This window comes from Heterodontus francisci, chromosome 2 (assembly GCF_036365525.1).
Source record: "Heterodontus francisci isolate sHetFra1 chromosome 2, sHetFra1.hap1, whole genome shotgun sequence".
NCBI lineage: Eukaryota > Metazoa > Chordata > Chondrichthyes > Heterodontiformes > Heterodontidae > Heterodontus > Heterodontus francisci.
In genome coordinates, this window is record NC_090372.1 from 163,897,240 (window position 1) to 164,041,418 (window position 144,179).

The 144,179-nt window shown below is 44.7% G+C and overlaps 1 protein-coding gene across 1 annotated transcript; it reads right to left on the bottom strand.

Moving 5' to 3' along the window:
• Positions 1–57,048: 57,048 nt before the first annotated feature.
• On the bottom strand, positions 57,049–119,378 carry LOC137380871 (alpha-2,8-sialyltransferase 8F-like). Its single transcript, XM_068053282.1, has 6 exons — positions 119,320–119,378; positions 114,955–115,041; positions 97,896–98,040; positions 91,518–91,630; positions 77,514–77,603; positions 57,049–57,508 (listed from the first exon to the last, which is right to left on the bottom strand). Exons 1-6 carry the CDS (start codon positions 119,376–119,378, stop codon positions 57,049–57,051), a joined length of 954 nt encoding a protein of 317 aa, XP_067909383.1.
• Positions 119,379–144,179: the final 24,801 nt, after the last annotated feature.

Consider the following 144,179-nt stretch of genomic DNA (forward strand, 5'->3'; position numbering starts at 1 on the left):
ATTCATCACCCGAAATGATCGCAACACAACCCACACATGCATTCACTCTCACAAGCACACTCAAGAAAAGATAGCTCGAAGGGAAAGAATAAGAAATGTTAAGAGTTCAAGGTGTAAAAGTCTGTTGTTTCAGGAAAACCTCTGGGATTCTCTCAGATAGTGAGATTTAAAGTTGCAGGCCTGTTTGCTTGTTCTCTTGTATTTGCTAGGTTGCTGAAGACTTCTAGTGGTTCACTTCAGTTTAGAGATAGTGCTGATATTCTTAGTTCAGTTTTTGCAAGTGGAGGAATTTTTTCAAAGGCAGTCTCTTTTCTTTGCTGCAATTGACTTTCAACTTGCCTCCACAGGGTTCAAATGTTAGCTGAAACTGGTCTCTCACTCTCTCTCAGCTTTGTGCTGGAATTAAAGATGGCTTTCAATGTTAACTGTGTGGTTGGAGACACCAGACTGATTTTGACTTGATGACTGAACTGGAGAGACTTCTTTATTCTTCAAAATTATTACCTCTAAAGCTAAACGCATTGTGTTAGTTTTGCCCATGTGACTTTATGTTTCCGTTCCTGATGGGTTGGACAATAGGTTTTTGTGGCCCCATTCTGATAATATGAGGGCTGGTCACACTGTTGTGGTGAAGGGTAGCTGGAGATGTAAAATCTGGGAGTGCCTTTGTTTTGGCTTGTTTTATAAATAGCTCACATCCATGTGTGATAAGCTGTCTCATTTCCATGTAGACAGGGTTAATTGTTTTTTTGTTCTAGTAGAGATGGATGTGTATTTTTGTGCAGCAGGTGGTATGAGTCATGTGACATGTTGTTCATTTTGTTGACAGCAAATGCACCAGTAGTTCAAAAGTGTTCTAATTTTTCAGAACTCTTCAGTTTTTTTCTGTATTTTCACTGCTGAACTTCTCATGAACATGACACTGTCCTCGACATCAAGGCAGCAGTTGACTCAGTATGGCATCCAGTTAAATTGATGTCAATGGGATTCAGGAGGAAAACTCTCCACTGACTGGAGTCATACCCAGTATAAAGGCATTCTGATGACAGGCCACAGACCTGAAACGTTAATTCTGTTTCTCTCTCCATAGATGGTGCCAGTCCTCCTGTTTATTTCCAGCAGTTTATTTATGATATCTCGTATCCACAGTATTTTGCTTTTGTATAAAGGAAAATGGTTCAGGTTGTTGGAGGTGTTGAAGTGTATTCCCAGGGCAGAGGCACCGGCAATAACTATTATGTAAATAACTAATAACATATAATTCTAGCTAGCAATGAAATGTTTGCAAGGCACCATGGGACTCAGCTAACTTGACCACATTCAATACAAGGGATGATTCACATAGATTCAGCAGAGTCTAATCAAGTGGCCTCTAGCCGATGCCTTTATGGAATGCCGACAAAGATGGAATGCTGACAAAGATACCAGCCTGTAACAAGGTTAAGATAAGATGTTATGTATACATAAGGCCCAAGGACGGTGAATCAGGGGATCTGGAAGACATCATGAACACATGAGTCACCCCTAGCTGTCCATGAGCATGAGCTGACCGCGCAGTCCCCCAATGCCTAGTAACCCATTTCATTGGTTCTACTAATCAATGTATATAATCTATAATCACCATGATTGGACCGTGTCCAGCCAGGATGGGCTGAGTAACTGTTTGAAACTGTATAAGTACTGATGATTTTCTTTTGTTCGGTGGAGAAGAACCTGGATTGCCCAGTGACCTGCTCCCCACCGGCGTAATCCAATAAACTGTTTGACGTTTGGAGCAGATGCGAGTGTCGAGTGATTCTTTCAGATTCATTCCCGCTAACAGTCGTCAATTATCTCAGGCTCAGGACATCGCTGCAGGTGTTCCTCAGGGTAGTGTCCTAGGCCAAACCATCTTCAGCTGATTCATCAATGACCTTCCGTCCATCATAATGTCAGAAGTGGGGATGTTTGCTGATGATTGCATGGTGTTCAATACCATTCTCGACTCCTCAGATAATGAAACAGTTGATGCCCATATGTAGCACAACCTGGACAACACTCAGGCTTGGGCTGATAAGTGGCAAGTAAAATTTGTGTCATACATGTGCCAGGCAATGACCATCGCTAACAAAGAAGAGTCTAAACTCCTCCCTTGGCATTCAATGGCACTACCATTGCTGAATCCCCAACCATCAATATTCTGGAGGTTACCATTGATCAGGAACTTAACTGGGCCAGCCAGATAAACATTGTGGCAACAAAAGCAGGTCAGAGGCTGGGAATTCTGGGAATTCACCTCCTAACTTTCCAAAGCCTGTCCACCATCTACAAGGCACAAGTCAGGAGTGTGAGATGGAATACTCTCTACTTGTTTGGATGAGCTCCAACAACACTCAAGAACCTCAATCCATCTAGGACAAAGCACCCTGCTTGATTGGCACACCATCTTGCACTAAACTATTCACTCCCTCCACTACCAGCCATGTGGTTGCAGTGTGTGCCTCCTACAAATTGCACTGCAGCAACTCATCAAGTCTTTTTCAACAAGCATCTTCCAAACCAGCAATCTAAACCACCTAGAAAGAAAAAGGCAGCAGGCACATGGTAACACCACCACCTCCAGGTTGCCTCCACGTCACAGACCATCCTGACCTGGGCATCTATTACCAGTCCTTCATCATCTCTGGGTAGGAATCCTGGAACGCCCTAATGAACAGTATTGTGACAATAACTTCACCACACAGACTGTAACGGCTCGATAAGGCAGCTTTCACCATCTTCTCAAAGGGCATTGAGTGATGAGAAACAAATGCTGGCCTTTTTCTTTGATCTCTACATTGACTTTCTATAGGCTTTTGCACTGCAAGTTCCTGTAAGCTAACTATCCAAACAATGCAGGACCTACTACTGGGCATCTGGAACCTATTCAAACAGGACAAGCAACTGTGTATCTCCTTAACTAATCAAATTGAAGAATTATTAATGAGCAGTCCTGAGTCTGAACCAGGAAGTCCCTGTCAGAATATTCAAAGTAATGTCAAATCAGGTACAGAAAATAGAATAGAGGCAACGAATGATTGGATTAAGAGAGAGAGATAAGAGACAGAAAGAAAAACTTTAAAAAATCATTATTTACATCCATTAATTTTCTTAAATCACCAACAATAATTACAATCTGAAGCAATGCAACTATGCACTTATAAAAGTTAATTTTCAGTTGCAACTTGGTTGTTTGGCAATCATTGACCCTTACCATGTTCTTAAAAAGGTACTTGCACAAGAGTGGTGTGATGAAACTCCATATTGTTAATATGCTAGTCAATGCAAAAGTGACTGCACACACAGAAGATTCAGTTTCAATTGATAGAACAGAGATTAGAAGATATGTCCTGGTTGTAACTAGAAGTCCTTCTACCTGATGCCTTGTATTGGATAGGTAAAAATGATTACACCTGGAACATCTGGTACTTTAATGTAGCAATAAAGGTTACAATATTTTAAAAAAGGTAAAGGTCTCTCTCACAGTTTGGTTGCTATCCTGATAGTATTTGGAGGTTAAGGTGGAGATTTTCCTCTTTGTCAGTTATATTTGAAAGAAACCCATTGTCAACAGAATTTTAGTGAAACTGTCATTTTGTTTTGGGATACCTGCCTTTTGTGTGGATATCGAAATTCGTTTGCAGCTGCTAAGAGTGTTGGATTGGGAAACCTGGTTAGGTGGGATCCAAGCGCCATTTTGGAGATTTGTTTGGAGAATAGTGGTGGCAGCATTTGACATTTTGGGCCTTTGGAATTTTGATAAGTTGGAGTTTTATCTTCTCGCCTGTTCTTTGGATATATTCAACTTAGTCAACATGTGAGCTCACAGTCAACATAACTGCAATGAAATGTTCACTATGGACCACTAGCAGGTGGCCTTGGAATAAAACAAGTTCTAAATTTATTGTTTCCACTGTATAATGTATAATTCCTATTGATTTTGATACGAACATTAAATTCAAATACAAAACTAAGGTGAAATCTTGTTTAAAGTTTTTTTTGTTGTGGTCGTTTGGTGAACACTATCCTTTTATTTGGTTGATCCCAACAGGAATTGGACTAAAACTGGGGGCTCGTCCGACATCCGAATTAAGCTTTGACACAAGTTCACTTAAACTTTTCAGAATTCAAACAAACAAGATTTTGCATCTGTTCTCACTGTATTCATTGTGTAAATCAACATGAGTATCATTAATAAAATAAAATCAAAATACTGCAGATGCTGGAATTCTGAAACAAAAATAAAAAGTGCTGGAAATACTCAGCAGGTCTGGCAGCATCTGTGGAGAGAGAAGCAGTGTTAACATTTCAGGTCTGTGACCTTTCATCAGAACTGGCAAAGGGTAGAAAAGAATTGGGTTTTAAGCAAGTGAAGGGGAGGGGGATGGGGAAGAGAACAAAGGGAAAAGTGTTTGATAGGGCAGGAGAGATTAACTAACAAAGCTGTCCTAGGAAAAAGGCAAAAAGTGTGTGCACATGCTAGTGGTGAAAGACAAAGCAATAGTCCAGAGAGAGAGTGCGAATAGCAGAATAATAAGCAGCTCTGACTGCATGAAAATCAGGCACATGGTGAAAAAATAAAATATTAAAAAAGGGCCAGTCATGCTCTGAAGTTATTGAACTCAATGTTCAGTCCGCAAGGCTGTAGAGTGCCTAATCTCAAAGCTGTTCTACTCCGCAGTTTCACTTCAGCCTTTGTCTTATCCAACGCATTGACAAAAAACTTTTTTTCTTCCATTCAGGTGTGAAGGAACGCAAGCTCCAGCAGCTGATGGGGGCTAATGCCCCTCCAGATCCTTCTTTCCCTTCACTTCTTTCTGACCCCATCCCTTCTGACCTGACCCCTTGCTATGTATTCACTATACCCTCTGACCTTCCCATCTCTGATGCTGAATGATCTGTACTCATCAAAGGACTCCGTTTTATCCCCTTATGCCCAAACCTGAATGACGGCTGACGTTGAGCTCCTCTTCCATCATCTTTGCCTCCATACGCACTTCTTTGACTGGGAGCCCTCCCCCTGACCAGCAGACCCATTCACCCACCTCCAACATTCTCCCTCCACCTGGACCCCTCCCTCTGGCCTCTTACCCACTCTTGATTTTTTCATTGAGAACTGTCGGCGAGACATCGGCTGTCTCAATTTCTTTGTTTCCCCTCACTCATTCTAACCTGTCTCCCTCTGAACTTGCTGCACTCCATTCTCTCAGGTCTAACCCCGACATTGTCATCAAACCTGCAGACAAGAGTGGTGCTGTTGTTATCTGATGTACCGACCACTACCTTGCAGAGGCTGAGCGCCAACTCTCAAACACTTCTTCCTACCTTCCCCTAGACCATGACCCTGCCACCGAACATCAAGCCACTGTCCATAGGACTATCACTGACCTCATCTCCTCGCAAAATCTTCCCTCTAAAGCTTCCAACCTCATAGTCCCGCAACCCCGGACAGCCCGCATCCACCTCCTTACTAAAATCCACAAATAGGACTGTCCTAGCAGATCCATCATTTCAGCTTATTCCTGCCCCACTGAACTTATTTCTTCCTATCTTGACACTATCTTTTCTCTGCTGGTCCCGTCTCTTGCCATCTACATCCGTGACTCCACTGATGCCCCATGTCGTTTTGAGAATTTCCAGGTTCCTGACCCTAACTGCCTCCTCTTCCCAATGGATGTCCAATCTCTCTACACCTCCATCCCCCACCAGGACAGTCTGAGGGCTCTCTGCTTCTCCCTTGAACAGAGGTCCAAGCAGTCTCCATTGCCCACCACCCTCCTCAGCCTGGTTGAACTTTTTCTCACATTGAACTACTTCTCCTTCAACTCCTGTCATTTCCTCCAAGTAAAATGTGTTGCTATGGGTACCCGCATGGGTCCTAGTTATATAATAAAAGCAAAATACTGTGGATGCTGAAAATCTGAAATAAAAACAAGAAACGCTGGAAATACTCAGCAGGTTGGCAGCATCTGTGGAGAGAGAAGCAGAGTTAACGTTTCAGGTCAGTGACCCTTCTTCAGAACTGGAGTTGCTGCCAGACCTGCTGAGTATTTCAAGCGTTTCTTGTTTTTATTTGGGTCCTAGTTATGCCTGTCTTTTTGTGGGATATGTCGAACATTCCTTGTTCCAGTCTTACTCAGGCCCCCTCCCCCAACTCTTTTTCAGGTACGTTGATGACACTATCGGTGCCAGTTCCTGCTCCCGCCCTGAACTAGAAAATTTTATCAACTTTGCTTCCAATTTTCACCCTTCTCTCACCTTTACTTGGTCCGTCTCCGACACTTCCCTGCCCTTCCACGACTTCTCTGACTCCATCTTCGGGTATAGGCTGTTCACTAATACATTACAAGCCCACCGACTCCCACAGCTACCCCCTGCTACCTGTAATGACTCTATTCCATTCTCCCAGTTTCTCCGTCTCTGACGCATCTAATCTGATGATGCAACCTTCCACAACTGCGCTTCTGATATGTCTTCCTTTTTCCTCAACCGAGGATTCCCCCCACTGTAGTTGACAGGGCCTTCAACCATATCCTGCCTATTTCCTGCATTTCTGCCCTCACCCCCTTTCCCTCCCTCCCAGAACTGCAATAGGGTTCCCCTTGTCCTCACTTTCTGCCCCACCAGCCTCCACATCCAAAGGATCATCCTCCACTATTTCCGCCACCTGCAGCGTGATGCCACAACCAAATGCATCTACCCTTCCCCTCCCCAGTCAGCATTCCGAATGAATCGTTCATTCCATAACAACCTGGTCCACTCCTCCATTATCCCCGAAAACATGTCCCCTTCCCATGGCACTTTCCCATGCAATTGCAGGAGGTGTAATATCTGCCCTTTTACCTCCACTTTCCTGACTATCCAAGGCCCTAAACACTCCTTTCAGGTGAAGCAGTGATTTACTTCTACTTCTTTCAATTTAGTATACTGTATTCACTGCTCACAATGTGGTCTCGTCTGCACTGGGGAGACTAAATGCAGATTGGGTGACTGCTTAACAGAACACCTCCGCTCAGTCCGAAAGCAAGACCCCAAGCTTCCGGTTGCTTGCAATTTTAACACTCCCCTCTGCTCTCATGCTGACATTTCCGTCTTTGGCCTGCTCCAGTGTTCCAGGTAACATCAACGCAAGCTCGAGGAGCAGCACCTGCTCTTTCGGTTGGGCACTCTACAGCCTTGCGGACTGAACATTGAGTTCAATAACTTCAGAGCATGACTGACATTTTTTGAATATTTTATTTTTTAACCATGTGCCTGCTTTTCATGTGGTCAGAGCTGCTCATTATTCTGATATTAACACTCTCTCTGGACTAATGCTTTGTCTTTCACCACAAGCATTAACACATTCTTTGCCTTTGTCCCAGGACAGCTTTGTTATTTAATCTCTCCTTTCCTCTGCCCTATCAAACACTTTCCCTTTGTTCTCTCCCCCACCCCCTCCCTTTCACTTTCTTAAAACCGAATCCTTTTCTAACCTTTGCCAGTTCTGATCAAAGGTCACAGACCTGAAATGTTAGCTTTGCTTCTCTCTCCACAAATGCTGCCAGACCTGCTGAGTATTTCCAGCACCTCTTGTTTTTATTTGAATATTATTGATGTTCAAGCATTTGTTCAGAGATTTGTCTCTCAGTACGTTGCAACAGTTGAGGAAGTAAGAAACAGAGATCATCCATGAATATGCTAGTCACATGAAGCTCAAGAAAGAAATGAATGTTTCTACTAGCATTCAAGTAGAACTAGCCAGAACTGGTGCAACAGTTTAAATTATGCAAACTTAAATTGAAGATGAAAAGTGATGCTAACACAGAGAAAACTCCTCTTTGTTTTGATTTGGCATAGAGTATTTGTTTGGTATGTAGATTTAGTGAGGAGGGAATAGAAACATACTTTGTGTCATTTGAGAAAATTGCCAAGAGTTTGACTTGGCCTGAAAAATATTGGACTGTGCTCCTACAGTGTGTTTTAGTGGAGAAAGCTTTGGATGTGTACTCATTTCTCTCAGAATAGCATCGCGTGACTATGCCACAGTAAAGGCTGCTGTTCTCAATGCCCATGAGTTAATACCAGAGACCAACGGATGGAAATTCAGAACATTGACAAGGAAACAGGGCCAAACTTATGTGGAATTGGCTAAAGGGAAAGAAGTGATGCTCGATAGGTAATATAGATCAATGAAGGTTGAACAAAACTTTGACAGCCTTAGGGAAGTGATTTTGATGGAAAAATTCAAAAATAATATCCTTTTGGGAATAAATCCCACCTGGAAGGACATAGAGTTTGTGAGATAAAAAAAGCTGCAGCAGTGGCAGATGATTCTGAATTGACTCACAAGTTATTAATAATAGGCCTCAATTTGGAAACTTCTAGAGAGATAGGACATTTGCTCATGAAAAGACATCTGACTCTGCTGAGAAAGATGGCAAAGGCATTCCTCAGGTTAGCAAACGTGAAAATTCAGAGGACAAGTTTAGTTTGTGGGGGCCAACATGTTAGTATTGTTATAAGGAAGGACATGTGAAGGCTGAGTGTTGGAAGTTGAAAAACAAGCCTGTTGCATTTGTATGATCAAATGATCTTCCCTCCGGAAAATACTGTCCTTGCAGGTAAAGTTCATGGCAACCAGATAGTTTCTCCCACATTCACTGATAGAGGTTGCAGAAAGCTATAGAAGTTTCTGTTTGATGGTGAAGTGACCTCACATTCATCTGATGAGGCAGGCAAATCAATTCTTTTCCTTAGGGATACAGAGGCGACATGGTCACCGATATTGGCAGGTGATATGAATTTCCCTCCAGATAGTTTGATGAATGCGAAAGCAATAGTTCAGGGTATTGAAGAAAGTTATTTACCCGTTCATTTGTATAGGGTTGATTTGAAATGTGATTTAATCACTGGCCCTGTTACTTTTGGTCTTGTTCCAAGTTTGCCTATTGAAGGTGTAAATGTTTTGCTAGGAATGACTTGGCTGGGGATAAGATATTGGCATCTCCAGTAGTTTCAGAAAAGTCAGCTGAGGCTGCTGAAACTGAGGTTATGCAGGAAAATATTTCCCGGAATGTTTCCAGATTGTGTTGTGACAAGGTCCCAGACTCATAGGCCTAACAAGATGAGACGGATTCAGTTGTTGTGGAAGATAATTCGGTTGTGTGGTTGACTGAAACCATTTTCAAGGATTTGGCTGGAGATGTTCCTGTCAAAGGCTCCAAGACTAAGAATGGTGAATTGTTTAACAGATCTTCTTTGGTTGAGGAGCAACAGGCGTATGCTGATTTGAGGAGCTTGTCTCAGGTGGCATGTTCTAAGGCAGAAGGTGAAAAGGTCCCTGAGTGTTATGATATCAAAAATGGCATCTTGTTGAAGATGTGGAGACCTCCCCAGAGGCCTGTTGATGAGGATCAGGCTACAGTCCATCATATTGTTGTCCCTCCTTGTTACTGCAATGAGATTTTGAGATTTGCCCATGAGATTCCAGTTGCAGATCATTTGGATATTCAGAAGACTCAGGCGAAGATAATGGCATATTTTTATTGATTGAAGTTGCACAAAGATAGTTGGGAAGCCACAGCCTTCGATCATGCCATTAATACTGATACCTGCATTTGATGAACCATTTAGTAGGATTCTTGTGGATTGTGTTGGAACCTGTCCAGGACTAAATTGGATCAGAAGTATCTCCTGACAATCATGGATTTTTCCACTCAATTTCCAGAGGCAATACCATTGAACAAGATCATGGTAAAAGTTGTGACTGAGGATTTGGTCCAGTTTTTCACTCGGTTTGGGTTGCCAAAAGAAATTCATTTTGACCATGGGCCAAATTTCATGTCAGGTGTGTTTCTGGAAGTTATGTTTGAGTTTGGAGTGAAGCAGTTCAAATGATCTGCTTATTACCCACAGTCCCAAGGTGCTTTGGAGAGATATCACCAGACCCTAAAGTGTATGATAAGGATGTATTGTCAGGCATATCCCAAGGATTGGGATAAAGGGAGATCTTTTTTGTAGTTTGCAACTAGGGACATGTCAAATGAGTCGACTGGTTTCAGTCCATTTGAATTGGTCTATCGCCCATTAAGGGAAGATTTTTGGCACAAGATAATGAAACTAACCTCCTGGATAATATGTCAAAATTTCAGGAAAATCTCTCAAAATCTTGTGCGGTGGCTAGAGAACATCTCAAGGCTTTTCATCAAGTGATGAAAGCACAATAAGATAAAACAGCTAAGACACGTAATTTTAAACTGGGGATAAGGTACTAACTAGTCTTGCTGTCTTTTCCTGGTAAGCCAGTGAAAGCTAGGTTTCGTGGACTCTACTGCATCAAAAAGAGACTCAGTGATGTAAACTATGTGGTTAGTACTCCAGATAGAAGAAAGAGTCAAAGAGTATGTCATGTTAACATGCTAAAAAGATACTATGAATGTGAACATAGTCAGCCAGTAGGCATAGCATAGGTAGTTGAGAATGTCAATGGTAATAAGAGGAGTATGATGAAACAGATGATGTGTCTAAGACTGAAAGTTCTTAGACTGAGCCTTGTGCTGTGAGCTGTCGAACACAGACGTGGTAGAAAATCTGAATGAAGTGCTACACCATCTACCAGAGCATCAGAAAAAATAGGCAATTGGCCTGTTGAAAGAGTATAAGCATACATGTGCAGATAAGCCAGGTCATACATCTTTGACTATTCATGATATTGATGTAGGGGTAGCTAAACCAATTAAACAAAGCCGCTAGCGACTCAATCCAAGCAAATTAGCAAAGGTCATCGAGGAAGTTCAGTTCATGTTGGAGAATGACATAATTGAACCCAATCAGAGTAGTTGGAGACCCCCTATCCTAATGGTATCAAAACCAAATGGTTGCCAAAGGCTCTGTATTGATAACCTTTCGGTGAATGCAGTAATTAAGATAGACTGATGTCCGTTCCAATACTCGAGGATTGCATTGATAGCGTGGGGAACCCGGCCTTTGTTAGTAAGATCAATTTGCTCAAAGGATATTGGCAAGTACCCTTGACTGACCAAGCCAAAGAAGTGCTTTTGTAATACCAGATGGTCTATTTCAGTGTAAGGTCGCGCCATTCGGTATGAAAAATGCACCGGCAACATTTCAGGGACTGGCAAATCAAGCGATTGCTGGGCAAAATAATTGTGTGGTGTACCTCGATGATATTTCGGTGTACAGTGATACTTGGCATGACCATTTCAAGCATCTGAAAGCTTTGTTTGAGAGGCTGTCCAAAGCTAACCCTGTCATAAACCTGCCAAACAGCGAGCTTGCCAAGGCCAAGGTCACTTATCTAGGATGTAATCAGTCAAGGTCAAGTATTGCCACAAGAAGCCAAAGTTCAAGCGATAATCGGCTTTCCTGTATCTAAGACAAAGAAGGGAGTGCTATGATTTCTTGATGTGTGTGGGTTCTACAGGAAATTTGTGCCCAATTGCAGCTCAGTGGCAACCCCATTGACGAACCTGCTCAAGACAAACATGAAATTTGTGTAGTCAGCGTCATAGCAAATAGCCTTTGAGATGTTGAAGGCCTTTTTGATAAATGAGCCAGTACTTGCACCCCCAGATTTTAGTAAGCTATTCAAGGCGGCTAACGATGCTAGTGATGTAAGGGTAGGGGTGATGCTACTCCAAGATGATGATGCTGGTATGGAATGGCCAGTTAGCTACTTCTCTAACAGGCTTAATAAGCATCAAAACAGTACTTGACTGTTGAGAAAGAGGCTTCAAATCTTGTACTGGCTCTGCGACAATTTGAGGTGTATGTTACAAACAGCAAAGGGGACATATTATCTTTGCAAATGACAACCCACTTGTGTTCTTGGAAAAGTTCAAAACAAAGAACCAAAAACTGTTTTATTGGAATTTGATGCTGCAACCATTTTCACTAAAAACCATTCACGTTGCAGGCAAAAACAATGTGATTGATGATGCTCTGTGATGAATCACAGAATCACAGAATTGTTATAGTGCAGAAGGAAGCCATTCGGCCCATCCTGTTGGCACTGGCTCTTTGAAAGAGCAATTCCCTCAGTTTCATTCCCCTGCCTTCTCCCCAGAACACTGCACATTCTTTCTTTTCATATAACTGCCTAATTCCCTTTTGAATGCTTCAATTTAACCTGTCTCCACCACATTCTCAGGCAGCGCATTCCAGACCTTAACCACTCGCTGCGTGAAAAAGTTTTCCCTCATGTCACTTTTGCTTCTCTTACCAAATACTTTAAATCTGTGCCCTCTTGTTCTCGATTCTTTCATGAGTGGGAACAGTTTCTCTCTATCTACTCTGTCCAGACCCCTCATGATTTTGAATACCTCTATCAAATCACCTCTCAGCCTTATCTTCTGCAAGGAAAACAGTCCTAACTTCTCCAATCTATCTTCATAACTGAAATTCCTCATCCCTGGAACCATTCTCATGAATCTTTTCTGTATTCTCTCCATTACCCTCATGTCTTTCCTCAAATACGAGCCCCTCCTTGCTCTTGTACTCTATGCCCCTATTAATAAAGCCCAGGATACTGTATGCTCTCTCATGTTTAACTAACTTGCTCTCTCAACCTGTCCTGCTATCTTCAATGACTTATGCACATATACACCCAGGTCCCTCTGCTTCTGCACCCCCTTTAGAATTGTTCCTTTTAATTCTATATTGTCTCTCCATGTTGTTCCTCCCAAAATTATTCACTTCACATTTCTCTGCATTGAAATTCATCTGCCACCTGTCTGTCCATTCCACCAACTTATCTATGTCCTTTTGAAGTTCTACACTATCCTCTTCAAAGCTCACAATACTTCCAAGTTCAGTATCATCTGCAAACTTTGAAATTGTGCCCTGTATATCAAGGTCTAGGTCATTTATATATCAGGAAAAGCAAGTTTCCTTACACTGATCCCTGGGGACCTCCACTACAAACCTTCCTCAGCCCGCAAAACATCCATTAACCACTACTCTTTGATTCTTGTCACTCAGCCAATTCCGTATCCATGTTGCTACTTTCCCTTTTATTCCATGAGCTACAAATTTGCTCAGAAGTCTGTTTTTTGGCACTGTATCAAATGCCTTTTGAAAGTCCATGTCGACCACATCAACAATATTGCTTTCATCAACCTTCTCTGTTACCTCCTCAAAGTCTCCAGCAAGTTAGTTAAACATGATTTTCCCTTAAGAAATCCATGCTGGCTTTCCTTAATTAACTCGCATTTGTCCATGTGAATATTGATTTTGTTCCGAATTATTTTTTCGAGGTTTTCCCACCACCGAAGTTAAACCGACTGGCCTGTAGTTGCTGGGCTTATCTTTACACCCTTTGGAGTTTGAATAATGAATGTAGAAGAAAAGGAAAGCTTTGATATGTGATGATTTTACAATGTTTTAATCAGGCTGATCTTGAATGTCACATTTGTTCAGTATTTGCCAATGATTAAGCCCTTATGATCTCGTAAAAAACCAGAGTTTGATAGATTTCATGAAGATGTGCATGGTTGCTGAATAAGATTTTTTTTCCCCCAAGGCAGGTAGGAAGTGTGATGACAGTCTGTATTGCTCATATGCTACAAAGCTATGTCGTCAATTGTCATGCAGGCCCCCACCTGCCAAAAATGAGGCACACATTATTTCGCCACATGAACATTAAAACTTAAAATTGCTGCTGGGAAGAAAAGAGAGCCTATCACAAGGAATTGCCAGGCCCCTCGCCAGAAAGACCTTTTTTGCATACTAGCAGGCAGTATTGGAACAAAAGACCCAGTCCCTGCTTCCCCAATTAACTGAAGACCTGGTCCGACCAGTTTAGTCACATGACTAACTGGCAATTGGACTTTTTTGAATTTGAACTTGCCACAGAGTTTTAAAACTCAGAAAGCTGTTTGCTCCTGGACTGAAAAGATCCCTCTCCTGTCTGCGCCCATCTCTTTCTCATGGAACTGAAGACCCATTGAAGACACATGAACCCCAAGAGAAAAAAGTCTTCTACAGTGAACAAGGTTAAAGAAGAATACTGGGCCCCAATGAAAAGCAAAACTACCTAAAAAAGGGCTACAGCAAGCTCAAATCACCAGTCACAAGAAACTCTTCAGATATTGCCTCAAACCTCTCTATTTTTTCTTCTGCTCTTTTCTGTCTCTATTTGCGTATCGCGTATGCATGTTAGCGTGGGGTGTGGCGTGTATTCATAGACGTTAACCGAATTAGACTTTAAGTTTAAGGTTTAATAAGTTTCACTTTTCTTCTTTGAACTTAAGAAAGCCTGTTTATGCTCATTTCTTCGCCTTATAATTGGAAAGTGGTGAACAAGGGGGAGCTCAAAACACAGTGTGTTTAAAATTAAACCCTGTTACAATAAGACCAGGTGAAGACAGTAAAAGACCCCTAGATACAGTGTTTTCCAATTATAAGGCAAAGATATGAGCATAAACAGGCTTTCTTAGGTTTAAAGAAGAAGTGAAATTTATTAAACGTTCAGGTGTCTAGGGGTCTTTTACTGTCTTCACCTGGTCGTAACACAATGCATAAGTGACCGCACACACAAGGCTGGATCTTGTTCTCCCGCTGCCGGGAGTGGCGGCGGGTGTAGAAAATGGTGGCCGCCATGCATGGGCCCCGCCCTGCCGTGATTTTGCGTTTGGCAGGCACTTTACATGTACATGGCAGCCGCTCCCCCCAATCACATGATGGGACGGCCTCAGCGATGCCATTCATGTTGTCACCTGTTGGAGAAGCAGGTGCTTGTGCCAATTTTAAAAGGCTGACAGTCCTGTAAACAGCACAACATAACGCAGAGTTGACCCCTTCCCTCTCCCATACAGTACATGGTGCAGAGTTCGTCCCTTCCCCACCACTACCACTCCCCACCAAATACAGTTTATAAATATTCAGCCTGGTTCTCAATAGTATATTCGACCGAGCATCTGTCTTATGCACACCTTTTCTTCTTTATTTTAATCTCTACCTCTTTTGTCTTCCAGGGAGCTCTGAATATGTTTACCCTGCCTTTCCATTTCGAGGGAACATACCTTGACCGTGTCCAAACTGTCTCTTCTTTGAAGGTAGCCCATTGTTCAGCTACCATTTTTCCTGCCAACCTTTCACTCTAATTTATCCATTCCAGATCAGTTCTTACCCCATTGAAATAAAAACAAGAAATGCTGAAAATACTCAGCAGGTCTGGTAGCATCTGTGGAGAGAGAAGCAGAGTTAACATTTCAGGTCAGTGACCCTTCTTCAGAACTCAGGTGCCTTACCCCATTGAAGTTGGCTTTCCCCCAGTTAATTATTCTTACTCTGGATTCTTCTTTGTTCTTTTCCATAGTTAGCCTAAACCATTGGCCTTTATAGCTACTCCAGGCGCTGCTTCACAAACCACTGACCACCTCCAGGCGCATATCCATTGTCTCTCGAGATAAGGAGGCCCAAAGACGAATGATACAATGATCATTGTCTCCTAAATGATCTCCTGCTGATATTTGGTCTACTTGGCCCACCTCATTCCCAAGAACCAGGTCTAGCAGTACCTCATTTTTCATTGGACTAGAAACATGCTGCTGTAGAAAATTTTCCTGAACACACTCTCGGAACTCTTGCTCCTCGATGCCCTTTACACTATTACTATCCCAATCTACGTTTGGATAATTAAAGTCCCCATTATAACTACCCTATAATGGATCCATGTCCAGTACAGATAAAGTATCCTGGAGTTCCCACATGCAGCAGGATGTTCACTTCATGACACTTGAGGATGACTGCCATGCCATTATTTATTGGACTGCTAAATAAATTCATCAGAAATAACTCAGTGAATTCTTCTTCAAATGCCATATCCTACCAACTATACCATCGCATCAGACCCTGCTTAATTCGCCACACAACACTCAATCGCCTCCCAACAACCTCTATCAATCAGGATTCATCCCTCATATTAATATGTTTCACCTCATCCTCATACACTTAGCACTGCTACAAGGCTCCCATCCACATCTCACAGTTTGCACACACTGCCAGCTATTTCAGCATGACAGCCACCTCACCTTAACAGATTGTAGCACACTCACTGACACACTTATTGCTCTTTTACAGGACTAGGCAGCACATAACCAGAGGCAGAAGCACCTAACCAACAGGGGACAGGTACGGCTACATGTCCTTGTCCCCATGTAAGATATTGTGTCTGACATGATTGGAGTGGCCATCACTGAGGCTGCTGCCAGCGGCAGGGCTGAAACTATCGAAGATGACAATATCTTCATACCCAATTCTCCTTCTCACATTCCACTTCCACCTCATCCCACAATCTCTTCTGCTTTACAAAGCTGTAAGCAGGCGCCTCTTGATTTTCCCCCACATCATCTCACCACAACCCTACGCTTGTGCCTTTATCCTCTCAGAAACCAAAGATCTCCAACCCTGCTGAGGCAGCGGTGGAGGAGCAAGAAATGAAACAGCAAGAAGACACAGTCACTCACACTCATGCTTGCAGATACCAGCTCAGAAACTGACACTGGATATAATTTAGAGGATAGTTTCGAGGCAGGATCAGCACATGGTGGGCAATATTTAAGGCGGCCATTTGAGACAAGTATGGTGGCGCAGGGGTACGCAGATTCACATCGGAGCCATCCACCCAGAAATCCGATGCCCTGATATCAGTTGCGGATTTTGTCAGCGGTGGGAAGGGATCATGGTGGCATTGACACCCTGACGCAACATGGAGTTATTTTGAGTTGCTGACAACTCTCTTAAATGCATTTAAATATAAATAATTACAATTTAATGATAGGCTGTCGATTTCATTAATGGCAGATGGCACTCACATGCCTTCAGGTTCATGACTGTTAAAACCTGGCGGCACTGAAGCAAGAGGCCATATTGCAGCGATGGGGAGAAAGGGCCACCAAAAAGTTGATAAAAAGGGAAAAAATAGAATACGAGAGTAAACTATCCAGCAATATAAAAACAGATTGGAAGAGCATTTATAAGTACATAAAAAGTAGACATTGGTCTCTTGGAGGTAGAGACAGGAGAAATTATCATGGGAATGAGGAAATAACAGAAGGTTGAACAAATATTTTGTATCTGTCTTCACAGTAGAAGCCACAAGTTCCATACCAGAAATATGCAGTAACCTGAGGGCTAAAAAGAGTGAGGAAATTAAGGAAATTGATATCAGCTAAGAAAAGGTATTGGAAAAACTTGAGGGACTAAAATTTGACAAGTCCCTGGGACTAGCTGGCCTACATCCTAGGATTCTGAAAGAGATAGCTGCTGAGATAGTGGATGAGCTAGCTATGATTTTCCAGAATTCCTTAGATTCAGGAATGGTCCCGTCAAATTGGAGGCTGACAAAGTTGCACTAATTTTTATGAAAAGAAGTAGAGAGAAAACAGGGAATTGCAGGCCAGTTAGCCTAACATCAGTTGTTGGGAAGATGCTGGAAACTATTATTAAAGAAGTCTTAGCAATGCACTTGGAAAAGTATAGTATGATTGGAACAAGTCAGCATGGTTTTACTAAAGGGAAATCCTGTTTGACAAATTTATTATACTTTTTTGAGGCTGTAATGAGTAGGGTAGATAAAGGGGAACCAGTAGATGCATATACCTGGATTTTCAAAAGGCATTCGATAAGGTGCCACATAAAAGATTAATAGGCAAGATAAGGGTTCATGGTATAAAAGCAAAATACTGCGGATGCTGGAAATCTGAAATAAAAACAAGAAATGCTGGACCAGGAGGGAAATAGAAAGCAATGAAGCATTTCTTGTTTTTATTTAAGGGTTCATGGTGTTGGGGGTATTATATTAGCATGGATAGAAGACTGGTTTACAGACAGGAAGCAGAGAGTGGGTATAAATGGGGCATTTTCAAGTGGTGTGCTGCAAGGATCAGTGCTGGGGTTTCAGTTATTTACACTCTATATTAATGACCTGGATGAAGAGACAGACAGAAATGTATCAAAGTTTACTGATGATACAAAGCTCAGTGGAAAGGGAAGCTACAGGGAGGACATAGAGCAGCTGCAAGGAGATGGAGACAGGTTAAGTGAGTGGGCAACAATATGGTAAATGAAGTATCATGTGGAGAAGTGTGAAGTTGTTCATTTTGGTCATAAAAATAGAAAAGCAGAATATTTTTTAAAAGGTATGAAACTATTAAGTGTTGATGTTCAGAAAGACTTGGCTGTACTCATACAAGGAACGCACAAAGCTAACATGCAGGTGCAGCAGGCTTTTAGGAAGGCAAATGGCATGTTGGCGCTTATTGCAAGGGGATTGGCGTACGGGAATAAAGAAGTCTTATGAAAATTGTACAGGGCTTTGGTGAGACCACATCTAGAATACTATGTGCAGTTTTGATCTCCACATTTAGGAAAGGATGTACTTGCACTGGAGGCAGTACATCGAAGGTTCACTAAATTGATCCCTGGGATGAGGGGATTGTCCTATGATGAGAGGCTGAGTAAATTTGGCCTTATATTTAGAAGAATGAGATGCGATCTAATTGAGGCATACGAGATTCTGAAGGGGCTTGATATGGTAGAAGTTGAGAGATTGTTTCCGCTGGTCTGAGAATCTATAATGCGGGAGCACAGTCTCAGGATAAGGGGCCGATCATTCAGGACTGAAATGAGGAGAAATTACTACCCTCAATATTGGAATTCTCTACCCCAGAGGGTTGTGGATGCTCCATCATTGACGACATTTAAGGCTGGGAGAGATAGATTTTTGGTCTCGCAGGGAATCAAGAGATATGGAGAGCAGGCAGGAAAGTGGAATTGAAGCCAAAGTTAAGCCATGATCATATTGAATGGCAGAGCAGGTTCGATGGGCCATATGGGCTACTTCTGCTCCTACTTCTTGTGTTCTTCTGTTCAGTCCTGAGCATTGCTGCGTAGGGGAAGACGGAGTTTCGGAGGCCGTTGTCGTATTATGTTGCTGTGGGCTCTGCAAACGGGTTTGGAGTCTCGGTGGCTCTGCAACGTGGTTCGAGGTTGCTGCAAGGGGGTTTGAGGACCCGTCGGCTTTGCGTGGGTGTGCGGTGGCTCTGCAAGGTTTCAATCATGGAGTGGGGGTCCTGTATAGGGTTACCAAACAGCCGTGTGATGTGGTTAGAACATAGAACATATAGAACATAGAACATTACAGCGCAGTACAGGCCCTTCAGCCCTCGATGTTGCGCCGACCTGTGAAACCATCTGACTTACACTATTCCATTTTCATCCATATGTCTATCCAATGACCACTTAAATGCCCTTAAAGTTGGCGAGTCTACTACTGTTGCAGGCAGGGCGTTCCACGCCCCTACTACTCTCTGTGTAAAGAAACTACCTCTGACATCTGTCCTCTATCTATCACCCCTCAACTTAAAGCTATGTCCCCTCGTGTTTGCCATCGTGTTGGTTATTCAGTCACACTGCTGAAACAGACGGTGGGCCATCAGTAAGGTTGGGCTCTGAAGTCAATCAGTGGCTCTACCGAGAGAATAGTCAAAAACTCAGCTGCCAAGGTAGGGTTGTCACTGCATCAATCGTGATCTGCCGTCCCAGAGGTCACCTTACATGGGTCTCATACACCTGTATGCTTGGACCCCTGTGGAGTGATGCAGCACCTCCGATGGAAGGAGGACGAAGTTGCAGCTGCGTCGGTCCGTGAAGCTACATGATGAGAGCAACAATAGCCTGCCAGGCCAAGAAGGGCCCACCCATGCCAGAGAGTGTACTGGACACAAATCAGCTACCTCCAAATATCCAAATGTCATTGTCTGCTGCAGAGGATTCAGAAGAGGGCGTCGACAGGGCAGCCGACAGAGGAAAGCTGATAGGTATACACAATAAAATGCTTGATGCTTTGGCAGGCTGCCAGAAAGCCTGTGTGCAATGTTAGGGAGCATAGAGTCCATCACTAACATAGCACAGGGCTTTGTGCCGAGCTTGGAGTCCATCCTTCTCGGTGTGGAAATGATAGCCATCCCTAATATCACACTAGTGGATCCAACAGTGATGGAGTATGTAATAGCCATTGAAGCAGAAGCAGAAGCCACTCAATGGCTGGGTGTTGTACTGGAAGGTCAGACTGAAAGTTCAGCTCGCTGCCACACAAGCTCAGACTGCTGCCATCATGATAGCAGATTCCGGTGTTCAAAGAGCCTGCAGGGTGTCATGGCGTTCCAACAATCTGTCCTCCAGAGATTATTAGAATTTCTGAGACTCCATCCTAGAGCATTGGCATGAACCTGGTGTCCTCTCAGGATGACAGCATTTGTGCTCCCACCACTGTCACTCCAACACACCCCTTGCTGTTGCCTGTCAGGCAATCAGCCCAGACTGCTACTACCCATGCTGAGGTGGTACAATCTGCTGCAAGGCCATTTGCAGTCTCCCCGTGTGAAAGTCAACAGCCTTCCTCCAGCCATGTTGCAGTCACTGGGGTAGCATAAGAGCACTAGGACAGGCAAAGGCAAACAGACGGCAGACAATAACGGAATGCACAAAGGTGATTAGTTGGTGTTTGTATGCAATATGGCATTGTTTGATTTATAAATTTGGTTTGCAATGTTTATTTTGTGGTGGCTTTTGTTTTTGTATTGTGGCCAAGCGGACACTGTGAAGGAATGGCGATATAGTTCCAAGTCAGGATGGTGTGTGACTTGGAGGGGAACTTTCAGGTGGTGATGTTCCCATGCATCTGCTGCTCTTGTCCTTCAAGGTGGTAGAGGTTGCGGGTTTGGAAGGTTCTGTTGAAGGAGCCTTGTTGCGTTGCTGCGGTGCATCTTGTAGATGGTACACACTACTGCCACTGTCCGTCGGTTGTGAAGGGAGTGAATGTTTGTGGATGGCGTGCCAATCAAGCGGGCTGCTTTGTTCTGGATGGTGTCGAGCTTCTTGACTGTTGTTGGAGCTGCACCCATCCAGGCAAGTGGAGAGTATTCCATCACACTCCTGACTTGTGCCTTGTAAATGGTGGACTGGCTTTGGGGAGTCAGGAGGTGAGTTACTCGCCTCAGGATTCCTAACCTTTGACCTGTTCTTGTAGCCACAGTATTTATATGACTACTCCAGTTCAGTTTCTGGTCAATGGTAGCTCCTAGGATGTTGATAGTGGGGGATTCAGCGATGGTAATGCCATTGAATGTCAAGGGGAGATGGTTAGATTCTCTCGGATGGTCATTGCCTGGCCATTGTGTGGCGCGAATGTTACTTGCCACTTATCAGCCTAATCCTGGATATTGTCCAGGTCTTGCTGCATTTCTACACGGACTGCTTCAGTATTTGAGGAGTAGCGAATGGTGCGGAACATCGTGCAATCATCAGCGAGCATCCCCACTTCTGACCTTATGATTGAAGGAAGGCCATTGATGAAGCAGCTGAAGATGGTTTGGCCTAGGACACTACCCTGAGGAACTCCTGCAGTGATGTCCTGGAGCTCAGATGATTGACCTCCAACAACCACAACCATCTTCCTCTGCGTTAGGTATGACTCCGACCAGCAGAGAGTTTTCCCTCTGATTCCCATTGACTCCAGTTTTGCTAGGGCTCCTTGATGCCACACTCAGTCAAATGCTGCCTTGATGTCAAGGGCAGTCACTCTCACATCACCGCTTGAGTTCAGCTCTTTTGTCCATGTTTGAACCAAGGCTGTAATGAGGTCAGGAGCTGAGTGGCCCTGGCAGAACCCAAACTGAGCATTACTGAACAGGTTATTGCTAAGCAAGTGCTGCTTGAGGGCACTGTTGATGACACCTTCCATCGCTTTACTGATGATTGAGAGTAGACTGATGGGGCGGTAATTGCCTGGGTTGGACTTGTCCTGCTTTTTGTGTACAGGACATACCTGGGCAATTTTCCACATTGCCGGGTGGATGCCAGTGTTGTAGCTGTACTGGAACAGCTTGGCTAGGGGTGCGGCAAGTTCTGGAGCACAGATATTCAGTACTATTGCCGGAATATTGTCAGGACCTATAGCCTTTGCAGTATCCAGTGCCTTCAGTCGTTTCTTGATATCACGCAGGCTGAAGTCTGGCATCTGTAATACAGGGGACTTCAGGAGGGGGCCATGCTGTAGTGCAAGTGGAATGCCTCCTACTGCAACTGCGTCTGGGAACAAATGTTCTGTGTAGAATCTTTGATGTCCGAAATTCCTTAACCACACTATTCCCTATGGATTTTAATGACTTTAAGTAACTCCACAAACCACCAAACACCTCTGCAATCACAGCAAAAGTCAGTAGAAATCAATCATCAACCAACCTACAAGTAGTTGACCATTCCTCTAAAAAGTGCTGGTGTGGATATTGGGGATAATGGTTATATTGTATTCAGTATAAGGAAGGCATATGCTGTTGTCTGAGCTGTAATATCATGCACAACAGTTCCATTACCCATTACACCCTTGTTGGAAGCATGGGCCAGAATTTAATGTTGGACAGGAGACCTTGCCAACCGGCCGAAAAGTCAGTGGCGAGCCTGGCTCCACGAGGCCTGGGAACTGCACCAGGATATTTCACTCTCCAGGCCCTTAATTGGCTTTGGGCGGGACATCCACCTCCTTGAGGCAGCGAGTCCCACCTAATGGAGCTCTTAGTCCCAACAGCGCCACCAGGATTGCTGCCCACTGCTGGGACTACACCCAGTCAACAGCAGCAACAGGATGGACGGCCTTGGAACAAAGGTAAGTTTTTTGGGCCTTGCAAGTGACATTTGGCTGGGACCCGGCGAGGCAAGGGGGGGTCGGTTGGGATGTTGAAGGGTAGTGAAGTGAGTTGGGGGTGGTTGGGCCAAGAGGGTGGCCCTCCGTGGGGCACAGTGTGCCTGATCAGGAGGGAGCCCCCAGCTTGCAAGGAGGCCTCCAGAGTTTACTTGGCAGTGTTCTTTGCTGTCTGGCCGCTGTGGGTATTTTACCTGCAGCGGCCGGCAAGGTCCTTAAGTGCCAGTTAATTTGTCACTTAAGGGCCTTGATTGTCCTGGGGTTGGCGGGCCGTTTCTCCCTGCTGCCGCGCCGTGTAAAATGGCAGCAGAGGTGGGAGGCTTCAGGAACAGCACACTCTGCCTCCCACTCAATTTTATGACCCCCACCCTGCCACCAGCCCGCTCGTTGGGGGGCCATAAAACTCTGGACATGATCTCCGTGTGACTACCCCTGATGGCCATCTCCCAGGTTCCATCATCTTTTGGTGTGACACGCATGGTCCCTCCACTAGCCTGTCCTTCTGCAAGGGTTTGTCTGCTGTTACAACTGAGGTGGGAGGAGTGCACTGTCTTTTCTAGTTCCACTTCTCCACTGGTCACAACGTATACTTAAATGTTTACGATGTTTATGATACGGTCAATCTTATACTCTGCTCCTTATCCCAGAATAAAATACACCAAATAATAAACAAAAAAAATCAGTTTATTATAAAACAGGACTTATCCACTAATGAAGCAAAGCATTAACACACAGATTGAAATATGAAAGTCCCCAATACCCAACACACACACACACACAAACTGGATAAGGAAAAAGAAGAAATTTTCTCTGCAGAGGTCTTTCACAAAAAAAAAGCAAAAAAAGAATACTTTGGCCAAATACTTGTTAATTATTGACAAAAAAGGATGAGATGTTGTGTCCTAAAAATGACATACAGTCTTACATCCAAGAACACATAGATGGGTCACTGGGATCTTTTCTGGAGCAGTTCTTTTCAGGCGGCGTTGAAAAGTAATCTGGCAGGCTTTCCGTGAACGTCTTAGGAGAAATGCAGCATCAAGGGTTTTAGCTCTCAGACACTAGATTTGCAGGGTTTTTCAGAGGTAGATAAAGATGAACTGGGTGTTATTCAGCAGGCTACAAACCCAACTGCTTTCAACACAGCTCACACCCCAAATGAACCGAAACATTATCCCAAAAGCAAAACCTCCTGACCATCATAAATCTTGACATGTCACTTCTCTGTAAACATCTTCTGCATGTCACCAAGGTTTCTGTTGTTTATTGAGCTTGAGACATGTGACATCCAGTAAAGGTTTGTTTTCAAATAAGACCTCTCAGTGACCCTTGTGAAAAAAAACACATCCATGGAATCTTTTCAGTTTTCCCAAATGAACCAATGTCCATATAATTCTAACATAAAAGTACTCAAGAAATATAAATATTTAAAAAAAATAGAAGCACTTTCATGACACTGCGGGATGGTCCCAAGTCCCTGGGCAAATAGTCATCCCTGGAGTCGGTGCTGTATGCATAACATGGGGACGGCAGTACTGGTACTAAATCCGTGCTACACGCTGATTGATGTTCGGATACTTCCAGCACACGGTCCACGAAACCGCAGTCACGTCTTCACTAAGATGCCGTCCAGCCTGGCTAGGAACAGACGTGTGCATTCCTGCTGCAGGCACCATTTTGGAGGCAAATCAGCAATTGTAGCATCAAAACAATGGTCATTATGGAGTCCAATTTCCCAGCCAAGAAGTTGAAGAGGAGACTTAATAGAAATGTTCCAAATTTATGAGAGTTTTGATCAAGTAGATCAGTAGATCTGGTCGGTAGCCAGAGGACAATGAGAGAAGATCATTAGTAAAAAAGCCAGGATAGAGATGAGGAGATTTTTTTTTACAAGTTATGATCTGGACGCACTGCCTGAAGGGTTGGTGGGAGCAGATTCAATAGTAATTTACAAAGGGAAGTGGAGATACTGGGAAAATGATCGCACACATTTACCTATATTAAATCCAAGTGAACAGACTGAATTAAAGGATTTTACATTGTAATGATGCTGAATATTCAACAACAAGTTATATTTATAGAGCATCTTTCTTCTTCTTCTTCTTTGGCCTCCTTGTCTCGAGAGAGAATGGGTAAGCACCTAGAGGTGGTTAGTGGTTTGTGGAGAAACGCATGGAGTGGCTATAAAGGCCAATTCTAGAGTGACAGACTTTTCCACAGGCGCTGCAGATAAAATTGGTTGTTGGGGCTGTTACACAGTTGGCTCTCTCCTTGCACTTCTGTCTTTTTTCCTGCCAACTGCTAAGTCTCATATATCTTTAATTTAATTTAATATTATTAAATGTCCCAAGCTGCTTCACAGAGGCATTATAAAACAAAATACGACACAAAGCCATACAAGGCGATATTAGAACAGATATCTAGGTCAAAGAGGTAGGATTTAAGGAGCTTCTTAAAGGGGAAAAGTGAGGTGGAGAGGCGGAGAGGTTTAGGGAGGGAATTCCAGAGCTTCGGGCCCTGGCTGCTGAAGGCATGGCCACAAATGGTAGAGCAATTAAATTCAGGAAAGATCAAGAGGCCAGAATTAGAGGAACGCTAGATTTCTCAGGGAATTCACCATCACTTCCACTCTGGAAAGGATGGGCTCCAAGCTCTGTGCAAAACCCTGTGTCAAGTTGGAACCAGACTGCTCTATGTTCCTTGACAGTGACATCAGACTTTCTGGAAGGCCTGCCAATATATTAAGCATTTCTGTGTGCATGCCCCTCAGCCTTTTTTAATATGCTGCCCCATCAAGTTTCAGAACTGATTCATCTGCAGCAGAACTCATGTGCAACCTTGCCCTTTGGAGATCTAGCACCTGCAGCTAGCACCTGCTCCATTCTTTGCCCCTGCCCTGGCTGCAGGCCTTTCAGCTATTTCTCCTTCATCAGTGTCCGGCTCCTCTTGCACTTAATGCTCTCACATCAGTGCTTGATCAGGTCCCAGTTCTTGGGCATTTGGAAGGTGAAAGGCACAGGGGTCGGGTTGGCTGAGGAAAGTGGGGGAAAGTAAGAAGTCCATGCTTACCCCATCTTCAGCTTGAAACTTTGAAACCTTTTATATTTTCTTCTTACTTTTCCTTTCTGTCTCTTTTTTTTCTCCTAACCCAATCCTTCTTTCCATATCTTTCTTTCTCTTTCTGTACCTGATATGATATTGAATTCGCTCAACAAATTCACCATTCTCCTCAGTCCTTTCGCTGTTCATTTCTCAATCCTTAAATCTCAGTGGTGAAGGAAATACACTGCTTGTCCCATTATTCACTGAGGTCCCTGTGACGCTTGCTGTGGTATAATCAGCTTGCATTTCCAGCAGCTCTGATTGGAGAATAAATATTGACCGGGACACCCGGGAGAACTCTCCTGCTCGAAAGCATCCTGGGAATGAACAATTTAACCAGTTCATTATTTCTAGTTACAATACAAATGCACAAGCTATTTCTAAGTAAAAATAAAAACAAAACCTTACCATATATGATTAACCCAAATGTTGATGTTACACATATATGTATGTAATAGGTTATCTTAAAGTTCCCCAGTTTGAGGATACAAAATGTTTTTATTTTTGCTGGTGCATGGCAAAATGTTCATCACTAAACCATACAAATGGTGTGTAAAGCAATGTTACCCTCAGTCTGAACATTAATTCTCTTTAAGTTCCATCAATCAACCTGGGTGGTACAGTTTGGGAATTCTTCACCCAGAGTGAAACCACATACTTATGATGAACTGTGCAGCAAATCACAGTCTCCAAGGCAGTAACTACTTATCCTGGAAAAGTAATAGGAATCTGGGACTTTCCAAACCCCCTCATTACCTCAAATTAATATCTTCAGATAGTTTCTAATTCACAAATTCCTTGTGTATATTATCCTCTCACAAGTTAACTGATTCCACTCCTAAATCTCTATCTGCTTATTAACAGCAGGTACAGTGGTATTGCCACTAGCACAGGAACAGATGCAGAACAATTTCACTTTGCTTGCAAGACTTCCAGGTCCTTTCCTCGCTGGTCTGTGTCTGCTCTTTGTAAGCCATGTGGTGAATGTGTCTCTCAAAATGGTGCCTCCTCCTTATAAATGTCTGATCCTGTCATCAGTTGCATCAGTGGCCTGATCACTTAAAGGTACAGTGTCTTAAAGGTGAAGTCATACCACACTACATTATACCTGGAAAAACACACCAATCCAAATCTTCTCACCTTACACCATCTGATTTCCAGATTTCCATTTATTTATCCAATATAATATATGGAATTCAATTGTTTATAAAACCATTTAACACCTCGTTGAATCTAATTTAAGTAATAATACCTTTGTACATACTACCTTTGAGATCAATTATTCCTGATAGTTTTTGTTATTCTGATATAACATGTCTGACTATTTATTTCTTTAAACAATCCTTTTAATTACCTGTGCATTGTTTTATCATTTGCCCACATTCTTTTAAGTCAATTCACTTGATTTTCTTCCCAAATTGCTTTAAATCATGTACCATGAACCATTTCTCTTAGCAGTGCATGATGAAATGTTACATACAATTATATAAATCAGAATAGGAAAATGGAACAGAATAGGAAAATTCCCAAGTTACAAGTTACTTTCAGCCCATTATTTGATCCTTCTCATCTCAGATATTTCATTGATTCATCCTGGTTCACTTTGGTTTTGTTATCTTTGAGATTTTGACTTTTTTCTTTAACATGAGTCCACAGTTCAAACAATTACAACAATTGATGAGTGTTAATTTATTCACCTTCATGTCATTGCCAGAAATATGAAAGATGTAAACTTGTGGATCCATCATTCTGCCAGACAAATATCAACCCACCTTGAACTGTGATGGTTATCAGTAAGTGAAGTATTCATGTACTCTGTTATTTCTTTCCTCAGAGCAGCAAGGAACATCCACGGCATTGATTCAATCTCAAAGCAAATAACTCTCCAGACAGGTTAGATTTTAATCAGATATCAACCAAATTTGTGGACTGAGAAGAGAAGGCCTTTCAGCAGCCAGTACCCCTGAAAAACGTCAGGAACAGTTTTGAACATATTTAACATATCAGTCACTATGTCAACATAGAGCTGTCTTGGAGAGCTGCGATGGCTCTAAAATTCAAAAGAGCTTAATTTTTCAACACAGTTCCTCTGATCAACTTTGAAATTACAGAGACGCGAAATTCAGATCAGCAGCATCTGTTTTTTTGGGTGCAACCAGTGCCCTTGGATTTCTAAATGGCATCTGTGGTGCACGGGCTGTGCGTGCACATTTCTGGTACAAATAGCGCTGGACACCACATTGGTGAGGGTGACAGCCCACAGGGTGAACTTCTGATGGAAGTATGCAGAGTAGGCAGATCATGACGTCAGTCAGCCTGTAATGCTGATTTGATACCTGCACTGTCATTTTGGAGTTCAAAGCTCCAAGTAATACCTTCTCTTAATTATGCATGTCTAAACACAGATTCAGCAGCAAGAATGACCTGCCATCAGCACTATTTAAAGGGTTTGTTGCTGATTGATTTCTACTGGCTGTTGCTACTGTTGTACATGTTTTTGGTTCATTCTAGGGCTCTTTAAACTTGCTGGAGTCTACAGGGAGAGATGCAGCAAATGCTGAAGGACTTGGTCCTGACTTCAAGGCTTCTGCACAAAATAGTTGCTTCCAGGTTTGGGTAGTAGACATTCCCCTTGGAATACAGCATGATTGGGAGAATGAGCAGAGGTGACACAGAGTAGCACAGGCTGCTAGAAGATGGGGAAGGAGGAAGGGGAGAAAGACTCTCAGGAGAAGCCATATTCTCCCAGGGTGTTCAGGGAGCAATTCTCCCACCTTAACCTCAGCAAGGAACAATGTGTAAGATAGCTGCACTTCAGTAAGGATGTCCTCAATGAAATCTGTCACCTGCTGCAGCCACAATCTGCAACCTCAGAGCAGGGCAGAGACCACGTTTCCAGTCGCGGTGAAGGTGACTGTGGGCATGAACCTTTTATGGATCAGAGGAACATAGGAACAGGAGCAGACCATTTAACCCCTAGAGCCTGTTCCACCATTCAATGAGATCATGGCTGATCTGTGAGTGAACTCCATATACTTGCCTTTGCCCCAGATCCCTTAATATCTTTGGATAACAAAAATCTACTGATCTCAGTTTTAAAATTAACAATTGATTTGGCATCAATTGCCATTTGTGGAAGAGAGTTCCAAACTTCCACCAGCTATTCTTAATGGGCGGATGAAAGTTCCATCTCTTGCAAGGCTGCTTGAAAACTCTCAAAAACGATGAAAACCCAACATAACCAGTCTCCTTCATTTCCCTTGGGGTTCCACTGACCTCCTGCCAGAGTTACACCAGAGGTCTGATAGAATCGATGAATATCAGAGCCAAATTGCAAACTGTATTCATTTTACAGCTTACCTGGCTGATACTCAACATGGAACTCGTATTCTTGTCGTTTGAGTATCCAACATTCTATTCAAGTGGCTGTTTGGCTATGTGGATTGTTGATCAAGCTCACACATGGTCTAGGATTGGTTATTACCTTAAACTCGCTTCCATACAAGTAGAGATAAAAGTGTAAGATACGCGATGTGAGTGAGAGTGCTTCTCTCTGTTTGCGAATAACGTTGCTCTACAGGTGTTAATGATCTGCTTTTCATCGCAACAATTGATGGGTTACCTGTCTTGTCTTTCTGTACAAGAGCTGCACCTAAGCCAACCGGGCTTGTATCCAGTTGAGTGGTTTACTCAGGGTCAAATCAGCATTTATGCAGCCTGCTGGCCAACATTGTTTGATCTGGTGTACCACCTGTTGGTGTCACTTAGTTCATTTCCTTTCTCTATGATATCATCGATTGTTAATGTCAAGTGTCTTTCTCATTGTATGGTTTGGTTTGGTGATTGCACATCAACACAGATTCTAATCTGCTTCTCACTCTTGGGTTTCTTGATGACTTGTATGTGTGAGACCCAAGGGGTAGGCTCATCCCCGACTTTCTCAATAATGTCAAGGTCAAGTAGGCGTTGAAGTTCCTTCTCTGTCTGCTTCCTGACATGGAATTTGTATTTGATGCTGTTGATACACCTTGCATGTAACACCTTTCGGTTTTCTGGTATCGGTGAAGCAATCTGTATACAGTTTGAGAATGTTTTTGTTATACATAGGAATCACGTATGTGACTGCAATCACTTGGAAATCTGTTGCTGTGTGGAAACTTATAAGAGTGTCACATTCTCCAGATATGATATAGAATAGAGCATTTGTTCTAGTTTCTTTGAATGAGACTGGCGTTTCAAATGTTCTGAGGATTTTCAGCAGTTTGTCACTGTTGTAAGGGAAAATTTTCATATTTCCTGGTTTGCAGAGAATGGGACAGTCCTGAAGTTTGTTGAATGTTTTGTCTCCTATGACATTGACAGATGCTCCTAAATCTATGAGAGCATTTGCTTCCAAGCAGCCAATGGTCACCGTCACATGTGGTTGTTTGCTATGTTTTGTTGACCTTCAAACTAGGATTTTAAATGAGGTGGCGGAAAAAAGACACCTACACGAGATACTTCGTATAAACATGTTTATTGATACTTAATCACTTATTAAGCTACTCGTTATTTCACTTGTTAAACTACTTGGTACTTGTTACAATAAATCACAAGACTCACGGCTTGGACTTAAATACTACCTGCTGCAAGGCGAGGTGATCAGTGGACTCAGGGTTCCCTTTCACGATGCTTGTTCCTGCAGGCCTTCGCTTCAGAGGCTCCTAGCCTCCCTTTTTTATCCAGTTGCTCCCAGCATCGAATGTTCTTAGTCATGCACACCCATGACTTGGAGTCATCTATTTGCTTCGTGCTAGTTGCAAAGCAAAACAAAATACATCTGTTGGCCTTGTTCTTCTTATCTATCCTTGTCCAGCAATCCTTCGCAACTGCAGCAGTCTCACAGTCTCATTCGGAGCACATCTTATCACACACTGCCTATACAGCAGGCTGGGCTCAGTAAACTGCAACTGCAGCTGTTTCACAGTCCTTGTCCTTGTGCAAGGCTGGCTATTTTTCCCTTCATGCTCTGAAGATGCTTAGGTGTTAGCCATCCAGCTACAGTCTGAGAGAGAAGAAAAAGGTATGTTCAGGGTCATCCACCTCTACACTGGCTACATTTTCTCACCCTTTTGCTGTGGTATGCACAACAGCACCCTTCTCCTGGTATTGGTCTTAGTGGTTGATTTTGCTGATGAGTGATAAACATGAGCAAAGTGGTTGGGTTTTCCACAAGCTTTACACTTTCTATCAGTAGCAGGGCACTCTGTTTGGTGTGGGTAAGCACCACCACAGTGGAAACATTCTTTGGATAAGTTGCAGCTCTGAGAGACTGCTGTTGTTGCTTTTCAGGTGGTTTCCTGGCATGGAGCAATGAACTGTGTCATAGGAGTTGAAATGGGAGTGTTGTAGTTACTGTGAGCAGCCTCAACTTCAGTGGCGCTGGACTTAATGATCTTGCTAACTCCAACAGCTCTCAGAGTTTCTATCTTTCTTGAGTGCTTTTAAGTGTAGCTGACTAAAGAGACAGCCTTTGATTATTTGTGTTTTGATTTCCTGTTTGACATGTTCAACATCACAGAAGTTACATTGGGTTGCTAGTTGCCTCATTCGCATACAATATTGGTCAATTGTCTCATTTGCTTCTTGCTTAATGCATCAGAAGACAATCGTTTCAAATATGATATTTTTCTTGGGTGTAAAGTAGGTTTTTAGTACCTTCTATCCCTGCGTCCAAGTCATTTATATAGATTGTAAATAGTTGGGGCCCGAGGACCGAACCCTGTGGCACCCCACTAGTTACATCTTGCCAACCAGAAAAAGACCCATAAGTGGCTCAAAGATGTCTTCTAATGCTTAATCTCCATAATGGAGATGTAAGGCCATTTTTCTTTGGTCATCAGTGATTACAAATCCTGCCATTGTGCCTTTGAAACATTGCAGCTACTTTTGCCAACATGGGAATACAGATGATGGCCTCAAATGCACATCAAAAGGTGGTAGATTGGAAATAGACAATGCCATATTGATCAGCAATGCAGTGATAGTGCGTGAGCAAGGATCTAGAATCATGTTCCTTCCAGAGGAAACTTCTCCGCAATGATCCAAGATAATTTTTTTTGATTAGATGGTTATTTTGGAGAGATTAGTGCATGTGTGTATCCACTGTACAAGCTTCCTGTGTGTGCCTAACACAGTCTCCAACTTAAAATACAGTCTTCAGGAAGCAGACAAAAACCTTTCAGAAGTTTCATACCTGAAAGCAATGCTACCAGTTTTACACCATCCATTTTCTATTTCCCTCATCACCATTGTGGTGTTCTTGGGACAGAGGTAAGATTTAGCCGTGTTTAGTAAAAGATTTGAGACTGCATGCTGTTGAAAACAATGATTTGCTCCATGATCTTCTGGTCAGCTATTCTGTGACCTTGTCCTATCTACACCTTCTCCTTTGTTATCTCTTGCCCCACCCCCGCTTAACTTGCTTATAACCTTTTACAGTTCTAATATTTGCCAGTTCTGAAGAAGGGCCACTGACCTGAAACGTTAACTCTGCTTCTCCCTCCACAGATGCTGCCAGACCTGCTGAGTATTTCCAGCATTTCTTGTTTTTATTTCAGATTTCCAGCATCTGCAGTATTTTGCTTTTATGATTTTTCTTTTATTCTTTAATTTTCACTTTTCCAGTTGCCTCTGCTGGCATCTGTGATGTTCAACCCAAACTTAATTCTAAAGAGCTTTATGCCCATTACTATGCACAATTCCTTATGAAACTCTGAAATTAATGGTCAAATAAACATCCACAATTAATGTTGTTTTCAGGCTACGGCTAATGTTCATCAGTCACTTGGATTTTTAGAGTGTTGTGTAAATTATTATTTTCAGTGCTAATCCAAGATAAAGGAATTTCTGCAAGCAGTAATTTATTAATACGTAACTTGAAAATACATTACCAGCATCAGTTCCACCGCATGCAGAGACACTAACAATTGTGCGCAAGTAGTGATCTGTTTGAAAAAATAGTTGTAAGAATTTTTACTATGAATGGGGAATATCTTGCAGCTTTACTCATCAACCAGTCAAACAAACTGCAGCCTGTGCATTAAGCATAGCCTGGGCACAGCACAGTGAGGTTTTGGATTCTTTCCAATTGTTCAAAGCTGATACCATATTGGTAACAGTGGTGCATTTTATTTGCTATGAGTAAGACTTAATTTATAACACAGTATTTGAACAAAAGTTTACAAGGTACAATTGAGAATTATATTACCCAGATGTTCCTTGGGCAGAAGGTGTGATATCCTGTTTCTCGGTCCTTCTGCAGTTTGTCCTCGTTCACCCGACAAGTGCTCATTGTTGAATCTTCTACACTGAGAGTGGTTCCAATTAAGGCCCTGGTTATACTCCACAAACTGGAACTTGCAGCTGAATTCATTCAATCACTTTTTCTCCCGTACTCCCCCTAATCTACCTAATCATATTGACAATACATACAGGCACAGAGGGTCCTTGGGCCCCTCTTATCTTTATTTTGAGTCGAATCACAGGCTTCTATTGTCTCTGGATTAACAGCCCATCATGCAGACCTTGAAACTAGCAGCCTTACTGACTGTAATCAAGTCTCAAAACATTGTACCTTTTTTTATTTTCATTAGAGAAATTAATATAAGGTGGCCTAACAAAACTAAGAGATAGGGCCAATAAACTGACAGAGGAATAAACAATATACTCATTAGACTGGAAAAACCTGTTGTGATGGAAAACACACATGCCAAATGCAAAAATATTAATTTTGTCGTATGAAACTCTGCCTGAGACCATTTTACTGGACATTATAACAAATAACTTTCAAAAAGCAGAACAGAACAGCTAAAGCTGGCTATGTACAAGTTGCATATGAGAAGCCAAAGACTGGCTGAGAGACAGAGGTAATTACCCAGTCTAGCTAGAGCAATAGGGGTGCACTCTTTTCAATTACCGAGAATGGTTTTTGTCAGTTGTGGTCGTCAAAAGCCTCGACACCCATTGACTTTGAAAGAGCCAACCCTGCCCCCCACCCCCTACCAAGTCTGTTTGTACAGCTTGAGAGAAGAACTTTGGATTTCAAACAATCTTCCAGAAACTTCTGTTTGCAAACAAAGAGCACATGCCTTTGAGTTTGTGATTTGTGCCTCAGAAGGTAGAAAGACAGTAACTGAACTCCAGGGAAGTAAACAGCACCTCTCTCTTTCTCTGCCTCTCCAGCAAAGTCCCAGGAAGGTCTCGGCTGCAGCTAAACCTCAAATCTACAGACCCTCACAGGCAACAACCAAGATGATGGATAAAGCCTCTCTTTGGCCTTCCAGAACCAGAGAAGCAAGCCTGAAATGTGCATGACCCAGCGAGGACTTCAAGACTTTAACTTCAACTAAGGACATTGAAACTCAGTATTTGAATTCCATTTATTACGGATTGTACTTCAACCTCCTAACTCCTTTTTTCTCTTCTGCATCTATTTGTGAGTGTGCGTGCCTCTCGTATGAATGTGAGCGTGGATGTGTTGCATATTTCAGTAATTTTAACCAGTTTAGAGTGATAAGGTTAATAAACTTACATCTTTCATGTTTAAACTCAAGAAAACCTGACTGATTGGTTTATTTGTAATTATAGTCAAGGAAGAGTGAGCAAGTGCTCACTGAGGTGGTAAGCTAAATCACTGTGTTAAAAGAATAAGCCTTGTTGAGGTCAAACCAGAGATCCCTTCCTCACCTGGTCATAACACTGTTATCAACTATAACAGCTTAATGTGATATGTAAGCTGCATCTTTAAATTCATGTAAAGTTTCTCTAAATGCCTTTGAAACCCAAATTTCCTTGCCATTCCAGGATTGAGTAGGAGGAGAATCTCTGCCCCTAACATGGTTTCATCTCCTGCACCCTTGTAAAAGGCTCGCTAATTCCAGGTTTCTAGCATGTCCATTAAGTCTGACAAGCATATTTATATGCAACACATCATGATTATTAAAATGCATATTTTTATGGTTGGGCCCATCACAAAAAATAAACATTTTTAATAAGAGTTTCTAGTCCAGCACATGACAGTAAGCTGATTTTATATACCTGAAAATGACTTTTAAAAAAATTACTGCAACAAGTTTTTTAGTGTACACTAGTCAGTTTCTTGGTAAACTAAATCTTTTTAATATTTAAAAACATTTGAAATATGCTTATTAGTGCCTTTTTACCAAAAAAACAAGCTGAATGTAAGAGCCTCCTAAACCTTTGCAAATGGGCACAATCGGGGGAAACGTGCCAAGCTCATTAATTCCATCTGGGGGCAGGGCCAGTTTGTGGGGAGGGCAACTTCCAGCTGAGTGTTTGTTAAACCAGCACAAACTAATGGAAGTTCTTGTTCCCTTTCTTCAATCCAGTATTATTCCTCTTTAAGTAGATCTATTTTAAACTCACATCTTTTAAACAGTGAACAGGCACAAATGAGAAGTTGATGTACATTAACAATGATACACAACAAGATTGAGTTCCTAAACCTTATGATCACATCTGCATATTTTCACTTTTTGTACAGTTCCAGTTCTTTTTACTGCATTGTACTAAATGAGCGATATAATTGAATACTCCACAGTGGATTGAATTTATTGGAATGCATACTGTAATTATTTTGGCCATTGCACTGAATATGATTATTACAGTACCTACAAGAGGCAAATCCAAATAATAAATAGACTGATTGTTTACCAAGTATTACATAGGATATAGAGCACAGAAACAGGCCTCTCAGCCCAACTGATCCACCCTGGTGTTAATTCTCCACACAAACGCCATTCACCCTGCTTCATCAAAGTCATAGCATTTTAAATGTCTTTAAAATATGAACAGTCCTTCAAGGAGGCTTAATATGGATAAGCTGGAGATTTTTTTAAAAAAAGTACTAGCCAGTCAATTCAGAAATTCATGCAAAAGATAATATTCGCATCAAATAGGAAGTTAAGAGACTTGATCCATTTGCCTTGCTCTGCTGTTGCTGTCGTTTCCCAAGCAAGAAGTAGCAGAGAAAGAAAAATGCATGAGACAGGTACACTCACTCACTCACAGGGAATGTTACAATCCTCCTTGAAATGGACCTTTTTGACTGTACCACGCAGTTCTCCTAATCACCTATTGCTTGTTTAATTTGCAATGTAAAATGCAATGGCCTGGAGTTTCCCCTCATGGTTCAATCAGGAAAATGTATTCCAAAAGTGCTGCAATTTGTAGCGCTTTTGCAGATGTGAAGTTAGGTTCAGGTTTCCGCTCAAACTCACGAGCATAAGCTGGAGCATAAACTCTCACATGAATTCATGGATCAAGTAGCATTATCGATCATAACTAAATATTTATTAGAACATGGACAATGGGGCCTGAAGGTTAGTGAATCAAACTCATCTGAGCAGAAAATTTTTTCAGATAGTTAGAGTCATGTGCCATGATTTTTCCCTTACTGGATGGGAGCCATCCACTGACTGAAAAGTCGGTGGCAAACCCACTTCCGCCTGGCCTGGGGATCCAACCCACATTTTGCAGTTCCCCGACCTTTTATTGTTCTGAGGCGGGACTTCCACCCGCTTCAGACAGGAAGTCCCGCCTAATGGAGCTGTGGCCAATCAGTGGGCTGGCAGCTCTTAGTCACAGCAGCGCCACCAGGAGTGGTGGTCACTACTGGGACTGCACCCCAGCCTCAAGAAGAAGATGACATGGAGCCCCGGAACCAAGGTAAGTTTATGTTGCCTCGCCGGGGGTGATTGGTTGGGCCCAGGCGAGGCAAGGCTGGTCGATTGGGGGAACGGGGGGGGGGGGGGGCATGTTGGGGGTGGCTGGGGCAGCGGGGGTGGCCCTCCACCAGGCACAGTGTGCCCCATCATGAGGGCCATCAGAGCTCCACCTGCTTTTGTCAGGCGGTTTTTCTCAGGCCTGGGTCGCCCACCTGCCAATGGTAAAATCCCCGCGATGGTGGGTGGAGGCCGTTAAGAGGCTGATAAGTGGTCACTTAAGGGCTACGATTGGTCTGGGGCGGACGGGCCGTTTTCGCTGCCGCTGCCCTGCGTAAAGTGGCGGCGGAGGTAGGATCAGGTTGGGAAGGGTCCCCCGAGCCTCCCCCCTCCACTTTCCCGCTCTTTGGGGGGCATAAAATTCCAACCATAGAGTCATTTACAGCATAGAAGGAGGACATTCAGCCCATGGAGTCCATGCTGGCTCTCCTTGGAGCAATCGAGTCAGTTCCAGTCCCCCACCCTATCCCTTTAACCCTGCAAGTTTACTTCCTTCAAATGCCCATCCAATTTCCTTTTGAAATCACTGATTGTCTCTGCTTCCACTACCCTTGTAGGCAGCGAGTACTCTATCATTACCACTTACTGCATAAAAATGTTCTTCCATACATACCCATTGAATCTGTTCAATCTGTGTCCCCTAGTCCTTGTACCATCAGTTAATGGGAACAGTTTTTCCTTCTCTAACTTATCTAAGCCTGTCATAATCTTGTACATCTCTATCAAATATCCCCTCAATCTCCTTTGCTCCAGGGAAAACAACCCCAGCTTTTCCCACCTAACCTTGGAACTAAAATCCCTCATCCCTGAAACCATTCTGGTAAATCTCCTCTGCACCCTCTCATGGATCCTCACATCCTTCCTAAAATGTGGTGACCAGAATTACTGCAGCTGAAGAAATTGACCAGTCACTGGTTTTGATTGACTGCTGGTCGCAGATCTTTCTACCAAGGACAGATAAACTGATTGAACTTGAACTCATTTAAACTGAATTTAAAGTAAGAAACAGAGCTGAGTCAATTGACTGCTGGTTACTGGATCAGCAGGTCATTAACAATGGATTAATGTGACCATGATTCCCATGCGTCTCAAATTTTGGTCACAATGTGACAAGGGCATAATTGGGATAAACTCACTATTCTGACCTGGTGTGGCCAGTTTTAAGGGTGGGGTCTGCTTCGAGAAGTGTACAGGTTTACAGGAATTTATGTGTAAATGGTTATGTATGTATCTCTCCTACATTTTAACTTTGCACAGTATTTTGCATAATTCAAGTTGATTCTACTCAAATTGCATTGATATCTGGGTGGAAGTGAAACGGATTTTTGCTTCTTTCTTTTTGCTTTAATGAATTATTGAAATGCGAGTTGTGTTCTGGATGTAAATATGAATGATGCACAATGTGATTTTACTGTGTAACCCAATTGACCACCACAGGATCAGGTATCCAGCGATAGACAGCAGAACAGAAACAATTGTTAGTGGACTAGATAGCCAGAACTGCATATGGCTTGCAGGCTACCACACATTGGATCTGTACAAGGCGAAAATAAGCAAAGAATCAAAAACCATCCAAGATTCTGGTCAGAGTCTCTGCTATTTCCTCTCTGATTTCCCTCAAAATTACATGGACATTTTGACCCAAGAGGCAGCCATATCCCTTAGGTTATGTAGTAGTTTAGATTTGGTTAATGGTCAGAGACAGGAGGATGTGACTGCAACTCAGGTAGGCAAAGGGACTACAGATAAAATGGTGAAGAATCTTCAGCCTTTGCCATTATCCAACAGGATGAGGTACTTGCTACCACTGTGGATGAGAACAAAGACTGCACAGAGGATGCGTAGAATGACCAAGACACCATGGGCTGAATTTTGTGCCCACGGTTAATCTCCATCTGCCGGGCCGAAAAAGCAAGGGGAAATCACACCTTGGCCAGCTGGAGACATCGCTGGAGTGATTCAACAGCACCGGGCTAATAAACAGCCTGGCACTGGGGTCCCTAGCCCTTTAAAGACTGGGATCCTGCCTCCAAGAGCTTCCACCCAATCAGAGGGCCAGCAGCTCAGTAGTAGGACAGACCCACCAGGGGTGGCGGCACAGTAGTGTACAGTCAGAGGGAGTTGACCTGGCAGTCCTCAACATTGACTCCGGACCCCATGAAGTCTCATGGCATCAGGTCAAACATGGGCAAGAAAACCTCCTGCTGATTACCACCTTCCACACTCCCCTTCCCCACCTCCCACCCTGCCAGCTGATGAATCCGTGTTTCTCCATGTTGAACACCTGTAGGAAGAAGCACTGAGGGAAGCAAGCACAAAGAATATACTTTAGGTGGGGACTTCGATATCCATCACCAAGAGTGGCTGAGTAGCATCATTACGGACCGAGCTGGCCGAATCCTAAAATGCATAGCTGCTAGACTGTGTCTGCAGCAGGTGGTGAGGAAAAACCTACTTGACCTCATCCTCACCAATCTGCCTGCCACAGATGCATCTGTCCATGACGTATTGGTAGGAGTGACCACCGCACAGTCCTTCGATTTCAAACAGATCTAGCCATTCAAAACAGGGCATCCATGAGGCGCTGTGGGCCATCAGCAGAAGCAGAATTGTATTCAACCACAATTTGTAATCTCATGGCCCAGCATATCCCCCACTCTACCATTACCATCAAGCCGGGAGACCAACCTTGGTTCAATAAAGAGTGCAGGAGGGCATGCCAGGGGCAGCACCAGGCATACCAAAAAATGAGGTGTCAGCCTGGTGAAGCTACAACATAGGACTACTTGCATACCAAACAGTGAAAACCGCATGCGATAGATAGGGCTAAGCGATCCCACAACCAATGGCTCAGATCTAAGCTCTGCAGTCCTGCCACATCCAGTCGTGAATGGTGGTGGACAATTAAACAACTAGCAGGATGAGGAGGAGGAGGCTGCCCAAATATCCCCATGCTTAACAATGGTGGAGCCTAGCACATCAGTGCAAAAGACAAGGCTAAAGCATTTGCATCCATCTTCAGCTAGAAGTGCCGAGTGGATGATCCATCTCGGCCTCCCCCTGAGGTCCCCAGCATCACAGATGCCAGTATTCGGCCACTCTAATTCACCCCATCTGATATCAAGAAACAGCTGAAGGCACTGGATACAGCAAAGGCTATGGGCCCTACAACATCCCGGCTGTAGTACTGAAGACTTGTACTCTAGAACTAGCCACACCCTAACCAAGCTGTTCCAGTGCAGCTGGCATCGGCCTGACATTGTAGAAAATTGTCCAGGTATGTCCTGTCCACAAAAAGCAGAACATATCCAACCATCGCCCCATTAGTCTACTCACGATCATCAGCAAAGTGATGGAACGTGTCATCACAGTGTTATGGAACATCCTTAAGGATCACCTTAAGAGAGGACCACCTTAAGGGCTATAAGGAAAGATCACTGGAGGAAGTGATGTCCTGTTACACATAACCAGTTAGTTGTGGGTGGAGCCCAGCAGAACAAGAAGTACTTGGATTTAGCTTGTGCAGTAACTGTTTATATGTTCCAGATAAAATATAATAATACCCATGTTTACTTTGGATATTACTTGCAGTCCTGTGAGTCTTACAATAGATCACACACCAAAGGAACAATTAACATTGTATGGTGGCAACGTTTGGGATATATTTTTTTATAAAGACCACCAAAAATTACATCATTTCAATGTTTGATTTTTTTTCTTAAGGACACATCAAGAGCAAAGAAAGAACAGCAGGTTGCCTACCTGGAGCGGCTGAAGAGACTGGACAACAGTCAGCAGGAAACCCCACAAAACTGCAGAGAGCTAGACTACAGACCGGACCCTGGGATGTGTTGAAACTCTGAGTACAGCAGGCAATTTGCCAGGAGATCAGAGCTTTCATCTATCTGGCAGTGAGTTGAAAATTTGAACAGCAGTAGCTGAAGCCATTACTGTTTTAGCTTTCTTGGGGTTTTTTTTGCTTCATGAACGGACCTAAACCAAAAATAGAAGGAAGAACCCAACAGCACCACTGGAGGTCCAGCACAAAGTAAAAGGTTGATTGTGGCAGCTGCTGGTACTACAAGTTCCAGCTGTCTAAAAAACAAGGGCCTGTAATGAATCAATATGTTTGGATTGTCACCTAAGGATCAGAAAGAGGCTAGCAAGATATGAACAATCCTGGAGGAACAACTCAAAGTGAAGGTAAATTTACGACTACATCGTCTTGAGTTTATAACTTATTGTTAAAGACAAGGTGAGTCCATTGACCAGTTTGTTGCAAGGTGCTGAGACAAAGCTCAATATTGCAACTTCGCACATATTGAACTGTCAGAACAGGGTTCCAGAGCTAGGAATTGCATCCACCCCACAAGAGGCCTTTCAAAAACACCTTCTAGAAAAGAAGGAAGGGCACACCATAGATGCACTACTCAATGATGGAAGGAAATTTGAAGCCATCGTGGCTGAATGCCAACAATTACAAGCATTGGGGACAGCTACAACAATTGGTATGGTAACCAAGGCTCGGATGTTTGCTGAGACATGTGGTAAATGTAGCCTGACTCATCCAAATTGCAGTTGTTCAGTGTACCAGGACCTGTACAAAGATTGTAGCATGTGAGGACATTGGGCAAGGTACATTGCAGTCGGCTGAGCTCAGATACTGGAATGGTGACAGATCACGTGCAGAAAGAACGTCTGCAAGACAGGATGGCAAATGCAACAAAAGGTATGCAAATACACAACAAAAGCCCAAGCAGGTCAGCAGAGAGACAGATTGCCAGAAGGACACTGATGAAGAGTGCACTCATGCGAACAGCAAGCAAGCATTTCACATAGTTAATTTGGATCAACATGTCAATGCTATTATGCAATCTGAGGCATTCATCATGATCGGAATTATATGTCTACAGAAGAGTGGCAGGCATAAGCTCAGAGTTAAAATTGACACTGGAGCAAGTACAACTATTCTGCTCATCAGTATACTGAGGGACATTGTTATGATCCTGTAGTTTTTTTTTCCGGGAAGAATGTGATGTGTCTTTAAGGCTTGATAAAGAGCCATACTGGTTTGAGGCAGAAAGCTCAAAAGACTGAGTCAAAGAATGCATTCTTATTGTCTTGGACAGAAACATAGAAAATAGGAGCAGGAGTAGGCCATTTGGCCCTTCGAGCCTGCACCGCCATTCAATACGATCATTGCTGATCATCCTAACTCAGTACCTTGTTCCCACTTGCTGCCCATATTCCTTGATCCCTTTAGCCCTAAGAACTATATCTACCTCTTTCTTGAATATATTTAATTATTTGGCCTCAACTGCTTTCTGTGGTAGAGAATTCCACAGGTCCACCACTCACTGGGTGAAGAAATCCCTCCTCATCTCAGCCCTAAAACGCTTACCCCTTATCCTTAGACTGTGACCCCTGGTCCTGGACTCCCCCACCATCGGGAACATCCTTCCTGACCTAGTCTGTCCAGTCCTGTTGGAATTTTGTCGGTTTCTATGATATCCCCTCTCATTCTTCTAAATTCTAGCGAATACAAGCCTAATCAACCCAATCTTTCTTCATACATCAGTCCTGTCATTCCAAGAATCAGTCTGGTGAACCTTTGCTGCACTCCTTCCATAGCAAGAATATCCTTCCTCAGATAAGGAGACCAAAACTGCACACAATACTCCAGATGTGGTCTCACCAAGGCCTTGTATAATTGCAGCCAGACATCCTTGCTCCTGTACTTGAATCCTTTCACTATGAAGGCCAATATACCATTTGCCTTCTTAATTGCCTGCTGCCATTCAGAGACTGCAATTCAAAGGGTACATTCTCATTACCTTGGATACAGCCACTCGGACTGAGCATTGAGAGATACATTTATTACAATTTAATTTTGAATTGGCTTCTCGTGCAAGCAGCCTGTTCTAACAGAGGACACAGGCAGACAGTTGTGTGTTAGCACCTGAAAGAAGAACTTTCAGCCCATTTAAACTAAAGGAAGAGAATTTAGTCTGTTTATTTATTATTCTCCAACAAAATTCTAAAAAGTCAAGCCAAAACAGAGATCTCTGATCATTTAAACTGAAGGAAGGGAAGTTAGACTGTGGCAGTCTTTTATCCCTCAAAAATTCTAAAGCCAGATTGATTCTATTGGAAGTAGGAGCGAGTTGTTGATCTACTGTAGTCATCGCTGGAAGGAGGAGTTTGAAACTTCGCGTGTTGGACTGTTTTCCTTTCCTCATCGGGACCCTGGAAGATTGCGTGTGGACTTTAATCAGAGGATTTAATCAGAAGGACTCTAGTTTTTTCTATTTTAAATGTTGTTTATATCATCATAGTGTTTAAGAATTTAGTTTTTCTAATTACATTTTTACTATTTTAAATGTTGTTTATATCATTATAGTGTTTAAGAGTTTAGTTTTTCTAATTAAACAGTTAATTAGTTGATGTAAATACACCTGGTTTGGTTAGCCTCATTCGGGAGTTAATAGATGGTACAATTTGGCTGGGTCTTTCTTTAATTTGTAAAGTTTAAAATTATATGTTAGGCGATCTGTGGAGGGATGGGATTGAATTAACAGTACTTTTCTCCCACCCCAATCAGTATATTTTGATTGGGGGCTTTGACTGGAATGGTTGGTCATGATATATTAATTGGGGGCTCGCTCGAAAGATGAATCACATATTAATCGGGTTTATCAACTGGGGTGTCGCTCGCAGTTGAATCATGTTTAATTCGGTTTCCCGCATCTGGGATCAGAATCAGACTAATTTGGAGGGCTTGCATTTGGAGTCATAGTAATTACTCATTTCTGGGACAACATATTCAAATTGGGGTCCTGTGTTTGGCATCAGATTAATTGCTCTCGAGTCTGGGATCATATTAATTGGAAACTCGATTGTTGGGATCTAAATCTGACACCAATTACAAAGAAATTAAAAGAACCAGGTCTCTTGTATAATAAGGTACAGTCTATACCATTGTAATGGCATTTGTGATTGCAGCAGAGTTTTTGGGAAAGCAGAATGTTTCCCTAAGTGACTTGATAACTTTAACTAAGAACAAATTAAAAGAATTGGCAGCAAAATTGGGGTTAGAATTGAAATTAGGTGCCAAAAAAGCAGGGATAATTGACATAATAGCTGAACATCTGGAATTAGTAGAAGAAGATGATGATGATACAGATGAAGGGCAATACGAGGAACAAGAAAGGGAGTACAAGAGACATGAAGGTAGTAGGTCCGAGAGTGATGCAATGGTATTGGCTAGGATTCAGTTAGAAATTAAAAAACTTGAGGCAGAAAAAGAATTAAGAAAACTTGAATTGGAGAAAGAGGAAAAAGAAAAGAAAAAAGAAATAGCAATACCATTAAGAAAATTGAATTGGAAAAAGATGGAAGGAAGAAAGTGAGAGCATTTCAGAGAGAAAGTGAAAGAGGAGAGAGGGAATTTAAGTTAAAAGAGATGGAACTGAGACAATAGGGTAGTCTTGAATCCAGGGAAAATTCAGGTCAGGAAGAATCTGAATTTAGATCAGGACCCAGCAAGAAGTTGTTTAAGTCTATGCAGGCTCTTACTAAGTTTGAGGAAAGAGATGTAGAGGCATTTTTCATATCTTTTGAAAAAAATAACAAAACAGATGAAATGGCCGAAAGAGAGCTGGACATTGCTCATGCAGGGCAGGCTAGTAGGCAAAGCTCATGAAACTTATGCCATGCTTTCTGAAGAGGCTTCTGCAGATTATGCGTTGGCAAAAAAGGCTATTCCCGTTGCATATGAGTTAGTCCCTGAAGCTCACTGTCATAAGTTTGGGAATTACGGAGATTGGCTGGGCAGACATTGAGAGGGTGAAGCAAATGAATTTTGACCATTGAATACGGGCATTAAAGTTAGAAACCACACATGAGAATCTTTGAGAATTGATTCTCTTAGAAGAGTTTAAAACCTCCATTCCTTCAGTAGTGAGAACTCATATAGATAACCTGAAAATTTTGAAAGCTAGGCAAGCAGCAGAGGTTGCTGATGATTTTGAGCTTGTGAATAAGCCAACCTATTTTGTCCATTCCCCCCATAAACCTGAGATGGATAGAAAGTGGGAGAGTGAAAGGAAGGCAAGTAGCCAAGGACAAGAAGAAAGAGCTGGGAATGCCCCAGGATCACCTCCTCAGGTCAGAAATGAAGGTGCGGAGGTTAGAAGTGAGGTTTGCAAGCTAAAGTGTTATCATTGCAACAAAATGGGTCATCTTTGTTCAGACTTCTGGAAATTGCGAGGTAAACCCATGAGGCTTGTTGGGGTACGCAAAGTTAGTGCAGAGGAAAAGACTCTGACTGAGAGTAAAGCAGAACAGACCATAGCTTTAACTGTAGCTGTGAATGTGAACCCAGATACTAAAACTAAAAGGAGTGTAGATGCTAAGAATAAAATACCTGAGAGTTAGAATGAATTTTTGTCAAAGGGATGAGTAACTCCATATCCTGTAAGTGAGGCAGGAAAACCTCTCATTATACTCAGGGACACAGGAGCAACCCAAACACTCTTGCTGGGGAAAGATACAATGTTTCCACCAGAGAGTACCTTGAATGCTAAAGTTTTAGTTATTTGGAATTGGTGGGGAGTGTATACCCATACCTTTGTATAAAATATGCCAATAGAGGGACTTAATATCTGGAATAGTTACTGCAGGTGTTGTCCACAGTTTACCAGTAAAGGGAATTGATCTACTCCTAAGAAATGATTTGGCTGGATCAAAAGTATCAGTTTCTCCAATAGTTACAGAGGAACCAAGTGATATTAAAGAAACGGTGCAATTACAGGAACCAGTTCCGGGAATATTTCCTGCATGTGTAGTTACTTGAGCAATGGCTAAACAGATCCATTGTCAGAGGTAAAACGGGCACCACAAATAGATAGCCAAGTATCTGAAAACTTATTTGACGATTTAGATAATCCAAATGAGTTGTTTAACAGATCATCTATCATTGCAGCACAGCAAGCTGATCCAGAGATATACTGAGCAGCACAGACGGCTCTGTCAGAAGCTGAGGTGAAAGGAGCTCTGGAAGGCTATTATATGGCAAATGAGGTTTTGAGGAGGAAATGGATACTGCCTCACAGACCTGCCGACGAAGACTGGACAGTTGTTGAACAGATAGTGGTACCACCTAAATATCGACAAAGATTATTAAGGTTAGCACACAATATTCCTTTTGCAGGACATAGGGGAATTCGGGAGACCAAATCACACATAAGCAAACATTATGACTGGCCAGGTCTTACAAAGGATGTCAGACAATTTTGTAGGACATGCCATAACTGTCAAATGGTGGAAAAACCACAACCTACTATAAAGCCAGCAGATGAAGTATTAGTGTTGTTACCATTGCAGCGGGAACCATATAAAGCACAATTCAGTGGTCCATATAGAGTGATCAAAAGAGTGGGTAAGGTAGATTAGTTGAATGACACCCCTGATCATCAGAAGAAGAACTAGTTGTGGCACATAAAAATGTCAGGTAATTGGAAAATTGAAAATTGTAAAAGGATAGTGAGGATGAGGCAGAAGTAGGCCTAGGAAATTCTCAGATTGAACCTCCAATTATCCAATTAGCGAATACAGAATGGCTAGGAAAATTAAACAATAGGCTTTTACACTTAGAGACAAAACAGTGTGAAGTCCTAACCAGGGTTTTCACAACATTTCAAAAAGTTTGCAGGGATAAGCCAGGATGTACAACCATAGCCACACATGATGTGGGATAGGGGGAGCCATTCCTTTAAAACAACATCCTTGTCGCTGAAGTCCAGACAGACAGGCCCAAGTGGAATCAGAGGTATAATGCATGCTGAAGGGCAGCTTAGTTGAATCGAGTCAGGACAGCTGGAATTCTCAGGTGGTGTCTAAACCTGGTGGGTCGGCTCAAACCTGCATAGACTCTAGAAAAGTCACTGTGGTAAAGAAGGCAGACTCCTACCCAAATTTTTACGTAAAGCACTGTAAGTATAGAGTGGGCAACACAATCTGTCACAAAGAGACAGATGTGTTGGAGGAAATCTGTCAAATTCCTTCGATACCCCAGGGTAAGGAAAAAAATCAGCATCTGTTACACCAGACAGGATTTTCCAGCATCAAGTGATGCCACATAGATTAAGGGGTATTCGAGAAACTTCTCAGAGAATAGCAAACCCAGTAGTGGTCAGTGCTGCTAGCTGTGCAGTTCACCTGAGGTGATGGACAATAGGGACACTTGGAAGGAAAACACAATACAATTGGAAGACTGTGCTTAGAAATTTAAAATGGGTTAATTGGGACAACATTTTAAAAATTGAAAGCCGAAATGTTCTGGTGGAACTTGTTGCTGTAGTCTGGACATTTTTAGAAAAGTGTATGCTTGTAAATGCGGAAAAAAATTGTTAGCATATTTTCAACTTGTTTTTTTTTTGTCCATTCTAATGAAATGCATTCCAGGAATGGCATTTCATTCCACTAGGGGTAGAGGTGTTATGATCATGTAGGTTTTTTTTCGGGAAGAATGCGGTGTGGCTTTAGGGCTGGGAAAAGAGCCATATTGCTTTAAGGCAGCAAGCTCCAAAGACTGAGTCAAAGAATGCATTCTCATTGCCTTGGATACAGCAATTCGGAGACTGCGATTCAAAGGGCGCATTCTCGTTACCTTGGATACAGCCACTCGGACTGAGCATCTAGAGATATATTTGTTACAATTTAATTTTGAACTGGCTTCTCGTGCAAACAGCCTGTTCTAACAGAGGACACAGACAGACAGTTGTGTGTTAGCACCTGAAAGAAGAACTCTCAGCCCATTTAAACTGAAGGAAAGAATTTAGTCTGTGTATTTATTATTCCCCATCAAAATTCTAAAAAGTCAAGCCAAAACAGAGATCTCTGATCATTTAAACTGAAGGAAAGGATGTTAGACTGTGACAATCTTTAATCCCTCAAAAATTCTAAAGCCAGATTGATTCTATTGAAAGTAGTAGCGAGTTGTTGATCTAATGTAGTCATCGCTGGAAGGAGGAGTTTGAAACTTCGCGTGTTGGACTGTTTTCCTTTCCTCATCGGACCTTGAAAGATTGCACATGGACTTTAATCAGAGGATTGTTCATCGGGAAGTGTAAATTTGCAAGGACTCTAATTTTTTCTGTTTTAAATGTTGTTTATATTTTCATAGTCTTTAAGAATTTAGTTTTTCTAATTAAACAGTTAATTTGTTGATTTAAAGACACCCTGGTTTTTTTTTATTCATTCATGGGATGTGGGCATCACTGGCCAGGCCAGCATTTATTGCCCATCCCCAATTGCCCTTGAGAAGGTGATGGTGAGCTGCCTTCTTGAACCACTGCTGTCCATTTGGGGTAGGTATACCCACAGTGCTGTTAGGAAGGGAGTTCCAGGATTTTGACCCAGCGACAGTGAAGGAACGGTGATACAGTTCCAAGTCAGGATGGTGTGTGACTTGGAGGGGAACTTGCAGGTGGTAGTGTTCCCATGTATTTGCTGCCCTTGTCCTTCTAGTTGGTAGAGGTCGCGGGTTTAGAAGGTGCTGTCTAAGGAGCCTTGGTGCATTGCTGCAGTGCATCTTGTAGATGGTACACACTGCTGCCACTGTGTGTCGGTGGTGGAGGGAGTGAATGTTTGTAGATGGGGTGCCAATCAAGCAGGCTGTTTTGTCCTGGATGGTGTCGAGCTTCTTGAGTGTTGTTGGAGCTGCACCCATCCAGGCAAGTGGAGAGTATTCCATCACACTCCTGACTTGTGCCTTGTAGATGGTGGACAGGCTTTGGGGAGTCAGGAGGTGAGTTACTCACCTCAGGATTCCTCGCCTCTGACCTGCTCTTGTAGCCACGGTATTTATATGGCTACTCCAGTTCACTTTATGGTCAATGGTAGCCCTTAGGATGTTGATAGTGGGGGTTTCAGTGATGGGAATGTTGTTGAATGTGAAGGGGAGATGGTTAGCTTCTCTCTTGTTGGAAATGGTCATTGCCTGGCACTTGTGTGGCGCGAATTTTACTTGCCACTTATCAGCCCAAGCCTGGATATTGTCCAGGTCTTGCTGCACTTCTACATGGACTGCTTCAGTATCTGAGGAGTCACGAATGGTGCTGAACATTGTTTAATCATCAGCGAACATCCCCACTTCTGGCCTTATGATTGAATGAAGGTCATTGATGAAGCAGCTGAAGATGGTTGGGCCTAGGACACTACCCTGAGGAACTCCTGCAGTGATGTCCTGGAGCTCAGATGATTGACCTCCAACAACCACAACCATCATCCTTTGTGCTAGGTAGGACTCCAGCCAGCGGAGGGTTTTCCCTTGGTTCCCATTGACCTCAGTTTTGCTAGGGCTCCTTGATGCCATCCTCGGTCAAATGCTGCCTTGATGTCAAGGGCAGTCACTCTCACCTCATTCGGGGGCTAATAGATGGTACAATTTGGCTGGGTCTTTCTTTAATTTGTAAAGTTTAAAATTATATGTTAGGTGATCTGTGGAGGGATGGGATTGAATTACCAGTGCATTTCTCCCACCACAATCAAAATCGTATATTTCGATTGGGGCTTTGACTAGAGCGGTCGGTTGTAACAACATGCATTTAATGAAATGGGAATCTATGATGCAACTCACCACAGCTAGGCTGACTGCTTACAATGGTTCTCCAATCAAGTGCATTGGAATGTTATCAATTTATCCTTACAGTGCAGTTATGGGAGCTCTGAATGGCTATCACACATTTTTTATATTGTAGACATAACTGGACCAGCAGTTGCAGGATCTCCAGTCTGCCAAAACTTACAAATCATCATAATACATGAGGTCAGCACTGCACTGAAAGATAGGGAAGGTTGCAAGAGGGCATGGATTGTGTCAGTTAGAGACCTGAAACTACTTTACCCAGACAGATTTGCTGCACTCGGCTATTTCAAGTGTGATGCCCTATTGCACGTGAGGAAGGGTGCAGTTCCTACTATGATGTGCCAAGCAAGTGCAGTGTGCACATTCAAGAGTATCTTAAAGTGGAGCTGAATAAAATGGAGCACAATGGAGTCATTCGCCGAGTGCACCATCATTCCGATTGGTGCAGCTCCATTACCTGCCTGCTGAAGAATGATGGCAATCTCAGGATTTGCTTAGAACTGCAAAGACTGAATTTAGCCCTCAAGCGATGTCTGCAAAAAATCCCAACCCTGGAAGAGCTGAATCCTACGTTTACTGGTGCTAAGTATTTTTCAAAGCTTGAAACGAAGCGTGGCTACTGGTCTGTCCACTTAGCCAAGAAATCCCAGCTACTTACAACTTTCAGAACGCCATTCGGGATTTACTGTTTCAGACATTGCCATTGGTCTGTGTGTCAGCCAAGACATTTTTCAACATTACATGGACAGGATAACGAAAATGTCACAGGCTGTTTCTGTATTGCTGATGATCTTGCGGTGATAGATCGGATCGAGGCAGAACCTGACCGGAACTTGCATTTGCTAATGCTGGCTGCCCATCAAGAGGGCCTTGTGCTTAATAGCAAGAAGAGCCAGCTCAACGTTGGGTCAAAAATGCCAGCTCAAGTATACACCCAGACCCAAGATAAGATTGAAGATGTCAGAACCATGCCAGCTCCTCAGGACTGGGAAGACCCTACAATGGTGCCTCGGGCTGTTTAACTTCTTGTCCCCGTACATTCCCAATTTCGCTGATTGAGCAGCACAGCTTATGGAATTGCTGCATAAAGGTATCCCTACTTGTGGCAGGAAGACCACCAGCAGGTGTTTGAGTCCTTAAAGTTAGCTTTGTCAAGTCAAGACAGCGTGCTGCTGTATTAAGACCTGATCAAAGAGAGCATGCTTGAGGTCGATGTGTCTCAGAGGGGATTAGGTGCCTGCGTCATGCAGGAAGGGAAGCTAATTGAAGACTTTATCACAAAATCAATCCAATTATTCTACTTGAGACCATATGGTGCAAACTGCTCACTAGTGCTCCTCCGCGGTTGCAGAAACATTTGCTGAAGGTCCAGAGCTACGATTGTGACGTCCGATATAAACCGGGCAGCAAAATGGTCACAATGGACACCCTGAACAGTTTGCCTAACCCGAATAAAGATGCACATGACTCACTAGATTTGCATATCCACGGTTGGACACTGAGATTGAGAATGTCCTCCAGATCAATCTCATGAATTTTGGACCTCACAAATGCGAACATCTAAGAGATGAGATGGCACATGACTCTACCCTATCATTGTTGTGGAAGGTGATTCTGGAAAGATGGTCTGACACCATACAGAACGTGAATGAACGTTTACGCTGTTTCTGGCTGTATCGAGTCAAGCTCGGTATATCACACGGGGTGATTTTCAAAGGGAAACGAGTCCTAATACCCAAAGCTCTGAGTTCTGATATCTGAGCACAAATGCATGAAGGACATTTGGGAATAGAATGTACAAAAGGCCTTGCCAGAGAGATGATCTATTGGCCAGGAATCAACAGTGATGTTGAGATGTTGGTGAAATTCTGTGAGGCATGTCAAAGTTGTCAGCCAAATCAACAGAAGGAGCCCTTGATCCAACATGAAACACCTTCACATCCATGAGCATAGATTGGCATGGATTTATTACATGTTCAAAGTGACGATTTCCTCCTTGTCATAGATTACTTCACCGAGTTTCTGATCATCAGGCAGCTATGAGATACAAGTGCAGTGTTCTCTTCAGCCTATTTGGCACGTCAGAAGAAATCATCTCCAATAAGGGGCCACAATATGCAGGAAGACCATTCCAATACATGTGTGCCAAATGGGGAGTCCATCACATTATCCGAAGTCCAATGGCATGGCTGAACGCCTGGGGCGCACCATCATATCGTTAGTTTTAATGTGTAGGCAGATCGCAAGGTTGAAAATCTGCATCTCCAAGCTACTCTATCAGACATGGGCTTACCGTCGCCTGGAGAGTTGATGCTTGGAAGGCAGGTAAGAGCTACCCTGCCCAGTCATCATCTCTCTAAGTTTTCCACAGTAAAGGACATACTTCTGTTTAAAGAAGGGAAGCTGAAGGCATCATATGACAGGCAATTAGAGTCCTCAATCTTGCATCAGGAACTTGGTATCCGGCAGCGGTCATGAGGATATGCAACCATTCCAGATAGTAGCTTGCAGCTGTTAACTTTACCTCGAAAAACCCTTTTGGCCTTCGCAACGCATGCTGGTCAGATTTGGTCACAGTTCTGTATACCAGTAAACAGCATAGCTTTCTGCATTTCCTTTCAACTACCAATGCTCCTAGCACCGATCGCCTCGCAAGTCTCAACCACAAACTTCAATGAAAATATTACCATCTCTTACAATAAATAAAATGTTTAGAAAAAATTATCACATTTCTGTTTGTGAGTTCTTGCTGTGTACAAATTGGCTGCAGTGTTTCCTGCATGAGAGCAGTGACTACACTTCAAAAAGTGGCTCTGAAGCACTTTGGACATCCTGAGATTGTGAAAGATGCTATATAAATGCAAGTCTATCATCTTTCCCATTAATCACTGACCCACTGGAGTTGAGGAACATAGGAATAGGAGTGGGCCATTCAGCCCCTCACGTCTGTTCCACTAGGTCAGTTTGCAAGATTAGTTGGAGTTTGCCGCATTTGCAAGAATCAGGAAGGCACAAACACAACTTCAGGCATATGTCCAGCACCCTTCTGTTTATGCCTGCTGAAAACTCCAGCACTTACCCACCTGTAGGTGCTGGGAAACCCAGGCACCCCACCCCCCCCACCCCTAACCTGACCATGCTCCTATCAGCCCCCTGAGCAAGGGAATCAATCTGTGACATAATTTAAAGATTTTTTTTTAACCTCCTCGGGGGTCCAAGGCCTGAACTTCAGAGATGAGGCCATTTCTGACCTTAACTGCCTCCACACACATGGCATATTTCCTGCCACTACTATGCTGAGTCCTGACTGAGGTTCAGGAGCTGGAGTTCCAGCCTCTGGCTCTCCCATTAGCTTCATTTGCTTTGAAAAAGGTTCCACTTCTTAAAAGAAGCTCCTGGAAACTATGGAGATTCAGCACAGCCGAATGTCTACCATTTTCCTGGGGATTCAGCTGGGTCTCCTACCAGTATTATTGCTGGATATTGGTGGCACACCTAATGAATTTTGGGACTAATGTTACTGGCACTGTGCCAGGTAAGAATAGAATCTGAGTAGAATGGTCCCATGGAGGTGCAACACGGCAAAGTCTCCGATTTTTCTCACTCAAAAATGGTGTTGATGCACTGTGGTTAATGTGTTCATTATCCTTATGAAATTATATGAAGTCTTGTTTTTTCACACTTTTATTATTGAGAACATGAGATAATAAAAGACGCAGCTTCAAATAACCTGGAATTTGTTGTTTATGTATAAATCAGCAAGTCTCATAAATGAACAAGAAATGAGCACCTTCTTATTTGCCATTTTATATTATTAACAATTCCTTACACTTCCATACTAAACACCAAAATCACATTGTTCCGTACCCAGTTGTAACCATATGTTCACCTATAATTTTGTTTGTTTGGGCATCACAATCCAATGTCCCTCACTCTATCCAGTTGGTCCTGCTCATGCCATTAAACCATAGAAAATAGAAATATAGATGTTTACATTACAGAAGGAGGCCATTCAGCTCATTACATCTGTGCCAGCCCTTTGCTAGAACAATCCAAAACTAATCCCAATGCCTGGCTCCTCTCCATAACCCTGTACCAAAATGTCACCAGGGCAGCAAGTGTTAAATATATGAGGAGAGATTCCATAAACGAGGCTTGTATTCCTTGGATGGTGAGATGAGGGTTTGGATAGGAATTGATAGGGGTTTTTTTTTACAATTCTTTCATGGGATGTGGACGTCGCTATCAAGGCCAGCATTTGTTGCCCATTCCTTTTTTCTGCAGGTGGGAAAGTCTCGGACAACAGAGGTCATAACCTTAAATTCAGAGAAAGGCCATTCAGGAGAGAAGTTCGGAAACACTCCTGCATACAAAGGTTGGCAGAAATGTGGGACAAAAGCAGTAGATACTGTCTCACTTTAATAATTTTAAATCTAAGATTGATAAAGTTTTGCTGGGCAAGGGTTTTAAGGGCTCTGGAGCCAAGAGGGTGAATGAAGTTAAATCAGTCATTAACTCATTGAATGGTGGAACATGCTCGAACAGCTGACTGGCCTATTCCTGTTCCTCTGTGCCTATCATCCTCTACATCAAAAATTTATCCAATTTTCACTTCAAAGAAGCAATGGTTTCTGTCTCAACCTCTTCCTGCAACAAATCATTCAAGGTCCCCATAACTCTATTTCGGGAAATTTGTACTTTCTTCTCACTCTCTTAATGATAATTTTAAATTGGCTACCCTTGGTCATTGCACTCACCAATCAGAGGAATTTTCACCGGTGGAGGATGGATCCTGACATAAGCTGCCCATTTACATCACTGAGTATGCCAAAATACATAGGGTTCAAGCAATCCCATTTAATTTTCACCTCACTGGAAGGTAGCCATGCCACTGGGGTACAGAGGGCACTCGCCCATTGAAGAAGCTGCAAATTATAGCCAAAAGATAGCATGCCAGGGGAGGTATCAGAGTGCCCAACTCAGAAACAGAAAGCTCTCAGTGGGCCCATTTATACCTCTTTTGAAAATAACTTAAAGAGACTAGATATCCTTGTTGAAGTGGCACCAGTAATAAACAGTAACAAGAAAAACTTTAAAGGAAATGTAAATAAATCAAACAAAATGTCTTTCCCAGTGGTGACGATACACTCCAGTCTCTCTGGTGCCCACCAGTCGCGGAAGGCCTCAAGTGTACCAGTGGACACTGCGCGCTCCCTCTCCGCAGACACCAGGGCATGGACATAGCTGCTGAAGACAGACAATAATCTGGCTGGGTGACCCCCTCGACTGCCCACTGCCTGGACCTGTTGATGGCAATGTTGGTGAGGCCCAGGAGCATTCCCATGAGGAGATTCCTTGACTTGCCTGCTCCCCTGCACACTGGGTGGCCGACGATCAGGAGCGTGGGACTGTAATGCAACCAGAACTTGAAGAGCAGCCCCCTCAGATAGTCAAATAGGGGTTTCAACCTCGCACGTTCTACAAAAATGTGAAACAGACTCCTCCAGGCCGTGGTCCCATTTATAAGCGGCTGCATTTGATTAAAAAATTTGGGTTTCTCTTCAGGAATCCAGAATATGATCTCAGCCTTGAACCCCAGATTGGCCCCACATTCAAGATTATTGACAAGGTCTGCCTCATTAAGTGTATCTCTGGTTACCCAATGCCCAGACACTCAACATAGGGAGTCCATTCCCCCAGCCTGACCCTATTGAAACGTTTGGCTTTGTTTGGTTTCCAAAAGATATAAATCCCAGATGTAAGACTGAGACCCAACATAACTGAGCCTGGCCTAATTTGCAGCCTTTCTCACACTCTTCTCTGCATCAGTGAAAATATTCTGAGCATCGCAACACTCTCCTCACTGAAATCATCCAGAAAGATTCTCCACGATTATCACCACAATGAAAAAAAGTTAAAAGCATCCTTCAATAAATGAAAAGAAACCTTGCACCATGTTTTAAAGCTGATTCACGTTGGCTGGATTTTACCAGCCCTGTGGAGATGGGCTGGGAGGTGGGAGGTGTTGTAAAATAGCAGTGGAAGGCATCAGGAGGGAAGCCTGATGTCTCACCATCACCGTGGGATATTTCCGAGACAGGAACGGCACCGCACGGCTGCTTGGGCTAGGGATGGGCTTTCGATCCTGGCAGCAGGACGCATGGCATGCTGGTAAAATACCAGCCACAAATTAGTAAAGCTTGTCTCATGCAGTTTGACATGAGTATATTGGCCAGAATTTACCAACACTGGAGTAGCCATATAAATACTATGGCTCCAAGAGCAGGTCAGAGTCTAGGATTCCTGCGGCAAGTAACTCACCTCCTGACTCCCCAAAGCCTGTCAACCATCTACAAGGCACAAGTCAGAAGCGTGATGAAATACTCTCCACTTGCCTGGATGGGTGCAGCTCCAACAACACGCAAGAAGTTCGACACCATCCAGGACAAAGCAGCCCGCTTGATTAGCACCCCATCCACAAACATTCACTCCCTCCACCACAGTGGCAGTAGTGTGTACCATCTACAAGATGCACTGCAGCAACACACCAAGGCTCCTTCGACAGCACCTTCTAAACCCGTGACCTCTACCAACTAGAAGGACACGGGCAGCAAATGCATGGGAACACCACCACCTGCAGGTTCCCCTCCAAGTCACACACCATCCTGACTTGGAACTACATCGCCGTCCCTTCACTGTCGCTGGGTCAAAATCCTAGAACTCCCTTCCTAACAGCACTGTGGGTGTGCCTACCTCACATGGACTGCAGCAGTTCAAGAAGGCAGCTCACCACCACCTTCTCAAGGGCAATTAGGGATGGGCAATAAATGCTGGCCTAGCCAGCAATGCCTATATCCCATGAATGTATTTTTTAAAATGTCATAGGTCCCACTGCCAGGATCAAAAGAGGGTCCCAAGCCTGCATGGGCAGGCAGCGCCACCTGGGGGGGATTATTACCAGTGGCAGCCAATTACGAAGTTGCCACAAGGACCACTGCCCAATTAAGGATGGCAGCTTGCCTTTCCGAGCTGTCGGGCCAATCAAGTTCCGGCAGCTCTGTAGCTTTGGCAGTGACACTGGTAGATGTGGCCAATGTAGAGGCTGCAGGAAGGAGAGGGCACCTCCACGTTGAGAGTGAACCCCCCCCATTGGCAGCGCTGGAATCACAGGGGCCGGCCATTAACGTTGGGGAACCCCTCCATGGGACATGGAGCCTTCAGAAAGGAAGGGGTCTCCCAGGAAGCCACTGGGAGGCCCCCACGATATACCTGGCAGTCTCCCAAGAGGTGGGGTGCTATCCCAAGACTTGATTAGAGGGAAAATGAGGAAAACGTCTTTCACCCAGCAGGTGGTGGGGGTCTGGAACTCACTGTCTGAAAGGGTGGTAGAAGCCGAAAACCTCATCTCATTTAAAAGGTGCCTGGATGTGCACCTGAAATGCTATAACCTGCAAGGCTACGGACCAAATGCTGGAAAATGGGTTTAGGCTGGGTGGCTCTTTTCTCGGCGAGTGCAGACATGACGGGCCAAGTGGCCTCTTTCCGCGCTGTAAAGTTTCTATGATGCTATGATTCTAGTAATATGCCAGCAGAGGCATAGAATGGCCATTAATAGTCCAGTTAATGACCTTAATTCCCACTGACGGCTGTGCTGCTGACGTTCCCATCTCTGGGATTATCCCATGGCAGTGGGATGACATCGGGCTTCCCTCTTCATGCCTTCCACCATCATTTTATGACCCCTCCCGCCTCCTAGTTCATCTCCAAATAGATGGTAAAATCCAGCTCATTTATTCACACTCATCAGCTTGCAGTTTCACAATGCCTTTCATGTGAAGCTGCAGAAGTTTGTAAAATTCATTAGGCATTGAGTGAACTTTTTTCGGCATTACATTGTCATAGTAATGATTGGCGAACTGGTTTCCATGCACATCTTTAGAGAAGGGCCAGAATCCATACACTGACACTTCCTCACACATTTCCAATGCTGCACTTAATATTATGAAACCAGTAGAAAGACGACGCTCTTTTACACCTTCAGCTTTCCAGAACTGACTGACAGTTTTCATGTATGATGGATTTGAGAATATTGCCTGCTGTTTTGTTCCAAAATCTTGCAGAGTATAGGAGACTTTAAATGAAGGTGAAGTATTGACTGAATAAGAAAATGCAGGCAGCAGAATAAATGCATCATTATAGGCAGATACATAGTCCACAAAAGGTCTTCTCCTGAAATTCAGATTTTTGTACCTGTAAAATAAACAAGATTATTTATGTTTAATCTCTGAAATTCAGGGATTTTATCAGGCTCCTGGGGTAACTTCAGCAGGAGACCAGTGGAACCCCTACAGAAATGACTGTGACTGGTTATATTGTGTCTCTTGCCATTTTGGGGAGCTTCCAAGCAGCCTTGCAAGGAATGCACCTGACAAGCAACGGCCATGGCCAGAGTTGTCATTGTGGTTGAGGTTATGATGGGGTTGGGTTGGGGTGGAGTTGTTGTTGGATCGTGGCCAGAGTTGGGGTCATGGCTGGGGTGGGGTGGAGCCTTTGTCATGGCCGGGGTGGGGTGGAGAGTTGCCTATGGACAGGGTTTGGCCTGGGTGGGGTGAGATTGTGGCCAAGCCATGGTGGGCTGGTGTTATGGCTAGGGTAGGGTTGGGGAGGTGCTGGGTTCAAGTCTGTGCCAGAGCAGGGTGGGGTGGGGTAGGTTGTGGTGATAACCAGGGATGGGGCAGAGAAGTGTGGGGTGGAGCCTTGGTCGGGGTGGGGCAGGAATGGATTGTGATCATGGTCGAGCAGAATGAGATAGGGACATGGTCGAGTGAGACCAGGGTCGTACCAGATTTTCCCAGTTTTGGCTGTGGAAATGGATGCATTGTTCCAATGGTGACTGGTTCACCTGGGGCCAAACAGTAGGATTCAAGGTGGGAAAATAAATTATTGGATCAACCTTGTTGTTCGCTGTGAAATTGTAACAGTGCCCAGTTGGGTGAGCGGAGGTGGAGGGTGGTAGGATTGGACGTGGGCATTCTCCCACATGTGGGCTTACAAGTGTTAAATTTCCCAGGCACTGTAAAGAGTTCTTTATGATGTCTGATGTAACATAAGTGAAATGCATGGAGTCTATTATGTTGAAGATCTCTCACAGGTTTATTCACAGCTAAACTATTATATACAGTGAAGAGCAAACTATTTACAGAACCTTCACCTGGGTATTACAGTTGCAGAGTGACCATGGCTTGCAGTCACATGACTATGTCCTGGTACTTAGCTCATTAGCATACTGACATCTTAAAGGGACATCACTCTTAAGGCGATCACACAACATCCCCTTTTTTCCCAAAGATAAGTCTCATATGCTACAAGTAAAAACACATAGAATGAGATATCAAAGTTAGTTATATGGGAAATAGATTATAAAATTTACAAGTATAGAAGCTTAAGAGTCCATATATCATTTTGGTGGTTTGGCAACTCTTCCAGATCTGGTAATGGTATCACATTCTGGGGATGTAGATTTCACTGTTGGCTGTTTTTGGCTTGCAGGCATGTTGTCAATGTGTTGGTTGTTGTTCCATCACACCCTCATTGTCAAAGTGTGATCTTTTGGGGATGCTGTGCACAATTGGAGCATTACATACTTCTCTTAGTTGGCTTCAGTTCCTTCTCAACAATGGTCTGCTATATGTTGTAATCTGGTAGGGCCTAGGCTCACTGTAAACTTTCGATACTTCTGCAAGTAACCATGTTCTCACTGAGGGGTTGTGACCCTGACCTTTTTTCCTACGTGTAGAGTCATAGAGAGATACAGCACTGAAATAGGCCCTTCAGCCCACTGAGTCTGTGCCGACCAACAACCACCAATTTATACTAATCCTACATTAACCACATATTCCCTACCACATCCCCACAATTCTCCTACCTATACTAGGGGCAATTTACCTATCAACCAGCAAGTCTTTGGCTGTGGGAAGAAACCAGAACACCTGGCGGAAACCCACACAGTCACAGGGAGAACTTGCAAACTCTGCACAGGCAGTACCCAGAACTGAACCAGGGTCGCTGGAGCTGTGAGGCTGTGGTGCTAACCACTGTGCCACTGTGCCGCCCCTATGTAGCTGAGGCCGTTCCACCCCTGCGTGTCGGTTGTGCACCGTCTTCATTCCCTCCTGTTTTTCGAGCAGTGTCTCCTGAACTTCGGAGGATTTGGGCAGATGATGGCTTGGTAGAGTCGTTCACACTTGTCTACCAAACATGATCTCTGCTGGTGACGGTAAGCCCATATCCATAGGTGTAGCTCTGGGGTGGAGCATGGCAACATGAAAATCTTGTTTCATTGTCTTACACTTCAGGATAAGTGATTTGACTGTACGAACCATTCACTCAGTGAGACCGTGATATCTAGGGTATTGAGGTAAGGATGTCACATCATGTACACCCCATTTGGTGCACATATCCCTGAAAGGTTTGCCTGTATACTGTGGCCCATTGTCAGAAATGATTTCTTCAGGTGCAGCGAATAGACTGAATATAGCACTCAATGTGTCTGCAGCGACGGCGTTTGAAGTGCCTTTTACCTGTTTGACAATTGGAAATTTGGAGAAATAAATCGGTGACTAAGATAAAATTGTCTCCATTAATGGAAAATAGATCAGTGGCGATTTTGGACCAAGGGACTTCGTTCAGAGTTCTCTCAGTGATGATGCTTTGTCAGAAAAGTTTGGAATGTATGGTGACAAGAAGTTAAAAAATCTAAGACATCTCTCGAGGTCTTCCTTGTCTTGTGGGGTAGGCAAGATGCCTTACATTTTTGACTTTGCCTGGGTCAGGACAGATTCTGCAACCTGAATAGATGGAGCCAAAGAAATTGATCTGACTTACATTCACTTGGCATGCCTTGCTGTTAAAAATGAGCCCTTTGCGATGAACAATATCATCGGCAATGCATATCCAACCAGGCACATTTTCTACGATTCTGTCCAAATGCTGCTAAAGCAGATCTTAATTGACAGATAAGGAGAAGGGTAGCTCTGAAAGCAGTATCTTCCAAATGGTGTCCTGAAGGTGGTGACCTCTTGAGATTCCTTAGCTTGGTGTACTGACTAATATCCATGTTTAGCATCCAACTTGGAGAAGAATTTGGCTGCTGTGAACTTGGGATTCAATTCCTCTAGTGTTGGAATCTTATGGGGTCATCTCTTTAGGGAGAGGTTTATACACCTTGTATCTAGACATACCCTGATTGCTCCATCCTTCTTTAGTACGCACGCAATTGAGCTGCACCAGTCTGTGTGATGATGCCATTGCATTCCATGTCATCTAACTCGCGCTTAACCTATCTTGTATGTACACGCTGCACTTTCTGGGAGTGACAATTGACGGAATTGCATTTTCTCTGAGGTGTAGTATGGCATCGCCTTTGAAATTTCCTATGGCTTCGAACCTGTCCGGGTACGTTTGTTGTAGGCCGTGGACTGACTCATTGTGGGACTCTTCGTCTCTTCTGCTGTAATTGGTCCCTTGGTGAACTTGTGGATAGTCACAATGTTGAGGTCCTTACATGCTTGTAGTCCTGCCACTGCTGGTCCGCTCATGTCTACCAGGTGAAATATTTGCAGTTTCCGGACTTGCCATAGCTGCATTGCATTGTCAGTGTGCCACTACAAGGAATGGGTGACCCATTGCATGCAGATATCTTTGCAGTTGTCGGTTGCATCATTGATTTCCAACAACTCTAGTACATATCCTTCAGGATTCAGACTGGTTTGTTTGCACTAGCTCCAGTGTCAATCTTAACCCTGAGTGTATGTTTGCCAGCTTTCTTTAGGCACATGATGTTAATAGCGGCGAAAGCTTCCAGTTGTTTGACTTCATCAACACAACGTGTCAGGTTCACAACTTGAAATGCCTGCTCATCTTCTGGCTGAGAATCGCTTCTCCCGAGTCTTGCTTCAGGTCTATTTTGCTGTGGACAGTGTGTAGCAACTTGGTTTGCGCAGGTCTCTGGTGCTCGCCTCTCTCCATTGACCTGTTGCTGCACCTGTTGTCTGTTTGTTTCTGTCCTACTGTAACTTTTGGCTGCGTCTTTGGAACCAGATTTCTTGTATAGGTGGGCCCAGATTCCTTTTGTACCACACTTCCCAACCTCTTACCATAGAGAGATACAGCACTGAAACAGGCCCTTTGGCCCACCGAGTCTGTGCCATTTGTACTAATCCTACATTAATCCCATATTCCCTACCACATCCCCACCTTCCCTCAATTCTCCTACCTATACTCGGGGCAATTTACAATGGCCAATTTACCTATCAACCTGCAAGTCTTTGGCTGTGGGAGGAAACCGGCGAAAACCCACACGGTCACAGGGAGAACTTGCAAACTCCACACAGGCAGTACCCAGAATTGAACCCGGGTCGCTGGAGCTGTGAGGCTGCAGTGCTAATCACTGCACCACTGTGCCACCCAAATCTTGCACAGATCTTGAAATGCAGGACAACTTTGTGGTGTGTGGGAGAGACCGGATTTACCACACAGCAAACTTGCTTTTTTCAACCTGGTTGTCATGCCAATGCTTTTGGCTGCATCTAATGCTTGCAAATGCTGTTGCCGAGCTACAATGGTTTCGTATTTCCTGCCATCTTCTAGCAGTGCATCAATGCTCTGACCTTTCTTTTTCCCCAGGATGTCTTTTTGAAACATTTCAATGGATGTTGATACAATCACCAGCTCCATTATTCGCTCTGACAGCTCAGTTTCTGAAAAATGGCATTTGTTGCCACTACTACGACATCTACTGATGAACTGACCTATTGATTCCTGTGGCTGTTGCCTCTAGGACATCAATTCCAGGCGGTGAATTCTAAAATTCTCTCGTAATCAGATCTGATCTTCTAGCACTTTCCATATCTTAGCGGGATCTTTCTGATCCTCGTCAGATAAGCCAGAGATATTGATTCTGTGTAAACCCTCATTTTCAACTGCTTTCAGCATTTTTACAGCCTGTTTCTTTGATACTACAGTTGCTTGGTCAGTGAAGCATCAGTGCATTCTTTGTTTAAAAAGTTTGAACTTGGATAGGATATCAATTGCCTTCTAGTTCATGCTGAGAAATTTGGTATCCATCTTTCTGCTGTTCATTTGCTTTCCGCTCTATATTTAACTTTGCTCAGCTTTGAGTGCATTTTCAGCACTGTATTTATTATGACATTTCCATTTGTGATTTGAAACTGGTTTTAAAACTTGTTCTATTCACTCTGGGTTGTTTCCCCTTTAAGAAATCCTCCGTTGTTTAGACTAGCTGCTTGGCTGGAGAGTAGCAGGTGTTTGACAGTTTTCTCTGCTTATCTTGCTTGCAGCTCTTAAGCTGACCTATTCACACAGCTGTTCAATTGATCATTTTTGCTTGAGTTTGTTTACACTCGAGTGGTTTAATGATTTTTTTAGCTCTGGCTGCATGAATGGAAATTCATCTTCATGCTCGCAAGGTTTAGTGATTTTTTAAAAAACTTTTGTTGCGTGAATGGAGACTCTGCAGTATTTAGGGTTTTTCCATGCTTTTTTCTATCAGACGTCTCGTGTAATGGCTCCGACCTCGATAAGCCTGCATGCGGAATTGGGTCTTTCCCTTTTGTTTTAAACAGAGCCTTTGAAAATAATCAAATTTTTAAGCACTTCAAAGCTTTTGTTTTCAAACGGGGAGTCCTTGACCATCGGCACAATGACTCACCCACTCGCAAGAATTTATTTGCAGCCTGTCGTTCTGAGCTCTGTCTTCCACAGCTGGAGGTAAGTTCTTACTTCTTTCCACTTTTTGGGCCAGTATTTCTTTTGAACTTTCTCTGTTTTGGCTGTAGGCAGGGTTGTTTTCACAGCTATTTCACCTGTGGTCTTAACTTTAGACTTTGTTTTGTCACCACAGCTTCCACCATATAATGAATTCTTTATGTTGTCTGATGCAGCATAAATGAAATGCATGGAGTCCAATTGGTTGAAGATCTCTAATAGGTTTACTAACAGCTAAACTGTGATATGCAGTAAAGAGAAAACTATTTGCAGAACCTTCATCTGAGTGTTACAGTTGCAGAGTGACCATAGCTTGCAGTCACGTGACTACATCCTGGTACTTAGCTCATTCGCATACAAGGATCTTAAAGGGACATCGCTCTTAGGTGATCACACAACAGGCATTTGGGCCAGGTGGCTGCAAAGATACACCTGAAGTGGCCTCATTGCCCACCTGCCCCAGTCCTAAACAAATAAGGTGCCCTCTCACTGACCCCACAAACTTCAGCAGGGTCACAGCTGGAGTGCGTGTCAGGACTGAGGCCTTGTGGAATTAAGGGACCTCAATGCATTTGGTAATTTTAATCGTCAGTGTTCCAAATGGTAAACATATGATGATATAGTTTAATACACAATACTATGTAAATATTCCTCTAAAATGGTCAAGAAATGCTTCAGTCACAGAAATCAATGGTACTTTTAAGATTTGTTAAGTCTGACTTTGTGAGTAATTGTCATCTTCAATTCCTGAATGTTAATCTGACAATGCCACCCATCATAAAACCCACCTGATTTTCATCCCATTGGGGATCCCATTCATCGGGCAGCTCGGGCAGTATAAGCAGAGGGGACTGGAGAAGTTGCAGTTAGTTGACTCCATCTGATGGTTTTGGAATAAACAGAGGAAACTCACCGTATATTTTGAATTTCAAAAGTTCCTTTATCCATTGTGTTCTCAGTCACTTAGTGGTGTCTGACATGGTAAGGATATGGTTCAATAGCCTTTTCTGTATTACCTGGGCAAGGGAATAATATGGGAGGTCACATGACCCATGCCCTGACTGGGTGCAGCACAAAAATGTTTGTCAGACACAATTGCTTCAGCAAGGCGGCAGGTTAACAGATAAGGGCAGTCCCGGCCAAACGTGATGAGCTGGGTTTAGCTACAGTCTTGGGACAAAGTTGCCGGTGTGCAGTGGCTCAGCAGAATGTTCAATGCTGGTCAGGCCATACCAATGGATACTATGACTGGGCAAGATATCCGAGGCACCAGGTTTAGGAGTGGCACATCTGTCAGGAATGGTTTCCAACAGCCCGTGAAATCCTGCAGTCCAGAAGGACCGGCAGCTAAGTAACATTCTTGGTGCAGTACAGAGTCCTTGCAACTCAGTCACTAGACTCAAATTCAAGGGACCTTTTATCGGGAGGAGCAGTAATATATCACTTTTGTATTTCCCTGTTATGCATGGATTGATTTTGCTAAATTATAGTATTTTTGTAAGTGCAGCAGTTTTGATTCAACATTTAGGACAAGGGGAGAAATACTGAGCTGTACGGCAGTTATTTCGTGAAACAAAGAGTTGCACCACCAGTGATCAGGAGAGGGAAATAGATGAGAAGTCCTGGGTCCGCTCATTTGAATACCTGTTGGACTAGTCTTTGGTGTAATACACGTGTACAACACCTGTAAGTTGCTGCAGTGCATGGACATTGGGGGAAAAGCCTTTAGAAAAACAGTTCAACCAGCACACTACAACAGTAGACTGGGGAGCAACCAAGTAAGGAAGGAACATTGCTTGACTCATTCACTCCACTGCCATGCATCTCAATCTTTTCCTCATAGTTTTAAAGAATGTCTGCAGCAGGACCATCGGGAGGAAGCATCCAAACAAGACAACAGAGCACAGAAACCAGAAACAGAATGACACTAATATTTCGAACTTGAACCTCCAAAGCCTCCTTGAGACACAGACTCCTGAATCCTGTTATTAATGGGGAGGTTGGTGGTGGTGGTAATGTAAGTACAATGTGTATGAGACCCGAAAATGTTCTAGGGCCCTGGTTTAGATATTTAAACAGCACCCGAATGCCTTTCTGTGGGTGTCCTGCTCAAAAGAGAAGGTTAAAAGTCGGACCAGTCTCAAAGGCAGGGGGATCTGAGTGGGTAGGTTCTTCCCCTAATTTTAACTTTCCCCTGACCAGTTTCCACCAGGCTGGGACTGGGGAGTTAAAAATCGGGGCTCAGGTGTCTGTGCCAGCAAGCCTGCCAGCAATGTCATGTTTGCCACCTGGTGGCATCCGGTGCTGTGAGAAAATCAATGACATTACCAGTGCAGGCAAAGTACCACACCAGACACTCTTCCATTTCTGCCTGCCCACACAGGATACTAGGACGCTTTTCATCCTCTTACTGAACACTTGTACAACTAGCCCTTCACAATTTTCCCTGTCTAAGTGTCGAAGAGGCAGGGGGATTGGTGGAGGGGGTCCCTAAATCAGGAGGTTGTGCTGAGGGCTTCCCATTTCCCCTGAAGCCAATTATTTAAAAACACACCCTTAAAACCTCTTTCCCTATTTTAAAAGGCTGATACCTCCACATCTCCTACTTCAGCTTTCCCATGCCACTTGGCACAAGCACCTCAACTGGGATCTTTCTCCTCCAGGCATTCAACCTTCTTGTAGAACCACATTGTGCACAATGTCCAAGAGAGGCAGACAATTGGAGAAGACATCTCAACTTTAAACTCCTCACACAGAGAAGACCATGGAGCTTATTGGGAGATACTCTACTCTCCATGTAGGAAATCAGGAAGCTGGAGGCATATTGTCCACATCAGTTAAGTGACTGAACACCTGCACTGTCACTTTGCCATCCCTGTGAAGGACCACACAGACACAATGTTCTACTTTGTTCCCTGTCTCCATAATTCCAATGGATAATGCCTTTAGTTTCTATTCTCCTTTCCTGCAAAGGAGGCACAGCAGGGTGAGGATAACGATAACTAAGAGGAGTCAGAAATGCAACAATCTCCTTGTCAACTATAATGGTGGTGAGGAGGATGATGATGAAGAGGAAGATGATGGTAGTCTGCAGCTGACCCATGAGTTTCTCCAGAATCCAGTCTCATGTTCCTCTTGCCCAAGCAATTTTGTGTTGTCCTCTTGTGCATCAGTTTCAGTAACCATGGCCACCTTTGGATCCATGCTCAAATTTGGGCACAAAGAGCCAAGAAATTAAGATCAGGTCTGACGCTAATACAATAATAATATAATTTGCCTGCACTCACTGTCAAGGTTGAAAGGTTTTGGCAGCAGATCAAAGTCTGTCCATAAGGAGAGTTCATTAACCCAGTGCCAGAAGTATGCAGTTCCTGTGGATAGGGGTCAGCCTTTTCACACTAACTCCTGTTGCTTTTTAGCAATGATAGGTACTGAATCAGCAGCTGGGTAGATTGCAGCCCACTTAAGGTGGATCCTTTTTGCAATACATTCTTCACTTATTGTTCATTTGATATGTCGTGTATTGTTCATTTGAAGCCACCATACATGCTTGGTGTAACATGTGCAGCGTGTCCCAGAGATAGTTGATAATAAATGTTCTGTTTATGGCAGTAATCCAGAAGGTACTGCCATGTATTTCTCCCAGAGCTATACAATAGCAGATCTACAATATGAGATCTTACAATGACAACAAGGATGGGATCTACATTTACTTTATTGTCAGTTCTAATTTGCTGTGCTTTGAGTTGTGAACTTCAGGCTTTGCAGATTGTCAAATACAGACAGTGTTGGGGTTTGTGCAGAGCAGGCCTTATATCTTTGTGCAGCTAATGCAGGTCAGCCATTTTGCCTCATGCACCAATGCAAGGATGTTTGGTCTTCTTAAACCTTAGAGAAGAATTTATCACAGTATTATAGCACCCCACTAAATGTACATTTGTTTCTTCCTTCTGCCATCATTACTATTAACAACATCTGTGCGATAATGTTCCGCCAGCACAATCCTGGATCATGCGCTATTGCTGCACTGACAATCAAGATGGCGATGGCTATGCCCAAACTATCACATTTTGACATGCACTCTGAGCCCTTATCTGTGTATCCTCATTGGCAGAAATGGCTGCGACATTTTGAGAACGCAATCGTGGACTTTGGAATCGCCGATAAGAGAAAAAAACCTTTACTTCTCTATTATGGGGGCGAAGAAGTAGAAAATATTTTTGAGACACATCTGCACAAGATGATTACAATTCAGCAAAAAATTCACTAACAACTTATTTTTCACCCAAGAAGGCAATACTCAAAACAATTATTTTCCAATGAGCCAAGCAAGAAGCAAATAAAACAACTGATCAATATTGCACATGATTGAGACAACTGGCAACCAAATGTGACTTTGGTAATGTCAAACATGACTAGCAAGAAATATAAACACAAATAATTGAATGTTGTCTCTCTAGTAAAGTATGCAGAAAGCACTTGAGAAAGACAGCAAGTTGCCAGAGCTGCCAGAATTAGCGAGATTACTTTCCCTTTCAGAGTCCAGCATTGCTGAGGTTGAGGCTGCCAACAGCAACTGCAAGACTTCAAGCTCAACTCCTATGAACAGTGTTCACCACTTATGTGTCAGGCAAACACCAGCAAAGCAATGACAGCAATCTCACAAACAAATTCTGGATGTGTCCAAGCGATGCTTCCACTGTGGTGTCGAGCAGCCGATAGTCACAGTCACATGTGGCAGGTTGCTGGTCGCTGTGTTCAGAAGATAGCATAAAGATATTTTCAGGGTCATCTATTTCTACATTGGCTACATTCTCTCACCATTTTGGTGTGGTAAGCATGTGTGGCACAAGAATGCTGTTTTCCACATCATGTCTGGAGAAAGTGACATGCTCAGCCGTTTCCACACAACAACAGATTGCAGTCACACATGCAGTTCTTACGTGTACAAACAACATTCTTCAGCTGGATGCTGACTGCTTCCTGGTTATCGGCAAACTGAAGAGTTCTAGATGCAAGCTGCACATAGATCCCAAGGTGCATCTAGACATCCGACAACATGGACAAATGCTGACAGAGAAGGAATTTCAGTGCTTGCTTGACCTCGACATCAATGAGAATGTTAGGGATGAACTTACCCCTTGGGATTTACTCACATAAGTGGTCAAGAAAAGCAAGATCGTGAATAAAATTAGAATCTGTGTCGATATGCAGTCACCAAAGCAAGCAATACAACAAGAAAAACATTTGCTGACGACAATTGATGATATCATAAAGAAAGTGAATGGCGCCAAACACTTTTATGAACTTCACCTCAATGTAGGCGACCATCAAAATTGAGCTTGCAGAAGAAACAAGGTATCTTGAAGTGTTCTAACCCAGAATGGGCTCAACTTTGGAGTCAACTCAGCAGCTGAGATTGTTCTGAAAATCCCATATGCCAAATGAAAAATATTAATTTCATCCAGTGGAACTTTGCCTGAGACTTTTACTGGAAATTGTTACAAATAACTTTTTAAAAGCAACAGCCGGCAGCCAAGATGGCCACAAACATTGGCATGTGAAAACCAAAGGATTAGACTGGAGACAAACATGATTGACGTAGCCTAGCCAGAACAGTAGGGTACTCTCTGATTCAATTACCTGAGATAACATTGTCAATGTGATCGTCAAGAGCCCTCAACACCCATTGACTTTGAAAGAGCCAAGACCCCACCAATTATGTCGGGGCAGCCTGAGGGGATGGCCTGGAATTCCAACCAACCTTTAAAGCACAAAGAGGTGGTCATATGGGGAGGCAGTGGCATAGTGGTATTGTCACTAGACTAGTAACCCAGAGATCCAGGGTATTGTTCTGGGGGCATGTGTTCAAATCCCACCACAGCAGAAGGTGGAATTTGAATTCAATTAATACATTTGGAATTAAAAGCTAGTCATTAGATCATCGTCTAATGATGGCCATGAAACTATTGTCAATCGTTGCAAAAACTTGTCTGGTTCACTCATGCCCTTTAGGGAATGTGCTGTCCTTACCTGGTCTGGTCGACATGTGACTCCAGACCTGCAACAATGTGGTTGACTCTTACATGTCCCTCTGAAATAGCCTAGCAAACCACTCAGTTGTATCTAACTATGAAGTCAATAAAAAAGAATGAAACCAGACGGACCACCCGGCATTGAACTTGGCACTGGAAATGACAACAGCAAACCCAGCCCTGTCGACTCTGCTAAGTCCTCCTTACTAACATCTGGAGGCTTATGCCAAAGTTGGGAGAGCAGTCCTACAGACTAGTCAAGCAACAGCCTGACATAGCCATACTCATGGAATCATACCTTACAGACAATGTCCCAGGCACTGCTATTACCATCCCCGATTATATCCTATCCGACTGGCAGAACAGACCCAGCAGACGTGGTGGCACAGTGGTATACAGTCAGGGGGGGAGTTGCCCTGGGAGTGCTCAACATCGACTCCGACCCCATGAGGTCTCATGGCATCAGGTCAAACATGGGCAAGGAAACCTCCTGCTGATTACCACCTACCGCCCTCCCTCGGCTGATGAGTCAGTACTCCTCCATGTTAAAACCACTTGGAGGAAGCACTGAGGGTGGCAAGGTAGTCTGGGTGGGTGACTTCAATGTCCATCACCAAGAATGGCTCGGTAGCACCACTACTGACCGAGCTGGCTGAGTCCTAAAGGACATAGCTGCTAGACTGGGTATGCAGCAGGTGGTGAGGGAACCAATAAGAGGGAAAAACATACTTGACCTCATCCTTACCAATCTGCCTGCCACAGATGCATCTGTCCATGACAGTATTGGCAGAAGTGACCACCGCACAATCTGTCTGGAGACGACATGCCGCCTTTACATTGAGGATACCCTCCATCATGTTGTTTGGCACTACCACTGTGCTAAATGGGATAGATTTCAAACAGATCTAGCAATTCAAAACTGGGCATCCATAAGGCACTGTGGGCCATCAGCAGCAGAATTATACTCAACCACAATCTGTAATCTCATGGTCCGGCAGATCCCTCACTCTACCATTACCATCAAGCTAGGAGACCAACCCTGGTTCAATGAAGAGTGCAGGAGGGCATGCCAGGAGCAGCACCAGGCATACCTCCAAATGAGGTGTCGACCTGGTGAAGTTACAACACAGGACTACTTGCATGCCAAACTGCATAAGCAACATGCGATTGACAGAGTTGAGCAATCCCATAACCAACGGATCAGATCTAAGCTCTGCAGTCCTGTCACATCCAGTAATGAATGGTGGTGGACAAATAAACAACTAACAAGAGGAGGTGGCTCCAAAAATAACCCCATCCTCAATGATGGGGGAACCCAGTACACCAGTGCGAAAGATAAGGCTGAAGCATTTGCAACAATCTTCAGCCAGAAGTGCCAAGTTGATGATCCATCGCGGCCTCTTCCAGAAGTCCCCAGCATCACAGAGGCCAGACTTCAGCCAATTCGATTCACTCTGCATACAAGTCTAGGGGCCAAATGCTGGAAAATGGGATTAGAATAGTTAGGTGCTTGATGGCCAGCACAGACACGATGAGCCAAAGGGCCTGTTTCTGTGCTGTATAACTCTATGACTCGATGGCACTGGATACTGCAAAGGTTATGGGCCCTGACAATATTCCGGCAAATAGTACTGAAGACCGGTGCTCCAGATCTTGCCGCGCCCCAAGCCAAGCTGTTTCAGTACAGCTCCAACACTGGCATCTACCTGGCAATGTGGAAAATTGCCCAGGTATGATCTGTACACAAAAAGCAGGACAAGATGATGAGAGGCATAGATAGAGTGGATAGCCAGAGACTTTTTCCCAGGGCGGAAAGGGCTATCACCAGGGGGCATAATTTTAAGGTGATTGGAGGAAGGTTTAGGGGAGCTGTCAGCGGTAGGTTCTTTACACAGAGAGTGGTGGGTGCGTGGAATGCACTGCCAGCGGTGGTAGTAGAAGCAGATACATTAGGGACATTAAAGCGACTCTTGGATAGGTACATGGATGATAGTAGAATGAAGGGTATGTAGGTAGTTTGATCTTAGAGTAGGTTAAAGGGTTGGCACAATATCGTGGGCCGAAGGACCTGTACTGTGCTGTACTGTTCTATGTTTTATGTTCTAAGTCCAACCTGACCAATTACCGCCCCATCAGTCTACTCTCAATCATCAGTAAAGTGATGGAAGGTGTCATCAACAGTGCCATCAACAGGCACTTGCTTAGCAATAACCTGCTCACTGATGCTCAGTTTGGGTTCTGCCAGGGCCACTCAGCTCCTGACCTCATTACATCCTTGGTTCAAACATGGATAAAAGAGCTGAACTCAAGAGGTGAGGTGAGAGTCATTGCCCTTGACATCAAGGCAGCATTTGACCAAGGACGGCATCAAGGAGCCCTAGCAAAACTGGAGTCAATGGAAATCAGGGGGAAAACTCTCTGCTGGTTGGAGTCACGCCTAGCACAAAGGAAGATGGTTGTAGTTGTTGGAGGTCAATCATTTCAGCTCCAGGACATCACTGCAGGAGTTCCTCAGGGTAGTGTCCTCCGCCCAACCATCTTCAGCTGCTTCCTCGATCATAAGGCCTGAAGTGTGGATGGTCGCTGATGATTGCACAATGTTCAGCCCCATTCGTGACTCCTCAGATACTGAAGCAGTCAGTGTAGAAATGCAGCAAGACCTGGACAATATCCAGGCTTGGGCTGATAAGTGGCAAGTAACATTTGCGCCACACAAGTGCCAGGCAATGACCATCGCCAACAAGTGAGAATCTAACCATCTCCCCTTGATATTCAATGGCATTACCATCGCTGAATCCCCCACTATCAACATCCTAGGGGCTATCATTGACCAGAAAGTGAACTGGAGTAGCCACATAAATACCGGGGCTATAAGAGCAGGTCAGAGGCTAGGAATCCTGCAGCGAGTAACTCACCTCCTGACTCCCCAAAACCTGTCCACCATCTACAAGGCTCAAATCAGGAGTGTGACGGAATATTCTCCACTTGCCTGGATGGGTGCAGCTCCAACAACACTCAAGAAGCTCGAACCATCGAGGACAAAGCAGCCCACTTGATTGACACCCCATTTACAAATATTCATTCCCTCCACCTTCACTCACTGTGACAGCAGTGTGTACCATCTACAAGATGCACTGCATCAATGCACCAAGTCTTCTTGGACAGCATCTTCCAAACCTGGGCCTTCTACTAACTAGAAAGATAATGGCAGCAAATGCATGGGAACACCACCATCTGAAAGTTCCCCTCCAAGTCACACACCATCCTGACTTGGAACTATATCACTGTTCCTTCACTGTCCCTGGGTTAAAATCCTGGAACACCCTTCCTACTAGCACTGTGGGTGTACCTACCTCACATGGAATGCAGCAGTTCAAGAAGCAGCTCACCACCACTTCTCAAAGGCAATTAGGGATGGGCAATAAATGCTGGTCTCGCCAGCGACGCCCACATCCCATGAATGCATTAAAAAAATCATGTGACTGCTTGTGTAACTCTGGCAGTTTGTGAGTTATGACTCAAAAGGCAGGTTATAACTGGAAGCGAGCAAGGTAACAGCTCTCTCTCCCTCCTCTCTCCCTCTCTCCAGTAGAGTTCCAGAGAAGCCTCAAGCTGCAGCTGGTGAAGCCAAGTCTACAGATCCTTACAACCAACAACTAGGATACAAGCAAGTCTGCAATCTTGCACGTGGCCCAGTGAGGACTTCAGGACTATAATTTCAACAAAATACACTGTGACTACTGAACTGTATTTCAATTCCATTTATTACAGACTTTACTCCAACCCCACAGCTCAGATTTTCCCTCTGTAATCTATGTTTGTGTGTGTGTGGCTCTTGTGTGAATGTGGTGCACGGATGTTTAGCGTATTTTAATCATTTTTAACTGGTTTAGAATGATAAGGTTAATAAACTTATATCTTTCTTGTTTAAACTCAAGAAAACCTTTCTGATTGGTTCATTTGCAATTATATTAGAAGAACAGGAGCAAGTGGTCACTGAGGTGATAAGTTAAATCACTGGGTTAAAAAAGATAAACTCTGTTGTGGTCAAACCAGAGAAGGGGCGAAAGGGAAGCCTGAGACTCACCTGGTCCTAATTAGGTATTTCAGCACATAATTCAGTCTGCACTACAAGGGCTTGATGGCATGCTGAATATCAGCAATGACACTCTCATCTACGGTTGCACTGAAAGTGAACTTGAGAAACGCCAAATGCATGTCTACGATATCTTACAGAATACAAGAAAGTCAAGTGCCTGTTCAATGAAAAGAGAATCAAATTCTTCGGTCGTGTATTCAGCAGTGAAGGAGTATTACCTGATCCACGGAAAGTCAAAGCCTTGCAAATGCTGCAGATCCTACAAATGTGCAGGAAGTCTGGAGTCTGCTTGGGTTCATCACATACTGTAGTTGTTTTATTCCTGACATCACTATGCTGTCTGTCCCCCTACGCAATCTGACAAAAGAGACCACCAAGTGGCAGCAAACTAAATCTCACAAACAGGCTGTACAGCAGATCAAACAATGGTTGTCAACAAGTTGCACAAATGCCTACTTCAACCCCAAGGAAATGACACAGGAGTCATGGATGAGACCCCAGTTGGCTTAGGTGCAGTTCCTGTGCAGAAAGACAAAGCATCAATCATCATGATGACAAGCAGATCGTTAATGCCTGTAGAACAATGATATTCACAATCAGAGAGAGAGAAGCGCTGTCAATCACATGGAGCATCCTACATTTTCATCTCTACTGGTATGGAAGTGGGTTTGAAGTGATAACTGATCATAAGCCACGAGTGAGCCTGTTCAACAATCCACATAGAAAGCCATCTAATCAAATAGATAGTTGAATACTCAGACTACAAGAGTACAAGTTCCATGTTAAGTATAAGCCAGGCAAGCTTCACCCAGTGGACTACCTTTCGCGCCATCCTTTACAGCCAATCAGTCTACTAGCTAAGAAGAACAGGCTGGCGAATAACATTGTCAAGCAGGCTCCCACCTGCCAAGAATGAGGCACATTAATTTCGCCACATGGACATTAAACTTCAAATTGTTACTGGGAAGAAAAGAGGGGCCTATTACAAGGAATTGCCAGGCTCCCAGCCGGAAAGACATTTTTGTATACTAGCAGACAGTGTTGGAACAAAGGAACCAATCCCTGCTTCCAATACACAGAAGAGACCTGGTCAAACCAGTCGGTCATGTGACCACCTGCTGGCCAACTAGAGGAGTTTTAAATTGGAGAAATAGTGTTTGAAGACAGAAAGCTCCTGGCTGCTGAATTGAGAACATCTCTCTCCTGTCTGCTCTCATCTCTTTTTCCCCAGCTTTGGAATCCATTGAAGACAGATGAACCCTAAGAGAGAAAAGTGTCCTACAGTGAACAAGGTTTAAGAAGAATACTGGGCCCCACGAAAAGCAAGAATTACCTACAAGCAAGAACTACCTACAAAAGAACTCTACAGTCAACTCGAGCGCAGTAACAAGAAACTCTTCAGATATTGCCTCAAATCTCTCCCCTTTATTTTTCTTCTGCTCTTTTCTGTCCCTATCTGCATGTGTGTATCACATATGCATGCTAGCATGGAAATGTTGTATATCCATAGGCGTTAACCAAATTGGAGTTAAGTTTAAGTTTTAATAAATTTCACCTTTCTTCTTTAAACCTAAGAAAGCCTGTTTGTGCTCATTTCTTTACCTTATAATTGGAAAGCGGTGAACAAGGATTCACCAAGGGGGAGCTAAAGCACAGTGTGTTTAAAAACAAAACCCTGTTACAGTAAGACCAGGTGAAGGCGGAAAGGGAACCCTAGACACCTTTCTCACCTGGTCGTAACAATATCCTAACTATACGTAAAAATACGTAAAGCAAGTGCCAAAGTCATTAATATTAACCAACATCAAAGTGGCAACAAAACAAGATGAAGCGTTGCAGCTATGTATGACAGCTATGGAACTGCAAAACTGGAAAGATGTGATCGAGCGAGCATTTGCAAACAAAACCGCTCACATGCTACAAGATCTTTGCAATGTTCGAAATGAGCTCACAGCTGCAACCACTTCTGAACTCATGTAATGTGGCAACAGCATTGTCATTCTGCAGTCATTGAGAGAATGTGTTGTAGAAATAGTAAGAGGGTCATCAGAGAATTGTCAAAACCGAGCAACTTCTTCGGGTAAAGGTATGGTGCCGGAAATTGATCAGTGTTTGCCATGTCAAGCAACCATAATGTCAAATCTTCATGATCCTCTCAAGAAGACTTCACAGACATGCCCACTAACAAGCATTTGCTTGTTGTCACTGATGACTACAACAGATTTGCAGTTGCAGAAATAGTTACGCCAACCTCCACGAAAGCAGTCGCCCCAAAGCTTGACCAGATTTTCACTTTGTTTGCAGTCCCTCGAGCAGTGAGAAGTTACAATGGATCCCCATTCAACAGCGATGAGTTTAGTAAATTTGTGAACTACCTGGGCTTCACTTACTGAGAGATCACACCCTGTTGGCCAAGGGCTAATGGAGAATTTCAGAGATTCAAGCATACCTTCAAAAAATGTGATCTGTACAGCAACTGCTGGGAGCAGCTCATGGAAGCAGAAGCTGTATCATTTTCTTGTAATTACAGAGTGAACCCTCCTTTGACTACTAGAAAGCCTCCAGCTATGCTCATCTTCACACATCCTATGTGCAAAGGTCTTGCAAAGCTACCCTGCAAAGCGAATGATCATCAGGTACACGAGTGTGATCAAGGACAGAAAGATTGCATGAAAGAAAACGCTGAACAAAACATGAAATTCAGAACTACACTGATAAAAGCCAGGAGACAAAGTGCTTGTAAACGTGATGGGTATGTTGGAAAGCAAACAACCCCCGTTGACATCCAACCATTTGTTGTGACCAACACAAAAGGATCACTGATCATTGTTAAGCATGGTTTACAAATCATCACACGAACCATGTCATTCTTCAAAGTGTTGCAAACACCCTCTACAAACGTTGCGTCTGATCCAGACATCGACACTTCAGTTGAAGCACATGGAGTTAAATGACACAACACCTGATGTCACACATTGATATTCTACTCGTGAGTGGAAACATCCTTAAGCAATACTTAAGCAATTATATTATAAAATGAAGTAATGTCCAAAGAGAACAATGTAAGCAAACCATTGAAACTCGCACGTGCAAAGAAGGGGAGTGATATAGTGTATTAGTGATAGGCACTGAATTAGCAGCTGGGTAGACTGGAGCCCATGTAAGGTGTATCCTTTATGCAGTGCATTGTTCATTTACTGTTCATTTGATATGTAGTGTATTGTTCATTTGAAGCCACCGAACATGCTTGGTATAGCATGTGCAGTATGCCACTAAAGGGAGTTGATAATAAAGGCTCTGTTTATAGCAACAATCCAGAAGATGGTGCTGTGTGTTTCTTCCATAGATTTACAATAGCAGATCTACAATATGAGACCTTACACTTTACTCCAGGGGATTAGTTATTCAGGAAACTTTTGATGTAAAACCATGGATCCCAGATTGAAAATCAAAATCTGATGATTACTGGACCATATAAGTCTGCCAAGCATCGCAGAGCAGAAATGACAGTATCCTCAACGAACTAGAGCAAAATCATTACCTTTACAACTAGAACACAGCAAGAAGTTAATGGGTTGCATTATCTTCCATCATCCAACATGACATCCAGTGGGATTGTAGAAGTAAATGGGGGATAATTGTGCAGTGAGGCCTTACGCCATCTCCCTACCCTGAATTCTATTTCCCTTCCTCTGTGCTCCCAAGACCACTACCAGCTGTCCTTTCCCCTCCCAATGTATGAAAGTGCCACCAGGGAGGCAAAGTCCAAGTTTCCATCCCATCCTTCCCTCTTACTGCCACTCCCTGAGATTGCCTGCAAAAAGTTGATGATAGGCCTGTTTTAGCAACAGGAAGGCCTTACATTTTATAAAAGGAGAGAGAGGTCCAAGTAGAGACCTCCTCTATCTCCAGTGTGGTCCCCATACACTAACCTTTCTAAGCCTAATTCCTCTGCCCTTGAGTGTCCCTTTACACCTCTTCAAATGCTGCAGAAGCAGTTCCCCAATAGCACTGCCACCTTCTTCTCTTTAGCACTGGCAGAATTCCTCTTGGAGGTAGGAATCCTGTGACATGGCAGACAAGCTGCAAATCAAGCAAATAGATGAGGGTCAGAGGGCAGGTAGAAGACCTGCATCACTGTTACTCAACAGAGATGAAAATTCTCCCAAATACCATCAGATCAAAAGATGAAGAGAAAATTGGAAAAGGAAAATTACTGAAAGAGGAGTTATCTCAGTGGTTAGCTTATGCTCACCTCGTCTCACACAGACCTTCTTCTTCCCATTTTTGCTCTCTTCTACTGTTAATTTGTTAATAAATGCAAATAGATAATTACCTTTGTATAATGATACTTGGATTGGATGTCACGAGATCTGTTTTAGTTCCCACATCATCTTTATAATCAATGATAGGGGCAAGATTACACCTGCAAATAAATGCATAACTAATTATATCACCTTTTTAAATTAATAATGCATTCCATAAAATATCACCACCTTGACAGTACACACTCATGCAAGGCAATAAACGAACAGAACAAATTCAGAAATACTCCTTGTTCATCAGAGCAGTAAAGATAATTCATGTAAATTAGTATTAAAATGATTCTCCAATAAATTAACATCGTCTGATAATGAAATCATTATTCACATCACCGAATCAGCTTAATCCTTAGATTGCCAGCAGGTACAGGGAAATTCAAGTCTTTGATTGGTCGTTTCCAGCCTGTAGTGCCATTTCCAGGGGGCCAATGGTTTCAGAGCAGCCCTCAGTGCTGGTTGTCCTCTTATGTATTGTTCTTTCATTAACATGTATATTCTCTCTGAAGTACATATTCCCTTTGAAATTGCTCCTCTTCTAAAGACATATTCCCTTAGTATCTAGATCTATCAAATTATTCTATTGATTCACAACACCTCTAACTCACTGTTTCACACATGCTTGAGTATAACGTTGTCAGGTAAATTTTGCAAGGCCTTTTGCCACCAATGGACCTTATACATGATCAGTGCAGATCATAGGTGCTTTGCATTGTACACCTTACAGTCAATCAGATTTTAACTTTTCATATTGCAGTAAAGTTGTTAATCTGAAATTTATCCCATTTACATTCACAATTACAGAGTATCAGCAATAATACCGGTGTGTGTTATTGGAGGCATGAGGACAGGATCAGACCATGTGCCTTAATGTGATCAACAGGCCTCCTATGGAGTACCTGGCTGATCTATAGTTACCTGGTTTATTCATTTCTCCCTTTTGAACAGTGGGGTTTCATTAGCATTAACATTAGTCCTTGAACAAATTGTCAATTTCCAAATTCATGTCCACTTTTCCCAGAGCACCACCTTTGAATCCCTCAAATCAGGTTTCTGCCCTGCCACGGTACCAAAATGGCTTTAATCAGAGTTGAAAATGACATCCTCTGTGACTGTGACAAAGGTAAATTATCCCTCCTCGACCTGTCTGCGGCCTTTGACATTATTGACCATACCATCCTCTCCAAAGTTGCCTGGCTGGATGGGACTGCACTTGCCTGGGTCCATTCTTATCTATCTAATCACAGCAAGCATATCACATTCAATGATTTCTCTTCACACTCCCTCATTGTTACTTCTGTTGTTACTGAATAATCTATTCTTAGCCCCCTCCTACTTCTTATCTACATGCTGCCCCTCAGTGACATCGTCCAAAAACACAGCGTTAGTTTTCACATGAACGCTGATGATTGTGTGCAGTTCTGGTCGCCACATTACCAGAAGGACGTGGAGGCTTTGGAGAGGGTACAGAAGAGGTTTACCAGGATGTTGCCTGGTCTGGAGGGCATTAGCTATGAGGAGAGGTTGGATAAACTCGGATTGTTTTCACTGGAACGACGGAGGTGGAGGGGCGACATGATAGAGGTTTACAAAGTTATGAGCGGCATGGACAGAGTGGATAGTCAGAAGCTTTTTCCCAGGGTGGAAGAGTCAGTTACTAGGGGACATAGGTTTAAGGTGAGAGGGGCAAAGTTTAGAGGGGATGTGCGAGGCAAGTTCTTTACACAGAGGATGGTGAGTGCCTGGAACTTGCTGCCGGGGGAGGTGGTGGAAGCAGATACGATAGCGACGTTTAAGAGGCATCTTGACAAATTCATGAATAGGATGGGAATAGAGGGATACGATCCCCGGAAGTGCAGAAGGTTTTAGTTTAGGCAGGCATCAAGATCGGCGCAGGCGTGGAGGGGCGAATGGCCTGTTCCTGTGCTGTACTGTTCTTTGTTCTTTGATACCCAGTTCTACCTCACAACTGCCGCTCTCAACTCCTCCACTGTTGCTAAATTATCAGTTTGTCCGACACCCAGTACTGGATGAGCAGAAATTTCCTTCAACTAAATATTAAGAAGACTGAAGCCATTGTCTTCGGTTGCTGCTCTAAACTCTGTTCCCTAGCTACTGACTCCAACCCTCTCCCTGGCAACTGTCAGAGGCTGAACCCAACTGTTTGCAACCTCGGCGTCATATTTGATCCAGAGATGAGCTTCTGACCACATATCCACACCAACACAAAGACCACCACTGTAACAACACCCGACTTCACCACTGCCTTGGCTTATCTGCTGCTGTAACCTTCATCCACACCTTTGTTACCTCTAGACTTGACTATTCCATCGCATGCCTGACTGGTCTCCCGCATGCTACCGTCCATGAACTTGAGTTCATCCAAAACTCTGCTGCCCATGTACTTATTCTCACCAAGTCCTGTTCACCCATCACCCCTGTGCTCATTGATCGACATCCGTTCCTAGTCAAGCATCATTCTAATTTTAAAATTCTCATCCTTGTTTTCAAATCCCTCCATGGCCTTGACCCTCCCTGGGCTGAATTTTGTAGTGCTCCCATCATTGGGCTCCGTGGTGGGAGGGCCGCAAGATCGCAGTGGCAGCCGCCTGCCACAAAGTGCAACACCAGACTTACGGGGCCCAATCATCCCGGCAGCGGGGAGGCTCTATGGCGGCCCCCATGCCGCTCAGCGACGGGGCAACTTTAATATTGAAACAAAGGACATGAATAAATTAACATGCCATTCCCCACAAACTTACCGGCTGTCCGCGATCTTCCGTGCGACGGCTGGCACTCCTGTGCCTTCACTTTTCCGTCCAGGGAAATCTGGTGCCACAAAGGTGGGGAAGGGAGGAACTTAGGATTTTTAGTGAGGTTGGGGGTTAGTGGGGACGGGGTCAACTCTGCATTTCTAGCGGCGGGGGAGAAAGGGGTGACCTCTGCACTTTATGCAGTTGTAGAGTGAGAGGTCAACTATTGAATTTAAGTGCTTTTGGGGGGGTGGGAACGGGACTACCATTTATTTTATGTGTATTGGGGTGGGGACGGGTCACACATTAATGCAGAGTGTAGTGGTTGTGGGGGGTTCCAGGGATAAACTTTTTTCTCTCTGTGCAGATCTGGCAGCCCTTTAAAAATGGCACCAGCACCTGCGCTGAGCAGCTGACACCATTGCCTGTATAATTGGGGTGGGGGGCAGCTGACAGCCCTGCATATGGAAATGAGCTACCGTACACTAGATCACGACGGCATGGCAGCGAGACACTTTTTTATCACCCGTTGCCGCTCCCGGCAGCAGGAGATTAAAATTCAGCCCCCTATCTCTATAATCCCTTCCAGTCCCACAAACCTCCTCAGGTATCTGCCCTCATCTAATTCTGGCCTCTTAGGCATCCCGATTTTAATTGTTCCACCATAGGGGGCTGTCATTTAAGCTACTGAGGCCGCAAGTTCTAGACTTCCCTTCCTAAACCTTCCTGCCTCTCAACTTCTCTTTCCTCCTTTAAGACGCTCCTTAAATCTACTTCCTTTGCTAAGCTTTTGACCATCAGCTCTAATATCACCTTAAGTGGTTTGCTGTCTAAATTTGCTTTATAACGCTCCAGTGAAGCGCTTTGGGGTGTTTTATTATGTGAAATATGCTATAGAAATATAAGTTGGTTTTGCTGTTTTAACAAACCTTCAATCCTCAGGATCAAATTACATCTAAGCATATTTTGCTTATGATGTGCAGAGCCTATTTCCTCTCTGACTTCCCTTAGTATGGTAGAATGCGTACTCACTTAGTATTTCTGTCATCCCTTCATTCTCTGAAAGGAGAGTTCCTTGTTCATTTATAATTGGCACTACCTTTTCTTTAACTATCCTTTTATTTATTTTGTTTGTAAAGTCCTTTCCTATTTTCCCTTTCTATTACCTTTCTTCATACTTTCTCTTTGCTTTTCTAATCATTCTGTTTGCTTCTTCTCTATAGTTTCCATATTTGGACTGCTTTTATTTTGCATTATTGGCCCTTAATTTGTCACGTCTCTTTTTAGTGTCTCATTTTTATTTCTGTATTCATTCAGGGAACTCTCACTTTAACCTCTTGTCTGGTCAGGATCTAATCATTTACTGCAGGAACATTGTCTTATCAGCAACATTTTCTTTATAATTAATCAGGCTGGTTCTCTTTTTATCACATTTCAATTGGCATTTTCAAGTACCTTTATATTTCACTGTTCCCAACCTTTTCTCGTCATACATCAAACCTAATTACACTACTGTCATTGTTTCCTGGTTGCACGCCTACTCTTACATTACCTATTATCATTCTTCTTTTGGGCCTCCTTATCTCGAGAGACAATGGATATGCGCCTGGAGGTGGTCAGTGGTTTGTGAAGCAGCGCCTGGAGTGGCTATAAAGGCCAATTCTGGAGTGACAGGCTCTTCCACAGGTGCTGCAGAGAAATTTGTTTGTCGGGGCTGTTGCACAGTTGGCTCTCCCCTTGCGCCTCTGTCTTTTTTCCTGCCAACTACTAAGTCTCTTCGACTCGCCACAATTTAGCCCTGTCTTTATGGCTGCCCGCCAGCTCTGGCGAATGCTGGCAACTGACTCCCACGACTTGTGATCAATGTCACACGATTTCATGTCGCGTTTGCAGACGTCTTTATAGCGGAGACATGGACGGCCGGTGGGTCTGATACCAGTGGCGAGCTCGCTGTACAATGTGTCTTTGGGGATCCTGCCATCTTCCATGCGGCTCACATGGCCAAGCCATCTCAAGCGCCGCTGACTCAGTAGTCTGTAAAAGCTGGGGGTGTTGGCCGCTTCAAGGACTTCTGTGTTGGAGATATAGTCCTGCCACCTGATGCCAAGTATTCTCCGAAGGCAGCGAAGATGGAATGAATTGAGACATCGCTCTTGGCTGGCATACGTTGTCCAGGCCTCGCTGCCATAGAGCAAGGTACTGAGGACACAGGCCTGATACACTCGGACTTTTGTGTTCCGTGTCAGTGCGCCATTTTCCCACACTCTCTTGGCCAGTCTGGACATAGCAGTGGAAGCCTTACCCATGCGCTTGTTGATTTCTGCATCTAGAGACAGGTTACTGGTGATAGTTGAGCCTAGGTAGGTGAACTCTTGAACCACTTCCAGAGCGTGGTCGCCAATATTGATGGATGGAGCATTTCTGACGTCCTGCCCCATGATGTTCGTTTTCTTGAGGCTGATGGTGAGGCCAAATTCATTGCAGGCAGACGCAAACCTGTCGATGAGACTCTGCAGGCACTCTTCAGTGTGAGATGTTAAAGCAGCATCGTCAGCAAAGAGGAGTTCTCTGATGAGGACTTTCCGTACTTTGGACTTCGCTCTTAGACGGACAAGGTTGAACAACCTGCCACCTGATCTTGTGTGGAGGAAAATTCCTTCTTCAGAGGATTTGAACGCATGTGAAAGCAGCAGGGAGAAGAAAATCCCAAAAAGTGTGGGTGTGAGAACACAGCCCTGTTTCACACCACTCAGGATAGGAAAGGGCTCTGATGAGGAGCCACCATGTTGAATTGTGCCTTTCATATTGTCATGGAATGAGGTGATGATACTTAGTAGCTTTGGTGGACATCCGATCTTTTCTAGTAGTCTGAAGAGACCACGTCTGCTGACGAGGTCAAAGGCTTTGGTGAGATCAATGAAAGCAATGCAGAGGGGCATCTGTTGTTCACGGCATTTCTCCTGTGTCTGACGAAGGGAGAACAGCATGTCAATGGTCGATCTCTCTGCACGAAAGCCACACTGTGCCTCAGGGTCGACGCGCTCGGCCAGCTTCTGGAGCCTGTTCAGAGCGACTCGAGCAAAGACTTTCCCCACTATGCTGAGCAGGGAGATTCCACGGTAGTTGTTGCAGTCACCGCGGTCACCTTTGTTTTTATAGAGGGTGATGATGTTGGCATCGCGCATGTCCTGGGGTACTGCTCCCTCGTCCCAGCACAGGCATAGCAGTTCATGTAGCGCTGAGAGTATAGCAGGCTTGGCACTCTTGATTATTTCAGGGGTAATGCTGTCCCAGGGGCTTTTCCGCTGGCTAGAGAATCAATGGCATCACTGAGTTCCGATTTGGTTGGCTGTATGTCCAGCTCAACCATGACTGGTAGAGGCTGGGCTGCATTGAGGGCAGTCTCAGTGACAGCATTCTCCCTGGAGTACAGCTCTAGGTAGTGCTCAACCCAGCGGTCCATCTGTTTGCGTTGGTCAGTGATTATGTCCCCCGATTTAGATTTGAGGGGGGCGATCTTCTTGATGGTTGGCCCAAGAGCTCTCTTCATGCCATCATACATTCCTCTGATGTTTCCGGTGTCTGAGGCCAGCTGAATATGACTGCATAGGTGTTGCCAGTAGTCGTTTGCGCAACGCCTAGCTGTTCTTTGTGCAGTACTTCTGGCTGCTTTAAGTGCTGCGGATGTTAAATCGCTGGGGGCTTTCTTGTAGTTCAACAGTGCAATGCGCTTAGCGGCTATGACAGGTTCCAGCTCTTCATTATGAGATTGAAACCAGTCTGCATTTCTCTTCGCACTTTTGCCGTAGGTGGTCAAAGCTGACTCATAGATGGCGTCTCTGATGTGGGCCCATTTGGTCTCAGCATCCCCTGTGGGAGTGTTTTGAAGGGCTGTTACAAGTGAATTTAGAAATTTTTGTAACAGCTGTGGGTGAGAAATTCTGCTCGTGTTGATGCGCGGGTGGCCCTTCTGCTTGGAATGATGCAACCTCTTTGGTCTGAGTCTAACCTTGCTGCACACCAGGGAGTGGTCGGTGTCGCAGTCCGCACTGTGGAAGCTGCGTGTGATTTGAACACTGTTTAAGGCGGCTCGCCTTGTGACAATGAGGTCTTGCTGGTGCCAACGACGTGATTTTGGGTGCCTCCATGAAACCTGCTAACAGGGTTTAGTGTGAAAGAACGAGTTGGTGATGCAGAGGTTATGATAGGTACACAACTCAAGCAGTCTCTGCCCGTTCTCATTCATCCTTCCAACGCCATAGCGCCCAAGGCAGGAGGGCCATGAGTCATGGTCGGCCCCAACCCTGGCATTAAAGTCCCCCAGCAGGAATAGGTGTTCGGTGTTGGGGATGCTGCTAATGATGTTATGGAGTTGTTCATAGAACTGGTCTTTAGCTTCAGGTGGGGAGCAGAGTGTTGGAGCATAGATGCTGAGTAGGTGTACTGGACCAGAGGTGGTGAGCAGTCGGATGGACAGTATGCGTTCCGAGCCATTTGAGGGAGGCTCTATCATGCTGAGCAAGGAGTTTCTGATGGCGAAGCCCACTCCATGCTGTCTTGGTTCTTCAGGATCCCTGCCCTGCCAGAAGAAGGTGTAGTCTTGCTCTGCTAGAGAGCCACTCGCGGGGAGGCGAGTCTCCTGAAGTGCTGCAATGTCCACATTGAATCTACTGAGCTCGTTGTTAATGATGGCGGTCTTCCGAGAATCGTTGATTTGTGTAAGGTCTTCCGACAGGCCAGGACACATAGTTCTGACGTTCCAGCTTGCAAAGCGAAGGGCTGGTACCTTCTTTCCTTTTTTCATGTTGTTTGGTGCGGTGTATCAGTCCACCTTTCGGGCAATGACCCTGAGCTCCAAGCACCCATTGAAGCAGGCAGACTGTGGCGGGACAGAACCTTATTGACCGGGGGCTGCCCGGTTTGAGGCGGGCGGTAGCTGTCCAGTGAGGTGCAATGACCTCTCCCACTGACAAAGGCAACCCGTGGCGCCCAGTTTCTACGCCAATTTATCTGGACTTATAACCCGTAACTGCTGCCTTCCGTGTTGTTTTAGTCGCTGTGAGACGACTATGGAGTGACCTCTCCATGGTGCATGCCTGGGCAAATTTATGGAGGTTGAGAGTTGCCCAGTCGTCAAAACCCCCCTCTCGGCCTTTCTGGTGGGGTCCAAAGGAGTGCAGGACACGACGTTTGGCACCAGTATGGCTGCAGGAACTGCCGGAAACATGCCAAAGGTGACACATGACCGCCTACGGGGTTCCGCTCCGGATTTTCTGTTAGGGTTTACTCCCTTAGCCTTGGTCTCTCCCGAGACGCCCACAAGGCAGTGGGGTTGTTGGGGCCCCTACACAGGTGTAGGATGGTGCCGGTGGGAGGAGGGGATGCATGGGGGAGGGGTAGAGGGAGGGGGTGGGGGGGTTGCAGGGGAAGGGGGTGCGGGGTGAAGATGGTGCGAGGGGGTGCGGGCTGGGACGGGGTTGTGAGGGGGTGAGCTGAGAGGGTGGAGCAGGGAAGGGGACGGGGGTGGGGGGGGGTGGAAGGGGGGTAAAGGGTGGGGGGGGGGGGGGGGGGGAAGCTGGTGCAGGTAATAAGCCATTTCCTCAGTGCCCACCATCGACGTCCGGAAAGCTCATCCACATCCTTCGGGAGGTGAAGCATCATTTGGCAGACTTAGAGGTGATTACATTTGCTAAGGGTTTTTTTTTTTGCAGTGGTTTAAATAAAGGCATGCAGCATTGCCAACAGTGCGCTGCAGATGCTCTCCGAGCCATCTCCCGCGGGCGCTTTGAAGTTGCGGCCGGGGGGGCCGTTCGTGGATTTTTTGGGTGTTCGGGGCACCTTTTCTCAGGACTTCTCTCGGGTCCCGCAGCTCCTTCTTCACCTCAATGGACTTACCGCATGCCGTGGCTGCAGACACTCTGGACTGTGAAGACAGCAGGATCGGAGATTGAAGTATCGGCAGCTGTGCTCATCAGTTTCATCCGGATCAATTTCATTGAGAAAACAAAGAGCAGGTGTGGCTGGGGGAGGGCAGTGGGCCCAGGTAACATACACTAAACTAACTGTTAGCCTTTCGATAGGGCTAAAATGAACTGATTTAAAGAGCCAGGGGAATTTAAACAGTTTAAGAGGGCAGATTGGGGGAGAAAACGTTAGGGATGGGAGCAGATGGCCATGGATAGAGTTGAACAGCAAGGGAGCTTCCTAGGGAGCTTCCAGCCCAGGAGCCATCTTGACAACACATTGATGTGGCCAAAATCAGGCTCGTGGTCAGAGTGACGACTCTGATATAAATGAGAACCACACTCTTTCATCATTACTCTATTTATATTCCGTAGATTCATCTCTCCTGTCTCCCCGGTACTGGCTGTGATGGCGGCCGCTCACCGAATTAAAGAAAAGACCGTTTCCCATTCACCACCATTCAAACTTAATGGCACTGAGCGGATACCCGGGCAGCATCTTTATCTGGAACAAGCGCAGCGGCCTACAGTCTACTGGGAGCTTGACGGGGAGGAGCAGGTGGTCCGAGTGCCCATGAGGCGGCCGTTGAGGCTCAAAGCCTCAATCCGGCCTCGGTCACCCTTCCGCCGTCACAGCTGGGAGTCGGGAAAGAAGCACCACCGTGAGCTGGATGGCAACTACAAGCGCAGCGTCAGCCTGGAGGATGCAAACATTGAGGAGGCCATGCAGGCTGTGGGCTGACCCACTTGCTTGGGTCGCAACCCCCGCCGGACGCCGGACCCCTCCCCGCCCTGCACCGCCTTCGCACCACTTTCCCCCTCGCACCCCCACCCCTCCTCCTTGCACCCCTTCCCCCTCTCCCTACCCGCCTGCACCCCCTCCCCCTCACACGCCACCCCCCTCGCACAACCTTCCCCCCCACCCCCTCCTCCCTTGCACCCTGCACCCCCTTCCCCCTTGCACCTCCTTTCACCCACAACCTCCCACCTCGCACACCCTTCCCCCCACCCCCTCCCCCCTCGCACTCCCTTTCCTGCTCCCGTTCGCACCCCTCCGCACCCCCACACCCCCTTTCCCCCTTTCACCCCCTTCACTGCTACCCTTCGCACACCCCCGCTCCCCCTTCCCCCCTTCCCCCCTTTCCCCTTCCCCCCTTCCCCCCTTTCCCCTTCCCTCCACCCACTCCCTCCCCACCCCTTTCCCCTCCCCCGGAATCCCCCGCTCCCCCTTCCCCCTGCACCCCCTTCCCTCCACCCCCTCTACCACTGCACTCCCTCCTCCTCGCACCCCCTCCCCCCTTCCCTCTCCCTCCATGAAATCACACAGTTTAGTTGTTAATGCCCCTGCTCAGGGATAGGAGCTAACAACCCCACTGCCTTCTGGGCGTCTCGGGAGAGACCAAGGCTAAGGGAGTAAACCCGAACAGAAAATCTGGAACGGAACCCCGAAGGCGGTTATGTGTCACCTTTGACATGTTTCCGGCAGTTCCTGCAGCCATACCGGGGCCAAATGTCGTGCTCTGCACATCTTTGGACACCACTCGGAAGGCCGAGAGGGGGGTTTTGACGCTTGGGCAACTCACAACCTCCATACATCTGCCTAGGCATGCGCCATGGAGAGGTCACTCCATAGTAGCCTCACAGCGACCAAAACAACACGGAAGGCAGCAGTTACGGGTTATAAGTCCAGCTCAATTGGCGTAGAGATTGGGCGCCATGGGTTGCCTTTGTCGGTGGGAGAGATCATCGCATCTCATTGGACAGCTACCGCCCGCCTCAAAGCGGGCAGCCACCGATCAGAAAGGTTCTGTCCCGCCACAGTCCACCTGCTTAAATGGGTGCTTGGAGCTCAGGGTCATTGCCCGATAAATGGACTGTAACACCATACCAAACAGTACGACAAAAAAAGGAAAGAAGGTACCAGCCCTTCGTTTTGCAAGCTGGAACGTCAGAACTATGTGTCCTGGCCTGTCGGAAGACCTTACACAAATCAACAACCCTCGGAAGATCGCCATCATTAACAATGAGCTCAGTAGACTCAATGTGGACATTGCGGCACTTCAGGAGACACGCCTCCCTGTGAGCAGATCTCTAAGAGAGCAAGACTACACCTTCTACAGGCAGGGTAGGGATCCTGAACAACCAAGACAGCATGAAGTGTTCTTCGCCATCAGAAACTCTTTGCTCAGCATGATACAGCCACCTTCAAATGGCTCGGAACACATACTGTCCATCTGACTGCTCACCGCCTCTGGTCCAGTACACCTACTCAGCATCGAAACTCCAACACTCTGCTCCTCACCTTAAGTTAAAGACCAGTTCTATGAGGAACTCCATAATATCATTACTAGCATTCCTAATACTGAACATTTGTTCCTGCTGAGGGAATTTAATGCCAGGGTTGGGGCTGACGATGACTCATGGCCCTTGTGCCTTGGGCGCGATGGCTTTGGAAGGATGAATGAGAATGGACAGAGATTGCTGGAGTTGTGTACCTATCATAACCTCTGCATCACCAACTCATTCTTTCATACAAACCCTGTCACCAGGTTTCATGGAGACACCCAAGATCACGTCGTTGGTACCAGCTGGACCTCATCGTCATAAGGCGAGCCTCTATAAACAGTGTCCAAATCACACGCAGCTTCCACAGTGTGGACGGCGACACCAACCACTCCCTGGTGTGCAAAGTTAGACTCAAAGCAAAGAAGCTACATCGCTCCAAGCAAAAGGGCCACCCGTGCATTAACACTAACAGAATTTCTTATCCACAGCTGTTACATAAGTTTCTAAATTCACTTGCAAAAGCCCTTCAAAACACACCTGCAGGGGATGCAGAGACCAAGTGGGCCCGCATCAGAAACACCATCTATGATTCAGCAATGACCACCTTTGGCAAACGTGAGAAGCAGAATGCAGACTGGTTTCAATCTCACTTTGAAGAACTGGAACATATCATAGCCGCTAAGTGCATTGCACTGTTGAACTACAAGAAAGCCCCCAGCGAGTTAACATCTGTAGCACTTAAAGTAGCCAGAGGCGCTGCACAAAGAACAGCCAGGCGCTGTGCAAATGACTACTGTTAACACCTATGCAGTCGTATTCAGCTGGCCTCCAACACTGGAAACATCAGAGGAATGTATGATGGCATTAAGAGAGCTTTTGGGCCAACCGTGAAGATCGCCCCCCTCAAGTCTAAATCAGGGAACAGGATCACTGACCAACGCAAGCAAATGGACTGCTGGGTGAGGCACGACCTAGAACTGTACTCCAAGGAAAATGTTGTCACTGATACCACCCTCAATGCAGTCCAGTCTCTGCCAGTCATGGATGAGCTGGACGAACAGCCAACAAAATCGGAACTCAGTGATGCCATTGATTCTCTAGCCAGTGGAAAAGCCCCTGGAAAGGACAGCATTACCCCGAAATAATCAAGAGTGCCAAGCCTGCTATACTCTCAGCACTCCATGAACTGCTTTGCCTGTGCTGGGATGAGGGGGCAGTACCACAGGACGGGTGCGATGCCAATATCATCACCCTCAATAAGAACAAGGGTGACCCGGTGACTGCAACAACTACCGTGGAATCTCCCTGCTCAGCATCGTGGGGAAAGTCCTTGCTCGAGTCGTTTTAAACAGATTCCAGAAGCTGGCTGAGTGTGTCTACCCTGAGGCACAGTGTGGCTTTCGAGCAGAGAGATCCATCATTGACATGCTGTTCTCCCTTTGCCAGCTATTAGAAAAATGCCGCGAACAACAGATGCCCCTCTACGTTGCTTTCGTAGATCTCACCAAAGCCTTTGACCTCATCAGCAGACGTGGTCTCTTCAGACTACTAGCAAAGATTGGATGTCCACCAAAGTTACTAAGTATCATCACCTCATTCCATGACAATATGAAAGGCACAATTCAGCATCGCGGTGCCCCATCAGACCCCTTTCCTATCCTCAGTGGTGTGAAACAGGGCTGTGTTCTTGCACCTACACTGTTTGGGATCTTCTTCTCACTGCTGCTCTCACGTACGTTCAAGTCTTCAGAGGAAGGAATTTTCCTCCACACAAGATCAGGGGGCAGGTTGTTCAACCTTGCCCGTCATAGAGCGAAGTCCAAAGTACGGAAAGTCCTCATCAGGGAACTCCTCTTTGCTGACGATGCTGCATTAACATCCCACACAGAATAGTGTCTGCAGAGACTCATCGACAGGAATTTGGCCTAACCATCAGCCTTAAGAAAATGAACATCATGGGACAGGACATCTGAAATGCTCCATCCATCAATATCGGCGACCACGTTCTGGAAGTGGTTCAAGAATTCACCTACCTAAGCTCAACTACAACCAGTAACCTGTCACTTGATGCAGAAATCACAAAAGCATGGGAAAGGCATCTGCTGCTATGTCCAGACTGGCCAAGAGAGTGTGGGAAAATGGCGCACTGACACGGAACACAAAGTCCAAGTGTATCAAGCCTGTGTCCTCAGTTCTTTGCTCTGCGGCAGCATATGTCAGTCAATAGCGACGTGTCAACTCATTCCATCTTCGCTGCCTCTGGAGAATACTTGGCATCAGGTGGCAGGACCGTATCTCCAACGTAGAAGTCCTCGAGGTGGCCAACAGCCCCAGCATATACACCCTACTAAGCCTACTAAGTGCTTGAGATGGCTTGGCCATGTGAGCCGCATGGAAGATGGCAGGATCCCCAAGGACGCATTGTACAGCAAGCTCGTCACTATCAGACCCACTGGCCGTCCATGTCTCTGCTTTAAAGACGTCTGCAAACGCGACATGACGTCCTGTGACATTGACCACAAGTCATGGGAGTCAGTCGCCAGTGACCGCTAGAGCTGGCAGACAGCCATAAAGGCGGGGCTGAAGAGTGGCGAGTCGAAGAGACTTAGCAGTTGGTAGGAAAAAAGACAGAAGCGCAAGGAGAGAGTCAGCTGTGTAACAGCCCTGACAACCAATTTTATCTGCAGCACCTGTGGAAGAGTCCGTCACTCTAGAATTGACCTTTATAGCCACTCCAGGCACTGCTCCACAAACCACTGACCACCTCTAGGCGCTTACTCATTGTCTCTCAAGACAAGGAGGTCAAAAAAGAAGAAGATTTTGACTCTGAGTAAACCAACAGTTCACTGAAAAAATACTGGACTATATACGTACCTCTGGCCAGCAGTTAAAAGTTTTGTTGCAATGGCATCATCTCACGTAATGAAATTTTTTTTTTTACGTGCATTCTGGTATTAACCCTCACATTCATTAGCAGCAACAAACACAGACCTGATCCTGCAGCTGTTTTGACTCTTACCTGAACACAAAGTCAGCCTGATTTATTTCCGCTCCACAGCTGCTGTTAGTTAGAACTCCTGCATTTCCGACAACAGAGCAGTGTTTAAATACACAATCTTTTAAAGGGTTTGTCTAAAAAAAAATGAAATTAGCATCATTATTGCAATTCAGAAGTTCCTTTAATTATACAGAAAATAGAACAGTTTTTAATCTGCACCGAATAAATAGGATTATTTTAAAGTATATTTAGATAAAGAGATACTCAATGTGGAGAAGAACCGAAACGGCTGTTATACTGCTTGGTTCGAAGGCTTATTCCAGAGTCAGGAAAAAAAAACAGAACAAAGGATTCAATGTTACACCACACAGATTATATGAATGTTGTCTGTTCAAAATAGATTTTTTATTCACGCATGAGATTTGGGAACAGCTGGCAAGGGCAACATTTATTGCACAATATTAATTACATTTGAGAAGGTGGTGGTGAGCTGCCTTCTTGAACCGCTGCAGTCACCCACAGTACTGTTAGGGAGGGAGTTCCATGATTTTGACCTAGCGATGATGAAAGCCAACTGTAAAATTTTGAAGTTAGGATTGTGTGTGACTTGGAGGGGAACTTACTTGTTTCCTGTGTTCTACTAGGTGGAAGAGATCACAAGTTTGGAAGATACTGTTGAAGAAGTCTTGGTGAGTTGCTGCAGTATATCTTGTAGATGGTGCACACTGCTGCCACTATGCGCTGGTGGTGGAGGGTGTGAATGTATAAGGTGGTGGATGGTGTACCAATCAGGAAGGCTGATTTTTCCTGGATGCTGTTGAGCTTCTTGATTGTTGTTGAGTGTTGAGTTGCACTTAGCCAGGCAAGTAGAGATTATTCCATCAAACCCCTCATTGTGCCTTGTAGATGGGGCAAAGTCTTTTGAGAGTAAGGAGGTGAGTTAACTGCCGCTGAATGCCCAGCCTTTGATTTGCACTTGAAGCCACAATATTTAGATGTCTGGCCCAGTTAAGTTTCTGGTCAATGTTGACCTATCCCCAAACCTGACCCTCCGCCTCCATCCCCTACCACAGCCCGGAATGTTGATGGTGGGAGATTCAGCAATGTTAATGCTGTTGAATGGCAATGTAAGGGGGCTAGAATTTCTCCTATTGGAGATGGTCATTACCAGGAATAAATGTTACTTGTCACTTATTAGCCCAGCCTGAATATTGTCCAGGTCTTGCTGCATGGGATCATGGGTTACTTCATTATCTGAGGAGTTGTGAATGGAACTGAACACTTTGTAATCATCAGCAAACATCTCCACTTTTGACCTTATGATGAAGGGAAGGTCATTGTTGAAGCAGTTGAAGATGGTTGGGCTGAGGATACTACCCTGAGGAGTTCCTACAGTGATGGCTAAGATCATTGGCCCCCAGAAAACATAACCATCTTCCTTTGTGCTAGGTATGAATCCAACCAGTGGAGAAATTGCCTCTGGCACATACAGATCCTCACGTGCAGAGGATCACACAATGTAGGATGAGCCATACCTATTTTCATGTGATAAATAAAGTTGAACCCTGCATGTATTCGAAGGTTCCTAACAAAGCAAGGATTGGTGTTGATGGCTACATCAACTGCTTTCCTGGATCAACTATGTGGCGTGCCATGGCATTGTCCATCTTGGCCAGCACTAAGAGTGGCACATGACCACATCAAGATCATAGAAACATAGAAAATAGAAACAGGAGTAGGCCATTCAGCCCTTCAAGCATGCACCACCATTCATTATGACCATGGCTGATCATCCAACTCAGTAACCTGTTCCCACTTTTGCCTCATGCCCTTTGATCCCTTTAGACCCAAGAGATATATCTAACTCCTTCTTGAAAACATGCAATGTTTTGGCCTCAACTGCATTCTATGGTAGCGAATTCCACAGGTTCACCAATCTCTGGGTGAAGAAATTTCTCCTCATCTCAGTCCTGAAAGGTTTACCCCATATCCTTAGAGTACGACCCCTGGTTCGGGATTCCCCCACCATTGGGAACATCCTTCCTGCATTTACTCTGTGAGGTCCTGTTAGAATTTTATAGGTTTCTATGAGATCCCCCCACACTCTTCTAAACTCCAGCGAATATAATCCTAACCGACTCAATCTCTCCTCATAGGGATCAGTGCTGGGACCTTTGCTGTTTGTAGTATATATAAATGATTTGGAGGAAAATATAGCTGGTCTGATTAGTAAGTGGAGTTGCGGATAATGATGAGGATTGTCAGAGGATACAGCAGGATATAGATCGGTTGGAGACTTGGGCGGAGAAATGGCAGATGGAGTTTAATCCGGACAAATGTGAGGTAATGCATTTTGGAAGGTCTAATGCAGGTGGGAGGTATACAGTAAATGGCAGAACCCTTAGGAGTATTGACAGGCAGAGAGATCTTGGCGTACAGGTCCACAGGTCACTGAAAGTGGCAAAGCAGGTGGATAAGGTAGCCAAGAAGGCATACGGCATGCTTGCCTTCATCGGTTGGGGCATAGAGTATAAAGATTGGCAAGTCATGTTGCAGCTGTACAGAACCTTAGTTAGGCCACACTTAGAATATTGCATGCAATTCTGGTTGCCACACTACCAGAAGGACATGGAGGCTTTGGAGAGGTTACAGAAGAGGTTTACCAGGATGTTGCCTGGTCTGGAGGGCATTAGCTATGAGGAGAGGTTGGAAAAACTCGGATTGTTTTCACTGGAACGACGGAGGTGGAGGGGCGACATGATAGAGGTTTACAAAGTTATGAGCGGCATGGACAGAGTGGCTAGTCAGAAGCTTTTTCCCAGGGTGGAAGAGTCAGTTACTAGGGTACGTAGGTTTATGGTGCGAGGGGCAAAGTTTAGAGGGGATGTGCGAGGCAAGTTTTTTACACAGAGGGTGGAGTGCCTGGAACTTGCTGCCAGGGGAGGTGGTGGAAGCAGATACGATAGCGACGTTCAAGAGACATCTTGACAAATATATGAATAGGAAAGGAATAGAGGGATATGGGCCCCGGAAGTGCAGAAGGTGTTAGTTTAGGCAGGCATCAAGATCGGCGCAGGCTTGGAGGGCCAAATGGCCTGTTCCTGTTCTGTACTGTTCTTTGTTCTTTGTTCATACATCAGTCCCATCATCCCAGGAATCAGCCTGGTAAACCTTCGCTGCACTCCCTCCATAGCAAGAACATCCTTCCTCAGATAAGGAGACCAAAACTGTACACAATATTCCAGGTGTGGCCTCACCAAGGCCCCGTATAATTGCAGCAAGCCATCCCTGCTCCTGTACTCGAACCCTCTCGCTATGAAGACCAACATACCATTTGCCTTTTTTACTGCTTGTTGGACCTTCATGCTTACCTTCAGTGACTGGTGTACGAGAACACCCAGGTCTCGCTTCATATTCCCCTCTCTCAGTTTATCACCATTCAGATAATAATCTGCCTTCCTGTTTTTGAAACCAAAGTGGATAACCTCACATTTGTTCACATTATACTGCATCTGTCATGCATTTGCCCACTCACTCAACTTGTCCAAATCACCCTGAAGCCTCTCTGCATCCTCCTCACAACTCACCCTCCCACCCAGTTTTGTGTCATCCGCAAATTTGGAGATGTTACATTTAGTTTCCTCATTTAAACCATTAATATATATTGTGAGTAGCTGGGGTCTTAGCACCAATCCCTGCGGTACCCCAATAGTCACTGCCTGCCATTCGGAAAAAAACCATTTATCCCTACTCTTTGTTTCCTGTCTGCCAAACAATTTTCTATCCATCGCAATACACTACCCCCAATCCCATGCGCTTTAATTTTACATGCTAATCTCTTATGTGGGACTTTGTCGAAAGCCTTCTAAAAGTCCAAATAAACCACATCCACTGACTCCCCCTCATCAACTCTACTAGTTACATCCTCGAAGAATTCTAGTAGAATGTCAAACATTTTCCCTTTTGTAAATCCATGCTGACTCTGCCTGATTCTACCACTGTTCTCCAAGTGCTCTGTTTTACAATCTTTGATAATGGACTCTCGAATTTTCCCCACGACTGATGTCAGGCTGACTGGTCTATAATTCCCTGCTTTCTCTCTACCTCCCTTTTTATATAGTGGGGTTACATTAGCTACCCTCCAATCTGTCGGAACTATTCCAGAGTCTATAGAATCTTGGAAGATGACCACCAATGCATCCACTACTTCTAGGGCCACTTCCTTAAGTACTCTGGGATGCAGACCATCAGGCCCTGGGGATTTATCGGCCTTCAATCCCGTCAATTTCCCCAACACCATTTCTCTACTAATACTGATTTCTTTCAGTTCCTCTCTCTCACTAAGCCCTATGTTCCTCACCATTTCTGGTATGATATTTGTGTCCTCCTTTGTGAAGACAGAACCAAAGTATGCATTTCGTTGGTCAGCCATTTCTTTGTTCCTCATTATAAATTCCCCTGTTTCTGACTGTAAGGGACCTACATTTGTCTTCACCAATCTTTTTCTCTTCACATACCTATAGAAACTTTTACAGTTAGTTTTTATGTTCCCCACAAGCTTGCTCTCGTACTCTATTTTCCCCTTCTTAATCAATTCCTTGGTCCTCCTTTGCTGAATTCTAAACTTCTCCCAATCCTCAGGTCTGTTGTTTTTTCTGGAGAATTTATAGGCCTCTTCGTTAGATCTAATGCTATCTCGAATTTCCCTTGTAAGCCATGGTTTGGCTACCTTTCCCATTTTACTTTTGCGCCAAACAGGGATAAACAATTGTTGCAGTTCATCCATACGCTTTTTTAAATGTTTGCCATTGCCTATCCACCATCATCCCTTTAAGTAATGTTTCCCAATCCGTCATAGCCAACTCACGCCTCATACCTTTGTAGTTTCCTTCACCAGGATTCAGGACCCTATTCTCAGAATCAACTACGTCACTCTCCATCTTGATGAAGAATTCTATCATATTATGGTCGCTCATCCCCAAGGGATCTCGCACCACTAGATTGTCAATTATTCCTCTCTCATTACACAATACCCAGTGTTGGATGGCCTGTTCTCTAGTTGGTTCCTCAAAGTATTGGTCTAGAAAACCATCCCGTATACACTCCAAGAATTCCTCCTCTGCGGTATTGTGACTAATTTGATTTGCCCAATCTATATGCAGATTAAAGTCACTCATAATCACAAGATCACAAGATCCTACCAGCTGAATCGATTGCCCCCATCATCCATAACATATTAATGCTCCTGCCCTTTCTGGCACCCTCCCCAAAAACAGGGTGCCTAGTGTGCCATTGCCCCCTCACAAACACAGAGCGTACACCGTTAATGTGGAATGGTAAATGGTAACTCCCTTCATGCCAGCACAGCTTCGCCTCCAGTAATCCCAGACCCCTGCCCTTTCAGAATGCAGAGTTAGTTTAGTTTAGCGATACAGCACTGAAACAGGCCCTTCGGCCCACCGAGTCTGTGCCGACCATCAACCACCCATTGACACTAATCCTACACTAATTCCATATTCCTACCACATCCCCACCTGTCCCTATATTTCCCTACCACCTACCTATACTAGGGGCAATTTATAATGGCCAATTTACCTATCAACCTGCAAGTCTTTGGCATGTGGGAGGAAACCGGAGCACCCGGAGGAAACCCACGCAAACACAGGGAGAACTTGCAAACTCCACACAGGCAGTACCCAGAATTGAACCCGGGTCGCTGGAGCTGTGAGGCTGCGGTGCTAACCACTGCGCCACTGTGCTGCCCTGGGTTAGACCCCCGCATATCCCAACCCCTCCCTCCTTCCTCTCAGAATGCAGAGATAGACCCCTGCATATCTCTCCTTCCTTCTCCCTTTAAGAATGCAGAGTTAGACCCCTGTGTATCCCCCTCCCTCCTCCCTTCCGTAATGCAGAGTGAGGACTCACCGGCTTTTCAGATCGTAAATGTGACGGCACGAGATGGCCGCCCGTTCAACAAAAAATCCGGCAGTGTTGGTGGAGAGGTGGTGGGCTGCATAATCAGGTAAGTAATCGTTACCATATGTTGATTGTGGTGCCGCTGTCGTGGGCGAGGCGGGCCTCTCCCTGCAGCATTTTACCGGCCCACACACCGCAATCCGCGGCGTCGTGGGGCCAGTAAAATTCAGCCCGATATGTTGCTCTCTTGGGTGTTTTTGGCATAAACAGTTGAAGAGTCCTGATGATCACTACTCTCCCCACCCCACCCCTCAATTGTATTTTAATCTAAAAAAAAATTAACCAATACACCTTTACATGAGAATATTTGAATCAACATTCATATTCACTAATAATTCCTGTTAAGAACATATTTTCTTTTATTGAAATTTTACTTGCTCTTCTAATTTGTGCAAGAATTATACCTGAGCACAAACAACTTACCTTCGGAATCAGTTCAAGAACATTTTCTGTAATCTTCATAATTCTTTTAGGTTCTGCCTCATAACTTAGATTTGTTCCCAGTGGTGTATTGACTTGTGTGACAATGAAATTTCGAGTTGCATTACAACATTTCTCCAACTGTGAACTAGAAGATACAATATTTTCTGTGTTATTATGGATCATTGAATGTCAACTATGGCTCAGTCGTTAGAAGTCTCACCTCTGAGTCAGAAGATTGTGGGTCATTTCCCAATTGAGACTTGAGCACAAGAATCTAGGCTGACACTCCCAGTCCCACAGTGAGGGAGTTTTGGACTGTTGAAGGTGCTGTCTTTCAGCTGACACATTAAACTGAGGCCCCATCTGCCCTCACAAGTGGGTGTAAAAGTTCCCATGACACTATTCGAGAAAGAGCAGGGGAGTTATCCCTGGGGGCCTGGCCAATATTTATCCCTCAATGAACATCACTAAAACGGAGATAATCTGGTCATATAGTATGCAGGTACAGCACGTAATTAGGAAAGCTAAAAGAATGTTATCGTTTATCGCGAGGGGAATTGAATACAAAAGTGGGAAGGTTATGCTTCAGCTACACAGGGCGTTGGTGAGACCACATCTGGAGTAATGTGTACAGTACTGGTCTTCTTACTTAAGGAAGGACGTAAATGCATTGGAGGCAGTACAGAGAAGGTTTACTGGACTAATACCTGGAATGGGCGGCCTGTCTTATGAGGAAAGATTGGACAGGCTAGGCTTGTATCTGCTGGAATTTAGAAGAGCAAGAGGCGACTTGATTGAAACATATAAGATCCTGAGGGGTCTTGACAGAGTGGATGTGGAAAGGATGTTTCCCCTTGTGGGAGAATCTCGAACTAGGGGTCACTGTTTAAAAATAAGGGGTCGCCCATTTAAGACAGAGATGAGGAAAAAATTTTCTCTCAGAGGGTCGTGAATCTTTGGATTTCTCTTCCTCAAAAGGCCGTGGACGCAGAGTCTTTGAATATTTTTAAGGCAGAGGCTGATAGATTCTTGATAAGCAAGGGGGTAGAAGGTTATCAGGGGTAAGTGGAAATGCGGTGTCATCAGTTCAGCCATGACGGAGCAGGCTCGAGGGGTCAAGTGGCCTACTCCTGCTCCAAATTCGTATGTTCGTATGTATCACAGGTTGTCTGTGGGAACTTGCTGAGCACAAAATAGTTGCTGTGTTTCATATACTACAGCAGTGATTACACTTCAAAAAGCACTTTGTGACATTCTGAACTAAATAGGGGCTTTATTGTAACCTACCAGTCAGGATCAAATTGTTGCCAGTAGAACTGTTAATACGATGTCAGACTGAATGGTTTACAATGAGGAAAATACACTGTAGCTTACTTTCGAAAGGAATTCACTTTTCGAAAACCACAAAGTAACCCTGTCCAATGCATCACCCTTGAATTGATCTCACTGACTGACCTTTAGATTTCTGAAATGTTAATTTTAGAAATAGTGCATCTCCCATGGCATTGCTCATGGACAGTCTCGCAGACTATAGCCTGGCTTCTATTGCTCACTACAGCTCCACTCAAAGGTGCTGGTTCAGCACTTAGGTTCTGTTGCTGTAGCTCACTAAATTCCACAGCCTGTGCAGCTTCAGAGAACCACACACTAAGGAGGCATGAGGCTTGCTTAGAATTGTAGTTGTGGGTGAATGGCAATCACAGTCATGATCTGTCATGTTATAACAATGTGCAGGATACCCTATTCTTATAACTATAGTAATGAAGGATTAGGATTTAGGGGAACATCCTTCCTGCATCTAATCTGTCCAGGCCTGTTAGAATTTTATAGGTTTCAATGAGATCCCCTCTCATTCTTCTAAACTCTAGCGAATACAAGCCTAATCGACCCAATCTCTCCTCATACGTCAGTCCTGCCATCCCAGGAATCAGTCTGGTGAACCTTTGCTGCACTCCCTCCATAGCAAGAATATCCTTCCTCAGATAAGGAGACCAAACTGCACACAATACTCCAGATGTGGTCTCACCAAGGCCTTGTATAATTGCAGCAAGACATCCTTGCTCCTGTACTCAAATCCTCTCGCTATGATGGCCAACATACCATTTGCCTTCTTAACTGCCTGCTGCACCTGCATGCTTACTTTCAGCGACTGGTGCACAAGGATACCCAGGTCTCGCGGTACCTCCCGCTTTCCCAATCTATCACCATTCAGATAATAATCTGCCTTTCGGTTTTTGCCACCAAAGTGGAAAACCTCACATTTGTCCACATTATACTGCATCTGCCATGTATTTGCCCACTCACTCAACCTGTCCAAATCACACTGGAGCTTCTCTGCATCCTCCTCACAGCTCCCACTCCCACCCAGCTTTGTGTCATCTGCAAACTTGGATATACTACATTTAATTCCCTCATCTATATCATAAATATATATTGTGAATAGCTGGGGTTCGAGCACTGATCCCTGCGGTACCCCACTAGTCGCTGCCTGCCACTTGGAAAAAGACCCATTTATTCCTACTCTTTGTTGCCTGTCTGCCAACCAGTTCTCTATTCATGTCAGTACCTTACCCCCAATCCCATGCTCGTTAATTTTGCACGCTAATTTCTTATGTGGGACCTGATTGAAAGCCTTCTGAAAGTCCAAATACACCACATCCACTGGTTCTTCCTTAACTATTCCAATAGTTACATCCTCAAAAAATTCCTGTAGATTTGTCAAGCATGATTTCCCTTTCGTAAATCCATGTCGACTTTGTCCGATCCTGTCATTGTTTTCCAAGTGCTCTGCTATTACATCTTTTATAATGGACTCCAGCATTTTCCCCATGACTAATGTCAGGCTAACCGGTCTATAATTCCCTATTTTCTCTCTAGAACAAAGAACAAAGAACAAAGAACAGGACAGCACAGGAACAGGCCATTCGGCCCTCCAAGCTTGCGCTGATCTTGATGCCTGCCTAAACTAAAACCTTCTGCACTTCCGGGGTCCGTATCCCTCTATTCCCATCCTATTCATGTATTTGTCAAGATGCCTCTTAAACGTCTCTATCGTACCTGCTTCCACCACTTCCTCCGGCAACAAGTTCCAGGCACTCACCACCCTCTGTGTACAGAACTTGCCTCGCACATCCCCTCTAAACTTTGCCCCTCTCACCTTAAACCTATGTCCCCAAGTAACTGACTCTTCCACCCTGGGAAAAAGCTTCTGACTATCCACTCTGTCCATGCCGCTCATAACTTTGTAAACCTCTATCATGTCGCCCCTCCACCTCCGTCGTTCCAGTGAAAACAATCCGGGTTTATCCAACCTCTCCTCATAGCTAATGCCCTCCAGACCAGGCAACATCCTGGTAAACCTCTTCTGTACCCTCTCCAAAGCCTCCACGTCCTTCTGGTAGTGTGGCGATCAGAATTGCACGCAATATTCTAAGTGTGGCCTAACTTAAGTTCTGTACAGCTGCAGCAGGACTTGCCTATTTTTATACTCTATGCCCCGACCGATGAAGGCAAGCTTGCCGTATGCCTTCTTGACTACCTTATCCACCTGCGTTGCCACTTTCAGTGACCTGTGGACCTGTACGCCCAGATCTCTCTGCCTGTCAATACTCCTAAGGGTTACATAGAACATAGAACATAGAACATACAGCACAGAACAGGCCCTTCGGCCCACAATGTTGTGCCGATCCTTTGTCCTCTGTCAAGGACAATTTAATCTATACCCCATCATTCTCCTTTATCCATATACCTATCCAAAAGCCTTTTGAAAGTCCCTAAAGTTTCTGACTCAACAACTTCCCCGGGCAAGGCATTCCATGCCTCGACCACTCTCTGGGTAAAGAACCTTCCCCTGACATCCCCCTTATATCTCCCACCCTTCACCTTAAATTTATGACCCCTTGTAACGCTTTGCTCCACCCGGGGAAAAAGTTTCTGACTGTCTACCCTATCTATTCCCCTGATCATCTTATAAACCTCTATCATGTCACCCCTCATCCTTCTCCTTTCTAATGAGAAGAGGCCTAGAATGTTCAGCCTTTCCTCGTAAGACTTATTCTCCATTCCAGGCAACATCCTGGTAAATCTCCTCTGCACCCTCTCCAAGGCTTCCACATCCTTCCTAAAATGAGGCGACCAGAACTGCACACAGTACTCCAAATGAGGCCTTACCAAGGTCCTGTACAGCTGCATCATCACCTCACGGCTCTTAAATTCAATCCCTCTGCTAATGAACGCTAACACCCCATATGCCTTCTTCACAGCCCTATCCACTTGAGTTGCAACTTTCAATGATCTATGCACATAGACCCCAAGGTCTCTCTGCTCCTCCACATGCCCAAGAACCCTACCGTTAACCCAGTATTTTGCATTCATGTTTGTCCTTCCAAAATGGACGACCTCACACTTTTCAGGGTTAAACTCCATCTGCCACTTTTCAGCCCAGCACTGCAACCTATCCAAGTCCCTTTGCAGACGACAATAGCCCTCCTCGGTATCCACAACTCCACCAACCTTTGTATCATCTGCAAATTTACTGACCCACCCTTCGACTTCCTCATCCAAGTCGTTAATAAAAATCACAAACAGGAGAGGACCCAGAACTGATCCCTGCGGCACGCCACTGGTAACTGGGCTCCAGGCTGAGTATTTACCATCTAAGACCACTCTCTGCCTTCTATCAGTTAGCCAATTCTTAATCCAACTGGCCACATTCCCCACTATCCCATGCCTCCTGACTTTCTCCATAAGTCTACCATGGGGGACCTTATCAAATGCCTTACTAAAATCCATGTACACCACATCCACTGGTTTACCCTCATCCACTTGCTTGGTCACCTGCTCAAAGAATTCAATCAGGCTTGTGAGGCAAGACCTACCCCTCACAAAACCGTGCTGACTGTCCCGAATCAAGCAGTGTCTTTCCAGATGCTCAGAAATCCTATCCCTCAGCACCTTTTCCATCAACTTGCCTACCACCGAAGTAAGACTAACTGGCCTGTAATTCCCAGGGTTGTTCCTATTCCCTTTCTTGAACAGGGGCACAACATTTGCCACCCTCCAATCACCTGGTACCACCCCCGTCAGCAGAGAAGATGAAAAGATCATTGCCAACGGCTCTGCAATTTCATCCCTTGCTTCCCATAACATCCTTGGATATACCCCGTCAGGCCCGGGAGACTTGTCTATCTTCAAGTTATTCAAAAACCCCAACACATCTTCCCTCCTAACGAGCACTTCCTCGAGCTTACCAGTCTGTTTCACACCGTCCTCTTCAGTAATACACCCCTTCTCATTCGTAAATACCGAAGAGAAGTACTCATTCAAAACCTCACTTATCTCTTCCGGCTCAACACACAGTCTCCCGCTATTGTCCTTGACCGGACCTATGGTCCCCCTGGTCATCCTCATATTTCTGACATACGCGTAAAAGGCCTTGGGGTTTTCTTTTATCCTACCCGCCAAGCATTTTTCATGCCCTCTCTTAGCTCTCCTAATCCCTTTCTTCAGATCCTTCCTGGCCATCTTGTATCCCTCCAGAGCTATGCCTGTGCCCTTTTTCCTCAACTTTATATACGCATCCTTCTTCTTCCTAACAAGACTCTCAACCTCTCTTGTCAACCACGGTTCCCTCACATGACCATCCCTTCCCTGTCTGACAGGGACATGCTTATCAATGGCCCCTACTATCTGCTCCTTGAAAAAGTTCCACATTTCGACCGTGCCCTTCCCTGCCAGCATATGCTCCCAACTTATGCTCCTCAGTTCCTGCCTGACAGCATCATATCTACCCTTCCCCCAATTGTAAACCTTGCCCTGTTGCACATACCTATCCCTCTCCATTACCACAGTGAATGCTACAGAATTGTGATCACTATCTCCAAAGTGCTCGCCCACCAACAGCTCTATCACTTGCCCTGGTTCATTACCTAGTACCAAATCCAATATTGCCTCCCCTCTGGTCGGGCAGTCTACATACTGAGTCAGAAAAGCTTCCTGGACATACTGCACAAACACTACCCCATCCAAACTATTCGATCTAAAGAGTTGCCAATCAATATTTGGGAAGTTGAAATCCCCCATAATTACTACCCTGTGACTTCTGCTCCTTTCCAAAATCTGTTTCCCAATCTGCTCTTCCACCTCCCTGCTGCTATTGGGGGGCCTATAGAAAACTCCCATCAAGGTGACTGCTCCTTTCCTGTTCCTGACCTCAACCCACAGTGCCTCAGTCGGCAGATCCTCCTCGAAAATTCTTTCAGCAGTTGTTACACTATTTCTAACTAACAATGCCACCCCCCCACCTCTTTTACCACCATTCCTAATCTTATGAAAACATCTATAACCAGGTACCTCCAAAAACCATTCCTCCCCCTCACCTATCCACGTTTCAGTGATGGCCACAACATCGTAGTCCCAAGTGCCCATCCACGCCTTCAATTCACTCACCTTATTCCTGATGCTTCTTGCGTTGAAGTATACGCACTTTAACCCTTCTCCGTGCCCATCTGTCCTCTGTGACAGTGCTACCTTCCCCAATACCTCACTACACTCTTTGTCTTTCTGAGTGGACCCACTGGTCCCTGGATTACAAGTCCGGTTCCCATCCCCCTCCCAAACTAGTTTAAACCCTCCCGAACAGTACTAGCAAACCTCCCTCCCAGGATATTGGTGCCCCTCTGGTTCAGATGCAGCCCGTCCTGTTTGAACAGGTCCCATCTTCCCCAGAATGCAGTCCAATTATCCAAGAACTGGAAGCCCTCCCTCCTACACCATTCCTGCAGCCACGTGTTCAGCTGTGCTCTCTCCCTATTCCTAGCCTCACTATCACGTGGCGCCGGCAACAAACCAGAGATAACAACTCTGTCCGTCCGAGCTTTCAGCTTCCAGCCTAACTCCCTAAACTCACTTCTAACATCTGTGCCACCCTTCCTTCCTACGTCGTTGGTGCCAATGTGCACCACGACCTCTGGCTGCTCCCCCTCCCCTTTAAGGATCCTGAAGGCGCGATCACAAACATCACGGACCCTGGCACCAGGGAGGCAACAAACCATCCGTGCGTCTCGCCTGCGCCCACAGAACCGCCTGTCCGTACTCCTCACCATCGAGTCCCCGATGACTAGTGCTCTCCCATTTACTGCCATTTACTGTATACTTCCCACCTGCATTAGACCTTCCAAAATGCATTACCTCACATTTGTCCAAATTAAACTCCATCTGCCATTTCTCCGCCCAAGTCTCCAAATGATCTATATCCTGCTGTATCCTCTGACAATCCTCATCACTGTCCGCAACTCCACCAACCTTTGTGTCGTCCGCAAACTTACTAATCAGACCAGCTACATTTTCCTCCAAATCATTTATATATACTACAAACAGCAAAGGTCCCAGCACTGATCCCTGCGGAACACCACTAGTCACATCCCTCCATTCAGAAAAGCACTCTCCCACTGCTACCCTCTGTCTTCTATGACCGAGCCAGTTCTGTATCCATCTTGCCAGCTCCCCTCTGATCCCAAGTGACTTCACCTTTTGTATCGGTCTGCCCTGAGGGACCTTGTCAAAGGCTTTACTGAATTCCATATAGATAACATCCACTGCCCTTCCTTCATCAATCATTTTTGTCACTTCCTCAAAAAACTCAATCAAATTAGTGAGACACGACCTCCCCTTCACAAAACCATGCTGTCTCTCGCTAATAAGTCCATTTGTTTCCAAATGGGAGTAAATCTTGTCCCGAAGAATCCTCTCTAATAATTTCCCGACCACTGACGTAAGGCTCACCGGCCTATAATTTCCTGGATTATCCTTGCTACCCTTCTTAAACAAAGGAACAACATTGGCTATTCTCCAGTCCTCTGGGACCTCACCTGTAGCCATTGAGGATGCAAAGATTTCTGTCAAGGCCCCAGCAATTTCTTCCCTTGCCTCCCTCAGTATTCTGGGGTAGATCCCATCAGGCCCTGGGGATTAATCTACCTTAATGCTTTGCAAGACACACAACACCTCCTCCATTTTGATAATGAGATGACTGAGATTATCTACACTCCCTTCCCGATGCTCATCATCCACCAAGTCCTTCTCCTTGGTGAATACTGATGCAAAGTACTCATTTAGTACCTCACCCATTTCCTCTGGCTCTACACATAGATTCCCTTCTCTGTCCTTGAGTGGGCCAACCCTTTCCCTGGTTACCCTCTTGCTCTTTATATACGTATAAAGAGCCTTGGGATTTTCCTTAATCCTGTTTGCCAATGACTTCTCATGACCCCTTTTAGCCCTCCTGACTCCTTGCTTAAGTTCCTTCCTACTGTCTTTATATTCCTCAAGGGACTCGTCTGTTCCTAGCCTTCCAGCCCTTACGAATGCTTCCTTTTTCTTTTTGACGAGGCTCACAATATCCCACGTTATCCAAGGTTCTCGAAACTTGCCAAACTTATCCTTCTTCCTCACAGGAACATGCTGGTCCTGGATGCTAATCAACTGACGTTTGAAAGATTCCCTCATGTCAGATGTTGATTTACCCTCAAACAGCTGCCCCCAATCTAAATTCTTCAGTACATGCCTAATATTGTTATAATTAGCCTTCCCCCAATTTAGCACCTTCATCCGAGTACTACTCTTATCCTTGTCCACAAGTACCTTAAAACTTATGGAATTATGGTCACTGTTCCCAAAATGCTCCCCTGCTGAAACTTCGACCACCTGGCCGGGCTCATTCCCCAATACCAGATCCAGTACGGCCCCATCCCTAGTTGGCCTATCTACGTATTGTTTCAAGAAGCCCTCCTGGATGCTCCCCACAAATTCTGCCCCATCCAAGCCCCTAGCACTAAGTGAGTCCCAGTCAATATAGGGGAAGTTAAAATCACCCACCACTACAACCCTGTTACCTTTACATCTTTCCAAAATCTGTCTACGTATCTGCTCCTCTACCTCCCGCTGGCTGTTGGGAGGCCTGTAGTAAACCCCCAACATCGTGACTGCATCCTTCCTATTCCTGAGCTCCACACATATTGCCTCGTTGCATTACCCCTCCGAGGTGTCCTCCCGCAGTACAACTGTGATATTCTCCTTAACCAGTAATGCAACTCCCCCACCCCTTTTACATCCTCCTCTATCCCGCCTGAAGCTTCTAAATCCTGGAACATTTAGCTGCCAATCCTGTCCTTCCCTCAACTAAGTCTCTGTGATAGTAACAACATCATAGTTCCAAGTATTAATCCAAGCTCTAAGTTCATCTGCCTTACCTGTTATACTTCTTGCATTGAAACAAATGCACTTCAGACCACCAGTCCCGCTGTTCTCCGCAACATCTCCCTGCCTGCTCTTCCTCTTAGTCTTTCTGGCCTTATTTACTAGTTCCTCCTCATTTATTTCACTTGCTGTCCTACTGCTCTGGTTCCCACCCCCCTGCCATACTAGTTTAAACCCTCCCGAGTGACGCTAGCAAACCTCGCAGCCAGGATATTTGTGCCCCTCCAGTTTAGATGCAACCCGTCCTTCTTTTTCAGGTCCCATTTGTCCCTGAAGAGATTCCAATGGTCCAGATATCTGAAACCTTCCCTTCTACACCAGCTGTTCAGCCACGTGTTTAGCTGCACTATCTTCCTATTTCTAGCCTCACTGGCACGTGGCACAGGGAGTAAGCCCGAGATTACAACCCTGGAGGTCCTGTTTTTTAACTTTCTACCTAACTCCCTAAACTCCCCCTGCAGGACCTCATCACTCTTCCTGCCTATGTCTTTAGTACCGATGTGTACCACAACCTCTGGCTGTTCACCCTCCCCCTTCAGAATGCCCCCTGTCCGTTCAGAGACACCCTTGACCCTGGCACCAAGGAGGTAACATACCATCCTGCAGTCTCTTTCACGTCCACAGAAGCGCCTATCTGTGCCCCTGACTATAGAGTCCCCTTTAACTATTGTTCTTCTGCGCTTTGTCCCTCCCTGCTGAACAACAGTGCCAGCCGTGGTGCCACTGCTCTGGCTGCTGCTGTTTTCCCCTGATAGGCCATCCCCCCCAACAGTATCCAAAACGGTATACTTGTTAGAGAGGGGGATAGCCACAGGGGATTCCTGCACTGACTGCCTGCCCCTTCTAGCGGTCACCCATCTATCTGTCTGCACCTTGGGTGTAACCACGTCTCTAAAACTCCTGTCTATGACACTTTCTGCCACCTGCATGCTCCTGAGTGCATCCTGTTGCCACTCCAACTGATCCATGCGGTCTGTGAGGAGCTCCAACTGGGTACACTTCCTGCAGATGTAGTCCTCCGGAACGCTGGAAGCGTCACGGACTTCCCACATCTCACAGGTGAAGCACTTCACCCCTCTTAGTGTCATTTCTAGCACTAATTAGTTAATTAATATAAAATAAATAAATACTTATTAAATCCTTATTAAATTGTTATAATTAACTATATGGTCCCTAGTGCTCGATTTCTACTATAAATATTAAATGCTAACTAAATACAGTAATCGCCTCCCTCTGGTTTAGTTACTCTACTTATTAATTAGTTAAATAGTGTTTTAATCAATTTTTATCAGTTTTATTTTCAAATTTGGTACAGATTCCCTACCAGCCAATCAGGTCACAGCTTTCCTGAAATGTCACTTTTTCAGTTTTTTTCCCCCACCCGAGGTAACTTACCGCTCTGGAACTCCGCCCTGCGAGTCTGCTCCGAGAATCCCCGAGGTAAGTTTTTTATCCTTACCGGTTTGGAACTCCGACCCCCGAGTCTGCTCCGAGAATCCCCGAGGTAAGTTTTTTTATACTTACCGCTCTGGAACTCCGCCCTGCGAGTCTGCTCCGAGAATCCCTGAGGTAAGTTTTTTATACTTACTGCTCTGGAACTCCGCACTCCGAGTCTGCTCCGAGAATCCCCGAGGTAAGTTTTTTTATACTTACCGCTCTGGAACTCCGCCCTCCGAGCCTGCTCCGAGAATCCCCGAGGTAAGTTTTTTATACTTACCACTCTGGAACTCCGCCCTCCAAGTCTGCTCCGGGAATCCCCGAGGTAAGTTTTTTATACTTACCGGTTTGGAACTCCGCCCTCCGAGTCTGCTCCAAGAATCCCTCCTTTTTTAAATAGTGGGGTTACATTAGCTACCTTCCAATCCATTGGAACTGTTCCAGAGTCTATAGAATTTTGAAAAATGACCAGAAATGCATCTACCATTTCTAGGGCCACTTCCTTAAGTACTCTGGGATGTAGATTCTCAGGCCCTGGGCATTTATCGGCCTTCAATCTCATCAATTTCCCGAACACCATTTCCCTACTAATAAAGATTTCATACAGTTCCTCCTTCTCACTCGACCCTATGTTCCCCAACATTTCTGGGAGGTAATTTGTGCCCTCCTTTGTGAAGACAGAATCAAAATATGTATTTAATTGGTCTGCCATTTCTTTGTTCCCCATTATAAATTCCCCTGTTTCTGATTCTAAGGGACACACATTTGTCTTCACTTATCTTTTTCTCTTCACATATCTATAGAAGCTGTCACAGTCAGTTTTTATGTTCTCTGCAAGCTTACCCTCATACTCTATTTTCCCCTTCTTAATCAATCCCTTTGTCCTCCTTTGCTGAATTCTAAACTGCTCCCAATCCTCAGGTTTGCTGCTTGTTCTGGCCATTCTATATTTTTCTTCCTTGGATCTAAATACTATCCCTAATTTCTTTTATAAGCCACGGTTCAGCCACCCTTCCTGTTTTATTTTTGTGGCAGACAGGAATGAACAATTATTGTAATTCATCCATACGCTCTTAAAATGCTAGCCATTGCCTATCCACTGTCAACCCTTTAAGTAATGTTCCCCAATCTATCATAGCCAACATGTGGCTCATACCTTCAGAGTTTCCTTTATTTAGATTCAGGACCCTAGTCTCAGAATCAACGGTCTCACTCTCCATCTGAATGAAGAATTCGATCATGTTGTGGTTGCTCTTCCCCAAGGGACCCCGCAGAACAAGATTGTTAACTAATCCTTTCTCATTACACAATACCCAGTCTAAGATGGCCTGTTCTCTATTTGGTTCCTCTATGTATTGGTCCAAAAAACCATCACGTATGCACTCCAGGAATTCCTCCTCCACAGTATTATTGCTAATGGAACCAAAGTCTGACAGGAAAAGCTGTGACAGAACAATGGATTCTTTTTTAGGAAGAGATGCTTAGGTACAGGTTAAGCACATTCCAACAAGGGTGAAAGGTAGAGGAACCAAAAACAGGACTCCTTTGACAAGAGGGAGATAGAAATGAAAATGAAACAAAAAAAAAGGATGGATGATGCATGCCAGGTGAATTCTTCAAGTTAACATATGAACATACGAACATATGAATTTGGAGCAGGAGCATGCCTCTTGCCGCCTCGAGACTGCTCTGCCATTCAACAAGATCATAGCTGATCTGATTGTCACCTCAACTCTACATTCCTGCCTACCCTCAATAACCTTGCTTATCAAAAATCTATCTACCTCTGTTTTAAAAATATTCAAAGACTCTGCTTCCACTGCCTTTTGAGGAAGAGAGTTCCAAAGATTCACGACGTTCAGAGAAAAAACTTCTCCTCATCTCTGCCTTAAATGGGCGACCCCTTATTTTTAAATTGTGACGGCTAGTTCTAGATTCTCCCACAACAGGAAACATCCTTTCTATATCCACTCTGTCAAGACCCCTCAGGAACTTACATGTTTCATCAAGTCACCTCTTATTCTTCTAAACTCCAGCAGGTAGAATCCTAGCCTGTCCAACCTTTCCTCAAAAGACAACCCATCCATTCCAGGTATTAGTCTAGTAAACCTTCTCTGAACTGCTTCCAACACATTTACATCCTTCCTTGAATAAGGAGACTGTACTCCAGTACAGTCCAGTACACAGTACTCCAGATGTGGTCTCATCAATGCCCTGTAAAACTGAAGCATAACCTCCCGACTTTTGTATTCAATTCCCCTCGCAATAAACAATAACATTCTATTAGCTTTCCAAATTACTTGCTGTACCTGCATACTAACGTTTTGCAATTCACGCACTCAGACACCCAGATTCCTCTGCATCTCAGAGCTCTGCAATGTCTCATCATTTAGATAATATGCTTCTTTTTTTATTCTTCCTGCCAAAATGGACAATTTCACATTCTCCCACAGTATACTCCATTTGCCAGATCTTTGCCCACTCATTTAACCTATCTATATCCTTTTGTAGCCTCCTTATGTACAGTTCACAACTTACTTTTCTACCTATCTATGTGTCATCAGCAAATTTAGCACCATACCTTTGGTTCCTTCAACCAAGTCACTTATAGAAATTGTAAAAGGTTGAGGCCCCAGCACTGATCCCTATGGCACACCACTCATTACATCTTGCCAACCAGAAAATGACCCATTCATGCCTATTCTCTGTTTCCTGTTATCTAGCCAATCTTCTGTCCATGCCAATATGTTACTCCCGATACCATGAGCTTTTATTTTCCACAATAATCTTTGATGTGCCACCTTATCAAATACCTTCTGGAAATCTAAGTACAATACATCCACCAGTTCCCCTTCATCGGCAGCACGTCACTTCTTCAAAGAACTCCAATAAATTGGTTAAACATGATTTCCCTTTCACAAAACCATGTTGACTTTGCCTGATTACCTTGAATCTTTCTAAGTACCCTGCTATGACATATTTAATAAAAGCTTCTAACATTTTGCCTATGACAGATATTAAGCTAACTGGCCCGTAGTTTCCTGCTTTCTGTCTTGCTTCCTTGCTCCCTATTTTCCAATCTAATGGAACCTTCCCTGAATTTAGGGAATTTTGTAAAATTAAAACCAACACATCAACCATCTCACTAGCCACTTCTTTTAAGACCTTCAATGAAATCCATCAGGACCTGGGGACTTGTCGGCCTGCAGCTCAAATAATATGCTCAGCACCACTTCCCTGGTGGTCGTAATTTTCTTGAGTTCTTCCCTCCCTTCATTTCCTGATTTACAGCTATTTCTGGGATGTCACTTGTATCCTCTGTAGTGAAGACCAATGCAAATTACCTGTTCAATTCATCTGCCATCTTTCCATTATTAATTCCCCAGATTCACTTTGTATAGGACCAACTCTCACTTTGTTAACTCTTTTATTTTTTTAGTATCTATAGAAACTCTTACTATCTATTTTTATATCTCTCGCTAGCTTTCTCTCGAACTCTAATTTTTCCCTCTTTATCAATCTTCTAGTCATTTTTGGTGTTTTTTTATATTCTGTCCACTTTTCTGGCCTCTGGCAATTATATGCTTTTCCTTAAGTTTGATACTATCTTTAAGTTTTTAGTTAACCATAGATGGTGGGTCCTCCCCTTGGAATTTTTACTTTCTCATTGGACTGTTTCTATTCTGTGTATTCTGAACTACCCTTTTAAAGAGCTGTCACTGCATCTCTGCTGACTTATCCCTCAACATAATTTGCCAATTCTGCTTTGATGTCCTCATAATTGCTCTTACTTAAGTTTAAAATACTAGTCTTGGACCCACCCTTCTCTCCCTCAAACTGAATGTAAAATTCAATCATATTATGATCACTGTTGCCTAGGGGTGCCTTCACAATGAGATCATTAATTAATCCTATCTCATTGCACAATACCAGGTCAAGTATAGCCTGCTCTCTGGTTGACTCCAGAATACCCTCTTCTAAGAAACTGTCCTGAGATCACTCTATGAACTCTTCATCTCGAGTACCTTTGCCCACCTGATTTTCCCAGTCTATATGTAGGTTAAAATCCCCCATGATTATTGTCATACATTTCTGACAAGCTCACATTATTTCTTCCTTTATACCCCGTCCTACTATGTGGTTACTGTTAGGGGACCTGTACACCACTCCTGCAAGTGACTTCTTGCCTTTATCATTTTTCATCTCGACCCAAACCGCTTCCACATCCTAGTTTCCTGAACTTGGTCATCCCTCTCTATTTTGCTGAAACCATCATTAATTAACAGAGCCACCCCTCCACCTTTTCCTAGCTTCCTGTCCTTCCTAAATGTCATGTACCCTTCAATATACAGGTCCCAATCTATATCATCCTGCAGCCATGCTTCTGTAAAGGCTATCTGATTGTACTTATTTATTTATTTAAGTGAGAACCAGGCCTTTTACAATAAGTTGAGAGGGGAGGTGAAGAGGAAAATAAAACTGAGAAAGAGAGAACATGAGAATTGAATTGCAGTCAACATAAAAGGGAACCCAAAAGCTTTCTACCAGAATATAAATAGTACGCAGGTAGGAAGATGGGTGATGGGCCCTATTCGGGACTAAGATGGTAATATATGCTTAGAGGCACAAAGCAAGACTAGAAAACATGATGAGTACTTTGTATCAGTGTTTACTAAGGAAGAGTAATCTGACAAATTTTGGTTGAAGCTGAGAGAGTAGAGGCAATGGATAGGGTTAAAATTGAGAGTGAGCAGGTATTGAAAAGCCTGGCTATGCCGAGTGTAGTTAAGTCACTTTGTCCGGGTGGCTTGCATCCCAGGTTGCAAAATGAAGTGGGGGTGGAGATAGCGGAAGGGCTTGCCACAATCTTCCCTAAATACTGGGGAGGTGCCAGAGCATTGGAGAGTGGTAAATGTGACATCATTATTCAAGAAAGGGTGTAAGGACAGTCCTTGCAACTACAAGCCAGTTAGTTTAACATCAGTGGTGGGTAAGGTTTTGGAAACAATAATCAGGGAAAAAAATTAACAGGCATTTGGAGAGGTTTGAGTTAATTAAGGAGAGCCAGCATGGATTTGTAAAGGCAGATCATGCTTGACCAATCTAATTGTATTTTTTGATGAAGTAACAGAGAAGGTTGATGAAGGTAATGTGGTGAATGTTGACTATATGGATGTAAAAAAATCTTTGATAATGTACCACATAAATGGCTGGTTAACAAAAGTAAGGCTCATGGAATAGGAGGCTCAGTGTCCAATTGAATAGAAAACAACTGACTTAAGGACAGAAAACAGCAAGTCATGGTAAGTGGTTGTTTTTCAGACTGGCGGATGGTAGACAGTGGTGTTCCCCAAGGGCAAGTGCTAGGATCACTGTTTTTTTTTGTTATGTATACATGACTTGGATCTTGGAATACAGAGTAGAATTTCAAAATGTGACGATGACACCAAAGCTCGAGTTGTGGCAAACATTGGGTATGATATACTATCTATAGGACATAGATAGACTAGCAGAATGGGCAGAAAAGTGGCAGATGGAATTTAATGCTGACAAGTATGAGGTTATGCATTTTGGCAGAAGGAATAGGGAGAGGCAATATATACTTAATGGCACAGTTCTAAAGAGTGTGCAGGAAAACAGGGACCTGGGGGTGCATGTGCATTGATCCTTGTAGGTGGCAGGACATATTGAAGGAGTATTCAGCAAAGCATATGGGATCTTGGGCTTCATAAATAGAGGCATTGAGTACAAAAGCTCTGGTTAGGCCCCAACTAAAGTATTGCATCCAGTTCCGGTCACCACATTTTAGGAAGAATGTGAGCGTCCTTGAGAGGGTGCAAAGGAGATTTTTTGGCATGGTTCCAGGGATGGGAGATTTTAGTTACAAGGTTAGTTTGGAAAATCTGGGGTTGTTCTCCCTGGAGCAAAGGAGATTGAGAGGGGATTTGATAGAGGTGTGCAAGATTATGACAAGCTTAGATAAGTTAGGCAAGGAAAACTGTTGCCATTAACTGATGGTACAAGGACTAGAGAACACAGATTGTAGATTTTGGACGAGAGAATGTGAAGAAGAACTTTTTTACACAGTGGGTGGTAATGACCTGGACCTCACTGCCTGCGAGAGTTGTGGAAGTGGAGATGATCAATGTTTTCAAAAGGAAATTAGATGGTCACTTGAAGGAAATAAATATGCTGGGCTATGGGGATTGAGTGGGGAAATGGGACAGCCTGGATTGTTCCGCTGAAAATTGTCATGGATTTGATGGGCCGAATGGTCTCCTTCTGTGCCACAAATGACTCTATGACTTGAAAATTCTAAGAAACTGTAACTGTTAAGGAGTGCTGACCTTTGACATCAGAAAATTACCTTAAAGTTTTGTGTTCTGCAGGATTCTTTTCCCACTTGCATTTCTGAACTTGCTTGAACAATTTAATAAAATCATCCTCAGAAAACCTAAAAACATAAAATCAAACAATGAAGAGCTAAACTGGAAGGAAGACAAGGCTGGAAATGTACAGTGTAAATGGCAACAAACAGATGTAATGCAGGTACATCCCAATTTTGAAGGTCAGATTTTAAGGCAGGACCCATTTCTGTCAGGTTTTTTGTCAATTAAATTTCTAGTCCAGCTGGGTGGAAGTGACGACATTTCTTCCATCTGGCACTTTACCTGCTGAGACATACAAATCAGATGGATGGGGTTGGGACTGCTTTCCTGTTCTGCTTCATTTTGTTACTTGAAACGCCAGAGTACACACACACCAGTTGTAACAACCACAGAATCAGGTCTTAAATAAGCTCATATTACGCAATCCAACATGAAAACGCAGGTAAATCATACAACGCAATTCCTATATGATTATGCAATTCTTTATTGAGTTACAATTCACTATAAGAACTCAAGTACATCACAATCCACAATCCAGTGTGACTACAACATACAGCGGTTACTCAAAACTTATATACCAATTCTACCTTTGATCTCCAGATTTCATGCATATTATCAATAAATTGAAATACAAAGAACAAAGAACAAAGAACAGTACAGCACAGGAACAGGCCATTCGGCCCTCCAAGCCTGCGCCGATCTTGATGCCTGCCTAAACTAAAACCTTCTGCACTTCCGGGGTCCGTATCCCTCTATTCCCATCCTATTCATGTATTTGTCAAGATGCCTCTTAAACGTCTCTATCGTACCTGCTTCCACCAACTCCCCCGGCAACAAGATCCAGGCACTCACCACCCTCTGTGTAAAGAACTTGCCTCGCACATCCCCTCTAAACTTTGCCCCTCTCACCTTAAACCTATGTCCCCTAGTAACTGACTCTTCCACCCTGGGAAAAAGCTTCTGACTATCCACTCTGTCCATGCCGCTTATAACTTTGTAAACCTCTATCATGTCGCCCCTCCACCTCCGTCGTTCCAGTGAAACAATCCGGGTTTATCCAACCTCTCCTCATAGCTAATGCCCTCCAGACCAGGCAACATGCTGGTAAACCTCTTCTGTACCCTCTCCAAAGCTTCCACGTCCTTCTGGTAGAGTGGCGAACAGAATTTCACGCAATATTCTAAGTGTGGCCTAACTAAAGTTCTGTACAGCTGCAGCATGACTTGCCTATTTTTATACTCTATGCCCCGACCGATGAAGGCAAGCATGCCGTACGCCTTCTTGACTACCTTATCCACCTGCGTAGCCACTTTCAGTGACCTGTGGACCTGTACGCCCAGATCTCTCTGCCTGTCAATACTCCTAAGGGTTCTGCCATTTACTGTATACTTCCCACCTGCATTAGAGCTTCCAAAATGCATTACCTCACATTTGTCCGAATTAAACTCCATCTGCCATTTCTCCGCCCAAGTCTCCAAATGATCTATATCCTGCTGTATCCTCTGACAATCCTCATCACTGTCCGCAACTCCACCAACCTTTGTGTCGTCCGCAAACTTACTAATCAGACCAGCTACATTTTCCTCCAAATCACTTATATATACTACAAACAGCAAAGGTCCCAGCACTGATCCCTGCGGAACACCACTAGTCACATCCCTCCATTCAGAAAAGCACTCTCCCACTGCTACCCTCTGTCTTCTATGACCGAGCCAGTTCTGTATCCATCTTGCCAGCTCCCCTCTGATCCCATGTGACTTCACCTTTTGTATCAGTCTGCCATGAGGGACCTTGTCAAAGACTTTACTGAATTCCATATAGATAACATCCACTGCCCTTCCTTCATCAATCATCTTTGTCACTTCCTCAAAAAACTCAATCAAATTAGTGAGACATGACCTCCCCTTCACAAAACCATGCTGCCTCTTGCTAATAAGTCCATTTGTTTCCAAATGGGAGTAAATCCTCTCCCGAAGAATCCTCTCTAATAATTTCCCTACCACTGACGTACGGCTCACCGGCCTATAACTTCCTGGATTATCCTTGCTACCATTCTTAAACAAAGGAACAACATTGGCTATTCGCCAGTCCTCTGGGACCTCACCTGTAGCCAATGAGGATGCAAAGATTTCTATCAAGGCCCCAGCAATTTCATCCTTGGCCTCCCTCAGTATTCTAGGGTAGATCCCATCAGGCCCTGGGGACTTATCTACCTTAATGCTTTGCAAGACACCCAACACCTCCTCCTTTTTGATAATGAGATGACTGAGACTATCTACACTCCCTTCCCTAGGCTCATCATCCACCAAGTCCTTCTCCATGGTGAATACTGATGCAAAGTACTCATTTAGTGCCTCGCCCATTTCCTTTGGCTCCACACATAGATTCCCTTCTCTGTCCTTGAGTGGACCAACCCTTTCCCTGGTTACCCTCTTGCTCTTTATATACGTATAAAAAGCCTTGGGGTTTTCCTTAATCCTGTTTGCCAATGACTTCTCATAACCCCTTTTAGCCCTCATGACTCCTTGCTTAAGTTCCTTCCTACTGTCTTTATATTCCTCAAGGGATTCGTCTGTTCCTAGCCTTCCAGCCCTTACGAATCCTTTCTTTTTCTTTTTGACGAGGCTCACAATATCCCGCGTTATCCAAGGTTCCCGAAACTTGCCAAACTTATCCTTCTTCCTCACAGGAACATGCTGGTCCTGGATTCTAATCAGCTGACGTTTGAAAGACTCCCACATGTCAGATGTTGATTTACCTTCAAACAGCCGCCCCCAATCTAAATTCTTCAGTTCTTGCCTAATATTGTTATAATTAGCCTTCCCCCAATTTAGCACCTTCACCCAAGGACTACTCTTATCCTTATCCACAAGTACCTTAAAACTTATAGAAATATGGTCACTGTTCCCGAAATGCTCCCCTACTGAAACTTCGACCACCTGGCCGGGCTCATTCCCCAATACCAGGTCCAGTACGGCCCCATCCCTAGTTGGACTATCTACACATTGTTTCAAGAAGCCCTCCTGGAAGCTCTTTACAAATTCTGCCCCATCCAAGCCCCTAGCACTAAGTGAGTCCCAGCCAATATAGGGGAAGTTAAAATCACCCACCACTACAACCCTGTTACCTTTACATCTTTCCAAAATCTGTCTACGTATCTGCTCCTCTACCTCCCGCTGGCTGTTGGGAGGCCTGTAGTAAACCCCCAACATCGTGACTGCACCCTTCCTATTCCTGAGCTCCACCCATATTGCCTCACTGCATGACCCCTCCGAGGTGTCCTCCCGCAGTACAGCTGTGATATTCTCCTTAACCAGTAATGCAACTCCCTTTTACATCCCCCTCTATCCCGCCTGAAGCTTCTAAATCCTGGAACATTTAGCTGCCAATCCTGTCCTTCCCTCAACCAAGTCTCTGTAATAGCAACAACATCATATTTCCAAGTACTAATCCAAGCTCTAAGTTCATCTGCCTTATCTGTTATACTTCTTGCATTGAAACAAATGCACTTCAGACCACCAGTCCCGCTGTTCTCCACAACATCTCCCTGCCTGCTCTTCCTCTTAGTCTTACTGGCCTGATTTACTAGTTCCCCTTCATTTATTTCACTTGCTGTCCTACTGCTCTGGTTCCCACTCCCCTGCCACACTAGTTTAAACCCTCCCGAGTGACGCTAGCAAACCTCGCAGCCAGGATATTTGTGCCCCTCCAGTTTAGATGCAACCCGTCCTTCTTGTACAGGTCCCATCTGTCCCTGAAGAGATCCCAATGGTCCAGATATCTGAAACCCTCCCTTCTACAGCAGCTGTTCAGCCACGTGTTTAGCTGCACTATCTTTCTATTTCTAGCCTCACTGGCACGTGGCGCAGGGAGTAATCCCGAGATTACATCAAAAGACACGCAAGGTGACATTGAATATATCAGCATAGAGCCAAGAAGATGCACTGAGCCAATCTCAACCTTTCCGAATCATCCTTTTACCATGTTTACATGGTCCACTTAAGCTCTTCAGTGACCAGACCAACATCTCCCCAGAATCACAAGACATGTATGAACAACCTTCACACATTCCTTGAATTCCTCATCCTTGCCTTAGGCCTGCTTCACATAGTATCCCTGTTCAGCAGAAAGTCATTTTAAATTATTGTGTGCTGATCGCACAAACAGCAAGGCACAAAGCTAGAATGAAGCCATATTCCCACACTTCCCTGCTTCTTCATTGTTGTTTCTGTCAGATATTATCTGGGTAACATTTGTAAAGTCATTTTAGACCATTCAACAGCATTGTCCAGTTGTAGTCCTTGCTTTCAGCATGCCAGCTATTGTAAATCAAATTTACCAACCCAGTTAACAGCACCAGCAGATGAAGTGGGTGCATCATCATGTTTGTCACGCCAGTCATTGTTGAGCTCCATCTGGATAATGCCTCCTACCAGCTCACATGTGACATTCCCAGTCTCACAACAATCGCTTGATTCAAACAGTGAAGCTGTTCAAAAACCTTCCACTCCATTCTCACATCTCCTTCCTCCAAACAGCAACACAATTGGTGTTTCCTAAGGAAGAGGATGTTGAGAAAATATCAGTAAAAGCGGAGGTGGTAGAGGTCATGGATGGGATGAAAATTGATAGGCAGGATGTACTGGAAAGGATGTGTAAGCTTAGAGTGGATAAGTTGCATGGTCTGGATGACCTGCATCCCAGATTGCTAAAAGAAGTGGGCTGGAGATACCGGAAGCGCTTGCCATAATCTTCCAATCTTCCCCAGATACAGGGGAGGTGCCAGAGAATTGGATAGTGGCAAATATGACATCTTCATTCAAGAAAGGGTGTAAGGACATTTCTGGTAACAAAAGGATGGTTGGTTTAACATCAGTGGTGAGCAAGGTTTTACAAAACATTAATCAGGAAAAAAATTAACAGGTATTTGGAGAGGTTTAAGTTAATTAAGGAGAACAAGCACAGATTTGTAAAGGCAGATTATGTTTGAGTAATCTAATTGACATTTTTTGATGAAATTACAGAGAATGTTGATGAAGCGAATGCAATGGATGTTGTCTGCATGGATTTTAAGAAAGTGTTTAACAAAGTCCCACATAAAAGTCTGGTTAACAAAACTGAGGGTCATGGAATAGGATGGTCTGTGTCAGCTTGGATAGCAGACTGGTGCAATGCTTAGCACCACAGCCTCACAACTCCACTGACCCAGGTTCAATTCTGTGTACTGCCTATGCAGAGTTTGCAAGTTCTCCCTGTGACTGCATGGGTTTCTGCTGGGTGCTCTGGTTTCTTTGCATAATCAAAGACTTGCAGGTTGATAGGTAAATTGGCCATTGTAAATTGCTCCTGGTGTAGGTAGGTGGTAGGAGAATTGTGGGGATGTGGTGGGGAATATGAGATTAATGTAGTATTTAGTATAAATGGGTGGTTGATGGTCGGCTCAGACTCAGTTGGCCAAAGGGCCTGTTTCAGTGCTGCATGACTCTAAAAAAATTGGCTCAAGGGCATAAAACAGTGAGTCATGGTAAATAAAAACAAGAAATGCTGGAACCACTCAGTAGGTCTGGCAGCATCTGTGGAAAGAGAAGCAGAGTTAACATTTCGAGTCAGTGACCCTTCTTCAGAACGAGCAAATATTAGAAATGTCAAAGGTTACAAGCAAGTGAGCCGGGGGTGGGGCAAGAGATAACAAAGGAGAAGGTGTAGATTGGACAAGGCCACATAGCTGACCAAGAGGTCATGGAGCAAAGGCAAACAATATGTTAATGGTAATAAAAGCAAAATACTGCGGATGCTGGAAATCTGAAATAAAAACAAGAAATGCTGGAATCACTCAGCAGGTCTGGCAGCATCTGTGGAAAGAGAAGCAGAGTTAACGTTTCGGGTCAGTGACCCTTCTTCGGAACTGACAAATATTAGAAAAGTCACAGATTATAAGCAAGTGAGGTGGGGGTGGGGTAAGAGATAACAAAGGAGAAGGTGTAGATTGGACAAGGCCACATAGCTGACCAAGAGGTCATGGAGAAAAGGCAAACAATATGTTAATGGTAATAAAAGCAAAATACTGCGGATGCTGGAAATCGGAACTACGTTAACTCTGCTTCTCTTTCCGCAGATGCTGCCAGACCTGCTGAGTGATTCCAGCATTTCTTGTTTTTATATTATCTGTTAATGGTGTGTTGAAAGACAAAGCATTAGTACAAATAGGGTGTCAACGAACTGAAGATTGAACAGCAGCAAGGACAAACATGAAAAAAACAGTGGGTAAGCAAACTGAACAAAGTGCAATTAAATGAAATAATCAAAAGAAAAAAAATTGTAAAAAATGTAAAAAAGAAAAAAGAACTAAAAATGAAAGTAAAATGGGGGGCCCATCATGCTCTGAAATTATTGAACTCAATGTTCAGTCCGGCAGGCTGTAATGTGCCTAATCGGAAAATGAGATGCTGTTCCTCGAGCTTGCGTTGATGTTCAGTGGAACACTGCAGCAATCCCAGGACAGAGATGTGAGCATGAGAGCAGGGGGGAATGCTGAAATGGCAAGCCACCAGAAGCTCAGTGACCTGCTTGCGGACCGAGCGGAGATGTTCCGCAAAGCGGTCACCCAGTCTGCGTTTGGTCTCCCCAATGTAGAGGGGACCACATTGTGAGCAGCGAATACAGTATACTACATTGAAAGAAGTACAAGTAAATCGCTGCTTCATCTGAAAGGAGTGTTTGGGGCCTGGGAGAGTGAGGAGAGAGGTGGTAAATGGGCAGGTATTACACCTCCTGCGATTGCAGGGGAAGGTGCCATGGGACGGGGACGAGGTGGTGGGGGTAATGGAGGAGTGGACCAGGGTGTCGCGGAGGGAGCGGAATGCTGACGGGGAAGGGAGGGGAAGATGCATTTGGTAGTGGCATCATGCTGGAGGTGGCGGAAATGGCGGAGGATGATCCTTTGGATATGGAGGCTGATGGGGTGGAAAGTGAGGACAAGGGGAACCCTGTCACGGTTCTGGGAGGGAGGGGAAGGGGTGAGGGTAGAGGTGCGGGAAATGGGCCGGACACGGTTGAGGGCCCTGTCAACAACAGTGGGGGCGAATCCTCGGTTGAGGAAAAAGGAGGTCATATCAGAAGCACCGTCATGGAAGGTGGCATCATCAGTCATGGTAAATGTTTGTTTTCCATACTGGAGGATGGTAGACAGTGGTCAATGCGAGGACCACTGCATTTTCTGATGTATATAAATGACTTAGATATTGGAATAGAGAGTCAAACCTGCAGAGACAAAGAAAGATCTCTAGGGGACACAGACACTGTGAGGGTGATGCCTCACCTAGTTGAAGTGCTACAGGGGAATGCAGTAGAGTCTACACAAATATCTGCAAGCAGCAGTGTCCTCTGGGATAAAGCGGGGGGGATTAGCAAAGAATCCTCCCCCACAGTCATAAAAAAGTGAACCACCCATCCCCTGAAGTCAAAAGCCTTTGCATGACTCAGCAAAGCACTGAAAGAGAGATCAGATAGACCCGCTCACTGCTGACTCTTTAAAAAAAAAATTACCTCAGCAGGAACAAAGACCCTAGGCAGCCATGGAAATGTGCAAACAGAAGAGAAATGTCTCAAAAAAAAACACATGTTTATTGGGATGCCAAAAAGGGGGCAATTAAAGCAGCAATGGCACCAAGAGAAGACAGGCTGTAATAAGTTTTAGTAATTATAAATGAATGGGAATGAATGAGAGAAAGGCATGTTTTTTTCTGCATCTTACATATTTTCTCTTGACCCTTGTCATGAAATGTACTTTTTTCAAAGCGCATTTCATTCCTCTGGGTGTGGAGGTATCATGCTGGGCACCCCCCTGCCAAGAATGAGACACATTAATTTTGTCATGAACATTGATTTTAAACTAATACAGGAGTGAGGAGAGGAGTTGTTAAACGATTGGCCGTGGCTGGAAAAGACATTTGCATATTAATAGACGGTGTTTGGAAGGACAAAGCAGGCTTTTCCTGACATGCAACCCACAATGGACTTCAGATGACCAGCCGTTGAAGGTGGGGGAGCTCGCATTCCAGGTTGACTGCTCAGATGGCCAAATACACAAATGGACACGGTTAAACCAGCTAGTCACATAACTAACCTGCAGGGCAACCTGAGATTTTTGAATTTGTACGAACAGTTTGGGCAGAAAGCTATTTGCTCCTGGATTGAGAAGATCTCTCTCCTGTCTGCTCCTATCTCTTTCTCATAAGCCTCTGAATCCACTGACGGTGCATGAACCCCAAGAGAGAGGTCTCCTACAGCGAACAAGGTTTAAAAAGAATACTGGGCCCCAACGAAAAGCAAGATGTACCTCCAGTCAAGGACTCTACAGTGAGCTCAAAGAACTGTAACAACAACTCTTCAGACATTGCCTCAAATTTTTACGCTTTATTTTTCTTCTGCTCTTTTCTATTTGCATATGTGTATCGCGTATGTATCCTAGCGTGGGATGTGGCGTGCATCTGCAGGCATTAACCGAATTAGGCCTTATAATTGGAAAGCAGTGAACAAGGATTCACCAAGCGGGAGCTAAAAACACAATGTGTTTAAAATTAAACCCTGTTACAGTAAGATCAGGTGAGGCTGAAAGGGAACCCGAGTCCTTTTTCTCATCTGGTCGTAACAGCATCGATCCTTGAAGGTGGAAAGACATATTGAGAGAGTAATTAGCAAAGCATATGGGATTTTCAGTTTTATAAATGGAGGTTCTTTTCTTTCTTTTGGGCCTCCTTATCTCGAGAGACAATGGATACGCGCCTGGAGGTGGTCAGTGGTTTGTGAAGCAGCGCCTGGAGTGGCTATAAAGGCCAATTCTGGAGTGACAGGCTCTTCCACAGGTGCTGCAGAGAAATTTGTTTGTTGGGGCTGTTGCACAGTTGGCTCTCCCCTTGCGCCTCTGTCTTTTTTCCTGCCAACTACTAAGTCTCTTCGACTCGCCACAATTTAGCCCTGTCTTTATGGCTGCCCGCCAGCTCTGGCGAATGCTGGCAACTGACTCCCACGACTTGTGATCAATGTCACACGATTTCATGTCGCGTTTGCAGACGTCTTTATAACGGAGACATGGACGGCCGGTGGTATGGAGGTATTCAGTAGAAAAGCAAACAAATTATGCTGCACCTTTAGAAAGCTCTGGTTAAGCCACAACTATTGTGTCTAATTCTGGTCACCACACTTTCAGAAGGATGTGAGAGTCCTTGAGAGGGTGCAGAGGAGATTTACTAGAATAGTTCCAGGGATGAGAGAATTGAGCAGCAGGTTTAGGTTGAAGAAGCTGAGGTTGTTCTCCTCGAAGTAAAGGAGATTGAGGGGATATATGATAGAGTTGCACATGATAATGGCAGGTTTAGATAAGATAGACAAAGAAAAGCTGTTCCCATTAGCTCGTGGTACAAGGACTAGGGGACTCAGACAGAAGGTTTTGGGCAAGAGATGCAGGGGGGATGTGAGGAAGAACATTCTTAGGCAGTGAGTGGTAATGACCTGGAACTCGCTGCCAATGAGAGTTAAGGAAGTGGAGAAGATCAATGATTTCAAAAGGAAATTGGATGAGCAGTTGAGGGAAATAAATTTGCTGAGTTATGTGGAGAGAGTGAAGAATGGAATTGACTGGATTGCTCTACAGAGAGCAACATGAACTCGATGGACTGAATGACCTCCTTCTGTGCCATTATGACTCAATGGCCAGGATTTTGCCACCAAGAGTGAAGTCCTGCTATCAGAATGAAATGCGATCCGAAGCCTGCACCAGTGGACAATGGGATCGCAGCGACAATTCTGCTGGCAGCAGCCAATTAGGAGGGCACTGCCAGGGCCACTGTCCAATTAAGGACTGTGGGCTGGCTCTCCATATTGCCAATCAGAGGGGCAGAAGCTCTGCAGCCTTGGCAGTGCCACTGGGAGAGGTGGTTGCAGCTGAAGCTGCAAAGGGAAAGGGTGGATGCCTCCATCTTGAGGCACCTTCAAAGGCCAGGAAAGAAAGATTTGTGTCATTCCAGGGCCAGGCAGGCAGGCCTGGTTAATGGGAGGTATGAACCCTCCAGAGAAGGTGTCAGGGCGACAGGAGTAGCCATTGCCTCCGGGGGCCCCCGCTTTGCATCATGGAGCCTCACGAAACCAAGGCCCCTCTCCAGGAAGCTGCTGGGAACCTGGCTTGATGCAGCTGACAGACGCTCCACCCAGAGCGGATGCCGGTCAGATGCTGGTAAAATGGCCATCAATAGGACATTAATTAGCTCAAATGGCCACCCACCTCCAGTCGGCGGGCACTGCCATCTCCACCGCTGGGAACGTGGCTTGGCAGTGGGAGTACGTGGGGCTTCCCTCATGATGCCTTTTGCCATCATAGTCTCCAATGGGCTGGTAAATCTCTGCCCTGTGACTCTATGGCGATTTGAGTCGAAGCAGGCTTGCTGTAAACTCAGATTCTCAGAATGTCATTTGAAAATATGATGGTCTGTGATCACTTTGCGTCAATAGGATTGCAAACGACCATACTCCACAATTAGAAGAGATTGATTAGGACAATAAGGTACATCTTCCAGATGTATGTATATCTGTATCTGATCATGAGTAACAACAAACCCATGATAAGGATGTAGATTTTGTACACACAATCTCCCAAACTCCATATTCACAATCACAGATTCATTTAACCTTCGCATTTCAACATTACATGAATGATATCATTCCATACAGGATGTTAAATTACCATTGTCCTGATGGATATTATCACACACATACTTGTCATTAAAGTTCCAATAAAACCTATGATGAATTTCCATTGTATTTAGTAAACCCGCTGCTGATACCTGTGGATTCCAAAACAATATCAAGCAAACCGTATAGATTTCAGGTAAATTTTCAAAACCAAATTTATTGATCGTGAATTAAAAGCAGAATTAATCTGATACTGGAATGCTGCTTCTGGAAAGAGGAATCTTGTTTGCATTTCATAGGTAGATAGGAGCAGGAGTAGGCCATGCAACCCACCGAGCCTGCCCCGCCATTCAATACGTTCATGGCTGATCATCCACTTCAATGCCTTTTTCCCACACTATCCTCATATCCCCTTATGTCATTTGTATTTAGAAATCTGTCAATCTCTGCTTTAAATATACTCAATGACTGAGCTTCCACAGCCCTCTGGGGTGGAGAATTCCAAAGATTCACAACCCTCTGAGTAAAGAAATTTCTCCTTATCTCGATCCTAATTGGCTTCCCCCTTATTTTGAAATTGTGTCCCCTGGTTCTGGAATCCCTAACCAGGAGAAACATCTTACCTGCATCTACCCTGTCTATCCCTTTAAGTATTTTGTAGGTTTCAATGAGATCACCTCTCATTCTTTGAAACTCTAGAGAACATAGGCCCAGTTTCCCCAATCTCTCTTCATAGGACAGTCCCGCCATCCCAGGAACAAGTCTGGTGAACTTTCGTTGCACTCCCTCTATGGTAATAATATCCTTCCTAAGGTAAGGGGACCAAAACTGCACACAATACTCCAGGTGTGGTCTAACCAAGGTTCTACACAATTGAAGCAAGGCTGCACTACTCCTGTACTCAAATCCTCTTGCAATAAAGGCTAACATACTATTCACCTTCTTGCTTGCTGCACCTGCATGTTATCTTTCAGTGAATTATTGACAAGGGCACCCAGGTCCCTTTGTACATTGACACTTTCTAATCTCTTACCATTTAAGAAATACTCTGCACATCTATTCCTTCTACCAAAGTGGATAACCTCACATTGTTCCACATTATATTCCATCTGCCACTTTCTTGCCCACTCACTAAGTCTGTCCAAATCCCCTTGAAGCTGCTTTGCATCTTCCTCACACATACATTCCCACCTAGTTTTGTGTCATCCATTAACTTGGAAATACTCCATTTGGTCCCCACATCCAAGCACTGATCCCTGCGGTACCCACTAGTCATAGCCAGTCAGCGCGGGAATGACCCGTTTATTCCTACTCTCTGCTTTTTGCCTGTTAACCAATCTTTAATCCATGCCAGTATATTACCTCCTATCCCATGTGCTTTAATTTTTCTAACCAACCTTCTGTGGGGGACTTTATCAAAAGCCTTCTGAAATTCCAAGTACAGCACATCCACCGACTCCCCTTTATCAATTCTGTTTGTAACATCCTCAAAAAGCTCCAACAGGTTTGTCAAACATGATTTCCCATTCATAAATCCATGTTGACTATGTCCGATCAGATTATTATTATCCAAGTGTCCATTTATCACATCCTTTAGAATAGATTCTAGCATTTTCCCAATGACTGACATAAGGTTAACAAGTCTGTAATTCTGTTTTCTCTCTCCCTCCCTTCTTAAATAGTGGGGTGACAATTGCGACCTTCCAATCTGCAGGAACCGCAGAAGACAAACCCAATCACGTAACTTGTATCAGCTTCTTGCAGCTTTCAAGTACCTGTCTACAGGAAAACTATGGACAACTCCTACAGATATTGTTCTAGACATTAGGTCACACTCTAGGTGCACCCGATACAAAGGTATAAGTATATACTCCCTGCCAATATCATTCACAAAAATCTTGGCATTCAGTGTGCTCTCAGGTATATCCCTCAGTATAACTATACGTTTACCTGCCTCACTTGAGGGATAAGGAGTTACTTTTCCTTTTGATAAGAATTCCCTATAACTATCAGGTATCTTATTCATGACCCCTGCACTCACAGCAGTTTTTGTACTTGGACTGAAAGCTGCAATCAGAGCTACAGCCTGATCTGTCCACTCTCGGTCAGGGCCCCTTTCTCTACATTGGTCTTGTGTACCCCAATAAGTCCCATAGGTTTACCCCACTACTTCCAGCATTCTGCACATAAGTGTCCCACCTTGTGACAATGGTAATGCTTAGGCTTGCGGATCTCACTTCCAACCTCAGCAGCTTCCTTTCTGGCCTGAGGAGGGGATGCTGGGGCGTTCCCAGCTGCCACTTCTTCTCCCTGGCTACTTTCCTTCCTTGCACCCTCCCACCTTCTATCCTTCTCTAGTTTGTGGCAGTGATGGACAAAGTGTTTCAGCTTGTAAACAAACTCGTAATCTTCTGCGATTTCTGCTGCCAGTCCAGCTGTTGAAACCTTCTGGTTCTCTACATGGGTTCTTACTAACGGAGGGAGTGAATTTTTAAATTCTTCTAGGAGAATTATTTCCCTAAGGATCTCATATATAGACTTTACCTTTGGTGCCTGCAGCCAATGATCAAAATTAATTTGCTTTACCCTTTCAAATTCTATATAACTCTGCCCAGGCGGTCTCCAGAGGTTCTGAAATTTCTGCCGGTGCACTTCAGGGACCAACTCACAAGCAGCGAGAATAGCCTTTTTTGCCACCTCATAACCTGCAGAAGCTTCCTCAGAAATCACGGCATAAACTTCATGAGCTCTGACCATCATCTGCTTTGCAAAAGCAGTGTCCAGCTTTCCTTTGGCTACTTCAGCTGTCTGGCTATCTTTACAAAAGAAATAAAAATGCCATACATCCCTTTCCCCAAACTTCGGGAGGGCTTGCACAAATTTAAACAGCTCTCCACTGGGTCCTGAGCTGGAATTAGATCTTGCCCCACCAAAATTTTCACTGGAGTCAACACCACTCCTTTGTCTTAGCTCTATCTTTTTTTAATTCAAATTCCCTTTCTTCTCTTTCACATTCTCTTTGAAATTCTAGTTCAAGTTTTTCATTTTCAATTCTCTTTCCTGGTCCCATTTTTCTCCTCGTCAAAATACCTCAATGCCATTTCCTTCTTTTCCACTATAAATTCCCCAGACTCACTCTGGAGGACCAACTCAAGCTTTAGTTACTCTTTTCCTATTCAAATATTAGTAGAAACACTCACTATTTGTTTCTATATTACTAGCTAGTTTTTTCTCATACTCTACTTTCTCCCTGTTAATTATTTTTTCGTCATTCTTTGCTGGTTCTTAAAATGTGTCCAATCTTCTGACCTACCACTGATCTTTTTTTAATTTTAGAGATACGGCACTGAAACAGGCCCTTCGGCCCACCGAGTCTGTGCCGAACAACAACCACTCATTTATACTAACCCTACAGTAATCCCATATTCCCTACCACCTACCTACACTAGGGGCAATTTACAACGGCCAATTTACCTATCAGCTGCAAGTCTTTGGCTGTGGGAGGAAACCCACGCGGTCACAGGGAGAACTTGCAAAATCTGTACAGGCAGTAGCCAGAATCGAACCTGGGTCCCTAGAGCTGTGAGGCTGCGGTGCTAACCACTGCACCACTGTGCCACCCTTTGCAGGTTTGTACAGTGTTTCTTTTAATTTTATACGATCTTTAGCTTCCTTATTTAGCCATGAATGATGCATCCTTCTCAAAGAGTCTTTCTTGCTCACTGGGATAAATCTTTGCAAAGAGTTATTAAATAACTCCTTAAAATTCTGCGACTGCATCTCTACTGTCCTAGCTTTTAAGCTCATTTCCCAGTTCACTTTAGCTAGCTCTGCCTTCAAACCCTTGTAATAACCTTTATTTAGGTCTGAAACACTAGTCTAAGACCAACTTATCTCCCTTGCAAATTGAATGTGAAATTCTATCATGTTATGAGCGTTGTTGTCAAGAGGCTCCTTTACCATGAGGTTATTGATTAATGATGTCTCATTGCGCATTACCAGATCTGGAATAGCCTGCTCCCTTGTTGGCTTCAGAAAGTACTGCTCTAAGAAATTGGCCCGAATACACTGAGCTCATTTTCCAGGTTACCTTTGACAATCTGATTTGCCCAATCTACATATAGATTAAAATCACCCATGACAGTTGTGGTATCTTTCTTACACACCCCATTTGTTTTTTTTTATTCATTCATGGGATGTGGGTGTCGCTGACCAGGGCAGCATTTATTGCCCATCCCTAATTGCCCTTGAGAAGGTGGTGGTGAGCTGCCTTCTTGAACCGCTGCAGTCCATTTGGGGTAGGTATACCCACAGTGCTGTTAGGAAGGGAGTTCCAGGATTTTGACCCAGCGACAGTGAAGGAACAGCGATATAGTTCCAAGTCAGGATGGTGTGTGACTTCAGGGAACTTGCAGGCGGTAGTGTTCCCATGTATTTTCTGCCCTTGTCCTTCTAGTTGGTAGAGGTCGCGGTTTTGGAAGGTGCTGTCTAAGGAGCCTTGGTGCATCGCTGCAGTGCATCTTGTAGATGGTACACACTGCTGCCACTGTGCGTCAGTGGTGGAGGGAGTGAATGTTTGCAGATGGGGTGCCAATCAAACGGGCCACTTTGTCCTGGATGGTGTTGAGCTTCTTGAGTGTTGCTGGAGCTGCACCCATCCAGGCAAGTGGAGAGTATTCCATCACACTCCTGACTTGTGCCTTGTAGATGGTGGACAGGCTTTGGGGAGTCAGGAGGTGAGTTACTCGCCTCAGGATTCCTAGCCTCTGACCTGCTCTTGTAGCCATGGTATTTATATGGCTACTCCAGTTCAGTTTCTGGTCAATGGTAGCCCCAAGGATGTTGATAGTGGGGGATTCAGTGATTGCAATGCCGTTGAATGTCAAAGGGAGATGGTTAGATTCTCTCTTGTTGAAGATGGTCATTGCCTGGCACTTGTGTGGCGCGAATGTTACTTGCCACTTATCAGCCCAAGCCTGGATATTGTCCAGGTCTTGCTGCATTTCTACATGGACTGCTTCAGTATCTGAGGAGTCACGAATGGTGCGGAACATTGTGCAATCATCAGCGAACATCCCCACTTCTGACCTTCTGATTGAAGGAAGGTCATTGATGAAGCAGCTGAAGATGGTTGGGCCGAGGACACTACCCTGAAGAAATCCTGCAGTGATGTCCTGGAGTTCAGATGATTGACCTCCAACATACAACCATCTTCCTTTGCTCTAGGTATGACTGCAGACAGCGGAGGGTTTTCCCTCTGATTCCCAGTTTTGTTAGGGCTCCTTGATGCCATACTCAGTCAAAAGTTGCCTTGATGTCAAGGGCAGTCACTCTCACCTCACCTCTTGAGTTCAGCCCTTTTGTCCATGTTTGAACCAAGGCTGTAATGAGGTCAGGAGCTGAATGGCCCTGGCAGATCCCAAACTCAGCGTCACTGAGCAGTTTATTGTTAAGCAAGTGCTGCTTGATGGCACTGTTGATGACACCTTCCATCACTTTACTGATGATTGGGAGTAGACTGATGGGCGGTTATTGGTCGGGTTGGACTTGTCCTGCTTTTTGTGTACAGGACATACCTGGACAATTTTCCACATTGCAGGGTAGATGCTAGTGTTGTAGCTGTACTGGAACAGCTTGGCTAGGGGTGCGGCAAGTTCTGGAGCACAGGTCTTCAGTATTATTGCCGGAATATTGTCAGAACCCATAGCCTTTGCAGTATCCAGTGCCTTCAGTCGTTTCTTGATATCACGAGTGAATCGAATTGGCTGAAGTCTGGCATCTGTGATGCTGGGGACTTCAGGAGGAGGCCGAGATAGATCAACTCGGCACTTCTGGCTGAAGATTGTTGCAAGTGCTTCAGCCTTATCTTTCGCACTGATATGCTGGGCTCCCCCATCATTGAGGATGGGGATATTTGTGGAGCCACCTCCTCCAGTTAGTTGTTTAATTGTTCACCACCATTCACGGCTGCATGTGGCAGGACTGCAGAGCTTAGATCTGATCCTTTGGTTATGGGATCGCTTAGCTCTGTCTATCGCATGCTGCTTACACAGTTTGGCATGCAGATAGTCCTGTGTTGTCGCTTCACCAGGTTGACACCTCATTTTGAGGTATGCCTGGAGCTGCTCCTGGCATGCCCTCCTGCAATCTTCATTGAACCAGAGTTGGTCTCCTGGCTTGATGGTAATGGTAGAGTGGGGGATATGCTGGGCCATGAGGTTACAGATTGTAGTTGAGTACAATTCTGCTGCTGATGGCCCACAGCGCCTCATGGACGCCCAGTTTTGCATTGCTAGATCTGTTCAAAATCTATCCCATTTAGCACAGTGGTAGTGCCACACAACACGATGGACTATATCCTTAATGTGAAGGCGGGACTTCGTCTCCACAAGGACTGTGCAGTGGTCACTCCTGCCAATACAGTCATGGACAGATGCATCTGTGGCAAGCAGATTGGTGAGGACGAGGTCGAGTATGTTTTCCCCTCTTGTTGGTTCCCTCACCACCTACCGCATACCCAGCCTAGCAGATATGTCCTTTCGGACTCAGCCAGCTCGGTCAGTAGTGATGCTACCGAGCCATTCTTGCTGATGGACACTGAAGTCCCCCACCCAGAGTACATTTTGTGCCTTCGCCACCCTCAGTGCTTCCTCCAAGTGCTGTTCAACATGGAGGAGTACTGATTCATCAGCTGAGGGAGGGCGGTAGGTGGTAATCAGCGGGAGGTTTCCTTGTCCATGTTTGATCTGATGCCATGAGACTTCATGGGGTCCAGAGTCGATGTTGAGGACTCCCAGGGCAACTCCCTCCCTACTGTATACCACTGTGCCACCACCTCTGGTGGGCCTGTCCTGCCGGTGGGACAGGACATACCTGGGGATGGTGATGGCAGTGTCTCCAACATTGTCTGTAAGTTATGATTCCATGAGTATGACTATGTCAGGCTGTTGCTTAACTATTCTGTGGGACAGCTCTCCCAACTTTGGCACAAGCCTCCAGAAGTTAGTAAGGAGGACTTTGCAGGGTCGACAGGGCTGGGTTTGTCGTTGTCGTTTCCGGTGCCTAGGTCGATGCCGGGTGGTCCGTCCAGTTTCATTCCTTTTCTTCCAGTATACTCTGTCCTGCAGGGTAGCAAGCGTTAAGGGGCCTATAATCTACTTCCACATGTGCCCTCACCTTTACTATTTATTAGCTCTACCCAAACTAATTCTACATCTTGTTCTTTCGAGCTAAGATCATCTCTTGCTACTGTACTAATGACATCCTTAATTAACAAAGCTACCCACCACCTTTTCCTAGCTTCCTGTCTTTTCAAAATGTCAAATACGCTTCATTATTCAGCTCCCAGCCTTGGTCACCCTGCAACCATGTCTCTGAGTGACATGCCATAAATATTTATTTCTGTCTGTGCTAACAATTCATCCATATTTTTACAAATGCTGCACGCATTCAGATACAAAGCAGTTAACTCTGTCTTTTTACCATGTCTGCAATCTTTGGCCTTATTTGCTCATGCAGTCTTATGTTTGTCAGCTCTTTCCCTTCCTGCCACACTCTGGTTATCATTACCCAAATTGCTATGCTGCTCTATTACCTCATTATTTCCCTTTGATTGAATGCATCTCCTCTCACATGATTCTTTCCCCCCACTATTTAATTTAAAGCCCTCTCTACTGCCTAGTTATATGACTCTCCAGAACAATGGTCCCAGCACAGTTCAGGTGAAGACTGTCCCAGTGGTACAGGTCCCACTTTCCCCATTACTGGTGCCAGTGCCCCATAAATCAAAACCCATTTTTAACACATCTTTGAATCATGCATCCACTTCTTCAATCGGTGGAAAACTCTCCACTGGTTGGAGTCATAACTAGCACAAAAGAAAATGTTTGAGATTGTTGCAGGCCAATATTTTCAGCCTTGAGACATCACTGTGTCAGTCCCTCAGGGTCGTATGTAGGCCCAGTCAGCTTCAGCTGCTTCATCAATGGCTTTCCCTCCATCATAAGTTCAGAATTGTTCAGATGTTCACTGATGATTGCATGGTGTTCAGTATCATTTGCAACCCCTCAGACACTGAAACATGCATGCAGCAAGACCTTGACAACATTCAGGCTTAGGCTCATAAATGGTAAGTATCATTTGTGTCACATTGTGCCAGGCAATGACCATTTCCAACAAGAGAGAATCTAAATACCTCCCCTTGACATTCAATGACATTCCCATCGCTGAATCCCCCACTATCAACATCCTGAGAGTTTCTATTGACCAGAATGGACTGGCCATATAAATATTGTGACTACAAGAGCAGGTCAGAGGCTGGAAAGTCTGCAGTGGATAACTCACCTCCTGACTCCCCAAAGCCTGTCCACCATTTGCAAGGCACAAGTTCGGAGTGTGATGGAATACTCTCCACTTGCCTGGATGAGTGTAGCTCCAACAACACTCATGAATCACGAAACCAACCAGGACAAAGCAACCTTCTTGATCAGCACCCTTAAACATTCACTTCCTCCACCACCCAGCGCACAGTGACAACAGTGTGTACCATATACCAGATGTACTGCATCAACTCACCAAGCCTCCTTCAACAGCACCTTCCAAACCCGCGACCTCTACACCTAGAAGAACAGGGCCAGAATTTTACGCCTCTCCTGGGAGCAGGCTGGGAGGCGTTGGGTAGGCGGGGGAGATGCCGTAAAATCGAGTCGGTGATGGGTGGGTGGAGGGGGGGGCACCATTCCCATTGCCTACTCGCCCTGCTGCTATTTTACCAGCAACAGGAGAGGGGGGCAAAAAACCGGCACACACACCCGGGCCAATTGAGACCCATAAGTTGCCAATTAATTGCTACCTAAGTTACGACCAGGTGAGAAAGAAGTCTAGGGTTCCCTTTCAGCCTTCACCTGGTCATATTGTAACAGGATTTTATTTTTAAACACACTGTTTTTAGTTCCCCCTGGTGAATCCTTGTTCACAGCTTTCCAATTATAAAGCAAAGAATCCAGCACAAACAGGCTTTTTCGGTTTAAAGAAGAAAGGTTAAATTTTATTAAACGTAAACATAAACTCTAATTCTGTTGACACCTACAGATACACGACACGCCCACACTAGCATGCATACACACATGCAAATAGAGACAGAAAAGATCAGAAGAAATAAAGTGGAAAAGTTTTGAGGCAATACCTGAAGAGTTTTTGTTACGAGTCTTCAAGCTCACTGCAGAGTCCTTGATTGTAGATAGATCTTGCTTTTCATTGGGGCTCAGTATTCTTCTTGAAACTTGTTTGCTGTAGGAGACTTTTCTCTCTTGGGATTCATGTATCTTCAGTGGATTAAGAGGCTTGTGAGAAACAGATGGGAGCAGGCAGTCAGGAAAGGCTGTGGTGAACCAGCCAGCAGAGATCTTCAGTCCAGGAGCATTCTGCTTTTGCCCAAACTGTTTGCACACATTAAAAAAAGTCAGATTGCCCAGCAGGTTAGTCATGTGATGAGCTGGTTTGAGCATGTCCATTTGTGTATTTGGCCGTCTTACCTGTCAACCTGGAATGCTAGTTCCCCCACCTTTAACATCTGGTGATATAAGGTGCATTGTGGGTTGAATGTGTCAGGGAATGGCTGCTTTTTCCTTCCAAACACTGTCTGTTAATATGCAAATGTCTTTCCAGCCAAGATTTATTTTTTTAAATGTTTTTATTTATTTAGAGATACAACACTGAAACAGGCCCTTCGGCCTACCGAGTCTGTGCCGACTATTAACCACCCATTTATACTAATCCTACACTAATCCCATATTCCTATCGCATCCTCACCTGTCCCTAGATTCCCCTACCACCTACCTATACTAGGGGCAATTTATAATGGTCAATTTACCTATCAACCTGCAAGTCTTTGGCTGTGGGAGGAAACCGGAGCACCCGGCGAAAACCCACGCAGACAGCAAACCCCACACAGGCAGTACCCAGAATTGAATCCAGGTCACTGGAGCTGTGAGGCTGCGGTGCTAACCACTGCGCCACTGTGCCGCCATTGGAAACTTTTTAAAACAAGTCCTTTCTTCACTTCAACAACAGTTTGAAATTTAATGCCGATGTGATGAAATTAATATGCCTCATGCTTGCTTGGCAGGTGAGAACCTGCATGACACCAGTGGCAGTCAGGCATCTCAGTACCTGAGGAGGCCGCCCAGTAATACTGGGCAGCCTCCTTGCAGAGGTGGGGGGGCCCCTCCTGATCAAGCGCTCTATGTCCCAAGAAGGGGCCCCCCCCAGTGGCACAAGCTGCCTCTGCGGAAACAACTCCCCCACCATCTCGATCAATCTCCCCTCCTGCCCATCCGATTGTCCCCGGTGAGACCCGACTGCCCCCTTAATTTTTCCGGAGCCACTTCCATTGTTGCTGGCCCAACTCCTGGTGGCACTGCTGGGACTGAAGAGCTGCCAGCCCTCTGATTGGCTGGCAGCTCTTGGAGGCAGGACTTTCTGCCTCAGAAGGGCGGAGGTCCTGACTGAGATCCATTAAGTGCCAGGGCCATGCAAAATTGCCATGTGGCTTCCAGGCCTGGCAGAAGAGGGCTCTTCCACGACATTTTAGTCAGTGCACAGGGTCATCACCACAACGTAAAATTCTGGCCAAGGGCAGCAGATGCTTGGGAACATCACCACCTGCAAGTTCTCCAAGTCACACACTATCCTGACTTGGAACTATATCGTTATTCCTTCACTGTTCCTGGGTCAAAATCCTGGAACTCCCTCTCTCACAGTACTGTGGGTATACCCACACCACATGGACTGCAGCAGTTCAAGAAGGCAGCGCACCGCCACCTTCTCAAGGCAATTAGGGATGGACACTAAATTTTGGCCCAGCCAGCAGTGCCCACATTCCATGAATGAATTAAAAAAAAGTCTGTAAATTTGCTCCTCTATCTCCTTCCCACAATTTGATGGCCAAGATTATACATCCAGCAGTGTAACAAGTCCACTTGTTCAGCTGCTTCCTCCTGCTGCTGTGAAACTGATGAACATTACTCAACAATTGATAAGAAGACAGAAAGAAAGCAATGATTCAGGGATGTTCAGCCAATTCATTTCTTACTAGCTGTCAAGAAAATATCCCTTGTGTCGACCTCAATGGGCACCTTCTGCAATAAAGTAGGAGACTTGCCTGCAGCTTGACATAGTTTGTGTATGAAACAGCACTGGCTTTCTTTAAATAGCCTTGGATAATTATATGCAAAACATACCCTCTTCAAAATGGAATGATTATGTTTATTATAAGACTGGCTTCCATATATTGTATTTACATGGACTGGGTATAAGTTAGTGTTATCGCTTTTACTACTTTTCAATCCAATTTCGCCCAAAAGAATTGTAAACAATGTTCAAGATTCCACTTTATGCTCCAGCTACAGGTGGAAATGCTAACACAAAGACAAAGGCTCCCTCCACCCTATTGCAATACAATGGTTTATTTTATATGATCAATAGAGACATTGATATTAAAAGAAACAATTGTTTTACCTATTGGGTTTTAGTGTAAGAATTTTGCTCAGCTCCGCACATTCTGGTGGATTAAGCTCCAGCTGACTCTTTGTTTTCTGCTTCTTGATCCTATAATAGAGTAAAAATCTGGCTTCATTGAATTGTCTGAGGAAAAGGAATCAAACAATAAAACCACTAGATTATGGGGTGAACTTTACTGGGACCCCAACGTCCGGGGTTGTGGTGGGAGAGCCCGGAAAATACCTTCGGGTGAGGCCCACTACAGACCTCGACACCAGGAAGGTCCGCCACATATTACCAGAGGTAGCAAGGCCTCATGGTGGCCCCCACACTGCTCAGCGACAGGAACATAATTAAAATATGTTAATGCATGTAAATTTAAGGATGATTACTTACCTCATCATGCCAGCTGCCTTGCTGCCATATTCTGACTGGTTACCAGAACTCCTGTGCCTTCGGATCGCCGTTTGGAGATCCGAGGTGGCACACTGGTTGGGAGTGGGCAGCAGGTAAGATTTCAGGGCAGGGGTGAAGTAGCGGGGAAAACTATTGCGATTGGTGGAGGGGATGGTGGGAAGGGGTTGAAGGTGAAAGTTATTAAAGTTCGGTGGGGCGGGGGGGAAGGTCAGGATCACAAGGTAAGTTTTTTTTTGGGGGGAGAGGGCAATTAATACATTGCCTAGTCATTGTTGGGGTGGGAGAGGGGCTTGAATCATGTAGTAAATTTTTTACTTTAATTTTAAAATATACAAGGAACAAAGAAAATTACAGCACAGGAACAGGCCCTTCGGCCCTCCAAGCCTGCACCGATCCAGATCCTCTATCTAAACCTGTCGCCTATTTTCTAAGGGTCTGTATCTCTTTGCTTCCTGCCCATTCATGTATCTGTCTAGATACATCTTAAAAGACACTATCGTGCCCGCGTCTACCACCTCCGCTGGCAACGCGTTCCAGGCACCCACCACCCTCTGCGTAAAGAACTTTCCACGCATATCCCCCCTAAACTTTTCCCCTCTCACTTTGAACTCGTGACCCCTAGTAATTGAATCCCCCACTCTGGGAAAAAGCTTCTTGCTATCCACCCTGTCTATACTCTCATGATTTTGTACACCTCAATCAGGTCCCCCCTCAACTTCCGTCTTTCTAATGACCACTCTATTGACCTGTGTTGCCACCTTCAGAGAACAATGGACCTGAACACCCAAATCTCTCTGTGCATCAATTTTCCCCAGGACTTTTCCATTTATTGTATAGTTCACTGTTGAATTGGATCTTCCAAAATGCATCACCTCGCATTTTCCCAGATTGAACTCCATCTGCCATTTCTCTGCCCAACTCTCCAATCTATCTATATTCTGCTGTATTCTCTGACAGTCCCCTTCACTATCTGCTACTCCACCAATCTTAGTGTCGTCTGCAAACTTGCTAATCAGACCACCTATACTTTCCTCCAAATCATTAATGTATATCACAAACAACAGTGGTCCCAGCACGGATCCCTGTGGAACACCACTGGTCACACGTCTCCATTTTGAGAAACTCCCTTCCACTGCTACTCTCTGTCTCCTGTTGCCCAGCCAGTTCTTTATCCATCTAGCTAGTACACCCTGGACCCCATGCGACTTCACTTTCTCCATCAACCTACCATGGGGAACCTTATCAAATGCCTTACTGATGTCCATGTATATGACATCTGCAGCCTTTCCCTCATCAATCAACTTTGTCACTTATGTACAACTTTAAACATTTAAATAAAGTTAAGGGCTTGAAGCCCTTGAAAAATGGTGCAGGCGCCTGCACAGTGGCACAGGGACGCTGTTGCCATTGTGAGAGAGCATGCCCACATAAATCGGGAGGGGGGAGTGGTCTGCCCCATCTATTTAAATGAGCCACTACGTGAAATATCAGAGGCTCCGCGGAGTAACCCTCGGGCGTGTGCCACGCAGTTTTTGAAGCTCGCCGATTAATTCAGCCCTATATTTCAAGATATTTTTCTTGCCTCTAAACCCAACCATAGAACAAAGGTTTGTATTTATGAAAATCCTATCCTTGGCATGGAAAAAAGTCATATCTAGATTTTTTTTCAATTGATTATAAAGGATACCCATTATTTCTAATTCCAATTCACACTTTGAGATTTTCATCTTTTTAGAAAGCCAATATTAACTTTCTATTTTATGTTCTGCATTGAGATATTCACTTTTGGGCACTAAACCTCAGGATGGATACATTGGCCTTGGAGGGGGTACATCACAGATTCACTGGAATGATACCAGGCATTTATGCATGGAGGTCACACCTGCAGCCTTTGCCACATCTGACCAGCAGAGGAGTTCAATCTGGCCTGTGGTATACTATGCCAAATCTTCCAGGCACTGCTTCTTACAACCAGGAGATTGCACAGTGCATTCTCCATCAGATGTTTCATAGCTTTTTCAGAAGGGGCCTGAAACAGACAAAGGGAAGTTCTTTGCTTAGTGAAATTAATCCAACACTGATTTCAGGCAGATGCCAGGGATTCCTAAAAGCATTGAGGACCAATATGGCAGTGGTCATGCTGCTAGCAAAGACAATCTTCATTGCATGGTAAATCCAAGTAAAATGCAAGGGACAGTGCCAACCGCTGTACATGGCCTTTTTTGACCCCACAAAAGCCTTTGACTCTGTCAATCATGAAGGCTTATGGAGCATCCTGCTCAAGTTTGGCTGCCCTCAGATGTTTGTCACCATCCTCCATCTACTCCACAATGACGTGCAAGCCGTGATCCTCACCAACAGACCCACCACCGACACTATCTCAGTCAAGACCAGGATCAAGCAATGCTGTGTCATTGCACCAACCCTCTTCTCCATTTACCTTGCTACAATTTTACAGACGTGGAGATAATCTACAGAACAGACAGGAAACTGTTCAACCTATGAGAACTTCAATCCAAAACCAACATCACTCCAACCTCAGTCGTCGAGCTTCAATACACAGATGATGCTTACATGTGCACTCACTCTGAAACTGAGCTCCAAATCGTTGTCGACTCCTTCTCCGAAGCATGAGGAAATGGGTCTTTCATGAAACGCTTGGAAAACGAAGGTCCTCTTCCAAGCAGCTCCTGCAGGACAACACCTCCCTCCAATCAAGATCAATGGTGAGAAAATATGGACCATTTTCCATATCTTGGGAACTACCTCTCGGTAAAGGCAGACACAGACAACGAAGTTTATCATCACCTTCAATCTGCCAGCTCAGCATTCGCCTGACTGAGGAAGAAAGTATTTGAGGATCAGGATCTCAAACCTGAGATTAAGATCATGGTTTACCGGGCAGCAGTGATCCCTACACTCCTATATGCTTTGGAGACTTGGATGAACTACAGCAGGCACCTCAAAGCATGGGAATACAACCAACTGCAAGTGCCCCTCCAAGCCACACACCATCCTGATTTGGAACTATATTGTCGTTACTTCACCGTCGCTGGGTCAAAATCCGGGAGCTCTCTTCCTAACGGCACTGTGGGTGTACCTACCCCACAAGGATTGCAACAGTTCAAGAAGGCAGCTCATCACCACCTTCTCAAAGGCAATTAGGGATGGGCAATAAGTGCTGGCCTAGCCAGCAACGCCCACATCCCAGGAATGAATAATAAAAAAAATGTCCCTCTTTCGCCAGCTCGTGACTCCCAGGTGTGATAGTCAACATTTAGGACCTTCATGTCACACCTGCAAGCCCCCTTGAAGCAGAGCTTTGGGCGCCCCATTGGTCATCTGGCCCCAGCTACCTCACCATACACAAGGTCCTTGGGTATGCAAATGTCTTCCATCCTGCAGACGTGTCCAATCCACCGAAGCCACCTCTGCTTGATGAGTGCCAACACACTTGGGAGCTCTGCCTTTGAGAGAACTGCCAGGATATACCCATAATGCACCACAGACAGTGAAGATGTAAGTTATTGAGCTTCTTTTCCTGGTAGCTGTAAGTGGCCCATGTTTCACAGCCATACAGAAAAGTGCTGAGAACACAGGTCTTATAAACCATCAGCTTGGTCTTGAGGGTCAGCTGGGTGTTGTCCCATGCATGTTTCACAAGTCAGCCAAAGCTGGTAGCTGCTTTCCCTATGCGGATATCAAGCTTTGCATCAAGGGACAGATTGTCTGTTACCATGGACCCAAGTGGCAGAATTTGTTAACCCCTTCTAGTGGGGTGTTATTTAGTGTGATTGAGATGGAGATGCAACAGCTTGTCCTATGACCGAAGGATAACAAGTCACAGGCATGGAAGAGACAGTTCATGAGTCTTTGTAGCTGAGTTTCCATGTGAGCGACTAGTGCAGCATCAGCGCAGAGGAGTTCCCTCATCAGGATGTGATGTATTTTTGTCTTTGTTTTCAGCCTTGATCGATTGTAGAGCTTGCCGCCCGATCTAGTGTGAACGTAGACTCCTTCCATATCTAAAGGAAAGGCGAAGGTCAGGAGCATGGAGAAGAAGATGCCAAAAAGAGTGGGGGTTAGGACACAACCCTGTTTCACTCCATTCTTCACTCCAAAACTATCAGAAATGGAGCCATCAAGTTGTACAGTGCAGTGCATGCTGTCATGGAAGGAGTGAATGAGACTGAGGAGCTTCGGTGGACAGCCAATTTTTCCCATAATCTTTTAGAGCCCTGCTTCAGCAGTTCGGCTGGAATTCCCTCCTTGCTGGGTGTCCTTCTGTCTGCTCAGTCATCTATGAACTTCTCGAACTCCAGTAATGAAGGTTCTTCATCGAACTCATCCATGATAGAAAGCTGCAGGAAAGCATCAAGCACAGACTGGAAGATGTAAAACTCACAGGAGTACAGCTCACAGTCATGTTCCGCCCAGCTTCCAAGAGCTGCCAGCCAATCATAGGGCCAGCAGGTCAGCAGTATCGGCAGCACCACCGGGTGCGATGGCCACTGCCGGTAGTGCAGAAGCCTCGGACCCAGTCCCAACCCTGGAACTCCGGAGAAGAGGTAGGTGAGGCAGGGTCGCCGGGGCCAGTCCGTAAGTCCCCGGTGAGGGGTGGGTGGTCGGGTGGTCTTGCGGTCCAGGGGGGGAGGGGGTCCCAGGGGTGATCTGGTTCCTGCTGGGGTCCTCCGTTGGCCACAAATTGCCCATGAAGGAGGGACCACCAACCCCCCCACAGCCATAATGAGGGCGCCTCTTTATACAAGACATCCTCACCATGCGACGGAGGCACACCCTGCTACTGGTGAGATCACAGCGGCAGCCACTTAAGGGCCTCAAATTTGCCTCTGGGCAGGATGAACATTGTCAGCTTATTCAGTCCCTGGGAAGATCGCTGGGCAACGGGGAGGCGATGGGCTCTCTGCCTCGCCGCACCCCACACCACCCATGATTTTCCCTTAAGAAATACATGCTGGCTTTCTTTAATTAACCGCCATTTCTCCATGTGACTATTAATTTTCTCCTATATTGTTCTTTCTATAAGTTTCCCCACCACTGAAGTTAAACCGACTGACCTGTAGTTGTGAGGCTTATCTTTACACCCTTTTTTGAACAAGGGTGTAACGTTTACAATTTTCCAGTCCTCTGGCACCACCCCCGAGTCTAAGGAAGACTGAAAAATAATGGCAGTGTCTCTGAAATTTCCACTCTCACTTCCCTCAGTATCCTTGGATGACTCTCATCCGGTCCTCGTGCCTTATCCACTTTAAGGACAGACAGCCTATTCAATAATTCCTCTTAATCAATTTTAAACCATTCTAGTGTCTGAATTACCTCCTCTTTCAAGATTGCCTGTGTTGTGTCTTCCTCCTTGATAAAGAGAGATGCAAAGTATGCATTCAGTTCCTCAGCTATGCCCTCTGCCTCAATGTATAAATCCCCTTTTTGGTCTCTAATTGGCCCCACTCCTCCTTTTACCACCCATTTACTACTTATTTGTCCAGAGGAGACTTTGGGATTCCCTTTTATGCTAACTGCCAGTCCATTTTCATACTCTCCCTTTCCTTCTCTTATTTGCTTTTTCACTCCTCCTCTGAACCTTCTGTATGCAGCCTGGTTTAAAAACAAAGAACAAAGATAATTACAGCACAGGAACAGGCCCTTCGGCCCTCCAAGCCTGCGCCGATCCAGATCCTCTCTCTAAACATGTCGCCTATTTTCTAAGGTTCAGTATCTCTTTTCTTCCTGCCCATTCATGTATCTGTCTAGATACATCTTAAAAGACTCCATCGTGCCCGCATCTACCACCTCCGCTGGCAATGCGTTCCAGGTGCCCACCACCCTCTGCGTAAAGAACTTTCCACGCATATCCCCCCTAAACTTTTCCCCTTTCACTTTGAACTCGTGTCCTCTAGTAATTGAAACCCCCACTCTGGGAAAAAGCCTCTTGCTATCCACCCTGTCTATACCTCTCATGATTTTGTACACCTCAATCAGGTCCCCCCTCAACCTCCGTCTTTCTAATGAAAATAATCCTAATCTGCTCAACCTCTCTTCATAGCTAGCGCCCTCCATACCAGGCAACATCCTGGTGAACCTCCTCTGCACCCTCTCCAAAGCATCCACATCCTTTTGATAATGTGGCGACCAGAACTGTACGCAGTATTCCAAATGTGGCCGAACCAAAGTCCTATACAACTGTAACATGACCTGCCAACTCTTGTACTCAATGCCCCGTCCGATGAAGGAAAGCATGCCGTATGCCTTCTTGACCACTCTATTTACCTGCGTTGCCACCTTCAGGGAACAGTGGACCTGAACACCCAAATCTCTCTGGACATCAATTTTCCCCAGGACTTTTCCATTTACTGTATAGTAAATAGTATTTTCTACTGACATCTGTTATAAGCACACCTTTTCTTCTGTATCTTAATTTCTATTTCTTTGTCATCCAGGGAGCTCTGGCTTTGTTTACCCTACCTTTCCCCTTTGAGGGAATGTACCTTGACTGTGCTCGAAATACCTCTTCTTTGAAGGTAGCCTGTTGTTCAGCTACCAGCTCTAATCTTTGGCTTTAATTTATTCGCCCCAGATCCAT

Coding starts and splice junctions, on each gene's coding strand:
- LOC137380871 (XM_068053282.1), bottom strand. CDS start 119,378: ATGACTGGCGTGACAAACATGATGATGCACCCACTTCATCTGCTGGTG. Junction 115,042..119,319: donor CTGCTGGTGCTGTTAACTGG/GTTGGTAAATTT, acceptor TTATGTTTTTAG/GTTTTCTGAGGATGATTTTA. Junction 57,509..77,513: donor CCAAGTATCATTATACAAAG/GTAATTATCTAT, acceptor TTTATTTTACAG/GTACAAAAATCTGAATTTCA.